A 140,835-nucleotide genomic window follows, 5' to 3' on the forward strand; every position below is an offset into this window, starting at 1 on the left:
TTCTAATATGATTTTCAAATAACAATTCACTTGTATTTATTTCATTATTTTTTGTCTTAGCTAAGAATCTTCGATTTCTCCGAAAATAATTACCAAAATTGTTGTCATTAGCTACAATCTTTGCATAGTGCCAATCATTTCCATTTTTCTTAAATATAACTTGATCACCCACATTCAACATTGGCAGAGATCTCGCGGTTCGATCGTAATAATACTTCTGTTTCTCTTTCTTATTCTTAATTTTTTCTTGAATATCGACCTCATTCAAGTTGTTTCGATGTAACACCTGTCCCGCTACATGCAATCTGGTCTTGATTTGTCGCCCAAAGAATAATTGAGCCAGCGATAGTTTCATGCTAGCGACTTAAGTTGTGTTATATTCAAGAAGACGATATTGGAAACGATCTATTTGCTGTACTTCATAGCATCGCTTTAATAGATTTTTTGCTATGGCAACGCCTTTTTCCGGCTTTGCCCGATTTGCAATAATTCTCAAATGCCGCTTACCTAAACGGGCTATTATCGCATTTGATTACCGAGGGATACCCTACGCGATCAAATATTTTTTCCATTACTTCAATTATATGGTTTGAAGTTTTTCGGCTCAGTTTATCTGACATGACAAAACCTGAATATGAGTCAATGATTGATATTTAATTGTGCCCTGCAATTTCAAATAAATCAATGGCAACTCTTTGAAATGGGTACTCAGGATTAGAGTCTTCAACCAACGGTTCTTTTTGAATATTTCGCTTAAATTTTTCACTAAAGGTGCATTGTAAAACGATTTTCTTAATTCTTTCCGACATACCAGGCCAAAAATATAGAGAGCAAGCGTTTTTTCAATACCCAGATGTGGCTCATGTAACCACTTACAAATTTTTTCCTGTAGTTCAGGGGGAATGACAAGCCTATGGTCTTTAAAAAGAAGTCCATTCTCGAAATGCAAATTATCGCGGTATTTGTATAATGTTTGACTCAGATCATCAAGCTGATGATATCGAGGCCATTGCTTCTGCACATATTCACATATACGCATGTACCTTTCATCATCTTTAATTACACGCAAATAAAGGTTATAATTATCTTCTGATAAACACACCTGTCGAGTGATTGTATGAATTACCCCAAGAAGATCTGGGTTTTCCAATTGATCAGGCAATTGTGCCCTTGAAAGGCAGTCTGCCACAAGCATATCCCTTCCCAGTGCGTGAAGCGTAAGCAATTGGGTGTCCGTTTTGTAACAGAAAGCATCCCAAACCATCTTTTGATGCATCCGTTTGAATGAAAGCTGGTTTCCTTGGATCATAAACTGCCAGTACAGGCTCAGACGACACTATGCTAATCAATTTTTTTAACTCCAACTCCATTCTACATCCTTTCGGGTTAAATCACGCAAGGCTGCTGATTGGCATGACATATTAGGAATGAACTTTGCAAGATATTTAAATAACCCAAGTAATCTCATAACCCCGGATTTATTTGTTGGCTTTGGCATATCGAGAATAGCTCTGGTGTATCGAAAATCGGGTCTGATTTGACCCTCTGAAATTAAATGTTTTATTGCTAAACGACACGATTGAACAAAATAAAACGGTAAATTGGAAGAATCTGGAAATAATTCGAAGGCGCGTCCTAAAAACAACGGTAGTTCCGTAATAATACATGCAAAAAAATATGTATCTATACATGTGGGAGTTGTTCTTCCTTCTTTCACTTTTTCAATTTAGGTTATATACATATATTATATTTTTGTTTAAACTTTTTCTTCTGTCCCAGTTGTGTTTTAATTAATAATGTGCTAATAATGTAACCGTTTGTTCTTTTTGTCTAGCTGGTGGTTTATTTGACTGTCGTATGATTTAGCAACGGTGCCAAGGATTAACAGAAGATAATGGGATGATATGGTATTGGCACATCGTTTTCCGGCATACGGACTAGGTGTATTATAATCAATTAAAAGCGACTATATCGTTTCGATGCTAGGATTCAACTAACTTTATTCAATATTAATATACTTAAGAGTAAAAAATACATGTGTATGCATGTACATTATGTTATGTATAGTAAATATAAAGCTATTACAATACATCCCTCTTTTTAAGTTAATAAAAGCGTCAGTTCGTTAATTAAAAGACCACAATTCACACTTCATTGTAATTATAAACTTTATTTATTATATAGGTTCTTTAATACACGTCTTGATTCTTCAGCGGTTTACACAAAACTGACTGATTTCTTACTACTCAACTCACTGGCAGTCCTCTCTTTTTTTCTCTTCTTTCGAACAAACAGTGTTGCCGCTTACATTAAATAAGAAATTAATACATACATATTATTTGTTTTAAACTAATTAGAAAAATATCAAAATTAACTTGGATTCAAAATATGATTTTAATTTAAATATCTTCTTGGCTTATGAACTTCTCTACCACTTCTGGTTCTATAAGAATTATTGTTTGAAGTTGGCAAAGTAGATGAAGTAGGTACCTCGATGTTCTGTGGTGCTTCATCCGTAGCTTCAACTTGTAATTGCGGCATGTTGTCGTCATCGCCTTTCTCTGGAGCTGTTGTTGTTGAGTTTGATGAGCTAACATGTTCATCTGCTTCATATGGTACATCTGTTTCTTTTGCGTTATTCAAATCAAAATAATTTCTTCTGAGAGTGCCGTTTGCTGTCTGGATAACATATGATCTTGGAGTGGGACCACACCCTATGATCCTTCCCCAAATCTTCATATCGAGCACCCACCCTACATCTCCTGTTTGGAAGTTTGGCCTTGAAATAACACCATGTGGTTTGTTGAAATACATCGGCTGTTTATCTTTGCAACTCTGCTCAGCCAGCTTATGATTTTCGTTGCTTTTTCCTTCAGGTAAAAGTTGATTCTGGGCGATTGGCAAAAGTGTTTTTATTCGCCTTCCCATCAGAAGTTGTGCTGGAGATGATCCGTCTGTTAATGGAGATGATCTGTATTCCATGAGAGCAATATAGGAGTCTTTCTGGTGTTTCACTTGTGCCTTTATCGTCTTCACCATCGATTCTATGAATCCGTTTAACTGATTGATTAGAACCCAATGAAAATAAATCGCTTGCAATAATTTGCCAAGGGTGCTCTGGCATCAGTGGTTCATGCCTTGGGATTTTATCTTTTATACAGATATGACATTTTGAGATATAGCTTTCTATATCATTAGAACATTTTGGCCACCAAACTGACATTCTGGCTCTAGCCCTGCATTTCACAATTCCCAGATGTCCGATGTGTATCCGCTCTAACATGTGGTTGCGCATGCACTGTGGGATAACTATACGTGTTCCATGCATGAGTAAACCGTCGTTAATTGAAAAGCTAATCCGATCATTCCAGAATTCTAGCACTTTGTGACACTCTGACTGTCTTTTTGGCCAACCTTTGAGAAGGTATTGATAAACGATTTGCAATTAATTACACAGCGAATACCTAGCTCTCGAATATTTTTGCGCTAGTTAGTATTTAAGCCATCGAGTTTAAAGAAAATCAAGTTTTGTTTACTATACATAACATAGATCTTTATTTTATGAACTTCCAACTTAGACTGAACTTCACTAACTTAAAATAATACGGAAAAACTCTTATTCCAGTAAGCCACTCCCAATTTCCTATCATCTTCGTTAAGCTGATCTTAGGTTTTGATTGAATCAGCGGTTAGTGCAAACATTTCCACCTGTTGGATTGTACTTTGATGAGCTGATGAGTTGGTACAAAAATAAGATATGCCGTGAAGTACGAACATAATTATGTTAAGACGTAACTAGCTCATTGAACAACGATTCCTTTCAAATCATTTGGCAAATACCTTGTCACAGACTTTTATTTTCAAACGTTAGGGCTGCTTTGTTTTGATTGGCCTGATATTGATCTCAAAATGATTTGCCGTGTTGAGTTTGCATTCAGTACTTATGTGATCTGGCTTCAAATTTGTAATTACTATTTTAATATGATTGCTTGAAAGATAAATTTCTTTGTTCTCAGTATTTGCATTAAGGTATTTACTTTTCTTGGAATATCAAGGGGTAACTTTCTTATATAACAGTTTTAAATATTAAGTTTAATGTTAGAATGGGACTACGTGATCTTTCTCATGCAGACAATGACCTGATGATGATGTATATATTTAGATATGACTTCCTGGAATGAGTGTCTGTATTTCTTTTCGTTAATAGTTTATAATCCTTGCTGGCATTGATGATGATGTATATATATATATTTATATATATTTAGATATGACTTCCAGAAAAAAATTGCTGCATTTCTTATGTTATAATTCCTAAGCTATATGGCGTATCACACTTTATATTGTTTTATTAAGCGCATCTCGCTTCAAACAGTGGCTAGAGAGCCGCAGTTAAAATAATAAGACTTCACCCCGAAGATTTTCAAGTTAGGAATTTAATTTATTTACGAAACTTATAGCTATTTATACGAGTACATTATTTCTTTTACAACTTATTTCTTATATCTTATTTATGATTATTAATATTCTTTAATTCTTCTGTTATACAAAATTATTTTTTTTAAATTTTATTACTCATAACTTTGCATTGTGGAGCAATGTAATAAAATACATTCTATTCTCGATTTTGTTAGTCAAAGGGAACAACAAAATTATGATTCAATACTATAGTATAATGTATCAATGAAAGTTTTGCTAGGCGGCTCTGTTTACATTTGGTATTGAATGATATAAATTAAATTAGATTTTACTAATTTGTTTAAAAAAATTTATTTTGGCAGAGGTTCTGCTTTATTCAAAGTTCGAAATACAATTGATACAATTTACTTAATTTCTAAAGCTTAAATACTATTCAATTGTTGACTGAGCAATTTGATGGCGTGGCTATAAAATGATGAAATTGAAGATCGCTTTGTGGGGGATGTTTGTTGACTTGCAGTTTAAGTCACATAGGCTGCTGTGGTGTTGATCTCTATGAAATGTTTTCTGTTTATATTATCTGGTGTTTATGTTATCTGGTGAAGGGGAACAAATTGCTGAGTCGCATTTTGGACATCTCTTCATGATCGTCTGTTTATGTTTATTCTTGTTGACTTGTTTATGTCAATGGGATTAACTCGTCTGTTTATGTTTATTTATTGGTTATGGATGAATATGACTTGTTTATGTCAATGGGATTTGGATGTGAGGAGAATCAATATGTTTGGTGTTAACTCCTCCGTCATTAAATTTCAACGTCCTCGTTGAACATTAAAAGTATGGAATTTGGCTTGTACTTATAATTTTTGTAGATACAGGTATTTCTACTGTTGACAATTGTAAAGGTAGTTGTGTTGAAGTAGGAGTTTCTTCTATCTTTGATATGTTGGGTAGAGGTATTGAAATGGGGGTTGAAATTGAAGTTCGAGTTGTTGAACATTTTATTTTAACGAAAATTATTATAATTGCGAAAATAATTACAGTTGATAGACTGAATCCAGTGACGTAGCCAAATTTATTTTCCTTCTTTAATAGCTCTATTTCCTGTGTATTATTAATGTGAATTTCTTTCAAAATTTCTAATGTGAGTATTTCTTCGTAAGTACTATGAATTGAGTTTGGTTGCAAAATAGCTGGTAGTGGTTTCAATCCAGAGATTTCTTGTGAGAGATAGTTTTTGCCTTTGACAGTAATAGTTATGTTTGAGAAATGTATGACAAATGTTCCAGTAATGTTTCTAGTGGCGTTATTTATTGTAATAGAACCATTGTATTGATTCAAAAATAGTATTCCAGGTGAAATTTCTTCAACTGATGGGATGTGGAGGTTGGTTGTTTTCACGCATGATGGTTGTTGACTTCTTAATAGTGTAGTTATGCAATCGTCATCTCTTAACTCGACTATATTATTACTATTACATATATTAATATTGTTAATACTGTTACATTCTTTCTTTATTCCATATAATTTGTTATTACAATTCATTATTTTTTCAAAATTTATTTTATTCATAATATTTTTTATTTTAGTTGGTTTTATTAAAAACATATTACATAATGTGTTTTCCGACACAGGGATTCCAATTATATAAATAATGGATGAATTACTTGATGCTATTTTTAAGCTTGAAAATTCAATTACTTCTTCTATATTTATGTATGGAATATTATTTCTTTCAAAAATATTATTAACAATATTTATTTCTTTTTCATCTAACAAAAATGAATTAATAAGTCCGACTTTGGACCAATGCATAGCATATTCAATATTTATAATTTCTTCTTTTATTATTTCTAGTTCAAACTTAATATTTAATGGTATTTCATCAGTAATAATTTTACCTTCTTTCAATATTTTAATAACATGATTTGTAATGTTTGAATTTTTATTTATTCTTTCCAAAGCTAATTTATTAATTACAACTTGTTTATTGTTGTTCTTTAAAATATTATTTATTTTGTCAGTTAGTATAATAAGATCATCATGATCGGGATTTCCCGCGATCCATTTCCATGTTTTTCCAATTAAATCTATGGATCTTTTTACTCTAATTTTTGGCTTTAACCTTCTGATATGATTTCTTAATACATAAATTTCGTGGTTGAGGAAGGGATAAATAGGGTTATCATTATTTACCTTTGTATTTATTTTAGCTTCTAGATTATTTATAACATTTTCATATGATTCTAAATCAATGACATGGATTAACCGAAAGGTTCCTGTTTGAATTTTCGCAGGTCCTAAGTTAAATGCTACCGCTTGGGAGTTTGAGTAATCCAGAATTTGGATACTAGCAAGGCATGGAGCCAAGATTAACCTGGAAGGATAAATATTTAACTCTTAATATTATCTTTATGTATAATTTTGCCTGATTCTGTAATTACTGTACTTGTTTTATTTTCTTTAACTACTTCTTTTTTAAATCTTGGGGATAGTTTCGATCCTAATCTCTTATTTATCTTGACATAAATAATGTCTCCTGGGTTATAGGTTTTTATTCGATCTCGATTTTTATTATGATACTTTAAATCTTGGGCTTGTTTTTCTTTTAGTCTTTCAATGTTTGATTGTTTGGACTTTTCGTATGCTTCGGGGTCTGTTGAAACAGTTCTTCCAAAGAAGACTTCAATTGGTCGTTTCTTTGTTGTAGAGTGGATTGAAAAATTATATTCATATACGGAGCGGTCAAGGAGTTCTTCGAATGTTCGATGGGTTTGGTCGGTTTTAAGGCAACGCATAATTTCAGATAATGTCGAATGGAATCTTTCCACTTGTCCATTTACAGAGCTAGAATACGGAGGGGTTTTATAAATTTCAATGCCTAATTGATCTTGAAGTAAAAAGCATATGGATGCTGAGTTGAATGATTTTTCATTGTCAAAAACAATTAATTTTGGGACGCCAAAAGCGAAAAGGATTTGTCGTAAGGGTTCCCTTATATCTTCTATGGATTTAGATTTTAGTATACGAACTTGTGCGTATTTCGAGAACTTGTCTATAGCGGTAAGGACGAGATTTTTCTCAGTAGAATAAATGTCAATATGTAGAATATGACCGGGATATTGTGGTATAGGTGTTTGCTGAAGTTCTGTTTTATTAGGGTGCCTATCATATTTATGTTGCTTACATATTAAACATTGTTTAACTATTTTATCTATTTCGGATTTCATTTTAGGGAAATATATTCGCTGTATTAATTGATTTTTATTCTCAAGACTATTTCTGTGAGCTCTTTTGTGTTCATTAATTATTTGTTCTTCCTGTTCTGTTTTATTTGTGATATCTTTAACTTGAGTCTGTGTAAATCTAGATTTATAACATCTGAAATGATGCGGATAAATATTTTGTATTTGAGCCATTATTGATTCTGAAGTGAAGAGTCCGTTTATTACACTAGGATTTAAATATTTTTTTAATAATTCAGTTAGATTTGTTGCTGTGAATTCTCTTTTTATAATTATATGTCTATGATATGTAGGGAATGGTATTTCAAAAGTATATCTATCTTCATTTCCTATAGATAACATTAGTTGATTTTTAAAAACATTTATGGGACATTCTACCGTTGGTACAAGTTCATGAGATGAACTTTCGTCACTGTGTTCTGTGGGTGTCATTGAATTAACTTGGGATATTCTTGACAAAGCATCGGCCACAACATTGCTCCTTCCAGGCATATAATGTAGTTCATAATCATATTCTTCAAGTATCGCTTTCCAGCGTTTCATTTTAGCGTTGTGATTTTTTGAGCTTAATGCATATGTCAATGGTTGGTGATCTGTATAAATTTTCACCTTTGCTGTACCGTATAGGTAAATTCGTAGAGCATTTAAAGCCCATATAATTGCAAGTAATTCTCTTTCGTTTGCTGCATAGTTTTCTTCTGATTTAGTTAATGTTCGAGAAATAAATGTTATTGGTCGACTGTCCTGGGATAACACTGCGCCTAATGCTACATTTGATGCATCCGTTGTGAGTTCAAATGGTTTCTTAAAGTTTGGATAGCATAGTATTAAATCTTGCGAAACTAAAGTGTTTTTAAGTGTTTTGAAAGCTTCTAAAGCTTCAGTATTTAAAACAATGATTTTTTTGTTGGATTCAGTTTTAGAAATTCGTCCTTCTTCTCCTCTTAAATAAGAGGTTAGTGGTTTGGCAATTTTGGCATAATTTGCAATAAAACGTCTATAGTAGCCGGAAAGGCCTAAAAAGGATCGAAGTTGCTTAAGAGTCTGAGGAGTTGGGAAGTTTAAAAAATGTCCACTCTTCGTTCTACATTGGAAGTAGGGTAACGAAGAGTCTGTTAACCTAAAAAATTCAAATCTGTATATTCAGGTATTTCATTATTTGATGAAGGATTAGAACATTCTTGAGATTGTAAATAATCTTTTACATTTTCTTCATACTCATTATCTTGTATTGCCAAGTTCTGAAAGTAATTATTTAAATTTTCTTGTTCGGCTTGTAAGTGATAGTTTCTTTGGTATTTATTAGGGATTGGATTTTGAATAGGAGGACCATGTGGTCTTTTCCCTGCATATTTAAATGGAGCTGATGGTCTATTTTGATAGTTTACTTGAGCCGATTGGATAGTTGATGTTTCCATTGGTACTGGCCTAGGTTGAGGCCTTGGTGGTCCCTGAGCAAAAGGATTGTATTGATTATTCTGATTAAATCTTTGAAAGCTTGTTTGGTTTTTTTGTGTTGGCCAAGTTGACCGATATTGTTGATTATTGTAAGGGAAGTGGACTAACTGTGGAAAAAATGGTTCTTTTTGCATTGGAGCTTGGTGCTGAGAATTAAATCGACGTTGTGGAATTTGAGGTTTTATTGAAGAATTCAATTTATTTGTAAATTGTTGGTTATTTGCATACGAGGACCGGAAATTTTGATTTTCCAGTTTAAGACATAAATGTAATGCCTGTGGTAGATCTGCTGGCTCGCGGATTCCTAGGAGTCTTGGTAGATCACCCTTAAGTCCCCGAATAAAAGTATCGAGAGCTTTATCTCGATAAGTTGCTGTTAAAAGGCTTGTTGATTCTGAGGAAATATCCATACAGGATATTTTGTTTAAAATTAATGATAAGTGTGTGTAAACTGCTTGGTAAAATTCTTGAATAGTAGAATTTCCTTGGATTAATGAGGTCATTTGATATTCTAATGTACCAAGATCCCTTTTGTCAGCATAGTGTAAAGTAAGGCAGCGAGATATGATAGATCTGCTGGCTCGCGGATTCCTAGGAGTCTTGGTAGATCACCCTTAAGTCCCCGAATAAAAGTATCGAGAGCTTTATCTCGATAAGTTGCTGTTAAAAGGCTTGTTGATTCTGAGGAAATATCCATACAGGATATTTTGTTTAAAATTAATGATAAGTGTGTGTAAACTGCTTGGTAAAATTCTTGAATAGTAGAATTTCCTTGGATTAATGAGGTCATTTGATATTCTAATGTACCAAGATCCCTTTTGTCAGCATAGTGTAAAGTAAGGCAGCGAGATATGGACTTCCAGTCTAGAGGTGTGTTATAGGATTCAAGAGCGCTGTCTGCTCTTCCTGTAATTTTATTTCTAATGACACTTAAAATTCCATAATATTTTGGGGTTCCTAATAAAGGTGTATAAATGCGTAGAATTCTATCTACGCTTTTCTTCCATGAGGAAAATTCAGTGGGATTACCTGAGAATTCTCGTAAGCTTTTTACGATATCAGGTATTTTATCTAATTCTGTTATACCGTTCGCGTGTTCAGGTCTAATTTCAAGATCTCGAGCGGCTGATATTTCGGCGTTGGGATTTAGTATCGAGTTTATCATTTGTCTTCCCTCATTGTTAAAAATTCGATTAACTACTTCAGTTACTAAAACAATTAATTGAGGAGTAAGGTGTTCTAAATTATTATCGTTGTTCGCCATTTTAGTATGTGTGTGTATTAAGATTATAAACTTTTATTTCAAATTTTTTATCAAGTTAATGGAAATTATATTTTACTTTTTTCTTTTTCCCTATTTTTATTTATTACTTTTCTTTTTTATAATTTTTTTTCTTTATTGTAATTATTGTTTCTTGTTTTCTTCGTTAAAAATTTTTTTAATTAGAATCATTTTTTCAGCTAACGTATATTTTGGAATTTTTGGATCTTGTTTCACTAATTCTATTATTTTTTTCGCCATATTTTTAATATATAATAAAAAATTATATTTATTTTATAATTCTTAATTCTAACTTACATAAAATACATAATAATCATCATCTTGGTAGAGCGGCGTGATACTTCTTATATCGTCCTTTTTTCCTTTGGAGATCTGGATACTAAGGGGCCTCGTTCTCTACACTTGCACTCTTGCAGTTATTGTCTATGTTCTTTTAATTACACACGGCGGTTGCTTAAGGCGACTGGTTGTAATTTTAAGACAACGTTACACTTATTTGGCACCGGTTAGCACGTTTTATATTCTCTTAATTGAACACTGCGGCTACTTTAGGCGACTGGTTATAATTTTTCTTTGAGAACATATGTAGTACTTATTGACGTCTGATTTTTGTTAACACGGCGGCTACTTGAGGCGACTGGTTACAGTTTATAAAAAGACGAACTTAGCACTTTTTTTTTTTTTAATTTAAGTTAACACGGCGGCTTCTTGAGGCGACTGGTAATAACTTTATTAACGCACTAAACCGGTCCCTGCTCGGGCGCCAATTAAATTAGATTTTACTAATTTGTTTAAAAAAATTTATTTTGGCAGAGGTTCTGCTTTATTCAAAGTTCGAAATACAATTGATACAATTTACTTAATTTCTAAAGCTTAAATACTATTCAATTGTTGACTGAGCAATTTGATGGCGTGGCTATAAAATGATGAAATTGAAGATCGCTTTGTGGGGGATGTTTGTTGACTTGCAGTTTAAGTCACATAGGCTGCTGTGGTGTTGATCTCTATGAAATGTTTTCTGTTTATATTATCTGGTGTTTATGTTATCTGGTGAAGGGGAACAAATTGCTGAGTCGCATTTTGGACATCTCTTCATGATCGTCTGTTTATGTTTATTCTTGTTGACTTGTTTATGTCAATGGGATTAACTCGTCTGTTTATGTTTATTTATTGGTTATGGATGAATATGACTTGTTTATGTCAATGGGATTTGGATGTGAGGAGAATCAATATGTTTGGTGTTAACTTATATATCTATTCTCCCTCGTATAATGGGACGTTCGTCCTAATTTCCTTAAAATTTAAATAAGTTCTTTACTCATTTGAACTTCCCTATATTGATGTAATTTACTTACTTTCAAACAAAATTTTAAATTTCCTATATGACTTCAAAATAACCGATTGGCCAAGTCTTTTTCTGGGTGAGTATAGAAATATATTTAAATAAATATGGTAATAGGAGTTCTGCTGCTCGACTTGTTGTCTCTGGGGTGTCTTGGTTAAAAAAGAAACCTCCTACCGACGCTTTTTCTTTATGGACCTCATCTTAACACCCACACACCTACTCCTACTTTTCCAGCCTTTGTTTCTTCCTAGGCCTACAACCATTATCCATAATGCACTTGTGGGTGAAAAGCTCCAGGTTGTAAGAGGTAAGGGAGCGATTCGATGACTTTTGTTGACCAGGTATCTGTTTGACGTCTAATAACACTGTCAAAGTTACAGAGGCTGAGGTGACTCTACCGTACTGATTTTAACAGAGCTATTAGATTGGATACGGGCCTGGGTTCTCCAGAGTTTTGCTGAAAAAATGTCTTCAAAAAAAACAACAACAACTTTTAAATTTCAACGAAATCTTCTGTCATACGAAGGGAGTATTATTCAGAGGCGGAGGTACTCCACCGTGCTGTTTCCTACTCCGAAGCTGTCAGTCGATTACAATTTATTCAATTTTGCGTTTGGTATTTATACATTATTGTTCGAAAGCTTTTTTTTTTAACTTTATCTTGGAAAGCTTGAAGAGCTTTTATTTGACATTTCATTTGTATACGATGGCACTGCCAGATATGAATAAATTAATTTATAAAAAAAAGGTGTTGCCAGAAGGGCTTACTTATTTATTAAAATTAAATTTTAATTGGTATAATAGAAAAAATAGATAAACTTGTTTAAAAAATGATATGCGTTGCTACAGTCTCCCCCTCTGGAACTTTAGTCGTCTCGACGAGGTGACAGATTTAGTAGCGTTTTTTGGGTCGGCCTCTTCTGCGTAATTTTCGTATCGGCTCAGCAGTGGTCTTCTCATCTTGGTTTAATTTGGTTAGGGCAGACACATGATAAGTGCCAACCGGAAGTGTTAGATCATCCTTTCGTAGATTGACTCAATACGTGCGTAGTAATCAGTTTGTGGACGTCTTTTTGTATCTACATAGGCTTTATTTCGATCTTGAGTGTATTCGGTTTGTTCTTTCGCAGTTTTTAGTATTGCGGATAACTCGGTTAGTTTTGTTGTGATTTGAGGAATGTAGTTTTCAGTATCTTCTATTGTTCTTATGTTGTTTGTGACTTCGTCTAGTGTTCGACATTCTCGTCCAAACGTTAGATATGCAGGTGTATATCCAGTGCTTTGACACTTAGCGTTATTCATGGCGAATCGAATAGATGGCAAATGATGTGCCCATGTTGTGTGGTTGTTTCCGACCAGGATCGCAAGTTGACTTTTCATGTCCCGATTTCTCCTTTCTATTGGGTTTGATTGTGGATGGTAAACCGGTGTTAGGGTTTGTTGAATTCCCAGACAATGAAGTAGTTGTTGCATTAGAGCGGAAATGAATTGAACACCATTGTCCGATATAATCCGCCTGGGCATACCAAATCTAAGAAAGATCTCATCTAGTAGTACTAGAGCACAGTTTAGTGAGGTTGCTTCTTTAAGTGGAAAAACTTCTGTCCACCTGCTTGTGATATCTTCAATTATGATAATCCATTGATATCCATCCTGAGTTTTTGGCAAGGGTCCAAACAAATCGACAGCTATAACTTCAAATCTTTGGTTGCTCGGAATTGTTTGTAGTAAACCAATTGGCTTTAAGTTGCTGGGTTTATACCTTTGGCATGCTAAACAGTTTCCAATATGTTTGATAATATCAGTCCTCATCCTCGGCCAATAGTATCTTGATGCAATCTTTGATATTGTTCGTTTAATACCGTAATGTCCAGCAGTGGCATCATCATGGTGAGATCGTAAGATTTCTGCGCGTTCTCTAAGTGGGATTACCAACTGGGCATCTTCAGAATCTGACTCTGGGGCATACCTGTATAGGACGCCGTTACTCATAGTATAGCCTCTAGCTGTCCAACGAGGTAAATTCATTTTCTTCAAATGCATCTATGATTGGTTTTAGTTCGGAATCTTCAAGTTGTGCTTGGCGAATTCCACTAGCCTCTCTAGCTGTAAAGCCCATCTGGCAAGTCTTCCCGTTGGAGATTTAAGTGTCATTAACCATCTTAAAGGTTGATGATTGGTTAAAAGTATGAACTTGGTTCCTTCTATGTATCCACGGAATTTATTTATGGCATAGATGATTGCCAAGGCTTCTCTTTCCGTTGTGGAGTAGTTTTGCTCGGATTTAGTTAAAAGTCTGGATATATATTCAATAGGATGTTCTTCAGCTTTCTCCCCCTGGACCAATACGGCACCAAAAGCATAGCTGCTAGCATCTGTTTTTAAAAAAAAATGGTTTGTCTTCGCAAGCTAGTTGTAAAACTGGTGCTGTTGTTAAGGCTGTTTTTAGTTTATTGAATGCGTTTTGCTCTTCTTTTCCCCATTTCCATATCGTATTTTTCTTAGTAAGGTTGGTGAGTGGCTTCGCAATACTAGCAAAATTTTCGACAAATCGACGATACCAGGAACAAGTTTGTATGAAAGAAAGCACTTCTTTAACGTTCCTTGGTTCTGGTCTGGAGGAAATAGCTATGGTTTTATCGGGATCTACTTCTATTCCTTTGCTGGTGATAAGATGTCCGAGATACTTGACGCTGCTGCAACAAACTCTTGATTTCTGCCTGTTTACTTTTAATTTGTACTGGTGAAGATGTTCGAAAACTTTGTTAAGATGCTTACAATGCTCACTGAAACTACTCGAACAAATGATTTTATCATCAAGATAAATCAATAACCACATTCCTTCTATAACGAGTCCAGAACGAAATTTATCCATAAGTCGCATGAAAGTAGCTGGGGCATTTCTTAGACCGAAAGGCATTCGTTTAAAGCAATACATCCCAAATGGTGTTATGAAAGCAGTTTTTTCGACATCTGGTTCGGAAACTTTGATTTGATAATACCCAGATTGAAGATCAAGTGTTGTTATAAATTTTGTACTTTTTGTTGAATGGATTGTATCATCAATTCTTGGTATTGGGTAATGGTCAGGAATTGTAATTTTGTTTAATCCGCGGTAGTCAATACAGACGTGTACTCCTCCATCTTTCTTGGGTACCATGACTACTGGGGCTGCCCATGGTGATTCACATTCTTCCACAATTCCGTTTGACATCATTTTTTGTAGTTCATCTTTAAGTTGTTGCTTACGTGTGAAAGACAGTCTGTATGGTGTTGTAGCGTATGGTGGTTGATTTCCAGTATTTATCTTATGTTCTATGTATGGAGTTGGTTCTTCTAGTTCTTCGAAAAGTGTTGAGTGTTGAGATAAAATATTGTTTAACTCATCCTTTTCTTGACTACACAAGTTAATACCTTCATCTTCTCTTAATGTTATGGTTATTGCCATAATTTCCAAGAAATATTCTTCTTCATCCATTTTCTCACAGGATCGTGTTGGGTTTTGAGGAAAAAGTTCTTTTTTATTATTCCTTTCAGGCGTTAATTCACCACGCAATGAATCATTAAAAATGTTGTTAATGGAATGAGGCGAGTAATCGTTCGTTTGGAATTATTTAATGATTCCTTTAGAGTTCCAGGGTTCTGGACCATATGCTCCATTGTCGTCTTCAAAAGTTGCCGTGTGCACTGGTGTTTTCGGACTAAAGATTACACTTGAAAATATTGGTGGCGAATGTTGAAAATTGGGAGTTTTATGTAGAGGTGTGATAGGTTGAATTTTTTGAAACCATTGGTCATGATTCTCAGCTTCACGTCTCAGTGTGTTTACTAGTGGTGAAACTACATGATTTGTTGTGTCATAAAAATCAAATGTTTTCTTCGGATTGTCTTGGAAGTGCCAGCATCTTTGTCCTAAATTGAGAACTACGCCATTTTCTTCCAGAAAATCAATACCGATGAGGGTGCGGTTTTCTGTTGCTTTTGGAAGGGCAGCAAACGTGATAGGTCGAAGTCGATTTCCAAAAATAATTGTGGTAGAAGCCATGCAAATATCACTGCGCTGAACACTACCATCGGCTAGTGTAACGTTAGCATCAACTTGACGAAATTTCGTTCCATTCCGGAGAAGGTGTTCAAACAAATGACATCCAGCAACACTGGTTCTTGCCGCTGTGTCAATGTATGCAATTCCATTTTCACCATGTGACATAATTGGAATGGTTGGCAAGTCATTACCAATAGTATTTTTAATGAGATTGAAGGAAACAGTTTGCGGACCCTTCGGCAATTCCTTACACGTTGGACAATTTGATCGTAGGTATCCTGGAGCTTTGCATTTGTAACAAAAAATGCCTGGATTTGCTGGAGACTTTGTTTGGTTTTCTTGTTCTGCTCTTTGCTTTTTCCTGCATTCAACTGTTGTGTGTCCGAGATGATTACAATAATTGCATCTATTCTTTTTCTTTGTAGATTCATCATCCGGTTTCTGGATTGGAATTCTTGTTTTAAACTTTTCAGCCATGCTTTGCTCAACAGTTCTTGCTTTGTCGATCAGTTCTTGAAAGTTTCTTACTGAATCACGAGGTGCACCATCACGGATGGTTAAATGCAACAACCCGTATACCATATCAAGCATCATGGTTTCTGATGGTTGGGGAGCTGGTAATTGTGAAAGTAGTGCCCTCTTTTTGCGGATAAAATCATCCGTACTTTCTTGGAATTTTTGTTTAACTTCGAAAGTTTCTTGATAAATGCGGTATGCTGGTTTTAGGGCAGTGAGAACATCATTCCATGTTTTTATTCCCGATTTAATGCCTTGCCACCAACTTCGAGCATCGCCTTCTAATAATAGGGGAAATCCCTTTATAGCATCAGCTTCACTGATGTTTTCGACGTCTCCATAGCAGCTGATTGTGGCAATGAATTCCTCGACTTTAAGGGGATCTTTTTCACCGGAAAAACGGCTTGTACAGTTGCTAAAACTGCCGGTTCGTACATTTTTTGTCATCACAGTAGCTAACAGTTTGTTGACTTGCTCTTCAGTGAACGTAGCCATCGTTGCTGTGAAAACCGTTGCTATGCGATAGTGTGTGTTTAGTTCCTTCTTTTTTTTTTTTTTTTTTTTTTTTTTTTTGAGTTCGTTCGTTCGTGTTGTTTTTTCAAAACTCTGGCCACTAGATGGGCGCCAATGTAAGAGGTAAGGGAGCGATTCGATGACTTTTGTTGACCAGGTATCTGTTTGACGTCTAATAACACTGTCAAAGTTACAGAGGCTGAGGTGACTCTACCGTACTGATTTTAACAGAGCTATTAGATTGGATACGGGCCTGGGTTCTCCAGAGTTTTGCTGAAAAAATGTCTATAAAAAAAACAACAACAACTTTTAAATTTCAACGAAATCTTCTGTCATACGAATGGAGTATTATTCAGAGGCGGAGGTACTCCACCGTGCTGTTTCCTACTCCGAAGCTGTCAGTCGATTACAATTTATTCAATTTTGTGTTTGGTATTTATACATTATTGTTCGAAAGCTTTTTTTTTAACTTTATCTTGGAAAGCTTGAAGAGCTTTTATTTGACATTTCATTTGTATACGATGGCACTGCCAGATATGAATAAATTAATTTATAAAAAAAGGTGTTGCCAGAAGGGCTTACTTATTTATTAAAATTAAATTTTAATTGGTATAATAGAAAAAATAGATAAACTTGTTTAAAAAATGATATGCGTTGCTACAAGGTTTATTATACTCATACAATGTTGTTCATTAACTTGCATTCAAACCCTGTAATGCAACATGAATATGTTGCCGTATGATGCGGCAACAAAGTTGCGATTTTCCATCACCGATACATCCTATAAATGGAGTGCTGAATGTCACTCAATTATAGTGCTGTCGAGTGACATTTACGTAAAAAAAAGGGAAAACATTACACACTACAGACACATAAGACTAATGATCTCCTTTTAGTAGGAGCAGTACACCTATCATAGCTTTAGAGCGAGAGGGTAGTTAAACTTTGTTTACCACTTGGAATTGCAAACAGTCATACGAAAAAAAACATAAATTGAAGCGTTCGTCGTCGTCGGTCGGTGTCAAGTGGGTATCAAAGGTTTTATTTTCGATTTTGAAAATATTTATTCAATTTGAATAAATTTTGTGTACATTATTTATTAAAACACCGAAGTATACATATAAGACAAAATATACATATCAGGCTTCTTTTTTTAAGTTTAACAATTAAAATAACTTAAATAAATTATTATCATTATAAATAAGTAACTTATACAATTTATTTGTATATAATGTAAAACTACTAGGTAATACTATCTTTTAAAACAAAAATTAGGAACTTTAGTTCCGTTTCATTCTTTCCTACATATTTTTTTTCTCATTCAGTTCATATCTTCCGTCAATAAATTTATATTTTTTAAAATAGTCTATTAAATTTTTTTTGGTGGATCAAAAATATCGTTTTTTGATACATTCGCTTGTTTCAAGAGCTCTCTACACAGCATTATACTCTCTACGGTTTCACAGAGCAGTTTATTTGTTTTAACGTTTTTAAGGTTATTCATCTCGGAAAACTTACGTTCTGCTGCTGCCAAACTGTGGGGTAAAACTGCTATATTGAGCATAATGTCGGAGAGCTCTTGAAACATTGGTTTTCCGATCGAATTTTTAACATTTTTCAATTCGTTCCAAAATTTAACTACACCTGTTTCAGGTGAGAAATTGCTAACTAAGTCATTATTTACAACGGCCACTGTGAATTCAGTTCCTCCACATCCGCATCGCCATGAAAAGGAAATGCTTTTAAAATTGGAAGAATTGTTCGCAGGCTTCCAGTCTCAATAATTGTCTTAGGATTAAGATATTTTAACAAATTCATGTGCTCATTGTCGAACTCAAACCTTTTAGTTATTTGCTTGCATAACACTAAATTAAATTGTAAGCAATTATTTCGTATCTCTTCAAGTTCGGGAATATCATTTTCCGATTGATGTTGATCAAATTTAATTCCAAAGAACATTTCATTTTGCGGTAAATGCGAATTTGTATTTAAGACATCAGTTTTAATTCCGATATGTTAGGGAATTAAGAAATTTGATTGGATTTTCAAAAAAAAAAATTTTCATTGTCGGAAAAATAATGTAAGCAAGCGAGTCTTCACTTTGAAATATTTTATTTATGATAGGTATTTCATCTCTCGAGTATTATGCAAGAACATCATTGATAATCAATGCCGTTTTTGTTCGAGCGCATTTCATAGGTACATTTGCTTTCCCGAAAAGATGAGACATCAAGTTTGGAAGTGAATCCATTGTAGAGAAGGGCAATGAATGCTGTAAGCAATAAATCACACAAACAATTTCGATATGTAATTTTTTTCTTGCTACCTCCGTGTCTTTGGTGTTATTTGTAATTATAGCCTTTGAAATTAAGGGTTGTTTTAAGCAGCCTTATAAATTCTCACGTGGCGTTGTGTTACTCCATGCAGTCTCAGATTCGTGAAATTGTTAGCCAAAGTTTCTTTACATACCTGACAATAGGCGTTACCACTTTCGCTACGCAACCAGTCTAAGTTTTCCTCCCATTCTTTTTTGTATTTTTGGCAAAAATTTGTTTTTGACACAGCTGCTGTTTTAACAACTGGCTGGTGGTGATCAGTTTTATGATGGTCAGGTTGATGGTGATCCGAATGTTGGTGGTCTGGCTAGTGGTCGTCAGATTCATCGACATCCTCATCGGAATGTTGGTCTGGCTGGTGGTCGTCAGATTCATGGGCATCCTCATCCGAATGTTGGTTTGAATGGTGGTCGTCAGATTCATCGGAATGATGGCGATTCAAATGAGGGTGGTCGGGTTCCTGGCTGGTTTTTTTGACGGTACTTTGAAAAAAAAAAACAATTGTTTTCAAAAAACGCTGAAGCGCACATGTAAGAGAAAGTTAAAAGTTATGTTTTTTTACCTTGTAGCAGACAATGACGAATTATTATTATTGTTATCGCCATATCTAAACTATGCGTCAGCATTATTGGAGTTGCGCGAGTTAAGTTTGTCGCGAACCGGGAGCTTAAAAAAACCAACTTTCTTCATTGACAGACAAACTTTAATTGAGAATTCAAATCAATAATTAAATACAATGTTACAAATACGAATTGTTTAGCTAGGCAAAAATACATAAGTCTTTATAATTCTTAGAAACAATAATGCATTGACCTTTGAGGGAAATGCTTACTTATTAAAAATACAAATTCATTATAAGTAAAAATATTTAAAAGCAAGAATTGCTTATTTAGCGAAAAGTAAAATAGTCAGGTCATCGGTTATGGCGTGGGGGCAGCTTGGTTGCACATGTAACTCGCGTGTTGTTCAATGCGCGAGTGAAATGCATCCGGTTCAAATGCAACGAAGCAGATTTGGTCACCTGTGGGAAATTATTCAATGTACAGGTCATTGGCACAGGTTTCGGGTTAAGGTTAGCTGCGTTGTGTTAACTGGAAGTAATATATTATTTCCTAATAAACCATCATAAATTTTATTGAAATTGTAAATTTGGAACACACAATCTACGCAAGATTTTAGTGTGAATTTTTCTTTAGGGATAATTAATTCTTTTTCTATAAATATTGGGTTTCCTACTGTACTTATTTTTAAAGGATAATTTCTTGTTTTTATATATTGAATAGGAGCTTTTCCTTTATTAATTAAAATATTAGTTGCTCCGGTGTCGATTAACAGTCTAAGAGTTTGATCTACTTTCTTTAAGACAATAAAGGGGAGTTTGCTGTCTCGTTGTGTGGACAAGTTTCCGAGGCTATATTCGGAAAAACCGTATTACTTTTATTGTAATTTGCTTGAACCTTTTTAAGTTGCCTAGATGTAGGGTGGTTTATAATTAGGATTATAATTATTTCCTTTATAGTTGGGGTTAACTTGATGGTTAAATGGTGGTCTAATATAGTTGTGAAGCGTGGGTGTTATGCTTGGGGGGTGTGTGGGTGAAAATGCGTAAATGTGAGAATGCAGTGGATGTGCGTGACTGAAACGAAAGAAAACCCTATTTTGTACTGGCGGCGATAACAGAGCCAGGCAACCGTCAGAGACATTTAGCGTGTCTACAGTCTTATCTCTTATGTGACGATGATTATGACGGTGAAGAGCCAGGCGACCAAAGGATTGTTCAGCCTGTCTATTTCTGCAGCAAGATGACTTGCGAAAGCGCAAATTCTCAATTCAATCAAAATAAAACACGATATTTACTCCAACGAAAAGTTGTGTGTTAATCACTAAGCTTTATTAGACAGAATGCCTCTTCTATTGATTTGCTGCGGCCTTTTATACTGTAGAAGGCGGCAGCACATTTCAATGGTTATGTTTTATAAAATGTGTTGTTTTTGTGTTTCTGTTAGCACTTTTAAATTTACATTGTTTGTCAAAATGTGTTTGTTAAAATTAATGAATTATATAAACAAAAAAAAAATAATTAAAGAATTAAAGTAAATAATTTTAAATGTATGCATGTTTAAATGTTTTTTCTAATATTTATGTTGTGTTTGTTTAATGATGACTGTTACAGTTGGGGTTTTTTGGAGCAAATTGATTTGGGTTATTGTAATTTTGGTTTCGATGATTAAACGTAGGTTTTACATAGATAGGATTTCTAAGTTGGGAATTGTTAGGAATAAAATTGTTATTTCGAATTTTTATTGTTTCGAATAACTTTTTGGGTGTTTCTTCGGTTCTTTCATTTACAAAGCCTGCTTGAGTGAGCTCCTGCAGGGCTGCTTGTAAATTTGTAGGTTTTAATGCGAACAAGATAGTACGCATGTGTACTGGAAGCCTTTCTTTAAATACAGTTAGAGCAGTTTCGTTATTACTAACGACCTTCTCGTATTTCGATTCCTGAACCGTTTTTTGATTCAATTCACATAGGTTTTTTTGAATCTCATTATAAAATCCTATAACATTGCCTTTATAACTTGTCTGTCTTAATTTGTCATATAATTGTAGTGGGGATTCAAATCCTCCGAAATTGTCAATTAGTAATTTTTTAATGTCTTTCCATGTATGTAGGTGAGAATGAATCTCAATGCATCTCTTTGCCCTACCTATTAGTTTGGACTTCAAGATGTTTATGCACATCTGTTGGCTTTGGTCATCGTATTTATTTAAAGTGGGAGTAATCCCTTCTACATTTGTCAAAAAGGTATATAAATCTTCTCTTCGTCCATGGAAGGGTTGAAGTTTCTCTATATACTTTAGGGGGTCGAGAGTTAATGTTAGGGCCATTTTTATATTTTCTATACTAGATAAATAATTTTCTATTTCAATACTTTTATTCTTAAGATTATTCTTACTGTTATTTATTATTTTATGTTGGTCTTCTTCAGATGATTCGTCTTCTTTATGATATGGGTCTGGTTTCTTCTTTTGTTTTCGGCTGATGAAACTCATTAGTTGTGTGTTGTCATCGGTTTGTTGAGTCCGGTTCACTGATGTATTTATTAGTTTGCTGGATCTCGGTTCACTGATGTAGTTTTTTTATTTTTTTTTTCTTGATTGTCAAATTAATTTGTCCTCTATGGAGTTCATAACATTCATATGCCGTGGGATGATTTGTTAATTAATTTTTTATTTGTGAAAAGAATCGATTTTCGTTCGACTTGTATTGTCCACTGTGCTGCTTTTACACTTTGTGGTTTTTATCATTGATAAAAATAACTTGATAGATATTTATTAATCTTCACGATAAAAAGTTTTTACACAAGGATTTTAATACTGATGTGCCCTTTCATGGGTTGGTTAAAAACACTTTCGTGAGTTCTTTTTTACAAGGGATGCTCATTTAGAAAATGGCATCCTAGCGACTGCGCCAATTTAATATGTAATTATAATAAAACACTGTTTAAAAAAGAATAAAAGAGCGGAGCTCTAGATTCTTGAGGTTATCTTTATTAATGTTGATTCTTTTGCAATAAAATAAAGCCTAAAGTTGGAACGTCGCAGACGACCAGTATTTATACTTTATTTTAATCAGCTTTATTGATCACGCTACTAATGGAATCTGATCTTGCTGTCCTTGCTGTTTTGGACTTTGATCATAGTCCCTATCTTATTTTATTAACTTAAGTAAACTACAGCAGGAAATGCCTTCAGTATGATATTATTCCTATAATTCATTGTGCCTTTGTTTATTAGAATATTCTGGGGGATATAACTTATATATATATAAATTTTAATTGAGTTTTCGCAAAGATTCAAAAAATCTTTCTTCCTGGGGCAACCGAAACAAAAGACCGTTTTTATATTTAGTTAAAACACTTTTATTATTCAAGCGTCAGGCTATACGTAGAATGATAATCGAGAACTGAAAACTAAAAACTAGAAAGAGATCTGGAGATCCCTTTCATATTATTAATATGCTTACGCAGCAAACCCTTGTTTGAATGGGGATGATGTAATGAATCAATATTGTGAAATATTGATACTCTTGCACAAGGCTGAAAGCCATGAAGTCCTGATATGCAATTTTTGTCTATGATCGTTCCATCATCTTTGAAGAATTATTACAAAGTATTTAATTGAATTTAAAGTCAAGATTTTGCGTGGGTTTATCTTTGTTTGAAATTTGTTGCGGCGCACAAGTGTGCTCGGATATAATATATATATATGCGGACTATAATTGTACAGTCACTTTTTTGTTTTCTTTATCATATATTATTGCTTGGAATTGTAATAGCATTGGATGCCTTGACAGCTCATGTACCTTTTTGAAATTCTATTGAACTATCCTTCAACATGCTCCTAAATTGCTCTATAGAACTCTTCTCTTAATTTTTAACCACAATTTGCCTCACTCACTCCCATAATCTCTTTAGTTTAAAACATTATGATTTAAAACATATCAAAATTATTACTCGGGCAATGCACTTGAAAAGGTTGTGGTGCGATATGAATCGTCACTATTTAAGTTGGTCACTGAGTCATGCTGACACTCGCAATTATTGTTTGTTTTATTATTAATTATTGAGTTCCAGATTCTTGCCATACCACCGAATCATATTGCATCTGTGAATTATAAGAATGAAATCATTCATTCTATAGATATGTATCCTAAATTACATTTTTGGCTGATGAATAAGAACTGACTTAATAGTTAGTATTATGGATATTAAAAGTATGATGCTGTGTTTATCTTCTGTTGTTTAATTTGGAATTCATGGCATTTGTTATTATTGTTTAGTCTGGGATTCTTCATGACTAAACTGCTGACATCTGTATCTGGATGGATACCAACTGTGGAGTGGCCATAAGGTACTGGTAGTGGTACTTTTGTAACTATAATGTTTAGGTGCTTTCATTTTATTTTAATTGTAGTTGCTTTTATTCGAACAGTCTTCCTTCCAACAATAAAACACGTCTTGATCGTTTTGCGCACAAATTACAACTGCCTTTATTCAATCTGTCTTTCTTAATTCTAGGTATATACAAATTATAACAAAGAGGATAGCAAAAAAGACTAAAGAGAACAGTATTTATGTGTTATACAGATATAACGATTGGTAGGGGAAATTACATGAAGACACAATAACTAAGGGTTTATGGTATTATATATAAACAATGTGTGTGTTTAGGAGACTAATAGTAAATGAAAAATAATACAACGATAAGTGGTAACATGCGTTACCTTAACATATAATAACTACTACAAATGTATTATTCAGTTAACTTAAATAATCGGGTAAAATGAAACACGTCTTGACTGCTTTGCATCCAAATTTCAACTCCACTTTATTGAAACTTTATTGATAAGTATAGAGTGAACAATATTTTAAAGAAAGAGAATAATATATAAATAGAACAGAAATAACTATCGGTAGGGGAAATTATATGAAGTAATGTTGCGCAGAATAAAAATACAACCGTCTAATATGAGAAGTTTATTCAAAATGGATAAGTAACGATAAAAAGATTACAAGAAATAAGATTAAAGTTAAAATTTACCGAAGAGGGGAAATATTACACATACATTAGAAAGTTAACGAAAACAGAAATACAAACTGCAGATGCAGGACAATAACAGAGGGAGATAAATAGTAAGACAAAATATTCATGAACTACATATAGTTATCTTTAACACTCCCTCTTTCATTAATATTTTACTAAGAAAAAACTTTAACTTAAAAGAACTTCCTCTTGAATCAATAATAATTAAATGCATTAATTTGAATCTGCTCACAGCGGAAAAACACCAATCATCTTTCGCAGTATTTGAAATCGCTCTTTGGGTAGCGACTTTGTGAAGATGTCAGCTTTCTTCAATTCTGTAGAAACATATTCGATGAAGAAAACCTTCTGAGTATACTTTTCTTATATGAAATGATACTTTACATCCACATGCTTTGTTTTCTGTAGAATTCTGGGGTTTTCACCAGTCTGATAGCACTTTTGTTGTCCATAAAGAGTGTTTTGGTACGAAGAGCGAATATCAAACAAAAGCTTTAGCCGCGATATTTCTTTTGCCGCCTCAGCTGCCGGTTCATTCCGACTCTGTCGTTGACAATGCTACACAAAGCTGTTGTTGAGAACATCAAGAGATCGGACCATCTCCTAGGAAACAGATATACCCACTTGTTGATCGCCTTGTGTTTCGATCACCGGCATAGTCAGCATCGCTATAGGATTCAAAAGTATATAAAGAATTTGAATTGAAAGCAATACCATAATTTCGTGTTCCTTTAACATATCTTATGATACACTTTAATGCCTTGATGTGAACCTCCATTGGATTTTCCATGTATCGGCTCACAACTCCCAAAGCATATGAGATATCCGGGCGCGTCCCTACAGCAAGGTACATTAAACTTCCAACTGTTGCATGATATGGAAAATTACTGCTACTTGAAGTTTTATTATCTTTAACCATTTCGAATGCAAATGTATCTGCAGGGGTAGAGACTGTGTTCGCATTCATCATCCCGAATTTAGACACTGTTTTGTCGGCAAAGCATTGTTGATTGATAAAAATAGTTCCGTCCGTTTTATAAAAAATTTCAAATCCAAGAAAAAATTTAGCTTCGAATACTTTTACTGCAAATTCTTTTCTTAAAAAGTTGATGACTGCCTGAATTTTGTTGTCGTCCTTTGCTGGAATGATGCCATCGTCAATGTATATTGCCATGATGTCATTCTCCACGAAAACGCACGAGTCAGCTTTTGGTGTTACCAAATGAAAAGATCGAAGAAAATTCGTGAATTTTTTATTCCATACCCGTGAAGCCTGTTTAAGACCATAAAGGCTTCTTTGGAGTTTGCAAACACTTTCGGTCCCATTTTCAAAACCTTTGGGCTGTTTCATGAAAATATTCTCTTTCAATGTTCCATTCAGGAATGCAGTTTTTATATCGAAATTTTTAATTGTAACTTTTATGCGCTGCTAGAGAAAAAACTGTTCTAATAGAGAAAAATCTCGCCACCGGACTAAATGTTTCCTCATAGTCCAAGCCTTTGACTTGAGAAAAACCTCTAACCACAAGTCTAGCCTTAAAAAGATCTGGCTCATTTGGGCTTGAACCTTTGATCTTGTATACCCACTTGTTATCAATGACCTTTCGGTCATTTGGCGGTGAAACAAGCTCCCAGGTTTGGTTCTTAAATAAAGCATCAATTTCGTTTGTCATAGCTTGATCCCACTTAGACTCATCCCTAGACCGCAATGCTTCTTCAAACGAATTTGGCTCAATGGATTCAGCTACAAAAGCACAACCAGCTAACATTGCTGATACCGTGCTATTATGCGCTCCTGTAGCACTTCTCAGACGATACCTTAGCGGTATTTCATCATCATCAGCATCTGAGTCTTCCGCTGAATAAAAGGACTCATAACGTTCTAATTGCGCTGGTTCATCGCCATGGTCAAAAACTAGGATGTTATTGGATTCAACTGTTGTAGTTTCAGAATCTTCATTTTTCTTATGAATTTCGTTGACGTGTTCTGGAATTGTTTTTTGAAAAAATACATCTCGACTCACCTCTATTTTATTAGTTCTCGGAACCCAATACGGTAGCCTTTTGCACCTTCGATGTATCCCACAAAATGGTCCTTTTCTGATTTCAAGTCCCACTTGCGTCTTTTTGATGCTGGAACATGCACAAAATGCCTTCCACAGCTCAAAAGGTGTCTTTAGATCATCGTTCAATGCACTTCTGTTAATGACGTAAGCAGCAGTGTTGATAGCTTCAGGCCATAATTCAAGAGGCAAGTTTTTGGTATGAATCATCGTCCTTCCGGCTTCCACAAGAGTCCTCATTTTACGCTCCGCTCTACCATTTTGCTGGGGGCAGTATGGTAATGAAGTTTGGTGTAATATTCCAAACTGTTTTAAAACATCTTCAAAATTCTCATTTAGAAATTCGGTACCATTATCGGTTCGTATGGTTTTAAGTTTCAAACCGGTTTCTGATTTCAGTTTGTAAATGAAATTTCTAAAACAGGAGGGAACCTCACTTTTATGTTTAAGAAAATAAACAAAGCGGTATTTTGAGAAATCGTCCCTAAATAAAAGGAAGTATCTTGAATCTGATAGGAAAGGATGTTGCATGGGACCGCAAAGATCCGAGTGTACCAGCTCACCTGCTGTCACTTCCAAAAACACACGCCTCGCAAAACAAACCATCATCGGCCACTAGAATATTTTTATTTTTCAAAAACAGTTTGACTGTTTTGATATTTTGACGGGCAAGGCGTTCGTGCCAAGTCTTTAAATCATGAATTTTTGTCGCAATATTAGAACATGGAATTTTAATTTCAAACATCATATGAAAAAGCGACTTTTCTCGAAATCCTACAGCGACTACTTTTTCTCTGTCAAGTAACCTGCGTTCATCTTTATTGAACACTAGACGTAAGCCATTGTCCAATGCTGAATTTGACAAATATAAGTTTACTTTGACCTTCGGTACGTGAAGAACTTTCTTTAGACATTTTTTAAGCCAAGTAAAATTATTTTACGAAAGAATATCAACATCCCACAACCATAAGCATTTATTGACTTACCGTTGCCAACACGAACTTTTTGAGGCTTATAAATTTGTTCAAATGAAGAAAATAATTCCCTGTCATAAGTCATATGATCCGTTACTACGGAATCCATAAACTATCCTTGGCTGTAACTATTCGTGTCACAACGCTGGAGTGTCGATATAAATGCATATTTATTACTGTTTTTATTTTCAATTTTACTATTACTGTTTTTCGGACATTCTCTTTCCAGTGTCCTGTTTTTTTTTGCATATGAAACATCTCCCTCTACTTCCTCCACCACTGAAACTCATCACCATCTTTAGCACTTTTAAATGGCCCCGAATCACCACAGACAACATCATACAAAGCACAAGAATTTAAAATATATTAGATTTGGAATTTCCAAGTTATCCACTGCTCCGCTGTTTGCAGCTTTTCAATGCGGCAAACGTCCGACGATGACGATTCCATCCTCATGCTTCTAAATTAATGTTACCAAAAAAACTCAGGCACCTTTTTTTTGTTCCGAAATTATACCTTTATTTCCGCAAAATTAAGGCGACCGAAATAATACTATCACTTTATAAATTTCAAAAAAAAAAACAACTAAAAGTTTCCGATAGTACCAGGTCTCATAACCTGTTACGCAGAACAAAAATACAACCGTCTAATATGAGAAGTTTATTCAGAATGGATAAGTAACGATAAAAATATTACAAGAAATAAGATATAAGTTAAGATTACCGAAGAGGGGAAATATTACACATACATTAACGAAAACAGAAATGCAAACTGCAGATGCAGGATAATAACAGAGGGAGATATATATATAGTAAGGCAAAATATTCATGAACTACATATACATAGTTATCTTTAACAAGAATAACGTTCGGATTACGGTATTTTATATAGTGACAATGTGTGTGTTTTCAAGATTGATAGTAAATGAATAAAAATATAACAATATAACAATAGACACTGATAGCATGCGATATCTAAACAAATATGTATGTATAATTACTACAATTTAACTTCCATTAAGTTTACCATAACCTTTGTTTTTATGTTTATTCGGAACATTTTCGCTTAAATGAATGCATTCAATTGCAATTTCCTTCAAGCAGCATTCAGAGATAAAGAGCAAGTTTACATTATACGTTTACCTATGATCTTAAGAGGATAAAGGTGTTTTTACACTAAGTTCGATTGGTGTTAAGTTGACCTTTTCAGAACCGTATGCAGGTAAACAAATTAAATGATAAAAAATTGGGTATGAAAATATTGTTGTTTGCTTAAATAAAAATTGCAATTTATATCAAATTTGAATTATCGTTGATATTTGGAACATGTAATTATTCATAAAACATTTAGTTGCAAAACCATACATTTTGAAATCATAAAACGATTATGAAAAGTATTTAAAAAATAAGACAAAATGATCATATTTTCTGAATCAAAACAAAACGTATTCAAATTAATAGAAAGATATGTTATTGGTAAACAATTTAAGTTGGTTATTTTTAATTTTATAAATGATATAATCTTTATACATAATAAATAAAATTACAATTATTTTTAATGTTACAAGATAAATAAAAAAGACAGATGTATGTAAATTATTAAAATAAATATATTAAAAACTTTTTTTCAAAACTGTTAACAGAATAAAGCATAAAATTGGTTAATGTAATGGGTTGTTTTTTTTTTTCAAAGAAATTTAAAAATGATAGAAACTTTTTGAGGTAAGTACATTTTATTAAACACATGTATATTGCCTTTGGCATTTAATTCTTTCTGGAAATTAGTGGAGACGGGGCTTTTAAAAAAATGTAGTAAGATTCTTATTGTGATACTTTATTAAGAATAAGTTCATAATAGAAGCATTTGATTTATAAAATAGCTATTAACAAAAATATTTCAAAACTTATCTAAGCTTTACATGAAAACACGGGACAAAAATTGTCAAAAATAAGAAAATTGAAATAAAAATCAAAAAGAAGGGAAATGTGTGTTAATATGAAATACGAGTATGTAAGAAGGTGTTAATAAGGTACATTCTAAAAATAAAAACTTTCTTAAAACAATCAAAAAGTTGTAAGATTAAATTTTCCAAGAAGGCTTCTTAAAATTCATAGCAGTTTCAGATCTGCAAAGAAAATAATTAGTTTCATATTAAAAGCTAAGAAGTTAAATAATATTACGCTTATACAAATATTTTAAAATATATTTTTTGCCATTTTCAGGCAAATCTGTCAATATAATAAAAACGAATTCCAACTTTGCCTCAAATTAACTGTCTTTCCAGTTTTATGAACACAAGTATTGAAACAGGAAATTTCAAGACTTCCGATTTAGTTTATAATTTCTACATTTCGAATCAGATTTTTTTTACAAAAAAAACTTGTCTATTTAAGATAAGGTAAGCACTTTAAAATTCGTAGTCCTCATTTTCATACTTTTTGAACACTGTCATGAATGTTGTACATTGGCAAAATTGATATTAGCTGTGAATGCTTGTGTTATAATTGATATCAGCTGTAGATGTGTGCGTGCAAATCGATATTTTAGCTTGTAGGCAAACTGGAATGACAGATAGGATTCCGGTTTTTTAAGCAGTATTCACCTGAGCGCTACCAACGAACGACGAATGAACGAATTTTCGTCGATTTTGACAAAAAAAAAAATTGGTTTTAAATTTCTGAACATTGCAATGACAGGGAAAGATAGAGCGTGGCAAGGCGTTCCACATTTGCGTAGTACGGCTAAAAAAAGAATCTCTGTACTGGTAAACTGATGGGCATTCCTAGAAACGCGGGTATTACGGTTAAATTGTTTCGGGGGAGGAATGCAACTGGCTATTTGACTAGAGCATAGTCCGTTAAAATAACGGTAAAAAAGGGTGAGGCAAGAAACCTTGCGTCGATGTTCGAGTGATGTAAACGAGTTGATGATGTTAATGTCACCAATCATTTTAAAAGCTCTTTTTTGAATACTGTCCAAGAGGCTTAAATAAGTTACTGGAGCACCAGCCCAGAGATGAGATTTATATTTAAGTTTCGGACGTATATAGGTTTTGTAGATTGTAGCCAGATCAGACGGAGAAAAAAATTTCTTACAACGTCTCAAAAAACCTAGACATCTTGCGGCATTTTTGGCAACATCGCGTATGTGATCGCTCCACAATAGGTTGTTGCTGATGCACATTCCGAGGATGTCAAGATTTTCTGTTTCGTTGATGCAAGTGCCACTCATAGATAGTGGCAAAGACGGTTTATCTCACTTTAACGATGCAAGACAGCATTGCGTTTTCGAAGCATTAAATTCCACACGATTTTTTATTCCCCATTGTACAATGCTGTGTAGGTCGGAATTTAATGAGCTAATCATATTTTGCCGTTGCAGTTCCACATCCGAAGAGGAGGGTTGTGAGTCTGGAAACGAATAAGAAAGGCTAAGAGTGCTATCGTCAGTGAAACAATGTATTGGATTAGAAGTAGCAGACAGGAGATCATTTATAAAAATGAGGAAGAGGGTCGGAGACAAAACGGAGACTTGAATCCGTTCAAAACAACTTGTATTGAACGGTTCGAAAGAAAATTTCTAATCCAACGAAGAAGAGATTCGTCGATACCGAAAGCACGCATTTTCGATAAGAGAGCAAGATGCCAAACTTTATCAAATGCCTTTGAAATATCAAGTACAATAATCTTACTTTCTCCAAAACGATGTAAAGATCTGTTCCACTGTTCGGTGAGATGAACCATGAGATCACCAGTGGACCTATTGCTACGAAAGCCGTATTGCCGGTCATTAAGAAGCTTCCGTTCCTCAAGATATTTCTTAAGCTGATAATTAATCAGCGTTTCCATGACCTTAGAAAGAAGGGACGTTAGTGCTATCGGTCGGTAATTTGTGGGAGAAGAAGATTCGCCTTTTTTTGGAATTGGCTGAACAAATGCAGTTTTCCAACTACTCGGAACGAGCCCAGAAGAATAGGATAGATGGAAAAGCTTACGCAGTGGTTTTGCAAGCGTGGAAAAACACCTCTTCAGAATAGTAGCGGGGGGTCCCATCTGGGCCAGCGGATTTATGAATGTTGAGATCTTTAAGAACTCTCGCCACAGTTCGAGTACGAAAAAAGATTGGTCCCATAGAATCATTTACGCGTTCAAGAACTGGGGGAGTCATGACACTATCTGGTAAGGTGGAATTGGCTTTATCAATAGAGCTAACTAAAGGAGTGTCATTGACAACAAATTTGGTCCTTCGAATATAAGCTTTGCAGGCCTTCCTGGCTTGCTTAAACTTTTTCCGGTTTTCCTCAGTTGGGTTGGCTTTAAAACACCGGAAACTCACCTCTTTCTCCTTGATAACCTCTTTGCAGCTCGAATCGAACCATGATTTAACCTTGGGTTTAATACTTTTAACCCTATTGGGGATAAACGTTTCCATTCCCAAATGAATCATACTAGAAATCATATCTGCACTGGAGTCTACGTCGCTACCGAGGAAGCATAGCGACCAGTTAAAGATCCTGAAAAAATTATTGAGACCGTCCCAGTTGGCTTTCTCGTACTGCCAAACGGTTTTCTTTGGAGCTCTTTCTTTAACTGGATTTGTTTGACACGAGAATTTAGCAGATATAACACTATGGTCCGATTTGCCTAGAGGCGTCAATACACTGATTGTGTACTTATCAGGATCAGAAGTGAGAAACAAGTCAAGTGTATTTTCTGCTCGGCCGTTAACGTCTGATATTCGAGTAGGCTCATTGACAAGCTGAGTAAGATGGTTAAACTCAGCACACATTCCTTCGGGCGTTGTCTAGCCCGAATGGCGAAGCCACGAAGAATTGTGAACATTGAAATCGCCCGTAATAACGATTTCAGTGCGATTATACAGGGAGACAATTCTTTGTATAGAGTCAGACAGAGCATCAAATTCCTGAGAAGTTGAAACTCTGTCCAGGTTTGGGCTCCGATAAAGAAAACAATAGTGAATGACGTGCTTATTCACGGAAAGTTTTAACCACATGAAATTAAAAAGGGAGTTGGTACAGTGACCGTATTGTGGTAAAAGTTGATATGCAACATCATTCCTAATATATATGGCGAGACCATGGTGTGAGCAGAATAATGGCACTAAGCAATACCCATGAATAAAAAATTCAACAGGATCGGAATCTTCACCTACTTGGGTTTCACTCAATGCCAAAACAGCTGGTCTGTTAGAATTAATGTGGATGTATACAGACAGAAAATTCGATCTTAGCCCACCAACATTACTATAATCTACTCTAAAATAACCAGTCATTGCAATATAAAAAAAAAATCTTAAAATCAAAACAAACGAACTTCTAAGTATATTACTGTATAAGATTATTTAAAGATCTTTACAATACAACCTTACTACTAGTGTTATGCCTTTAGTAGTGACGTTGAATTGGTCCGGACCCTGACAATCAAAACAGTAATCTACAATCCATTTGTGATTGAATGAACCAACACATACACATCATTGAGCGAGCTTTCAAAAAGCTTAGCCCAATGAATGCACCTGCTGAGCCACTCAACTGTAGAGAAACTATCATTCACATGATAGTTTTGAATTCGTCGCGAATGAAGTTTAACTTTGACAACCGAAACCTAAACAAGAATGATTTTTTTAGGTAAAGTACTCGCGATTATTTTATTCGTTGCGAGTCTGGATAATGTGGAACGCGAATAAAGTTTAACGTTCGTATCAACTACAATTTTTTTCGCGACGAATAAATTTGTTTTCTCAAACTTATATGATTGGTTGTATATTTACCAACCCTGAACTCAGCAATCTATAATAACATCTACGCACCCTGGAGAGATATTTGCTATAAAAATGATAGACTTCCTTCTGTCAAAAATACCTTGTCGTTTCTCTCTCGTTTTGCGATAACCTCCAAACCTTCAGGTCATAATTTTCCTATACTTAAGCAGGGTACATGAATTAATAAATGAATTTTTATATAGAAAGGATCGTCTTCTTATTTAAGTAGGCAAGAACTTAACAGTGGCTACGAGGCGGAAAAGAAAAACAAAAACCAGCGAATTTAATTATGGATGCCAATCAATTGCAATCTCTTTTGGATGCTATTACATTGGCGTTTTTGGGCAGCACTAACAATGCCAGTCAACCGCAGCCTGAAGTAATCCAACTGGAAAGCTTGAACGAGGAGAATGAAAGCTGGGAGATTTTCATTAAAAGGCTTGAGAATTTCTTCTGTTTGGGAAACCTGACAGGGAACACTGATGTTGTCAAAGAGTGCAAAAGAAATTGGTTAATTCAAGCAATGGGAGCGAAAACTCTTCAATTACTATGCAACTTAACCAGCCCAGAAGACCCAAAGACTAAAAGTTATGATAAACTAATTAAATTGGTCAAAGATCATGTAAACCCTGCGCCTAGCGTTATAGCAGAACGAAATAGGTTCACGAAGCGAACGCAACATGAAGAAGAGACAATATCTAACTTTGCTGCAGACCTTAAAAATATGCAAAAACTGCGATTTTAAGTGCACATCTTGCCAAGCGTCGACTGCCGACGCCTACCTGAAGCAGCAATTCATAAGCGGCCTCCGAAATGCACACTGGTTAGAAAAATTAATTCAATTAAAAGAACCAAACAATGCGTTTAAAGATTGCGTAACGGCTACACTTGCAATGGAATCTGCACAAAAAGACTCCAAAGAAATTAAAAATTTGCAAGCTACTTTGCTGAGCAATTACCAAAATCAGATAGCAATTACAAGCAAACCAAAGACCAAACATTATTCACCAAACTCCAACTTCTGCTACCGATGTGGTGATAAAGATAATTTTGCAACTGCATGCAATGTCAGTCTTGCAGAACATACATTGCGTCTTGAAGAAGTGTTTCGCCGTTTAAATAACTCAGAAAAAAATTATGTCAAATTGACAAAGAGGCGTCTTCAATATTTTGGGCGTTAAAAAAGATTTTCTCGTTATTGATATGGCCGGAAGTTCATACTTATCACCGATCATAAACCATTAGTTGCTATTTTTAGCCCTAGCAAAAGTTTGCCAAGTATGGTGTCCACTCGTATGATGCATTATGCACAGTTTCTGCAAGGCTTCACTTATGAAATTGTGTATCGAGCGACGGGTGATCACGGCAATGCAGATGCGCTTTCTCGTTTGCCCCTACAGTTGGATGAACCTAAAGATGATGACAACGTAACCTACTACCAAATGAAGCAAATAGACGTTGTTCCTGTTACCCAAAAACGAGTTGCTGAGGAGACATGTAGAGATCCAGCTCTAAAGGAGGTGTATAACAACTTAGTGCTGTGAAAAAAATTAGACACAGGTGGATTCGAAGGTAAAGATTATTAATTCTCACTAACAAATATTACAATTCTCAGGAACAATCGGGTGGTGATTCCTCAGACACTGAGGGAACTAATACTGGCAGAATTACATACTGCTCACGTCGGAATTGTTAATGTGAAAGCATTGGCACGAAGCTATGTGTCGAGGACTTAGCCCAGAAATGCATGGCTTGCAGAAGCGTTCAAAAATCATCGAAAATGATTCAACATCCTTGGGAATATCCATCAACCCCACGGCAAAGGGTATACGTTGATTTTGAGGGACCGTTTTTTGAAAAATAGTTTTTGATTGTGGTCGATGCACATTCTAAGTGGCCAGAAAATTTTCAAATGAAAAGCATGAAAGAAGCAAGGACAATCGGTGTTAACCTTTAGATTCCATTTACAGCAGTATTTGTGCAATTTGTTGGCCATGAGTTGCATCATATTTGCCGTTTTTTGCCAGTAGGACGATGTCATCTGCAAACATTAGACATTTGATGTTCATTCCATTGAAATCAATTCCTCCTGGGAGAAAGGTAGTGATGTCATCAAGAAATATATAAAAAAGCAAAGGACTCAGTAAACACCCTTGTTTGACATCCGTTTTTGTATCAAACCAGGAAGACAATTGTTTCCCATCCCAAAGTGCCGCTTGGTTTTGCTTGAACATACTTTGCAACACTTTAAGGATCTTCGTTGAAATTCCTACATTGCTTAGTTTAAGGAATAAAGAGTTTCTGTCTATGGAATCAAAAGCAGTCTTAAAATCAACGAAAAAAGCATATAGCTTCTTTCTGTTATCAAGGTATGTCTTAGCTATGCTTGTTAACGTGAAGATGTTATCCACAGTGGACTTTTCCTTGCGAAAGCCTGCTTCGTTAGCGATTGAGAAGTACAGCAGAGAAGATTTTCTTTGCAGTGTTCAAGAAAGATATTCCTCGGTAGTTACTCGCCTCTTCTGCACTTCCCTTTTTAAAAATTGGGAAGATAATGCTTTTCCTGAAGTTTTATGATTAAAACATCCATTAAAGTATTTTTGGAATTTATTCGTGGAGTACTTATAAAATTCGTAGGTTATACGATATATTCCTGGAGCCTTATTCAGCTTGCAAGCATATTTTACCTTTAAAAGTGTGATAGGCGCATCTAGTTCCTCATTTTCTATGTAAAGAAGGGCAAATAAATGATGATTAAGGTTACCAGGAGAGTTTAACAAGTTTTTAAAGTATTCTGCTAGCACCTCAGCTTTTACTTGTAAACGACAGCGATTATTTACTTCCTTGCTATTTAATCATCTGAATTTTCATCGTCTTTCTTTTTCTTCTTTACATATTCGAGATCGATTTTATTCTGTTTCTCTGTGTCTCTGTGCTCCCTTCAAAACATTCCTCTTCTTCGGCTTCTAATCTAGGATATCCTCATCATGCTTCAAGCTTCCTAAACGTTATCGTGAACTACTACTTGATTGATGACTTCATAGATGAGCCGATTCAACAGATCCAGATTACGAGTTTTGGTGGTTCTAGGATTGATGATACTGATTTTTTATTACCACTGGATGAATCCGACGTTTATCGACCTCGAAGATAAATGTGACTCCATCTTCAAAACTTTGGAATTTCCTGGTTAGAAGCTTAATGATGATAAAGGATTTTATAAATTCAAAATCTGCATTTGAAAGAAAAATATCCAATACATTTTGTTTGTTTGGTTTTCATTTTCGCTTTCAAAAAACTTACTCGTTGTTAATCTGTCAGAACATGGAACCAACTCAAATTGGACCACGTTCGCATTGCAGTTCTATGGTTCGCCTATACTTTCATTATGATTTGTTCTGTTTTTATCAATAACGTTAATAAAAATCATAGAATTTGTAAGCCAAAAGCAGACAAATATTAGTTTTATTACAGTTCACACTGAAAAGGAACCATAAAATTAATTTTTCTTAAATTGTTGCCTTCATTTTTCAATTTTTGAATGCAGCGGATCACTTTGTTGCGGTAAATTTTACCACAACAAGTTTCACCTCCCTTGTGGCTAACCACCCTTAACGAATTCTTACTGCGGCCCCAAAATTCTAGAAGAGTTTAGTAGAATCCTGGATCATCAGCCAGTGACCTGCTCTCCTAGCATTTTGGGAAAGCAAATTTAACAGGTCTTACCAAACTGTGTGAAAGGATTCCACACCAACGAACTGTGCGACGGTTGGCCCACGTATTGGTGGAATAAGATCATCAAGGCATGAAGACGATACCCATGCCCAACAATGTCAATGCAGGAAAGTCACACCATCTGTAACTTAGTATGGCCGAGAGCCTATCATAAAATATTAACAATGGAAAATCACTCCAAGAATATTTTAATAACTTTCACTTTAATTATAGGCTTAGCTACCGACCTTCTTGAACACGACATAAGTAGTTTTTCCTCAACCTAAATTAAGCGCGTGTAGATACTCGGTAATGCGAGGAATTCCACACGATTTTCCAGAAAGTCTTGGCTGGAATGGGTTCGAAAGTGAAGAGCTGAACTCACTTACAGAGCTACGGGGTGATCGCATCACCTCTTTAAAAAGATCGCGTGCGATGAAAGATACCTGGCTTCTCGGTCGCACACCCCAATCTTATGGATGGAGGAAGTTTGCGGGACCAAGACAGATCGATCACCACGCAAAACATCCGAGAGGATTGCCTGAGGGCAAGCAGCCGAAAGAGTTAAGCTCGCCATGATGATGGCCACTTTTTTGGATTACGCCCTAAAGCGAAGATTAAGGAAAATCGTGTGAACCAATTTTTTTTTGAAAAAAAAGGAAATTTTTGTACGATAGTTTTTTTAAGTTTTAGTAAATTGAAGACTTTGTTCTGCTGTGAGGAGATTTGTTGAGGAAGGACTGCGATGTTGGAGAAAGTCAAACAAAGAAGCTAAGTATAGTGTTTTCCTTTGTGTCTTAGAATTTGCTTTTCTTCTGGTGTCCTTCTGACCTTAGCGTCAAATATCTGTTTTCCCGGTACTACGGTAAGTGGTTAACCGTTTGATTTTTGTCGAAAATTTTCTTGGAGTGATTTTTCTTGGTTGTGTTTCTTTTTTTTGAATTTGTTTAACAATTAATAATTTTCATTCTTCATACCTTTTTTACCGAGATCTGACCTTCTATCAATCAAAAAAATCTCTATTTGTAATTTCGTTGTTATAAAAGATCCTGGTTTTTAATCCCGGCTTCGGCCAAGAATTTCCAGGCAATAAAAGATAATTTTAATTTCCCATCTGGAAAATAAACTACTCTTTTATTTCATAACTCTGTTTGAAGACTAATTTTTCAGCTCCTGGTTTTGGTAAACTTCCAGTAGAAAGTTTCCTGGCGCCCACTCTAATCAATACGACTTGGAGAAATTCACCTCGTCGTATTTCGATATCATTTTGATAGCAATTTAATTTCAATTTCATTGATCACCTTAATTAATAAAATATTCAACTAATCGAAACCCCCCCTTAAGCTGAGCTACTGTGCTGGCAATACTTTTATTGCTACCTGTGGTGAATTCTTTCACCTTCTCGACATACCGACTGACATTTCTTATAAATTGTCATAATAACTCTCGCGCACATCGGCGGTGTACAACTCCGATTTGTTTAGTTTTAAATAATTTAAAATAAAAAAAAACAAGGAATTTAATTCGCGTATATTGTTTAAAAATAATCGGAATTATATTCCGTCCGTCGTCGGGTCGGTACTCCGGTGAAAAAAATTCGCTACAACTTTTTTTACGGCTGAGTTCACCTCATAGTTTCTTGGTCCCATAAGAAATGCACGGGACAACTAACACATTCTTATCCTTATGGACAAAATCCTCTCAATTTAGCTTGTAGGCCGAAAGAGAGCAAACCCATTAAGTCGGGACTCTAGATCATAGACAAACCATATAAAGACCGGAAACAAATCTGTCATTCTGGTTTGCCTACAAGCTGAAACGTTTACTTACACGCACCCTTAGGTCTAACATCAATTCACCACTGCTAACATCAATTCACCACCCTCTAAAGTCAATTCACCACGAAAATAAGGAATAGTGCTGAGAAATTCCTTAGGGGTGGCACCTAGTGGCTACGACGACATTAGCTATTGCATTTTTTGGGAAGAGTACGATAACTCAAGCGACAAAGTTTGATGACGGATTTGTATAGAACAGTTAAAAACAAGCATTTTTTACTATAGGAGGGGGTCTATTTTATTTAAAAAAAATATGTACTCTAAATGGAAAAAAATAATTGCAATTGTTGAGATATTATATTTTTAAAAAATATTTATTTATCAGATCATCTCAGATGCCAACTAACTAACATTGAAACACATTTTTGCTGTAAACTGTCATCAAATATGGTTAAACGAAGAACTTATAGTTTCTTAGATATTAATCACTTATAAGGAAAACAATATGTTCCTATCTGATTTTATTGAAATGCGACATAATATTTATCAGAGTATATTATTTTGGTTCACATTTTCTAATTACTAATGACGTGTGTTGATTGCATAGTTTTTGAAAAAAAATTGCTACAAACTAAAAATTTTGGTAAAAAAGAGTACAAAAAGGTTTAAAGTGTGATTTTTAAAACTTTAAGATTATTTACTTTTGTTTTTAGAAAAGTACATGATTTTATGTCTTCTAGTTCTTGAGAAAATTGCCAAAAAAATATTTTAATTAAATTATTTTTTCCTTGCTTGAGTATTTACGTAGTCTTATTTTGATTGTAATAATCGAATATGGATTAAGATATACCGGGCATATATTATTTTTCCTTAAATCTAGCTTATTTGAATACAAAAGAAACTTTTTCTAGAAGATTCTGTGATTGAAAGTGGCCAGAAATTGTTTTTTAACTTTACTATATTCAAAAGTGTGTAGTATGTATAATAAACTTTTTAATTCAATAAAACGCTATAATTGTCTGAACAACGATGACTATTTCCTAAAACTATTTTGATAACTACAAAACAGTGACTTAGTTCTAACAATTTTACTATAAGTTAAGTTTTTCAATTAAAAAAATGATAAAAGTGTGACAGCACCTCAACATCACACATAAAATTACTATTTATTTGGGCGAGGTGAGTTTGAAAACGTCAACAAAAATTCTGATTTTTTAAATATTTCGATTAGCAAGATTCGTTTTTGTATTTATTTATTTAAAAAATTATATAATTAAGCTAAAATTGTTTTTTTGAAAACATAATTTACAGAATATACTAACAGTTTAATTCCCTTTCTTTATTGATTATTGCCCAAAGCACTATTAATATTATATTCTAATTAAAATCGGCTTAAAGAGTGTTCGCGTCTTTTGTGTAGTGATTTATTTTCCAGATATTTAAAGTAATATAATATAATTTATTAATATGGATAAGAAAAGCTCTGCCCGATGTGTAATGGGCTGTTCTTCATTCAGCCACACGTTCCGCGCTCCAATTGAAAAGTAAGCAGACACAATATGGTATCCTGATTAAGAAAATTAGAAAACAATATAAATTTGCATTTGCATTTTAGTAAACAAAACAATTCGTCGTAGACGTCAAATTCTCACCACAGCTATTTTAATAAAAAAAAAACATCTGTCAAAACAAGTAAATACACCGCATCGAATTCTTGTTGCATTTCAAATTTCAAAATGGACGTCATGTCAAATTACAAATACAACAATGTAAACAAATGGGTGTTGGAGGGTAAAACGTACGAAAAATTCCGGTCTTTATATGGTGTGTCTATGCTCTAGATAATATATTTCCTCTATGGCCTTACATGCGTAATGCTCTTTCTTTATTAAATCGAATTGCTTACTACCTCAACACATACAAAAATTGAATAAGGCCTTAGGCATGATGTGTGTTTTTGCAACGTCAAACTAAATTTACTAACACACTCTCCCATGCATCATGGGAATTTGACGTTTGCATAGGCCGCTTAATGCAATCCTTCAATCTGCTTGGAAATCTGTATACGGATTCATTTCAATCCTCAGTAAAAACCTATATGGTTTATATGGAAGTTCACAAGGGATCGAAATCAGCTTGTACATTGTTTTAATTTGTATATTATTGCTGAAGTGCTGACTGCTGAATACAAATGTTTTAATGGACCATACTCCTCACATAAGCGTGCGTACCATTTTGCTGTGAATAAATAACAAATAAGAATAAGATCCAATCAAATTTATAATGCTTTAACGTTAACGGCTTGGCCGTGATTATCCATCCTAGTATAATAAAAAGAAAACTAAGTAGAAGTGCAAAATCACAAATAACACAAAGTGCATTGAATTCTCAAAGTTGATATTAAAAATCAAACTTCAAAATACCTTTTGCCTTCAGCAAGAAGTGTAATTTTAATTGAGTTCCTTTTCGTATTTATCTGAAAATATACAGCTGCACAAGACCTCAGATTTATACATATATATAATCCGTAACAACTCATTTGTTGTTCCTCATCTCCATTTAATAAAGTATAGTAAAAGTTCAACCTCAAAGAACTGTTTACTATAGAATAGTTAATTTATTTTGCGAAGCTACCTGCACAGAAAATTATTTGGTAAGTAAAAATGCATAACAGTTGTTAGTAGTTTATAATTTATTTTATACACATGTATGAAACTTACAAGGCAACTATTTTTCTTTTTAACTTCTTTTGAAATGAAACTTCGATTGAAGACCCTTTTATCATTCTCATTTATTTGTATGAGTTCCACGTGCAATTACAATTGACATATTCAATTTGGAATATAAGAAGGTATATTACGTTTTAAATATTTTGAAGGTATTCGGTAGGAAAGATGAGTCGAAATTCGAGCTACGGTATTGCAAAGTTTTTCATGACAAGAGTTACTCTTGGAGAAATTGTCAATTCGTCGCAAGAGGCAGTACCCGTGAAAAGACTTTAGATGGCATAGGCAGGGATCGAATCCAAGACCTCTGGTATGTCAGTCCAACGCACTAACTTCCTTAGGATTTCCTTGTATTTAATCTGGTCCATAATACCCTCTACACGATGAAGTTGCCCCACGCAATGACAAGAAAAACATCCCCAAACAAAAATGCTACCCCCACCATGCTTAACACTCTTTATGGTATATATACATAGGTCACATTCCTGGTTGATCTCCCGAAGATATTGAATTTGGACTCATCGTTCCATATGATATTTTTGCACCAATTTGGATCTTTTGAAATATGCTCCTTTGCAAAATGCAGTCGACGAGAGAGATTTCGCTTAGAGACGTTTGGTTTTTTTCTCGCAATTCGTCTAAACATTTTTTTTTCACTTTGATACCAAGATCTTGTTCAATTGCATTTTTTTATGTTTGGAGCATTCATGAATATATCAGCTTTGCTCAAGCGGACGATGGCAATTTAAGTTCGATTGGTGGTTTGTCTTGTCTGATTCTTACGAATTTTATTCTAAACACTCCCTTCTTCTCGGCAATGATGAAGAGCATTAATTACCTTCTTTCTTAAACATTCTAATTTGCGCGCTACCTCCGTCCGAGTTTCCTTCTTTCATACGGTCCTTAAAGTAACTAACGTAAAAGGTCTTCGAGTCATATTTTACCCATCAATGTTCTTTCAAGATTTGTTGGTCCGGTCGTGCTTGTCCTTATAGTATTTGATTAAATAGTACAGGTATGGTTAGTAATTTAATTTGTTTTTTTAAATATTTTTTAATGTCCAGTTCGAAACGTCAACGTTAATAGACGTGTTGCGATCAGTGCTGTCTTTTCTCTTAATATAAACAAAAACAATTGTTAAAATTCCACCCGATTTGAGGAGAGCGAGGAGCTCATCCGCGGATGAGAACTCGGTCTCTGCTAAATTAAGGCTTCCTAAAATAAAAGCCACTTTATCGTCATCGAATCGTTTCGATGAATTATCAGATCTCTCCGATATGGAAGACGATTCTCATGAAAAAGACAAAAATAAGTCCAATCAAATTGAATTTCCTCCATTTCACCCAATACATAAAAGACCTTAAAATCACCAACTTCCAATGTAAGAATACATCATTAGGATGTCGTGTGAATTTCTATATCAACGAAGATATCCAAAAAGTATCCAAAGCTTTTGATGAACCAAAACTTCCCTTCTTTACCCATAATTCAAAAGAAAACAAACCGATTAAAGTTGTTCTCTACGGATTACATAAAATAAAAGAAGATGATCTCTTTAATGAACTTGTAAAAAATCTTGAAGTACTCAAAGTTAACACCATGAATGTTAAAATCCCTAAATTTAAAGACCAGTGCAACTACCTAATATACCTTAAAAATAAAAGTATAAAACTAAATGACCTCAGAAAAAATTTCAAAAAAGTTCTTAATATAACTGTTTATTGGGATTACTATAAAAAAGTCCACACTTTGTTCCCCAGTGCCACAAAGGTTTGATGTTCGGACATAGATCTAGTTTTTGCCATGTGAAAATAGCTTGTTCTCTCTGCTCAGAACAACATAATGCCACTTGTTGTCCTAATAAAGAAAAATCTCTCAAATGTGTTAATTGTGGAGAGAACCACTCTGCAACCGATCTTAACTGTAAAAAAAGACTTGAATATATTGAAATACAAAACCGTCTGCGAGAATGAAACAGAACCAGAAATCTCTCCAATAACAATAACCACGTCTCAAGATCATATCAACGGAAAAACTTTGTTTACCGAACTGCCGATTTTCCCCTTATAAATCAACGTCCCCCAGCTGCTGCTCCACCTCAGTTTAGTTTTCTTTCTCATTCTTATCCCACTCCCACAGTTAAAAGAATGTCATCCACACACCAATCTAGTCAAAATTCAATTTCAAATGTTAAACAGTCGCAAAACAATGATTTATTTACCTTTGAAGAATTAATTTCATTAAAAAACGAAATGTTATCTAAACTTTCAGAATGTAAAAGTAAGCAAGACCAATTTAATGTAATCGTTGAGTTAAGCATCAAATATCTGTATAACAATAAAAATGGCAAGTAAACTAAAGATCTGTATGCGGAATGCCAAGAGTTTGAAGAATAAACAAACTGAGTTTTTCTATTTTCTTTTAAAACACAAAATTGGAATAGCGTTCAGTACTGAAACGTGGCTTAAAGAAAAAATAAATATCAATTTTAAGGATTTTCATTGCTATAGATACATATAGATTACTTAGAATAGAAAAAAACTCTTTGATCGAAACAATTTCAATGGAAGTCGAGTTGCAAAACGTAGGGTTTGTTAAGTTTATTGTAGAATATTTTCCCAGAGTAAGAGTCAAAAAGGAAACAATTTCAAAGTTTAAATCAGATAATATTGAAATTAATAAGATGTAATTCAAATTTTGTCATTTGTGTTGATTTAAATAGTAGACATTCATCTTGGGGTTGTTGTAGAGAAAATAAATAGGGCAAGACTCTATTTGATCTCAAAAAATTTAAAAATTTTAACATTTCATATACAAATGATCCAACATATATCCCCTCGAATGGTAGAGGATTTGCTTCTACCTTGGACATTATCTTAACAAACTGTCAAGACTTATTATCTTGTCCTATAGTTGAAAATGATCTCACATCCGATCACCTTCCGGTAATTTTTGAAATGACGCATCAAGCAAAATATTCTTTTTCAGAAAGAAAATACAATTTGCATAAAGCAGTCTGGAAAAAATTTAAATCAATTTTTAACAGTAAGTATAATACTTTTTCTCAAACTTCTATGTATACACATAGATGTTATTGATGGTAATATTAAAAAATTAGAGCTCGATATAGAAGAATCAGTTAAAATGTCAGTTCTTTTTATCTCAAAATCTCACAACTTCCACGATCCTCTGTTAACTGAGGATCTCAAAAAAAAAACAATTACTTTTAGAAACACAGTTCGACGTACGTAGGTACCAAAGGCTGAGAACAAATTATCTCAAATTTCAACTGAAACTTCTAAACGAATTAGTAATCAAAAAACTTCAAGTTATTAGAAACAAGCATTGGAACAAGACTTTATCCCAGATAAAAAAACATGATAAAATTACTTTGAAACTTTCAAAAAATTTCAAAAGACAAAATTCAAAAATTCCACATTTAAATGTGGATGGCAATAAAATAAATACTAAACTCGAAAAGGCTACGGAGCTAGCAAAATTTTTCGAAAACAGTCACACTATTACTCAAAGCTTTAATAATAGAATTACCAATGAAAAAGTTGAAAACAGTGTAATTGAAATTGAACAACTTTCTGTTGATCCCCACAATGTTCCAAAAATTTCACCCAGATATGTTAAAAATATTATTAAAAAAAGAACTTAAACCTAAAAAAAACTCCTGGTGATGACAAGATCTCTAACAAGATAATTAAAAATCTTCCAAGAAAATGCCATGTCTTTTTTAATATTCTTTTCTATAACTGCTTCCTTTTAGGCTATTTTCCCAAAAGATGGAAAATTGCAAAGGTCGTTTCCATTCCAAAACCTAACAAACTACTTACAGAAATCTCTTCTTACCGCCCCATAAGTTTACTTAGCTGCTTAGACAAGCCGTTCGAAAAAATAATCTGTCTTAAAATGACAGAAGTCGTTGAAACTAAAAATATCTTTCCACCAGAACAGTTTGGTTTTAGGAAAGAACATTTTTTGACTCATTAGGTATTAAGTCAAAGATTTAAAAAAAGCACTAAGACATAAAAAATCCATTGGAATGGGTTTCTTTGATATTGAGAAAGCTTTTGACAGCGTCGGGCATGACGGTCTTGTCCATAACCTTCTAATAAACGGTTTCTCAATATATATTATAAAGATTATTAAAAGTTTCTTAAAGGAAAGAAAGTTCTTCGTTGAAATTTCACAACATAAATCTCCGTTGTATGCTATTAAAGCGGGTGCCCCCAGGGCTCAACCCTCTCCCCCCTTCTTTACAATATTTATGTGTCAGACTTCCCTGCCTTAAATCACTGCAAGAGATCGTTTTTTGCTGATGATACATGTATTTACAGTATATCCGATAGTTGCCACTAAATTTTACTCAACCTTCAAAATGCTCTTGATGTGGTTCAAATCTATTTTTATAGCTGGAAAATCAAAATACACTGTCGGACAAATTAAAGTGCAAAATTAGTTTTCTCTTTTTCTTATCACTGTTATTTAAGAGTAAAGATCATTTATCGCTTTTTTTCATGATCTGACGTTACATAATGTCATTTATTGACGATCTGTAAAAACTATCCCGTTAATTGCTTTGTCTATTTGTTATGAATTGCTTGAATATTGAAACACATGAAGTTGAAACGCGACAAAATAAAGTGCAGTTTCTGTTTTTTCTCTTATTTATTGATAAGAAAATAATAATTTTTAAGAAAAAAACTACAAATCGAAGAGATATTCAAAGGTAGAAGCATTAATATAAATTTATAATTATTTGAGTGAATAGTTTCAATTAATATGTGAAAGACTTTAGGATGAAACCGCTGACGCTGGAAGTGAAGGAATTGCTAGTTTTGGACCGTCAACATGGGTTGACATTCCATAAACTGGCAGAAAAATACGGAATATCAATTTCTGGAGCAAGAAAAATCTGCCTTAACTTCGTTAAACGAGGAACTGTTGCCAGTTTTAAGAGTTCTTGCGGAAGAAAGAGGAAGACCACAGCAGTTGATGACCGCAGGATCAAGCTTGAGGCTAGAAGAAACCCCTTATCATCAGCCAGAAATATTAATGAAGACCTCCAGTTAAACATTTCTCAAAGGACGGTTCAAAGGCGACTCCATGAAAGCGGTTTTAAAAACTATTTTGCAAAGAAAAAGCCACTGCTTCGAGCAGTCAATATTCGAAAAAGAATTGCTTTTGCTAGAAAGTTTTTGTCAAAGCCGCAATCATTCTAGGAAAGTGTTATTTGGTCAGATGAGTCCAAATTTGAACTCAAAAACTCAAAACTCAAAAAGCAAGCCAAACGAAAGACTCAGCCAAAGGTGTATTCAAAAAACCGTCAAACATGGAGGTGGGTCGGTTATGGTCTGGGGTTGTTTCTCCTTCAGTGGCGTCGGAAATATCGTCAAAATCGACACCAAAATGACGGGCGCTAGTTACGTCAATATTGTTAGGGAAAACTTACCTACTTCTGCTCGTAAAATGTCTTTGGAAAATTATATTTTACAACAAGACAACGACCCCAAACATACGAGCAGAGTAGCCAAGGAGTTTTTTTCCGAAAACAATATTGACGTACTAGAATGGCCACCACAATCCCCAGACCTTAACCCCATTCAACACCTTTGGGCCATTTTAGACGACAGAATTCCATTTAATGAGCGTCGAAATTTGACATCGTTTTGGGAAAGCCTACAATATGAATGGGAGAATATTCCAGCTGATATCTTAAAAAATTTGGTGTATAGCATGCCCAAACGTCTTGCAGCAGTTATACAGAATAAAGGAGGAGCCACTAGCTATTAAGTTTTTTACATTAGTAATGTTTTTTTTTGAATTGTTGATATTTTTTTGTTTATTTTTTTGAATTTACACTTTATTTTGTCTTCTTTATGTGTTCATGATGTTGTGATATCTTTTCATTTCTTAATTAAATTTTGTATAAAACCTTTCATTACTACTTATAAAATCGTAAAATAGGCTTAAGATTAAAAATTAATTGTTTGTTCGACTGAAAATGAATTAAAACATTCCAAAAATAAACAAATAAGAATAAGAATTTGACTTTGCACTTTATTTTGTCCGACAGTGTAAATCCTTTTAAGACACAAGCTTGCTTTTTTACAAAGAAACGTAAGCAAAGCAACATTCCACAAATAAATCTTTCAGTGTGTAATGCTCCAGTCCAATGGGAACAAAGTATTAAATACTTGTGTGTTATTCTTGACAAAAGCTTAACTTACTCACATCAAACTTCCGAAAGTGTTAAGAAAGGTCATTTTTAATCAGTCTTATTTCCACTTTTAAACAGAAACTCCCACATAAGCCTTGAAAATAAATTATTAATTTACAAAGTTATTTTCCTACCCGCTATGTTATATGCATCTCCATGTTGGTACTATTGTGCTGAGTGCCACTAGAAAAAAATTCAGATTTGTCAAAATAAGATTTTGAAAACAATTTTAAACCTTCCTTGGCATTTCTCAACTATTGGGTTGCATGAAATCGCAAAAATTCCTAATAACTGATATCGGCTTCTTTTTGTTGTTTTCTATCTTGTATTGTTTTCCGTCTGAGTTGATAAAGAAGGTTGTGGATCGTTTTGAGATGCACCTCGTATTTTATTTGCGATTTCAAGGGAAAAAGGGGCTCGAGGTAGTTTTACGTTTTTGTATGTAAAGAGTAATAAGATACATACCCAGATTTTCCAAAAAGCAACGTCGCTTAGCAAGACAATTTTCTTTCCAGGCATGGTTAGCCGATTTGAATAAAACAAAAGCATTGTAAGCTGATATATCCACCATGTTACTGAACACCACTTGGGTCTATCGCTTGGTTTTTCTTTTGCAAGTGTAGCAACTTACGGCTTTGGCCAATGTGTGTGGTGTAGACACTTTAAACTTGTTGTAATCTAATATTATTACTATTTTTTTATCTACGCGATCACTTATTGTCGAGTCATGATGAAATGTGCTCAAAAGATTCACAGCTTTATTTTTTTTTGGAATAAAGGTGCCTCGGTAAAAGCAAAATTTGACGCAAAAATGTATCTTCCTTTTACGTTTACAGTTTCTGGTGGCAATTCAACTAGTGTAATCTGTTTATTTGTCCCAGTTGATAAAACGTAAACAAGTTACCGGTCGTTAAATTATGACCCTTTAGGCCTACAACCAAATCAGGAACTACACGCATACCTCGATCTCATTTCGGTGTACTTCCAGGTTATTTGCCTGTACAATGTTCAATGCTTCAAGCATAACATGTTGCAGAATCACAAAGTGCCCAAAACTTTATTGCGTACTTCGCAGGCTTTGATGGAATATACTATCGAAAAGGACATCTCCCTGTAAATGCTACCAGTTGTTCATCTATTGTAACATTTTCGGATGGGTTATAAAGTTTAGGCAAAATCTCAACCCAATGATTTCACAATTGGGGAGCAAATTTGTCTAACAAATGTCGTTCACTTCGAGTTTCTCTGTTATGGAACCTGATAACTCTTGATAATTTTTTTAATGTCTTCAGTGACATAGTTGCTGCAAATATTGGCTTCCTTTTTAAAAACCCCATAAACTTTCAGACCTTTCATTATGCGATCGAAAAACACCAGCCAGTAAATGAAGTCCAATGGATACAAATAAATCCGTCCTATCAATGTCAGTCCACTCTTCATCAAATGTGCGTTTACCTTCCATGTTTGTAAAAGCCAATATCAAACGTACCACAAGAGGTGGAAAGAGTAACTCAAAGCTTGAAATTTCTTCTGCTGTGATTCTTGTGGACGAATAACGTGTCAATCCTAGCAACAAGTTTATAAGGTTTTCCCCCGAGACTCTTCCAGCAATGTTTTCAAGGGGCTTTTTGGTTTAAGTTATTAGGCCATTTTTTGACTTTATCAATCGGCCCCTAGGTCCACGAACGTAAAAAAGTCTGTATGTCCTAAAATAACAAATATTTTTATAAATTTATAAGCTAAATATATTAATTTTAAAACTTTAGAAAAAGCCATGAAACATCAAGTCCCTAAGAAATTAAGTTCAAGAGAAATCTTTATTTTACTCCTAAAATGGGTCAAAAATGACCTGAGGAACCTATAACGGTTAAGATCAAGCCTGAAGGTCTCTATTAAGTGTTTGCAACGTGGACTTAAAGGCTGCTTTTGATAAAATCTCCAGACAACTATTAATGCACAAGTTACGTGAAATGGAAGTCTCAGCTAAATTTTTATACCTGCTAGAGTGCACATACTCTGATACTCAATCAGCAGTGTGGACAGGAAGGGAGTTATCGGAGTACTTCGAAACACTATATGGGTTGAAACAAGGATTCCTTTTATCACCTTTACTTTTTGCTTTATATATAAATGATCTACATGCGATTATTGAAGGAGGTCTTAATATCGACAGTTTGAATGTAAGGTTGTTGCTGTATGCTGACGATATGGTGATCTTAGCAGAGGATGTGGAGGTTTTTCAGCGCATGGTAGAACGTTTTGAAGAGTACTGCGCCAATTGGAATCTCGAAGTGAATCTCTCAAAATCGCAAATTATGGTCTTTCGAAATGGTGGCAGGCCATCAAAAAGGGAAAAGTGGATTTTCAACGGAGAAGAAATTCGGATAGTACCTCAGTACACATATCTTGGTGTTCTCCTCACTCCAAAAATGAACTTTTTTAATCATGTAGAGAAAAGAAATTCATCAGCAAAGAACAGTATTAACGCGACTTGGCATTGTTTTTTGAGTAAGCAGAATATCAACCTCAGTTCAAAATGGAAACTCTTTGGCAGGAGGTATGCTGAGCTATTCAAAATTATAGTGCACAAGTGTGGGGCCTTGCAACTTTTGATGAAGTGGATAAGTTACAACGATACTTTCTGAAAGAGTTTTAAAGTTACCATCATGCACTCCAAACTATGCATTACCGATTGAAACCGCAGCTGAAGACGGGCATTACTACATACTGGACTTACACCTTAGATATATACAAAAGACTATATTTGAATATAGTGACAAGAGACTACCTAAGCAACTTACCAAAATCCTCTTAGCAAAACAACTTTTTTGGGTTAAGGAGACTAATATGATCGGAAACAGGTTCGGCTTGCACTGGAATGAGAACATGACAAATGAAAGAGATTGGATGTCAATAACTCACAAATTCCTGATCAACTGAAATCGCATGCAAATCATGAAGCAGAGAGCGAGAGGAAGCAGCACACGAATTTTTAAGATGTTGGATTATTGAATAGGACCGCAATACATAACAGATGACTTGGAGCCTAACAAAATATTATGGACGCAACGCATCAACATTATGTAGCCTGTGCAACATGAGAGAAGAACAATATACATTTCCTAGGCAGGTGTCCCGTACTAAGAGAATTCAGGATAAGACATTTTGGAAAGGCAACTCTAAATGAAGCTGAAATTATTGCTGTCTTTAACGGAAATCGCAGAGCTGATTGGAACAGACTCTCGAGTTATATTTACGTGGCTATAAGCTATAGAAAACAGATCTTAACAGAGTTTATTTGATTTGAAAATATTTTGAACTGTGAACGTGAACACATCACTTTAAAAATTTAAAATTTAGAATTTATGGCACCTTTTTTTGCCACTAGAAGATGTTAAGGAAGGGATTTTAAATATTAATTCAAGTCTAACTCCTCCAGGTCCGGATGAAATTCCATCCTATTTAATTAAAAAATGTTTTTCTTTAGTTGAACCTCTTCCAATTATTTACAATTTGTCTCTTTCAAAGGGAGTTTTTTTAGATGACTAGAAGTTTTCGTTTATAATTCCCATTTTTAAATAAGGTCAAAAACATAAAATTGAGAATTGTCGTGCAATCACTAAACTTTCGGCTATACCGAAGCTTTTTGAGTTCATTGTAAAAAACAAAATTTATTTTCATGTTAAAGAATTTATTTTATTATTTTATAAAAATCAATTTAAAATTTCACCAAGGCAACAATGAATTTTGACAATTTGAATCTGAAATTGTTCAATCGAATTGAACTGAGTTGAATCATCTTACACAGATCGAATGAAAATGATAGTCAATTTGACTATCAAAAAATTGATAGTCAACAATCACCTTAGCTGATTCCACCCCTGGTTTTCATACTGATTTCCGGAAAGCGTATGATAGTATTTGTATGCCACTTCTTGTTCAAAAACTCAATAGATTCGGTTTTCATTCATCTTTTCTCAAGTGGATTTCAAGCTATTTGGTTTAATAGAAAACAAGTTGTCAAAATTTTGATCTCAGTGTCAACATAAACAATATATGTACCATCTGGTGTTCCACAAGGGAGCCATCTTAGTCCATTGTTGTTTTTGATTTTCATAAATGAATTACCATCGGCGAATTGTCAATTGTGTAACGTTTGTTCAGGATATATTGTCTGCCTGACGGCGGAATTCGGTTCGTCGTCGCCGTTATACAGTCTCCAAAAGTGGTCCTTCCATATCCTCAGCATTGACTGCGGTTCCACTATGATGCTTCCACTTTCGTCTTTGCAGCCTTCGGATCTAGGTTTTATGTACCTGTGAATTTCGTTTCACCTGTTCATAAAACTTTCGAATTTTATTCCTGCTTCATGCTCTCTCTTTTTCATTCTGTCGGTGTTCCTACCGCCTCTTCTGCTCATAGAGCTCATGAGCAGCTCTCGTACTTTTATGCAGCACCGCTTTGAATAGAATAGAATAGAATAGAATAGAATAGAATAGAATAGAATAGAATAGAATAGAATAGAATAGAATAGAATAGAATAGAATAGAATAGAATAGAATAGAATAGAATAGAATAGAATAGAATAGAATAGAATAGAATAGAATAGAATAGAATAGAATAGAATAGAATAGAATAGAATAGAATAGAATAGAATAGAATAGAATAGAATAGAATAGAATAGAATAGAATAGAATAGAATAGAATAGAATAGAATAGAATAGAATAGAATAGAATAGAATAGAATAGAATAGAATAGAATAGAATAGAATAGAATAGAATAGAATAGAATAGAATAGAATAGAATAGAATAGAATAGAATAGAATAGAATAGAATAGAATAGAATAGAATAGAATAGAATAGAATAGAATAGAATAGAATAGAATAGAATAGAATAGAATAGAATAGAATAGAATAGAATAGAATAGAATAGAATAGAATAGAATAGAATAGAATAGAATAGAATAGAATAGAATAGAATAGAATAGAATAGAATAGAATAGAATAGAATAGAATAGAATAGAATAGAATAGAATAGAATAGAATAGAATAACAAAACAATAAAGATAAAAAGTGAGATTAAATGTATTAATAAAATTAAATTACTGGAAATTACTTTTCAAACAAGTTAATATAAAACAAATTTTTAAATTTAAAAAGAAATTAAAATGCACTGGAAGAATTTAAAGCTTTCTATAGGAATTCTATTTCTGTAAGCCATTGCGCATTAGAGGAATTTGTAAAGTCTATCCCAGCCCTTTGCTCCATTAAGCGTTTGGATTACCTTCAAATTTGTTCTTCCCAAAAATGTTGCGACGAATTTCTTGGATAATTGGACAAAATCCTAAAAAGTGTCCGATATTCTCTCTCTCATGGGTGTTGCAGAGTTGGCACTCGATAGGCAGGTCTAGTCGGTGAGGTATGTAGTTCAAAGAAAGTATCTCACCTCTGGCTCGTAGAATTGAAGAAATCATATCCGTTAAGTTCTTGTCGTCGAAGTATTTTAATTCTATAAGATTAAATTCCAATTTTACTATAGAAGTCTCTATAGTGCGATGCTTTGGCCTGGATGATGAAATTTTGCCTATATTTCTCATCCAATTTCGCAACAAGTGAGTAAAGACTTCCTTTAATACCCGCTAGATTATCCATATAAAATTCGATCGATTCACCCGTCAAATTTGCAAGATCGATCCAAGTTTGTAAGATCTATGATGATAAATTTTAATAATCTATTATAATTAGGTGTTGTTGATGAGAGAGCAAAGACTTGGTTCAAAAAGAAACGTAATCATTTTTCCACATCCTCATCTTCCTTGTAGCCCCACACTTGAGAGGATTAAAGCATAATAGATTTTTCCACCGCTTGAAACAGTTTATATTTTGCTGAGTAGTGGATGGTATACAATAAGCCCGGAACATTTTCTCCCGCAAAGTTGACCCCTCCCCCCGTGTGCTCCACTAAATCCTCAATAAATAGAGTGAAAAACTGAAATCGTCGGAAAGGCATTCTCAACCCCAAACGGTAATTGAATCTTTAGCATAAAGCGTTCTTAAATGACAATTTTGGAAGATATGCCGATATTCAAAAGTTTACTAAAAGTGCCTCTCGATCAATGCTGTCTTAGGCCGCGGGCACGCAGTAAGCTGCTGAGCGGCTGAGCGAAAAAAAAAATATAAAACATGAAATCACATAGAAGCGGCCACGCAATGAGCGAGCGGCGAAACAAAATTCTGAGCGGCTAAGCGGCGCCGCTCAGCAAACAAACCTGTTTTAATGCTAAGCGGCGCCGCTCAGCAACCAAACCTGTTTTAATTTTCAGTAATGTTCTGAGCGGCAAGAAGTTAAGATGGCGAAAGTAAACATGGAGTTGTTAATTTCATGTGTGCAATCTCGAACAGATTTATGGCAAGATAGAAATGCCAATTATAAAAATAAAAATATTACTGATAAATTATGGAAGGAAGTTGGTGAAATTTGTGGTTTAAGTGGTAAGTTTTCATTTAAAGTTTATGTGATACATAGTTTAGTGCAAAGCAAGTTAACACCTGTGGTTTAGTGTGCAAAATCAAAAAAAATACTCCGGTATTTTACTTCGAACATCCAGAGCTATATGGGTACTTCTATTAAAACGGTAACCTGCTGCTGCTGCGTTGCCAGTTCGTACTGCGTCGTTTGGCATTGCTAATGTTACTTGTATATAGTCCAAATCACTGTCTCCATCGCACTCTCTCACAAAATTGTGCAGTATGCAAGCACATTTTATCAAATTTATCGCCGGCCTCGGTTGCGTTTCAATGTTTTTTTGCAAAAAGCGCCATTTTGACCCCATTATTCCAAATGCACATTCTCTACATTTTCTTGCCGTTGAAAGTCGATCTATAAAATGTTCATTTCGTGCATTTAAATCCCTCCGTGGGTAGGGTCTTAACAAATAAGGTTTCAAAGGATAAGCTTCATCACCTATCAAAAAATTCGGAGGAGGCACATTGAACTTCTCAGTTTCAAGCAACGTAAATAATTTGGAACCTGCAAAAGTCCCGCCATCACTTTGTTTTCCTCTTCCACCAACTTCTATTGTGAGAAACTTTTTGTCAGCATCAGCTACAGCTTGCAGTACAATGGAGAAATAATGCATATAATTGAAATAATGTGATCCAGAGCTTGCTGGACATTTAATTTGACAATGTTTACCATCAATACTGCCAAAACAGTTAGGGAACTTTCAACGCGTATAGTAATCGTTGATCACTGTTTTAAGAGCAGGCTGTTGTTGGAGCAGGCATATATTCACTAACAAGTTCTTTCCATATAATAACAGAAGTCACCGAAACGATTGCACTGACTGTGCTTCTGCCCATACGAAAAGCAAATGCCAAATCCCTAAAAGAATGGCCAGTAGCAAGAAACCTGAAAATATTGTATAATATATAAATATGAAAATAATATTAAAAATATCGTTTTTTTTTAGGAGTGGACGCAAAAAACAAGTGGAAGAACGTTAAAGACACGTATCGCAAAAACCTCCAAAAAATACCAAGACCATTATCTGGATCTGAAGCAACTTCCATTAAAATAAAATGGCCATTCTTCGAATCCATGGCATTCATTAAAGATACCATTGTGCCGGATCCAACTGAGGTAAATTTGTCGGGACCTGTGGATGCTGCTGATGACCTTAACCTCACTGCTGTATTGGGTGATTTACTGGGCGAGGAAGAAGAAGTACTAAAAACACAACACGATAGCCCACGCCCATCCGCCACATTAGCCAAAAAAAAAGGAAGAGCTCAGCCATGGATGTGGATTCCGAATTTTTAAATTTGGAAAGGGAAAAGCTTAAGTTGTTGAAAACAGAAATGGAAAAGGAGAAAGACTGCGACGATTTACAATTTTTTAAAAGTTTATTGCCATTTATGAAAAAAATTCCATTATTGGACAAACTGGAAGTAAGGGGAGATATCCAAAAGATTATTTTGGAAAAACTTAAAACTAATGAACAAATTTGAAATAATAAATAAACATACCTTAAAGTTAAAACTAATCTCTGCTCTGGAGCAATAGCAATTCTTTGTTTTATTAATCTAGAACGCACTTTTTCAAGCAGCAAATCAAAAAATTCGATAGACATACGTAGATATTGCCAGAATCTATCTGGAAATTTTCGTAGATTCAAAAATAAATGATTAAATTCTCCAAACTCCGATCTTAATTGGTTAATCGGATGAACACCAAATCGTCTTCTTTTTTGTATACGTTTAAGTAATTTGTACACAAACAAACGATTTTCCGACAGTAAAATACGGCGAACTGTTCTTGACAACGGCATTTTAACTACTAATCGCTCAAAAGCAGTCGCTCAGTGCCTGGCCATACGTCGCAAGAGTTGCCGCTTAGTGCATGGCCATACGTCGCTTAGATTTGCCGCTTACTGCGTGGCCGAGGCCTTAAAATCTATAAAAAGGGCATATAGTTTTTGTCTACGATTTAATTACACATTCGCAACATTAAGTAGCATAAACAACTGATCAGTAGTTGAATATCCAGAGCGAAATCCAGCTTGCAGCTCACTGAGCTTGGAGTTCACGTTCACCCACAAAGTAAGTCTACTAAATATCATACTCGGCAAATATCTTCACAGACGCGTTTAAAAACGATATCCCTCGATAATTCCCTGCAAAAGATGCATCTCCTTTTTTAAATAATGGGAAAACCACCGAAGACAGAAAACTAGGAGGAATGACTCCAAACTCGATTTCATTATAACAGCAAAGAAGTTGGGCTATTAAATCGCGGGATGCAAACTTGAAAAATTCAACTGGAATTCAGTCTGTTCCAGCTGCCTTGTGTAGTTTCGCTCTGTCTATCGCTGCAATTAATTCTTCTTCCGAAAAGGTTGGAGCATAATGGAACTTTGAGGCTTTGCATACCATATTGAGCAACGAAGAAAAATGATTCTTTAAATAAGATGCCTTAAGATCGCACCCTATAGTAAGCTTAGCCCCACTTACTAATTTCATTCCTTTCCAAAATTCAGCAGACGATCTTGCCATTGACAGTGTGGTGACTACGCTTGTATTATAGTTTTTTTTTTTTTTTACTTTACGTACCATAGTTTAAAGTTCTCATTATTAGATGAGCGAAACAAGGTTAGGAACGAAAACGATAGATTTCGAGCCGTTTCACAATCCTTATCAAACCAGATTAGCTTGTTTTTTTCGAGTTTTAAGCAGGTTAGATTGATGTGGATATGCTCTTTTTATAACAGATAGTTATTCTTTCATGGATGGACTTGGAGATACTTCCTTCAGCAAATATAGTTCCCTATTCAAGCATTACTGGTAACTCTGCAAAAAGCGATCATTCCATTTTATTTTTGGGTGCAGCTTTAAACTCTTCGTTATAAGTAAGGCAGCTACAATAGTTTCAACTAAAATGACTAAAGGCATATGCTCGGAGAAAGTTTTAGCACCTACTTTAAAATCCGTTGTAATTCTCAACCAATTTCGTCCGGCTACTCAGCTTTGCGTGCCTGTTGTTTGGCTGCATTTGCCTGCCGACATTCCTCATCAAACCAGGGGTTCCTTGTTAGTGGTTTTCATAAGAAACGGGGACTCAGCTGATATGACGATATCTTCTGCATACATAATCGCTTTGATGTTAACTCCAGTAAAACTATTTTCTCCGCAATCAAAGCCGATGAAGAATCATCCAAAAAAGAAAGAGAAAATAGAAGTAGGCTAAACAAACAGTATTGATATGAAACCATGCGAACCTCTCGCTTCCATACAAAACTGCCGTTGCAATATTTTCATAGAGAGCTTGTACTATTGTTAAAATTTTTGTGGATATTAACAAAAAAAATGAACTCTTAGCTTTTGAGTTGATGGGCTATATATCGCATCTTGCTCTCTTATCGAAAATGCGTGCTTTCGGTATCGACGAATCTCTTCTTCGTTGGATTAGAAATTTTCTTTCGAACCGTTCAATAAAAGTTGTTTTGGACGGATTGAAGTCTGAAACTCATAAAATAAATACCGGTGTGCCCCAGGGCTCCGTTTTGCCTCCGACCCTCTTCCTCATTTTTATAAGTGATCTCCTGTCTGCGACATCTAATCCAATACATTTTTTCGTTTACAATAGCACTTTCAGCTTATGATATTCGTTCGCAAAATGTGATTAGCTCATTAAATTCCGACCTACACAGCATTGTACAATGGGGAATACAAAATCGTGTAGAATTTAATGCTTTGAAAACGCAATGCTGTCTTGCATCGGTTAAGCGAGATAAACCCTCTTTGCCACTATCTATTAGTGGCACTTGCATCAACGAAACGGAAAATCTCGACATCCTCGGAATGTGTATCAGCACAACCTTTTGTGGAGCGATCACATACGCGATGTTACCAAAAATGCCGCATGATGTCTAGTTTTTTTTTGAGACGTTCCAAGAAATGTTTCTCCGTCTGATTTGGCTACAACCTATAAACGTCCGAAACTGGAATATAACTCTCATCTCGGGACTGGTGCTATAGTAACAAATTTAAGTCTCTTGGACAGGATTCAAAAAAGGGCTTTTAAAATGATTGGTGACATTTACATCATCAAATCGTTTACGTCACTCGAACATCGACGCAGGGTTCCTTGCCTCACCATTTTTTACCGATATTTTAACGGACAATGCACTAGTGAAATAACCAGTTGCATTCAAACAATTTAACCGTAATACTCGCGCTTCTAGGAATGCCCATCAGTTTACCCTTGTGCCCAACTTCGGCCGTACTTGAAGTACAGAGATTCATTTTTTAGCCGTACTACGCGAATGTGGAACGCTTTGCCACGCTCTATATTTCCCTGTTATTGCAATGTTCAGAAATTTCAAATCAATGTACACCGACACCTCCTATCCAACCCTTCCCTCTTTTCCTAATGCTCACACTGTGTCTTTGGCATATTAAAGTTAAACAAAACCCTTTTAGTGTTCGCTAATTATAAAAAGAAAATCTAGTTTCCTATCAAAAAATAATCTTTCAATTTTTCAATACTTATAAGAATTATATTTGTTGAAAAATGCGAAATTGGTTTGTAAAACTTTTTGTGATTAATTTGTATTAATCTCATTTTTGGTGTATTTAAATTGTGTTTAAATTCTCTTTCCATTTTCTTGCACATAAATACAAGAAAAGACACTGTTTAATTATAAAATAAACATAAATATTATTTTATAATTAAACAGTGTCATGTCTCATGTTCTAAATGGTTTTCCAACAAGATGTTTTATTTTGATATTTAAAAGGCAAAAAGACGAGTCTAGATTTTTTTAAGCAAAATCAATTAACATTTTATTGTATAGAAAAAGAAAATGGAAAACCACCACGCCACGGCCATGGTTGTAGAATTGTATCCTTTTCATAAAATTATTATTATTAAACTTCATAATAATAATAATTCCATCTTTTAGGCCTTGCGTCAATTGTTGATCATTGGCAAAAACGATATCTTTCACGAGCCACGAAAGTGACCCAATTTCGATCACTTCTTTAAAAAATAACATGGTTCTAAAAACTTCATCCACTTTTCGATTGTTTTTTTGTGGCAAGTAGTCTTGATAAAAAGAATTCATTAATCATATATCGGTAGTGCTATTCATTTACCGTAAACCGTCTTTTTAAATTAAATAAGGTTCAAACACACCACCAGTAGGCCCTTAAACTCCACCAAAAAGTGGGTCCCGATTTCCAAGTGTGACAATTCTTCATAAGTGAAGGACCCAATCTTATTCTCGTATTAACTAAACCTTAGAAGGCTTTAGACCTAAGTCTTTATGCACAATACCGAATTATTGGCAAACCCGAATTTTTGTCAACACTACGGGCTACAACAACACATTTGCAAATGATTTAGTCTTACTGTGACTAAGACTTCAAAATGTTAAATAATTCTTAAGTAAATTTAAAAAAATACAATTCTTGTTATCAAACGACAACACTGAAAAAGTGACATCTCTACAAAGTCTTCAAAATAAAACCCCTTGTTGGAAAACCTTAATTAATGTTCTTAGTTTCTATGCATGTATAAATTCATGTTCAGATCAAATGACAAGTGACAAGTCCTAAGCTTCGATAAAACGATTATTTTCTATTATTTTTGTCGCTAGGACGGAACATAAAAAAGAGAAGCCTATGTACAACTTACATAGCCGGAAGAGCACTCATTTCATAAGCATAAGTCTTTTGATCTGTAATCTGTAAATCGAGAAAAAATCCATCAACTTGATTGAAAGAAAAATAAAATTACAAAAATGGACGACGGAACAAAAGAGGTAACTAAAAAAAGAAACATTTCTTTGAATTCTTAGTTAAAAACATTTCCTAAACTTGTAGGTCTTATTACAGCTACTAGACTCATCCTCATCGAGTGATGAATCTGATGATGATTCGATTTTTGAGGAATTCTTCATAAGTGGATTAACTTCCGATGAATCTGGAGCAGAAAATCAAGATCAAGACGATGATATCGATGACATTACTAGCATCATGGATACCATCGATGAATACAGTGACGAAGATTTTAAATCACACTTAGGATTGAATCGCTCCACAGTGGAATTATTGATAAGTAAGTTTCTTTTTTCTTTTGTTAAGCATCATTTTTCATATGTTCGTTTTTTTTATGGTCTTCCGTTTTGCAGGAAATTACTCAGAAACTGATATCAAGAAAACCTTGCAGCATAGAGAGAAGACAAAGCTTGAACCTAGAACAGAATTTATAATTTACTTATGGTACATGAGCAACACGATGACGTTAAAGCAATTGGCAAATCAGTTTGTAATCGCAAAGACTACAGTTTGGACTGCAGTTGAACTTGTTAGTAATTGGTTAGTTTCCCAAGGCAATTTATATATAAAGTGGCCTCAAGGAGATGCGGTTACAGAAACCCGTAAGAAATTCGAATGCATAAATAATCTACCAGGAGTAATTGGTGCGATAGATGCCACCCACATAACTATACCACCTCCGAAACGACACAAAGAGTCTTATTACAACAGAAAACAGAAATTTTCCCTCGTCCTACAAGGCGTTGTTGATGCTGATCAGAAATTCATTGACATATGTTGCGGTGAACCAGGATCATTGGACGATAGCAGCGTATTAAAGAGATCTGCCTTATACAAACGCGCCCAGACCAATTACTTTCGGCTATTTCCGTCGAATACATATCTCTTAGGTGATTCTGCTTACGCCCCCAGCAAATGGTTAGTGCCGCCTTTTAGAAATTATGACCAACTCACTGATCAACAAAAGTCGTTCAATTATTTACACTCGTCTACAAGGATAGTTGTGGAAAATACCTTGGGATTGCTTAAAGAGAGATTCAAGAGACTAAGCGTATTTACAGAACAGCAGGATTTGAGTTCGTTGAGGAAAATTATTGTTAGCGCATGTGTTTTGCATAATTTTTGTATTATCCATGATGACCGTTATACGCTTATGAATGAAAAAGAAAACCCCGATCTTCCTTCTGTGGCTGTTGAAGAAAATCACCCAAATATCCAAACATCTAATTTTAATCGTCGACAAATATTGTTTAATTATCTTTGTCAAAAAAATGTAATTTAATTTAATTGAAGGAAAAAAGAAAATGGAATAAAAAGCTTTATAAAAGTTTAAAAACTTGTCTTTTAATTCAGCCCTTTTAATCATTTTATATGGGACTTTTGAGATTTAAGACGCATAAGAGAATTGTTTTATTTGAATTAATAAAAGATGAGCAAATTTATGATTTCCCAAAGGTGTTAGTTGAAATTGATTATAGATGATTCTAGTGATATATTATGTTGATATGCATACATTGGGCAGGTTCAGACGATATAAGGGACTTGAAAGTAAGGCAAGTTTCCAGCATCTGATTGGCCAGCTGCCAAAAAATTGCCTTTATTGGAAAATTAGCAAGAAAAAACTTCCAACTTATGTCAAAATGACAATTGATCCTGTTTTTTCATTCAACTTGCTGCTGAACTTAATTACTCAATTAATTATTTATTTTTGTACAACTTCATTCAATGCGTTCTGTAAAAAGGTTCCTTGTAAATTTGAAAAAGAAATAAGTTATAATTCTTTACAATACAAAATGTGATGGACCTGTAGCTTGTCTGAGGAGTGTTTTGTAGACAATAATGGGTTTGGTAGTTTTTGTACTATGAACTTGAAGTAGAGCTTTCTGAAATTAAGTTTTGAATTTGAAATTCATGACACTTGGAAAACTAACTAGTTGCCTTGGTTGAAATTAACGTTCAAAGAATGAAGTTTACTGCAAATGAAGTGCCTTATGTTGTCTGAACCTGCTCATTTCTATGATTTAACATTTATGTCATATTTTTCTATTGACATTGGCCGTCAGAATAACAAAAGTTAAATTTCGCCAGAGTAACTATTTCATAGTTGTTTAAAAAATGAATTGGGTTGCGCAACAGTCCGTTTGAGAACTAGGGCCTAGTGACTTACAACTCTCAACCATTCCTGTGTGCGAGTAATGTTGTCAGGAATGGAGGGGACCTACAGTTGTATATACCGAACCCGAACGGCTAATTTGAGAAAGCACTTTTTCATGACAAGAGTCACTCTTGGAGAATTTGTCAATTCCTCGCAAGAGGCAGTACCCGTGAAAAGATGACATTGGCAGGAATCGAAACCAATACCTTTGGCATGACAGTCCAGCGCACTAACCATCATGCCACGGGTACTACTAGTTGTTTACCTTAGTGAATAACCATCCTACAATATGACTGCAACTTCTCATACCGCGAAAGTGGTGAAGAACTTATTAAAATCATTGAATTCGGTCATTTTATCGCAGCCGCCATACTCTCCAGACATTGCCCCTTCGAATAGCTTTTTGCATCGATTCACTCGATCACTCGCAGAGCTGAGCGCCTATATATTTTGCTGCATTTTTGGCAAGATCGCGTATGTGATCGCTCCACAAAAGGTTATGCTGATACACATTCCGAGAATGTTGAGATTTTTCGTTTCGTTGATGCACATTCCGAGGATGTTGAGATTTTCCGTTTCGTTGATGCAAGTGCAACATATAGATAGTGGCAAAGAGGGTTTATCTAGCTTTAACGATGCAAGACAGCATTGCGTTTTAGAAGCATTAAATTCCACACGATTTCTTATTCCCCATGGTACAATACTGTGTAGGTAAGAATTTATTGAACTAATCATATTTTGACGTTGCAGTTCCACATCCGGAGATGAGAGTTGTGAGTCTGGAAACGAATATGAAAAGCTGAGAGTGCTATCGTCAGCGAAACAATGTATTGGATTAGAAGTAGCAGACAAGAGATCATTTATAAAAATGAGGAAGAAGGTCGGAGACAAAACGGAGCCCTGGGGCACACCAGCATTTATTTTATGAGTTTCAGACTTGAATCCGTCCAAAACAACTTTTATTGAACGGTTCGAAAGAAAATTTCTAATCCAACGAAGAAGAGATTCGTCGATACCGAAAGCACGCATTTTCGATAAGAGAGCAAGATGCCAGACTTTATCAAATGCCTTTGAAATATCAAGTGCAATAATTTTACTTTCTCCAAAACGATGTAAAGATTTGTTCCACTGATCGGTGAGATGAACCATGAGATCACCAGTGGACCTATTGCTACGAAAGCCTTATTGCCGATCATTAAGAATCGTCGAGATATTTCTTAAGCTGATAATTAATCAGCGTTTCCATGACTTAAGAAAGAAGAGACGTTAGTGCCATCAGTTTTCTAACTACTCGGAACGAGCTCCTAAGAATAGGATAGATGGAAAAGCTTATGCAGTGGTTTTGCTAGCGTGGAAGAACACCTCTTCAGAATAATAGCGGGGATACCATCTGGCAGAGATCTTTGAGAACTCTAGCCACAGTTCGCACAGTTCGAGTACGAAAAAAGATTGGTCCCATAGAATCATTTACGCGTGCAAGAACTGAGGGAGTCATGACACTATCTCGTAAGGTGGAATTTTCGGCGAACTGCCCTGCAACTAAGTTGGATTTATCAATAGAGCTAACTAAAGGAGTGTCATTGACAACAAGCGTAGGATGAGGAAGAATTCCTCATGTTTTTTACAAATGACAAAAAAACTTACAGCCTTTGGGACATTGCAGTATTTTTCGCTGTAATTTTTGGTCATGTAAAAATTTGGTCCTTCGAATATAGGCGTTGCAGGCCTTCCTGGCTTGCTTAAACTTTTTCCGGTTTTCCTCAGTTAGGTTGGCTTTAAAACACCCGAAGCTCACCGCTTTCTCCTTGATAACCTCTTTGCAGCTCGAATCGAACCATGATTTAACCTTGGGTTAAATACTTACCCTATTCGGGATAAAGGTTTCCATTCCCAGAGATCATATCTGCACTGGAGTCTACGTCGCTACCGAAGAAGCATAGCGACCAGTTAAAGATCCTGAATAAACTATTGAGACCGTCAAAGTTGGCTTTCTCGTACTGCCAAACGGTTTTATTTGGAGCTCTTTCTTTAACTGGATTTGTTTGACACGAGAAATTAGCAGATATGACACTGGGGTCCGATGTGCCTAGAGGCGTCAATACACTGATTGTGTACTTATCAGGATCAGAAGTGAGAAACAAGTCAAGTGTATTTTCTGCTCGGCCGTGAACGTTTGATATACGAGTAGAGTAGGCTCATTGACAAGCTGAGGAAGATGGTTAAACTCAGCAAAAATCTCAGCACACATTCCTTCGGGCCTTGTCTGGCCCGAATGGCGAAGCCACGAAGAATTGTGAATATTGAAATCGCCCTTAGAAAGCGAAATAGTATCAGGCAGTTTCCTCTAAAGACACATAAAATGGAGTTTGTATGGAAGTCTAGCTAAGGGTATATCGATGTTGGATTTGTTGTCTAATAAAGTAAAAATTATTTAATTTTTTTTTAGTTGGTTAGCTCTGCAGTTTCCTGGAATGGCTATGAGCCGCAAACCAAATAAGTTGGATGTTGAACAATTCTGCCATCTCTACAAGAGATGATCGATAGTTTGTGGCTGTTATTGAGTTTGTTAGGACAGAGTATAATAAATTTGTATGGCAGCTTGACGAATTGGGGAGATGTGTATATCAGCACATATTACTTTTCTTTGAGCAAAGAGCAGGCTTCTTTGATGGACATAAGCTGTGTTCAACACTACGAGTTTTGTTGAATTGTAGATGGGGGGTTATATAGATCCATTGCGAGGAGGCTCTAAGCCGTATACTTGCTTAAAGTGGTGCTACAGCTCGGGGCTGACCTGGGCCTCAACCAACATGCGTCTCCAGCTAACTTGGTCCCTAGCTAGCTGTCTCCAGTTTCGCACGCCAAGTTTGTTGAGGTCCTCACCCACCTGAGTCGCGGTCTTCATCTACTGCGCCGTCCCTCGGGATTGCATTCGAAGAGCTTCCGGGCTGGAGCGTTGATGTCAATTCGCTTTACATGACGCTAACTAGGTTAGTGTCGCTGTACAGCCCGTACAGTTCGTCGTTATATCTTTTCCTCCATTCTCTATCTATGCGTACGAGATCAAAAATCACCCGAAGAATTTTTCTCTCGAATCATCCTCATCTTTCTTTGACAGGGTCCAGGCCTCAGCGCCATAAATGAGAACCGGGATGATGAGAGTCTGATAGATGGTGATTTTAGATGCTTTCCCTTTGTTGTTGAATTTTCTTCAACACAAATGAAACGTCACACTTTTTGGATGGACAGAAGGAAATCTTTGCTTTTTGACTACTGAATTGAAATTTTAACTTTCATTGTTCACCATTGTACCTGAAGAGTAAGCGAACATGAAACGCTATGTGGTCTTAATCTGTTGCCTATTTAGTTTTTTGTCAACTCAACATCTAGGTCGTTTTCATAATTCGTACTTCAATCACCTCGTTTTTTGTTTGTAAACTCATATGTAGCTCTATTCAGTTTTTAAAAGCTTCTTCTTTGTCAACTATTCTCTTACATTTAAATTCTTTTCTTATTTTGTCAACTATTCTCTTACATTTAAAAGTTTTTATGTTTAAATTTCAGCACTCCGATCTGACAGTTGTCAGATTTGAAGATAAGAATACACAGAGTTTGATGTTGGCCTCTTTTTACTCTACCCAGAATGCAAAATAATAACCGAAGCTTAAATCGAAAAGGCAAACCTTCTGATCGGAGGCGACGCAAATGCTCGGCATACCCTTTGGTGAAGTTCTGAGATCAACGAACGAGGTGAGTCACTTTTTGATTTTATTATTGAACATAATATGACCATTTGTAACAGAGGCAATACTTCCAATTTCGTCTTTCCGAGCTCGGAAAATTATAATGGATGGGAGGATGTGCTTGATGTAACTTTAGTTAACAACCGTAATTTATTAGTGGAGAATTGGAGAGTTTTCCCTTTGAATTCGTTTTCGGATCACAAGTGGATTCTTTTTGAAATGAATTTCGAGTCGAGAAACCCTCCGCCTTATAGAAATCCCAAAAGAACTGACTGGAAGAAATTCAGTCAAATTGCTAATTCCAAACTAAGCAACTTACCGAATCTCACAGAATCGATAGTAGACCTTGAAACAAAGGTGAAAACCTTTGAGTCTCTTGCCCAGTTAAATATAGCCGTAAAACCCTTTCCTTCTTAGTGGAATGAAGAACTGTCCAGTCTTAGGAAAATGACCAGGACAATTTTCAATATCTGCCACAAATATAAGTTTTACCAACCGTATAAAGACTCTTAAAATTTACAAGCAAGCCCTGTCATCAGCCAAAAGACAAGGCTGGAGAGAATACTGTCAATCAATCGAAGACACAAAGGACTCCGCAAGGCTCAGCAAAGTTTTATCGAAGGAACATTATAATCCTTTATTTCTAAAAAAGCCTGATGGAACCTGGACAGCCTCTCCACCCGATTCTCTTGAGCTACAGATGAAGACGCACTTTCCGGGTTGCGAGAGTGATAACCCCGAACCGCTTGAAACCACAGAGCTAAACGTAACTCATGTGGAGCAAGTTAATTCCGTTATAACCAGAGAAAATAGTTTGTGGGCCATCAATACTTTTTCTCCATACAAATCCCCAGGCATGGATGGCATACTGCCAGTTATGCTTCAAAGGTTGCATGATGTGGCAGCTCCATGGCTGGAACAAATTTTCAAAGGATGTCTCCTTTTCAAACTTGTACCCATGTCGTGGAGACAGGTCAAAGTAGTTTTTATCCCGAAAGTGGTTAGGCGAGGTCACGAATCCAAATTGGTCCAGCAATGTCGCGATGAGCTTGCGAGCCTAAATATTAACCTCGGTGTTACCCTTATCTGGGTTCCGGGCCATAGTGGTATCGTACGAAATGAACGGGCTGACGAGCTAGCCAGGCAGGGATCGGCCCTTAATAGCTCACTTGCGGAAATCGTTAACTTTCCTCTTGGTGCTATGAAGAGTAGAATCTTTTCTATCTACCAAACCGAATCAAACCAAAGGTGGAGCAATTTACACAACTGCATTATATCGAGGAAGATATGGCCCACCTTTATGTATATTTTTAATGTTTTCTTGACTAGGGTGTTGTGTAGCATGGATTCAGCAATAGTTTGAAGTGTTCTGCCAGTTTTCCTGCCGTTAAGTGTATCCCACAAACGAAGTCTAAACCTTTTAGTTTAGTTTACTTTATTTTGGCCCAAAAACCTTTGGTATCTCTTGTACAGGAGAGTTCTATAGCTATTGCATTGTTCTTTATAATTTTTATTTGCGGTGATATATTTTCCTCTTAGGGTATTTTTATGACCGATGGTGTTCCTTAATTTTCTAAGCAGATCAAATGATAGCTTTGTTGCGGTGAAGCATTCTTGGTCGAACCATTTTTGACGTTAGTTATTAGATTTTGATGGGGGGGAATTTCTATTGAACTATCTTTCCAGACGAGTTTTGGGGGTAGCTCTATTTCGTAGTGATATGAGGGGTTGTTGAGGCTGAGTTCTACTAAAAGAGACTCTTTGCGTAAAGGAGCAAGTTCGTGCGATCTAGTCGAGTATTTTGTTTAGATATTTCCTGAATTTAAGTCTACACCAATGTTTCGAACACAAAATCCAGTTTTAAGCCTCAGCCGGGTTGTAATCTGAAATATTCCTCTATCTTTAATGTAGTTTTAATGATGGATAACAACAGTCTTTCTTTTCTTTCATTGCAGATATCATCTGCGTTGTTTTTAGTTACAATACTTAACAAACAAATAAACGAAAACAACACAAAAATATCAATATGACGAGTTATTTCACCTATGGTAAGGTTAACAAATTAATAATTCATATTATCATTCAATTTATATAAATATGTTTATTTTTAACAGCTTTAAGGTAATCAAACAAAGAAACAAACTCGTAAAGATGTCGAATTCACATTGCATACGAAGAATACGAAGGAAGAAACGACATACAAGAATTTCATCATATAGTATCACGATTTAACACATCAACCTTTTTTCATTGTTCGTGAGTAATAGATCTAAGTTATCACAGTGACGTCGATTAATTTTATTGAAACTTCCTTTAAAAAGGCAAACTCTGAAGAAGATACATAGATAATTAGAATAATTTTAGAGACATAGTTTTAAGTTTATTTATATTTTATATTTCACTAAATTTATAAAAAGATTAATGTAAGAAAAGGAAATGATTTCAAATTGGTTAACTAATTGATAAATGAAAACACCTGAGTAGTTAAAAAAACAAATAATTACACTTTCCTGAACTTATAATTCACATAATTTTAATTTGTTTGCTATTAGAAGTTTGTCTAATTTATTCATTATTTATTTTGATATCTTAATCGAGAAGAAACAAGCCTCAGAACTTAAAAAAATCTCATATGACTTGAGTGCTATTTGTATGAGACTCGTAGCATATAAATAGAACCACATGAATTTTTAATTTAGGGAAAAATATATCGGCCATATGCCGATCGAGACTGAGTAACTAATATACAATATTATTTTCCTGCTCTAAGCTGATAGCAATGATTCTTCACTTTGGCATGAATGGCCAGTGTTGCCATTCGTTGCTGTCCTGGCTGAAAACATAGTTTGTACTCCTTGTTCTCCGTATTGATAGGCAAAGTTCAAATCTTTTGAACTGGCCGCTTAATTTTGTTTGTTTTGGTTTAAACGATCATTTTTCTGACTTTTCTATCCTTACTTGGTATGTAACCGACTAATTTGTCATCGGTTCAGGTTGCCGGAAAAATGCCTCTTTGTCTAGCTCTGCCATTAGTTCTTGAATCTAAATTGGGAGAAAGTCGCCTCAACCCACCCTGCCATGGTTGTCTCCCTCGCTAGGACAGACCCTTAACTACGCTTCTTCATACCATCATTGTTTCGCCCTCCCCTTGTCATCCTTTTCATCATCTTCTTATTAAAAAAATTATTTCACCATAATGACTTTAAAATTTATTTCGAAAATTATATAAATATACATAAATTAATTATACAAATCTTTATTTGTATATAATTAAAAAGTGATTTCATGCCAATATTCAAATATATGTAAATATGTACGCAAATTAAATTTGTATTATTTTGGGTAAGAACAACAATATGACATTTAATGATCGAGACGATCGTGCCCTTTCGCTAGAATGGGTGCGTACCAACTCCCCCCTTTGTTTAAGAAGAGCGTCCCGCTTCTTCTGTTAATTATTTGACTCTCCTTAGCAGGTTGCTGAATCTGATTTCGTCTTTTTTTTTTAAGCGTAATTGATTTGATGACCCTATTTTTAAATAAAACATTATACATATTGCCGAAAATATAATTACAGTCACGAGTACAAATGATGTCATTATTGGATTTTTGACTGCTTCTTCTTGAAGAGATTCTATCAAGTTAATGTTATCGAATTTTAAATCATCATTATAAGAATCAATATAATCTTTCATAACAAAGTTGTCTACATTATAAGTTTTTAAATAATTTTGTATAATTGAAGTGCGATTCTCATATAATATCCCATCAGTGAAAGTGTTAATTAAATATGTTCCATTTACAATTAGATCATTTATGGTATGTTTTCCCGTTACAAGTATAGATCCGTCTTTTATAATTTCAAGTTCTAAGTTTCTTTCTTTTATTTTGATACACAGAACAGATTTCTTCTTATTTAATATATTAGATAGACATGTTTCGTCTTTTGATATGTAGTTGACAAAAATGAGATCTTAATTCTATTTTATTATTTTTTACAAAATTACCGATGTTTGCACTCCTCGACTTATTCTTAAAAGTTCAGGGGTGGGATCGGCTAATGTGATTTGTGATAGTTGATAGTCATAAAATAAAAATTCCGTCTGCGTAAGGTGATAATCACATGTGATAGTCACATATTTGTGACTTTTTCTTGTGACAGCTATTTTGTTGTCACATCTAGGTATAATTGACACGATATAAATCGATTTCTTATTGTTTCTTCTATTTTCGTAAAAAATGAACGTGTTTGTCCCTGTGCAATTATTTTTAAGAAATGAAAATGATGAAAGTGAGAATAATTACCGCAGAAAAGTTCGTTTGATAAATCTTAACCTTCGAAGCAAATTGAATATATTTGAGCTGTATGTTCAGTAAACGGTCCTCCCCCAGTTTTTGTTATTGATTTTTTGTTTTTAATTAATTTATGTTTGGCGTTGTATTTCCGGACTGTCCAAAACTAATATTATTTGTATAGGGAAGAAATATTAAAAATAAAACTAAAAGCATATAAACAAATCATACTCTTTTCCACTCCGCACAACTTTTTGACGGTGGTCCATTTGCGTTTAGTTGCTGCTTTAGTTTTTCCCACAAAATTCTATGGGCATTCCGGGAGTTGCTTCCTTTTTGGGAAAAGGATTTAGCCAGATCCGGGTGCGCTTCCATAAAGCTTGTTAGCAAATCTATTTGCGATTTGTTCGCTAGCACTTGTGACCTATAGAAAAATACAAATATATTGTGTTTCATTTTATAACATTTTCAATACATAATTTAAGCAATTACTTACATTTTTAACACTTTATTTTCAACCAACTCAATAAATTAGTTTGAAAAATCACTGGAAAATAAACTTCGCGGTAAAAATTGGTAAGAAGGAGAAAGTCAAATGACAAACGTCAAGCTATTCTTCTAAAGTGATGCCAAATTTCAAATAATTTTTGATGATCACATTACCCAGAAAGAAAATTTAATGTGATCACATTTGTTGATCACAAATGTGATAATCACACATCACATTAGCCGATTCCACGCCAGTTTTATAATGAAATTTAAATTTAGGATAAACAAAACTAAAATGGCGACATTTGCAATGTGAAGAGTGCAAACTATGGTATCAAAAGCTATATTGCTGCATTAGACATGTTTATGTTTATGGATGAAGTTAAGGGCGTTCTTTGATAGAAATATAAAATTGGAATATAGAATGCGGAGCACAAGAAATAAAACACGACTTGGTTCGTTGAAAGTTGAAAAGCAAGAGAGCGGAAGTTTTATTGAAATGACAATTGTAACAAATAATGTAGGATATAGATGGGTTACAACAACTGAAAGGAGTTGCCAGTAATTTAATTGTTGCACTGAAAACATCTCGTACGCTTCTGTTTTTTCGTAAAGAAGGCCGTAGAGCCGTCCGTAGAAATGGGTTTCACATCCTGCAACAATTTTTGTTTGATCGCATCAGCAGTCAGTAGCAACCCCGAGCTTTCAATGCCCATAATCATACAGACAAGATGGAGGATGATGACGACGCCATGTGTGTCTTTACTACGTCCACAACAAGAAAAATTAAAGCAAAAAATTAATCCTGAAATATCTGGTGCATCCCTTGCGATTTTACTTTCTTGTGCTTATCTAATTTACAATTCTTGTTTATTATTAGATATTTTATAAAAGCAACTATAACGTCTTTGTTTCCAAATTTTTTATTTATTCGTATACCATCAATGGGGAATAATTTCGTATAAAGGAATTTACTACTGAAAGTTTCTTAAAGTTTTGTTTTAATTTCGTACAGGTTGTTACCTGGTCCTGTAATCCTCGATGGTAATCTTTGGATCCGTCCAACGTGAAAGAGGCCACAACGTTTTTAATTTTAGATATAAGTTTTATTTAATATGAAATAATTTAGTTTAAATATCCTAGGAACTTAGGTTTTAAGTTTTACAATTTAGTTTAAGTTTTTAGGAATGGAGTTGCTAGCTCCAGCACAGACAGGGTTAATTTTTGGTTGAAATATTTGCAATGAACGCGAAGATGGTTTTGGTTGTAATTTGACATTTTGCTTTGAATTCGGAAGTGTTCCGAAACATTTAAAATGTAGGGACGCGTGTTGTGAATCGCGTTGATCACTGTTCTCGACTAGAGACTTTAGCAAAGTTTTATAAACTATGCTGGTTGAAAATATTCCAAAGAAAAGACGTTGTCTTGTTCAAACTTGTAATTAGAATCATCTTTAATTTTATCATATGACCTAGTGTACAATACAAAATATATACAATCCATTAATTTCGTTATATAATCTTGACATTCAAATGACATTTTTATCTTATTTAACGATTTGTGGATCGTATTTATTATTATTAAAAATGAACTAAATGAATTTAAAAACGAAATGAATGTTCAAATATTTTAAAGTTGTGCTTGCATTTGCGCGAATTATTTACATTCGCACATTCTCCCCCCACGATAGAATGATGATGTGAATTCTGCTCAATCAAATATCCAGTGTAAACGATTAAATTACAGCAACTTGGCATCATTGTTTGATAGCGAACTGCATTATCGGACTGCATTATCGGCATGGCTCACTTTCGATATTGTCATTCACCACTTTCCTTGTTATCTCATTCGTACATGAAAAGAGACAGACTATTAGTAAATATATTTTGACATTTAAACAAACACAAAAGACAAAGTCAACTACAGAGAATGCAAAAACAAATAGGAGAAATTTGTAGGTAGTTTTTTTTATTCCTTTTATTCATGAGAATTGTTGTTGTTGATTTCATTCATGCTGCATCGGGTTGTTTTGGATTTGTAATTTGTAGTATAAGTATAGTAAAGTAAATGTGCATCCATCTTGGGTGATTTGTGTGCGCGTCGGTGATTATTGTTTGTTGTATTGTTTTAATTAAAAATTAAATTAATTCGTTTTAGTTTTAATTAAATTAATAGTTTGTGCAATCTTACTTACTTAAGGTGGCGCTACAGTCCTGTGTGAACTAGGGCCTCACCCAACAAACTTTTCCATCTAGCTCGGTCCCTAGCTAGATGTCTCCAGTTTCGCGCTCCAAGTTGGGTGAGGTCACCTTCCACTTGTGCGCGCCACCTGATCCGCGGTCTTCCTCTACTGCGCTGTCCTGTGGGTGCTGATTCGAAGACTTTCCGGGCCGGAGCATTGGTTTCTATGCGCTCTACGTGACCCAGCCATCTTAGTCGTTGGACTTTTACTCTTCTGGCTAAGTCTACGTCGCTGTACAGCCCGTACAGTTCGTCGTTCCATCTTCTCCTCCACTCCCCTTCGATGCATACGGGACCGTAGATCACACGAAGAACTTTTCTCTCGAAGCGACCCAAGGTGCTTTCATCCGCTTTTGTCATGGTCCATGCTTCTGCACCGTATAGCAGGACGGGGATGATAAGGGTCTTATATAGCAACACTTTGGTCCCTCGAGAGAGGACTTTACCACTCAATTGCTTTCTTAGTCCAAAGAAACAGCGGTTAGCAAGAGTTATTCTGCGTTTGATCTCAGCGCTGGTGTTGTTTTCTGCGTTTACAGCGGAGCCTAGGTAGACAAAGTCCTTGACTACCTCAAAGTTACGCCTGTCGATTGTGACGTTTTGACCAAAACGTCGGTGTTGTATGTCCTTTCTAGACGACAGCATGTACTTTGTTTTGCCCTCATTAACCGTTAAATCCATTTTTGCCGCTTCTGCCTCAATACTCACAAACGCCCCATTGACATCACGCTGAGTTCTTCCGATTATGTCAATGTCATCAGCATATGCCAGTAATTGGACAGACTTTTGAAAGATAGTGCCTCTAGTGTTGACGTGTGAGCTCTGCACTATTCTTTCAAGCACGATGTTAAAAAAATCGCATGACAGCGCATCACCTTGTCTAAAGCCTTTTTTGACATCAAAAGGTTCTGTTAAGTTGTTTCCAACCTTTATGGAGCAGCGTGAATTCTCCATGGTCATCCTGCACAAACGGATGAGTTTGGCAGGGATGCCAAAACTAGACATGGCTCTATACAGCTCGTCCCTGTAGATGCTGTCATATGCGGCCTTTAAATCGATGAAAAGATGGTGGGTGTCGATTTGGTGTTCTTGAGTTTCTTCCGGGATCTGCCGTAATGTGAATATTTGATCAACTGTGGACTTTCCTGGTCTAAAACCACACTGATAAGGACCTATCAGTTTGTTGACGATGGGCTTTCGACGTTCACATATTACGGCAGAGAAGATTGTATAGGCGATGTTAAGTAGACTTATTCCTCTATAGTTGGTGCAGTTTAGAGGGTCTCCTTTTTTCAGGATCGGGCAAACAATACTGAGGTTCCATTCATCGGGCATTTTTTCTTCCGACCATATCTTAATCTTGTGCAATCAATCATCTATTAATTCATGTATGTGTAAATGGAATTCGCAAAATCCATTGCCGATATCGCGCGTTTATTCGTACGGCGCGACGGCGGCGTAAGTTGGTCGCTATGGCTGGTATATGTGATATGTGGTGTATTTTGATTTGTTTTCAAGTATTAATTATTGATTTATTTTGAAATTATGTTCATAATATATGATCAAATAATTGGCTTACGATGCCGTTAATTTTAGAATTAAATATAGTATAAACTTTAATTTAATGGAAACACGACTTGTTCTTTTTCTCTACTAATCGGAAGTGAGTGTTCGCCATATTTTATTTGTCTTTTTGGCATACAAGTTTCTAGTTCTGACCAGCAGAAGGCGGTCGGTCTACTTAATAGTTCTTAAAATCTATTTACATTGTGACCAGCAGATGGCGGTCGCTCTATTAAATAGTTCTTAAGGTCCATTTACATTATTTACACCTTACAACCTCGGCCGACCTACAAAACAAATCGACCTCGATATGTTCCTTATTCATACTAAACTAAATCTACATGGTGTTGCTCGTACAGCCATTCTCAATAACATTATCACTCTTTTTCTCAATCCATCTTCGCAAACGAGCGGCCTCTATAACATTATTATACGGACGCTGCGTTGTTTGACAGTTCTCCACATCACGAATTACGTACCGAACATTTCCTAATACTTTATGAATTATGTATGGACCGCGATACTTCGGAATTAGTTTTTTATTTACTCCTGGCGTGACATCGATGTTTCGAACTACTACAAAATCACCCACTGCATAAACCTTTGCGGGCGAATTCCGCTTAGCCAAATAATTTTCATTATATGCCTGGGACAATCGCCTCTTGAGCACTGACACGTGTAGCCACTAAATCTCGTCCCTCTGTTAAATTTAACTTTGCATCCAAATATTCGAAAAGTTCGTCAACAATTTTACCCCTCTGCATCATACCAAACAACAATTCACTTGGAGAATATTTCGTAGAACTATGTTTTGAATTGTTTAAACCGAACTCTACCTGAGGAAGCATCTGAACCCAATCAGCATGATCAATTGGCTCGCAAAGCTTCCCCAACATCGCCGTAAGTGTCCTATTTACGCGTTCTACCTGGCCGTTTGCCTGTGGGGATCCAACAGCTACTTTCACATGTTCAACGTTATGATTTTTTAAGAAACTAGCAAAAACTAAACTCGTGAAACAGGTTCCCTGATCAGTTATGATGCGTCTTGGACGACTGTAGTACGAAAAATATTTCTCGAGACAAACAAGCACCTCCTTAGAACTGGTGGAATTTACAGCATATAACTCATTAAATTTTGTGAAAGCATCCGTCACTAACAATATGTGTTTTCTCTTTGAATAAACGGATGGTAGTGGTCCGAAATGGTCTAAATGTAGAGTATCAAACGGCTCAGGTTTCTTCTTTATACTGTACAGCGTTCGCTCGGATGCCCTAACAGGAGCTGCATACATGATGCAACGAATACAATTTCGAATAAAGTTACAGACCCTCTCTCTCATTCCAGGGAACCAGTAATACTTACGAAGACCCTCTAAAGTCTTGTCTACCGCCAAATGTCCTAACTTCTCATGGATCAATCTTATCACGTTTTCTTCCATTTCTCTGGCCACGAATAGTAAATTTCTACCATTTTCATCGACCCTAAATACAAGACCATCTTTCATCTCGAAACCTGGAACCGGCCCTTCCTCTAACTTGTCACGAATCTTGACAATGCGTTCGTCTCGACTCTGTGTAAGTTGAATTCGGAAGCACTCATCGTTATCATCGGTTACGTGTATAGTGCGACATAAAACACTCTGAACCGCATCAGCATTAAAAGATTGGGATTCAACAACGGCTCCAAGATTCTGTACATTTGTATGCTCGGGTTTTGAACTTGGACATTCCTCCAATTTGGAGTGTAATCGGCTTAAGGCATCTACATGTCCCATTGAAACACCGTGGCGATGCTGCAAGGTGTAGTCATATGACTGCAATTCAAGGGCCCATCTAGCAATCCTAGTATTAATCCGTTCACGTTCCAAAGTCAACTTGAGTGAATTACAGTCTGTCACAATTTTAAACTTTATTCCTTCTAAATAAACCCTATAGCGCCTAAGAGCATACACTATGGCTAAAGATTCCAACTCAAAACTGTGATAGCGTTGTTCGGCTGGAGACGCCATCTTCGAAAAATATGATACCGGGTGAAAGCTTCCATCACTCTGTCGCTGCATTAGGGCAGCCCCGAAACCCAAAGAACTGGCCTCACAGTGTAACTCCGTCTCTTTTAATGCATCATATATTGCCAAAACCGGACGATTTATCAATCTATTTTTCAATACGTTGAAAGCATCTTCATGAACAGTGGTCATCAAAAAACTATACGGAGACTGACTTGGCCTAATAACTTTTTGTTTCAACAAATTATCTAATATTTTCTGTACCTCTTCTTTCTCAAAATACTAAAGGCGTCTAGGCGTTGTATGGAAAGGCACCTGATTTGAGAGTCGAATATGCATTTCTGAATTATGCGGTTTTACCTCTAAATCAACGGGACACAAGTATTGTTCATAAATAATGTGCTTAATTATTTGTATACTATCTTCTCTTAATGACTTATTTATGTCTAAATGCACCTCTCCCTCATCTTGCTCGCGTAATTGAATCGTGCACACGTCATTAGAAACCAAATCAATAAAATTTTCATCGCAAAATTGAGCTCTGTCAAACAACTCGCTCTTCCGTCTATTTGATACACACGAATCTTCAATTTTCTTAATATTATTTGTATGATTGAGAATAGCTGACGAAATCTTGTCTTCTTTGGCAATACAAAAATACGAGTCACTATTTATAAATTCGAATTCGTCCATATCAATAGTTTTATTTTTAACTTTTCTATTTCTTAAACATAAGACAATATTACATTTATTTAAAAAGTCTCTTCCTAAAATAAGTGGCATATTCATTTCCTCATTAGGGAGGATTATTAACTTATGTTGAAGACATATATTCTTGAATTTTATATGGCAATTGGTACGGCCGAATGATGAAAGTTTCTTGTTTCCCAAACCTTGGTACGGTGTTTTATGTTTCCCATTAAGAACACTTCTATCGATTATTGACTGTCGAACAAAACTAACCGGACTACCGGTATCAAACAAAGAGAAAAAACTCGTAAATTTGCAACGCGCCGGGAAGAATCAAAATTAAAAGCAACACTTACATAATTTACAGCACCAAGGAAATCCATATCACTAGCAGCAGTAATCTCTTCCTTAGCAGCATCGTCATCATCAACAGCAGCAACCAGACTGCGGTATAACAATTTCTTCGGAGGGTTCGGGCAGTGCCGGTGGTCGTGACCCATCTTCCAACATTTGAAGCATGAGCCTGGAGCCCGTGTTTCATACGGACATTTGGATTGGTAATGGCCCAGTTTACTGCAATTAAAACAGCGAGGCTGCTCGACATCTGAAGTCTTCTTTGGTGGACTGGCCTTAACAACATTGCTTGAAGGCCCCGCCTGGGATCGGGAACGTCTTACAGCATTTTCTTTAATATGACCCATTATGCGGTCTCGATGCATCCCAACTGCAATCTTTAATTGGTCGATGGTAGCGGTTCCACTCAAAAGCAAAGTGGCATCTTCGGGCTGCAGGCACATACCATCTACAATTATACCGACGACTTCATGTTCTCTTAGTTGTCTATGTCTGGCCAGACCATTCATAATGAGAATATAATGACATTGTTGGGGAATTAATCTTCCGAACGGTAAGGGGAGAGATCAAACACAAATTTTTCTTAGTTCTATATTTTGTTTATTGATTTATTTATAAGTCCACATTTACTTGAAAAAAGGGTTTCTTGTTTTTTAATTTTACGGAACCACCAAGTGTTATTTATTCGCGCAGCCGACGACTGATCGCGTTGAAGACTCGAAGAGAACTCTCCAGAGACCGATCAAGTCAGTCACCAAGCCACCACCAGTCTGTTGTCCAAGAATGAAGCGTCACCAAAACGCCCACAGGTTAAGCGAGTCCAGAATCTGGTACCAGGCCCATGCCTTGGATACCCAACGATACACAACCAATATCCATAGCCATAGCACGTTGTAGGTATCCGCCATGCTAATGCATACCCATGGTCTGCGCTATGTGTCCGCTATACTATTGCATACCCATGGTATGCGCTGTGTATCTGCTATACGGTGGGTGATGACACCACCTAAAGCTCTATGTATACTTAGGTATGTGCCTGCGCTGTGGGTAGGTATCTGCTTTGGCTGGCACAGAAATGAAGCACAAATCAATGGCACATTTAATTCGACACATTTTGATATCACTGATCATATAGCGAGGCAGTATGGAATGTGTGATATGATGCTGCCCGGCTGAGGGTGGTGGTGGGTGTAGTGAGGTACCAAGTACTTTCTGCTGCATCAGCGCGGACGGTGACCACCAAATCTCGAGGTCAATGGGGATTGACCGAACATCCTGCCCGGTCGAACCTTGCGTTCGAAATTTTATGGGAAGTGGTCCAGCTGGCCGTGTTGAGGTAGGTTATGCTCATACAAAAGGACACACATGTACCTTAATTAGTATTGGAAGAAATAGTTATGATAATTAGGGAGTTTGTTAGTCGATTAATCGACAAAGTTTCTGGACGGGGCGGCGACACTCGCCGGTGGCAGCCGAAGGGTTGCGTTGCGGGCCAATCCATCATTGCCCAAGTGAACCGCTGTAACTCGCCCGAGTCGCCAATGGGTAGGGGGTAGATTCTCGTTTCGCACAAGAACTATGTCGTCCACTCGAAGATTTGGCTCTCGTTTCTCCCATTTGTTGCGGGTTTGCAAGGTGCACAAATACTCCTCGCTCCATCTGTCCCAAAAGTCTTGTTGGACTTTGCGCAGTCACTGGTACTGTTTCAGTCGGTTGATTGGTATATCATCGATGCGGGGCTCTGGTACTGCTATCAGTGGTGCTCCGATCAGGAAGTCTCCAGGAGTGAGGGCCAGTTTGTCCTCAGGATCGTCATGTAGGGGAACCAACGGACGAGAGTTAAGACATGCTTCGATACGCACTGCCAAGGTGTGCAGCTGATGATGCCAAAGCGACTGAGATCCCACCAGGCCGATCAAGTGGTGTTTGGCGGATTTGACGGCGGCTTCCCATAAGCCACCTTGATGTGAAGCACCTGGCGTGATAAAGTGCCATCTCGTACCTGCATTCGCCAAGGCTTGCGGATTGTAATGAGACTCAAAAAGAGCCAGGTCTTCCTTCATGAGCCGGTAATATCCAGAACTCCTGTTCAATGGAGTCACTGGAATCGAACCACGGACTTAGTCTCAACGTGGTTTTCTGTCTTAATTCGAACGGCTGTCCTTCTATCCCCAGTAACCTTGACATCATTGGTTGTTTCAATGACCCTAATCGTTTCTGTAATTGACAGCTTACCATATTCGGTTGTGCCCCAGTATCTAGAAGAGCCCGAACCGGCCCATAACGCTTACCATCTATCTCTATTCGGACCTGTGCCGTAGGCATCAAGGCCCATCTTTCTCTTCTACCTTTTCCAAAAAAGTTAAAACATTTTAAATACTTTTTTCGACTTTCGTCTATATTTTCTTTATTTTTAAAATTTGTATTTCTTTTAAAGTCTGTCCATGATCTCTCGCTCTCTATCTCATCTATCGACTCTCTATCCATCTTTCCGTCTTTCAAACGTCTGCTCTTTGTTGGTGGTTGGCTTAGTCAATCCTCCTTCTTTCCGTTTTGCTTCGCTGGCTTGCGTTGCTCTTTCTCTGCTACAAACAGTACGGCCTTGTCACCTTTTCTCAGCTCTCTCATTGGGCACATCACACTGTTGTGCATCTGTTTTCCAGGGCACCTGATGCACGGACCCTGGAAGCACTCTTTTGGCTGGTGCCCTACTTTAAGGCAATTGCTGCAAAGGCCTCTATCTCTTACCATCTCTTGTTTCGCCTTCAAGGTCCAAGTCTGGAATTGTGGGCATCCCCATATTGGATGGCTAGTAGACTTGCATGCTGGGCATGCCCTTGCTGGTGTGGCTCTGTCCCTGTTTTGCGCCCGCGGATTGGCCGCTGGCACAGCTCTTTCACCTCGTCCGACCATCTGCAACGCTTGCGCTGATGTGGACGGCGCATCTCTCCTCAGGTTATCCTAGCACTTTCCAGTGCCGTGGCACGTTTCTCCAGGAAGTCGCAAATCTCTCTCGTTGTGGGCATTTCGGAGGTTCTTGCTTCCTCCCATTTGCATGCTGTCTCTCCATCTGGTTTCTCGTGGAGCGTGTGCACCACAATCATGTCCCATTGATCCGTCGGAATACCTTGGCTTGCCAGCTGACGCATGGTCTCATACGTGATATTCGACATCCTTACCAGGTCGCTGGCCTTCGGAGCTCCTCTTAAAACTGGAAGCCTGAAAAACGAGCGAAGGAGTTCTCGGCACGTAGCGTATTGTAGACCTGATTCAGCCGAGCCCATGCCCTGCCGTAATTCTGGTCCGTCTGCTGCCACTCACCCAGTGTACGAGCGGCTCTACCGGACAACGACGACTTCAAGTAGGCGAACTTATACGCCGGCGCTATCTTCTCGTTGGCATGTACAGCCGCCGTGAATCTATCTTTGAAGCTCTGCCACTTCGTGAACGAGCCATCGAAAGTACCCCAGGTGTTTTTGACGTCGTGCTCAGCAAACGGCAAATTCACCTGTACGGCGATGGCAGGTGTCTCTCTCGTATCTGGCCGCGGGGCCAGTTCTTTCTCACGTTTCTCCAGGGCAGCATATGCCGGGAAGTAGCTCTGTTCCGCTGCCACCATGTTTCTTTCCACCTCGGCGTTTGTGAGCAAATCGCCTGTGGCAGCCAGCTTTGCTTCACAATCCTTTACCTGCGCCCATGCCTGCATCAAGGTTTGCAGCCGGACTTCCACTTCCTCGGCCTCTATTGCTTTAAAGTCCTCGGATGCGGTGAAGGACCGCATCCTTTTGATCGTGTGGATGGCGGCCTCATAAAGATATGAGGTGTTCGGGGCGGCCATGTTCTCTCTCTTGATCTTTCCAAGGTGATCTCTCTCTCTATTATCTATCTCAATCTTTCGCAAAAAGATTCTTTCCAAAATCTGAAATAAATGTAAGGAAAAACCATATAGTAAATTATTAAATATAGGTTGTCATTATTAAAGAAGATATATTGCCAATGAATATCAAAGGCAAATGAAATATGTAAATGAAATATATTAAAACGAATAAAAATGAAATATAAATAAAAATAAAGCTGTAAGGTGTGTTCTGACGCTATTGTTGTTGTTGTTATTTTGTCAATAATTGTCATCTTCTGTTTTGATTAACAGAAGCTCTTTTCGTGGGCAGATAAACAAAACCTTTGTTGTTGTTTATTTTAGTTAACTCTTTCCTAGCTTGCAAGCATCTATCACATGTAGTCTCTCTCATATAGCCACTCGTACATTTCATGCTTAGAGCGCTTTAGAAAATTCTTTCTCTAAAAATAACATCTGTCGCAATCTGTCACGAGGAAAAAATAAATAATTATTTCTCTATCATCTTCCCATATTCATGCAAATTATGCTTCTTTCCGAGATCGAACAGGCAAATAAAGGCTTCTAGAACTTGCTTCTATTCTTTTCTCGTTTTGTTATTTTCCCACCTTTTTATTTTTAAAGAAATTCACTATCCGTTCTGTCGCTATATTTGCCCGTTCTCTCGCTGCACATTACACAAGTTCTCAATTTCATCGATTGAAATTTGAAAGCCCGTCCCTATTTAACACACACAATAAAAAAAAACCATACCAAAAATAAAGAAATAAATATTGAAAATAACCCTGGCTGCGGCGCCACAACCAGGTCAAACAAAAAACTACCCTCTTTCACCTACAACAACAACACAACACTCTATCACTCGCTGCACATATGTATCTCTTTTCTCATTCCTCCTTTTTTTTTTAAATAAAATAAAAATTCTGTCCATCTTTCCGCAGTGGACTGTATAAAATTCTTACCGATCAAATTAATTTGTAATTCGCACTTTCACTGCTGTGTTTTACACCTTTCGCTTTTGATTCAGCTTCAACAAACAATTTTCTTTTCACAATAATTTTTATTTCTCAATTTAAATTTTTTAACCAGGACTGCCTAGCTAGAGTGCTCGCTTTAAAATGAAAAACATACAAGACACAGTACATATGTGAATTGTATTCTTGCTGCTCATTCTTTCCCCTATCCATATGCATGTTAATATTCATGCACCTCTACTCTCTTATTCTCTATTTTCTATCCTATGTATATACCTAAAACTTTGTCAGCGACCAGAAACAAAGTAGCGGTGCGTCTTTCGAGTTTGGTTATTTACATCAACATTCTTTCTCAGTCTGATCTCTTTCACTCATTTTTGGTTGTAAGCCAAAAATTCGTGATTTCCCGGTTGTTAGGTGGGAATTCTTTCAATGATATATCTCTTGTGTGTCCTTGTGGTAGTGCCTAAAAATAAAGCAACAATTGTATCTGCCTGGGGCATGCTGTTATGTTACTCATGTTTCTCTTTTCTCATCTTCAATGCGCATGTGTATGCAACTTGATCGTCGAGTTTTCGCTTGTATGTAAATCGGAAACTTGTTTTATATTTTTTGTGGGGAAAAATTTTCTCTTTCTTTCTGTCTCGTTTGCTCTCGGTTGTAAGCCGAAAACAAGAAATTCTGTCAGTCTGTCTCTTGTGTCTGTTCTTTTTCATCCATTCTCGGTTGTAAGTCGAGAACTTGTTCCTTCTTGTTTATAAACAAGGAATTCCATCTGTTGCTAATGCTCTTATGTACATCCCGTAAAGGGGTTGCTTGGTACCTAATTATTTTATGTATTCGTTTCTCGTTAGGCGATAAACGGAATTCTTTCTATTTGTCTTGTCTATATAAAAGGGTTCTATGTTTCGTGTCGCGACAAGTCTGGTATATAAAAATTCGCTGAAATGAAAAGGTTATTAATATATATATGTAGTTAAACACAAGCCGTCGGGGTATCTATCACTCTATCCCTGCATGGATTTCTCGGGCAGCTTCTATCACTTTTGTCACATGACCCAACGGCTTTATGTACTTACGGCTGGTGCCTACGTGACTTTGCACGTAGCGTCTTTCTCGATAAAATAAATTTTTTGTGGACATATGCTTATGTGTAGCACATTCCGCTTTAGGTAATAAAGGCATTTTCACTGCTTCTTTCACAATTCTTTTTGTGCACATACATATATTCGTATGTAGTACATTACGCTTCACTTAATAAATGCATTTTTTAATGCCACTTTCACATTTCCCGTTCTTTCACACGCGGCGTTTTATTCCAATGAAAGGACAATATTCTTTAAAAGAAAAAACCGCACTTTCTTTCTCATTAATCTATCGCGTCACTGATCAAATAAGGCTCAAATGACCAAATGTTCCGACAACTCAGTGGCGAGCTCTGTCCACGATTCCAAACTTCTATCTAGAAACAAAAACACAACGATTTTTAAAGTGGAAAATTAAACAAAAACCACTATCTCTCTGTTTTATTTAGGGTCGACCGACTCGGTCGAAATCTGTCCAGTCTCTAATCTTCTTTTACATTTATTATTGGTTCTACATTCTCTTATACTCTATCTTATTATATAAAAACATCGAATGCAGAGTTACCAGACTCATGCAGTTCGATACAAAGTTCAAAATGTCACTTGATTTCACAAAATCTACCTCACAGGGGGCACCAAAATGTTGGGGAATTAATCTTCCAAACGGTAAGGGGAGAGATCAAACACAAATTTTTCTTAGTTCTATATTTTGTTTATTTATAAGTCTAATTTTACTGAACCACCAAGTGGTATTTATTCGCGCAGCCGACCACTGAACTCGTTGAAGACTCGAAGAGAACTCTCTAAAGACCGACCAAGTCAGTCACCAAGCCACCACCAGTCTGTAGTCCAAGAATGCAGCGTCACCAAAACGCCCACAGGTTAAATGAGTCCAGAATCTGGTACCAGGCCCATGCCTTGGATACCCAACGACACACAACCGAGAATGTGCCAACGCCAGCAACAATAGCAAAGATCCGTGGGAGCGTAAGCCATCGTCGTGGCGTTGTTTATTTGTTCTTCCTAGAACTGTCTTGCAACACTCAGCACTCTGCTGAATTTATACAAGATAACTATAGTGCAGCGCTGATTGACTGGCGACAATAAGAGTCGAATGTCACAGTCCAGTCGTTGAGTGAGCGACACTACCTACGAGCCGCTTCAACATATCCATAGCCATAGCACGTTGTAGGTATCCGCCATGCTAATGCATACCCATGGTCTGCGCTATGTGTCCACTCTTCTATTGCATACCCATGGTATGCGCTGTGTATCTGCTATACGGTGGGTGATGACACCACCTATAGCTCTATGTATACAGAGGTATGTGCCTGTGCGGTGGGTAGGTATCTGCTTTGGCTGGCACAGAAATGAAGCACAAATCAATGGCACATTTATTTCGACACATTTTGATATCACTGACCATATAGCGAGGCAGTATGGAATGTGTGATATGATGCTGCCCGGCTGAGGGTGGTGGTGGGTGTAGTAAGGTACCAAGTACTTTCTGCTGCATCAGCGCGGACGGTGACCACCAAATCTCGAGGTCAATGGGGATTGACCGAACACAGACTATTCTTTGACATCCACTTTTGCCGCTTCTAATGAAAGTGCCTTCGAAACAATTTCGTCGGATTTAGAACTATTTAATTGTAGAAGCTGCTCTCTAATGGTGGTGTCACGAACTCCACTTATGAACTGTGCTCTGAAAAAAATCTCTGCAGCAGACTTTGCATTCACAGCTGAATTCACATTCGTCTAAGTCCAGTGCAGGCAGGCAACAAATTCTGCTATTGACTGGGTTTCTGTTTGAAATTTGCTGAGGAATCGGTGTTGCGCCACCAAAAAATTTATTTTTTTGGGAGCTAGGTGACATTTCAAAGTAATTCGTCATCGTTTACTTCTGTTAGTGATTTTAGTGTGGACAGTGCAGTCACTGTATTGAAGTGTGTCGGCCCAATTAAATTTAAGATGAGCTTTTTGCAGTAATCCGGATTTGAGGTTATGTCCTTCATTTCAATGTTGTTCTTGAATCTTAAAACTTTCCTTGGATGCATCGAATTGTTCAAAGTTTGGAATTAAAGATGTGGTGTTGTATTCTGGAGTCTCGTGTTGGTGGTGCTGGCCAGTTGAATTAATAGCTAAATCATCTTTCGTTGAGCAGACATAATGTCTGCAAATTCTTTTGCATCCTCGGCTAGTACATCCGTACTGGCCGAGGACGCATAGTTGTGGGAATAAACCACCAAGGTCAACAGTCTTATATTCCCTAGTTGAAATCTGAGATTCGCTGTTCTAGAGGTCTCTAACATTTCATCATGTTGGGGAATGGTTTGACTGAATTAGTTCTTATACCTGACCCCCGACCCTAGATGAGCTCGCACCTTCTGTTCCTGAGGGAGCCGGGATACCTTGACATCTAGATGTCCATGAAGATCCTTCATTCTTATTAATTGACCCAGGGTTAGACAACGTCTTTGCAGATTCTGTATCAATGAATATATTCGATATCAAGTAGTCGTCTGAAGACATGGGTATTGATAAGACCTATAATGGTGTCGTCCATATATAATGCTCCAAAAGATGGCGTAGGTCGAGTATTATATCGAATGGTGTCTACATATTTGGTTCTGAAATAATTATCTGTCCAGTCAACAGGTGCTGTCGAAATGGTTGAAGCTTTTAATTCATTAGTGATCTCCACATGCTCAAAGACATTCTTAATAGTAATGGTCGGTCTAACAGCCATAACTGAGATGGTTTGAGGTTTATTGAGTTGATATGTAATTAGTATCTTCTATGGCCAAATGTGATTCATGATTATCCATGATGAGCAAAAAGGCGTTACTGATGCTACTGTTAGTATTTTTTATGAAGTGTTTCATGACATCTACAAACAATTCCGAGTTCATCCAGCCGCAAGAAGTTGCTAGTCCCAAGGATCCTGGTGGTGCTCCATGAAGTATATGACTATTGTAATTCTTTCGTGGAAATAGAATCAATGGAGGTAAAACCTGGCCACTGGCACTTACAATACATGAAGTCGTCAGTAGCACACCTCTCTCTCCACTTGTAACTTTTAATAAATTTTTTGAGTTCTTAGGTGCCAGAACTTTTTGTGGTTTCTGGACGGTGGTCGTCGCAGTTTTATCTAAATTATGGATTCTGGTTCAGTCCGAGAATTTTGTTTGTCTTTGTATAACAATAAATAAATTGTCGAAAAACATATCCATAGATATTTTATTAAAAAAAGTAGCCCTTGCTAGGCTACAATCTTCGGATTTTCTTAAAGATAGATCTGGGTGCCTCGTGCGGAAGCCCCGAACGCAGTCTATTCTGCTGACTTAACTATATATATATATCTTTTTTTATTTGTACACAAGTCGCGACTGGGGCAAACGATATGTTGTTTGTGAATAGACAAAGAAAACACACACACAAGTGAAACACAGCAGCAAAGCGTAGCAACACAACTCAGACGACAAGCGGTATTCTTCTTTTCTTTTTTTTTATCTTTGTTCACTATGCGTTAAGGGTGACAAGACGCTTAGCAACAACAATGAATCGAAGCACCTCAAATGTAAGATCGTCCACCGCGCTCGATTCAAGAGAGGCACACAAGGGATCTAGGTACAACAACTAAACGGGGCTTCGGCAGCGCTATACAACGGCACACAGCACTAATTTTCCTCTTCTTTCCTTGTTTTTTCCTTTCTTCTTTTCTCTTATTGGATTCTTAATTTAAACTTGTTACAATTTTCACTTCCAATCACTGTTTATCGCACTTCTGATGATATTTAACAATAGTAGATATTTAAAGTTTAACGATTCTGTGGCGTTGCTGTCACGGCGGCTGTCTAGAAGTTTCTGCTTCTTTCAGCACTCACAGATTCGCTCATTACCAATTCGCCCAAAACGGTAACGTCAACGAAAAAATAAAAGGAGAGCATATCCATTCTCTTTTGTATTTAGTTAATATGGAGTAATATATTTTTGGTTCACTCTAACATACATATTAATATTAAAAGGTAGTCAAAAAATATATTTATTTTATTTGTGGGAATGTTACAGTTTCATTTAACCACGAACAATTAGTACTTTCGAAGCGATCTCGATGGCGACCACTTTTGGCCACCCCTTCGTCAAACCTCAAGCCTAAGCTCATAAAAAAAGAAAATACTTCATCAAAGCGCTTCATCATAAATTTGTTTCTTCGCAATTTTGGTACCCATCTTAAAAAAATTGAAAATTTAGTATGGGTGTCGCACCTGTGCGCAAAAAGTCAAAATACTTTTTGGTAACCAACATACTCGTACATGGCTTTACAACAAATATGGTCTTCAACTTGAATAACACTGAACAACTGTACTTTCGCTCTAATGAATGCATAAAACGCACAAAAATTACCAATAATTTTTGTTTCCTCTCTTCTTAATTTAATAAAAAGATCCCAATATCCAAAATAAACTTACTTTTTTATTTAGTAGAAGTATATTAATTAATTAAAAATAAAACTTTCAATTAAAATCACGCGTACCACTTTCAACCAAATATGAAACACTTGCTCTCACACCATACCTAGTAATGAATAGTTGAACACAAATTGAACTTTGAGATCAATTTTTTTTCTGTTGCACATTATTCTACAAACAAATTTGGTCACAGTCATTAAGTGGGAGGTGTTAGCTGCAAAAAAACGGTTTTTGTTTATATTTGTGCAAGTCGTTTTTTTTTTAATTAAATCCGGCTAAGTAGCGAAAATGTCACACCGTGACACACACTCCCTCCTATACCACCGTTACAACCCCATGCCTACAGATGCATTAGGCTGATCCGAGCAGCAGGAAGGAGAGGGTGTTCAGGCTACGGCAGCTTGGCATGCTTGCTTTTAGCACGATCTAGCTCGTCGATGGGTGAACCGTTGTTACGCAACTTCATGCCGGAAAAATCGTTGAGCCCGAATTCTTCAATGTGGGAAGCAGGGGTAAAAATGGTCGTATGAAAAAATATTGGGACCAAGTCTTCCCTTTTTATTCCACTTTAATTCTAACGCGGACAATGCAATGATATTTCCACCCAAGCTGCAAAGAATGCAGAAAGTGGTGATTTACAATTACTGTGATTTAAGAAATCAATCACTTTGTCTCCCTTTCCTCTTTTTTTACACCCGGAATCTTGTTTATGTTGTTGGTAGCAGATACTAACTGTTGAGTTTTCAACGACTGGTGTTTTTGTGATATGTTGTTCGATAAATGTTGAAAATTATAACTATTTAAGATTTAAATGTCTTTTTTATGTCCAAGGTGCGTTTTTTTCTAATAAATTTTGTTTGAAATTATTTATCGTTTGATTTTGTAAGAATATTTCTTAATTGAAAAATATAACTCGTATGTACTTTGGTTTGGTTAAAAATAATACACGTCCGTCTTGCTTACTGGTTCACAATCGAATGTTTATTTCACATATATATCAATACAATATCCTTACCTAACCGGCAGTCTCTCTCTGTATACAGTTTTTTTCTTTACATTTCTCTCTTTCGTTTTCTTCTTTTGGAAGTGTTGCCACAATATTATTATTTATTTTAAAAAAGGGTGCAACAAGACTGGTTCCAAATTTCTCTCAATCTTTCTTATATTATGTTTAATAACCCGTGCTTTAAAACCTTTAATATTTATTTCAAGATGGAAAACTACCTAATTTTATGTAGGGAACAGTTACATTTACTGAATTTTAGAAGGACACTATTTTGGCCGGTCTAAATCGTAGGTTTTTCCCTACAGTTGTCTACTCACTCAAGTTATCTGGAAAAGGAAACACACACAAATAGTATCAAATAGTGAAATGCATATGTAGACTTTTGTGTAATTATCTATATTTTGTAGTGATATTGTGTATTTTCATTTTGATATCCTCTTGAGTGTATTGCACCAGCCGCCCCCCAAATGCATCGGATTATTCTTTAAATGCATGACAATTTGTTCTGTTTGTGTGTATATATTTGTATTGAACTTATTCTTTTAAGGTGCTGAAAAGAGGTGACTGCCTTATTTTACTTGACTATACATATCAAAAAGCCTTTGATCATTCCGAACTTTTAATAAAACTGTAAAGAATAATATTTTATGTTAATTTCCTTCTCACTTTTTTATCGTCCGTTTCTAAAATGTAGAGTAAGTTCGGATAATGTGGCGTACACTTAATATTTTCGGTCATATCTTAGAAATCAAAAAGTTTTCTGTTCAGATTTCGAGTTTACCCACTTGTGTACTTGATTTTTAATTGTTTTATAAAATATTTACAAAAGTTTGGAAAAGTTGTAAAATTGGCCCTTCTGAAAAGTGTCGGGTAATGTGGACCCATGGGTTAGGGTATTGTATAGTAGTGCTCCACTTTACCCGAAATGAAAAAAAAAACGGAAACTCAACAATTTCATCTTCAGAATCCTCAAACGGTATATGATGATGGCTATCATCATCCGATGATGAAGAACGGCGGAGTTTTGATGTAGATGGTTTGTCTGATTGGGCCAATTTAAGCTTCTTTGTAGCTTTTTTCACTATTTTTGTTTTGGTGGATTTTTCAGCTTTCTCAATTTGTTCCTGCAGTTGGTTCTTATAAGGGGAAGATGTCAAAACCTGTGATTCACATTTTCTTCCTCTATTAGTTTTAGGCATCCTCTTTAATTTTGGGGGAGGAGAAATTTCCCATGGAGTAACGTGTACTTAATAGTTTATCTGATTGTCAAGGCTTTGAGCTTTTACGAGTTCTTCATTATTTATCTGATTGTCAAGGCCTTGAGGTTCCACCACATGTGACTGCGCAGATTCAGTGTCGCCTGCTAAGAAATCAGCCTCCGAGAAAATATGTCTGTTAAATGGAAATATTCCACAACATTTGAAGCCACTAACTGCGACTTGGCGAGTTTGAACTTTCAGGTAAGCTTTTTTATATAACGGGGCAACATCACCCAACCCGACTTTTCGTGATTTTTCTCTCATAAAGTGCTTGATTTCTTCGTTGTAGCACTTTTTTAAAGGTCTATCTAAAGGCTGCATCTTATGGGTGCAATGTGGAGGTAGAGACACAGTCACTACAAAATTCTTACGAGCAAGTTCGATAGCCTCGACTTTTCTTGTGTGGCCATCTAAAATTAAAAGTACGGGATGTTCTTCTAATGGCTTTTCAAATTCCAGAAAGTGATGAAACCATTCTTAAAATATGGAAGCTTGAATCTAGCCAAAGCTGTGAAAACTGGCCTTGGAATCTACAGGAGCATTGTTCATAAACAGTGGATTATTTCTTTTTCTCGGAAATATAAAGTAGGGTGGTATAAAATTCTCCCAGCGCTCATGCAAGTGTAAACTGTGACCAGAGCGCCACGTTCTGCTGAAGTTAAAGCTCCTATTTGGCGTTTTCCTTTTTTTGCCAAAACATACGGCTGTTTTGACTGAACAATACTTAATCCGGTCGCATCAAAGTTCCATATTCTGAATCCGGGAAAGTTATATTTTTCATATAATCCCTCCAAAATATTGAAAAATGTATTCACATTTTCTGGTGCAAAGCCTTTGGCTCTGTCAATTGAAGTTCCTGTGGGATGTCTCAAGCTAATTTCATGTTTATGGCGTTTGAGAAAGCCGTATAGCCAATCTTTTCCTGCAGTCTTATGTAGTAATGAAAATTTATTGGGGATGTTGTTTTTTTCAGCAATTTGGAATGCTAGGCTCCGTAAATCATATCTAGTAAGACCCCAAAATCGATTTTCCATTTCATGCAAATATTGCACCAGTTCTTGTTCCATTTCCTTAGTAAAAACAGTTTTCCGTCCCAAAGGTGTAGATAAAAGTTCACTTATTGTCTTACCACTCCGTGCCATCCGTTGTAAGGTTGATTTTGGAACATCAAATATTTTAGAGGCCAACAACACACCCATTTCTCCTTTTTGGATTGCCTCCAATGCTTTTTTCATATTATTTGGATCATTATTTTCTCACTGGAACTCCTTTTTTTGGCATTTTTAAAAAAATCTGTAAATGTTTGAGCAAAATTTAATTTCATACAAAAAATCTGGTAATGTGGAGTACTACTCCAAAAAAAAAATTATTAAATGCAAGATGAAACACTAACTAACTTAATATTTCGATAGATCACCATTTCATAAAACAGACAAAAAAAGAGTTCTAAAAAAGAAAATTGTTCTTACCTCTCACAAACTTTTTTCTCGGAATCAAAACTAACATCGACTGCACTCCAAAACAAATAAAGTCGAACTGCGCAAAACCTTTTACCTCTGCGCACGTGGCAGTAACTGATAAATGTCTTTGTGTTAGTAAGCTAATGGATGACAAACAAACACCAACCCGTTCTTGCTCAGGAGAGCAAATACAGTGGTGCTCGACATTATCCGAACACTCCACATTACCCGAACGTACTCTATGTGTTAATGGCTACTGCAGATCGTACATTTTAATTAAGCTAATATACATTATGATTGTACATTTTCCTTGAAAAAATAACCATTGAGGGGTTGGCCCAACAGACTCGACTTACTATTCGAATAAAAGACTTATTTTTCAATCGTTATAATTCTTTATTTAATCCGCACTAAAATAGCAGTCAAATTGAGCTGCCGCACTTAAAACTAATTCGTTAACATTACACCTAACGGCGCGCATCGTTCATTTGCTTTGTCAGCGACCTTTATGGTATTATTTTACTCCTCGGGTTACCTTTTAAAAAAAGTTTATTTAAAATCTCAACTCTAAAGATTATACAATTCTATTTATTTGGTATAAGTATAACTGAAGTTAATGACCGTCGAATTCAGAGTGATCATCAAAGTGTATCTCATCGATACTCAAAGTCACATTCGAGATGACGATTAAATGCTTATTGTGTATTACATATTACATCCGATAGATGCTTATGTTTATCGAAAATGAAAAGTAATTCGATAAATTCTTTTTGGTTTTGTTTCCAAAGCTTATGACTTCGATTGATGACTGTTGCAAGAAATGTGGAACTTAACTCACCATTGTTCGTAATACGATACCCACCAATCGCGGGAACTTATAATTTCATGCCGTTATGCTGATTTCGCAAATTATGGTCGCGCGAGTTATGTTTGTCGTGAAACGGGAGCGTAAAAAAAACAACTTTCTTTTTTTGACAGACAAACTTTCATTAAAAATTCAAATCAATAATTAAATACAATATTACAAATACAAATTGTTTAGTTAGGCAAAAATACATAAGTCTTTAGAATTCTTAGAAACAATAATGCATTAACCTTTGAGGTAAATGCTTACTTTATTAAAATACATATTTATTGGAAGTACAAATATTTGAAAGCAAGAATTGCTTATTTAGCGAAAAAGTAAAATATTGTTGATTAATCAAAATCAGGTTATCGGTTATGGTGTGGGGGCGGTTTGGTTGCACATGTTACTCGCATGTTGTTATGTTTGGTTTGGGTTTGGAGTCTCACGAGCACTCTAAATCTACGGCCGCTTCAGTCCGGGGTGGGTTTTGACTCTGTCTCACCAAACTATACAAAAAAATATGTGCTCGCTAAAAAAAAAGGAAAGAAATATACCAACAAAATTTAATGAATTCATTTGAATGAGTCTGAGACCAAGGTGTTGTGAAGGCCTCACATTCCCCTCCCAACCATGCACATCCAAAAAAAAATTATTGAATGGCCCAAATAAATAATCTCAAAACTTTTAAAGTGTATACCCTACATTCAAAATTTTATTCGAAATTCATTTTTTTTCTATTTAAAGTTTATATTAAACTCATTTGATTTTAAATTTATATTTAAAATATTTAAACAAATTGATTCATATGTTGATATTTTATTTCTACAAAAAAAAAGAAACGAGAAGAAAGACCGAAAAGTAGTACAATGCATAAGAATGCTTTAATTAGAAAAACTGAGTATACGGTAATGCAACAGCTATATGCCCTCACAAGCATTAATTTTGAAAAAACAAAAAAAAACTCACAAAGCGAAATAAAATTGTATATGAGCAAAAAAAAAAAATACAAATTCCCTTTAGCTAATAGGCCTATTACCCAAGAAAATCGTCTGCCTACAATATTCAAAAAAATAACGAAGAAAAAAAAATGCCTGGAGGAATATACCTATGTACGTATGTCTACCTATGTATACCTGTTCCGTAACAATGTTTTTTTTTGTTTTTTTTTATTTACGATGGCAAAAAAAAAATTCTTTCTTTCCGTTGTACACTACTATAAGAAGAATGAATTGAAATTGAAATGATAATAAAATTGAATCTGAATTTTAAACAAATTGGAAATCTGAAGATAATTAATTGAGAATACAAAAAAAAAAGGTTTAAATTTAAATTTTGAAAATATAGGTATAGGTTTAAATAAGTTTGAACTTTGAGAATTTGAAGAAAAATTATCTTGAAGTTGTCTGTTATCCTCTTCTGCATTTATCTTGGGGTAAATCCAGTAAAGATGGAATGGTTCTGACGGTGGTGGTGAAGTGGGATGAATCTGTGTCCCGTCCCTAGAAGCGGAGCTATGGTGTCTCCTATTTAAAATATATAAGGCACTTGGAAAACAAAACTTGAGATGCACAAATTATATTTACATACCGCTTTTTTTTTAAATTCTTTTTAATTCGTGTTTTAGTTTTTTTTTTTGTGTCACAGAGGAAAAATTGGTAGTTGGTTGTTGGTTGATGGTTTTGTTTTTGTTTTTGTTTCCCCCCTTTTTTTATACGGGAGCTTTTTTTTTTTTATTATCAACACAGAATGTTTCTTTTTTTTCAAATTTAAAACTAATCAAAACGATTCACTTAAAAGAAATACTCAGAGAATGCTCATGACGATGTTTCCCTTTTTAACGTTCTTCACCAACTGTCCAGTGCATGACATTGAACTACATTCAATTTTTCCAAAAATGATTGCATCTCCCTCTTAACGAATAAGAATCGCGCGATTTAACCGTTGCTCTTATTTTGCTTTGTGCATCTGTTTCTTAATTCTTATGTACTAGTATGTACATTAGAAAAGAATGCATTGGGTTAGGGGAAATGTTAGCTTGCGGTATTTTTTTTCAAGAGCTCAAAAAAAGAAATGGGTTTGAGAAGCAAAAATATAATACTAGTGATGTGCTTGGAAGTTAGTGGTGGTTAACAACAAAAATGAATGACTGAAATGTTATCGGAATAGCACATTACAATGTTGGCGCGAAGTGTTAACAATACTATATCAACAGAATTCTTGCATCGTTTTTTTATTTTCAAGTCTTTGAACGCTTCAACTTTTTCATCTAAACTTGTTTTGAATTGAACAATTCCGAATTCTTTGGTGAATCGCAACCATTTTATATTTATCCTGACGAATTTACTTTTATCATCAGCAATTTTACGCCAGACAAATTTTTCTTTTGAAATCATTTCATGAACAATGAATGATTTTTTCCCAACAGGTGAACAGATAATAATTAAAACAACGTTGGTGTTAGCAGGTCTGTAGTCAACTGACTGTGTTTTATTATATACAATACGATATACTTTAAGCATTATGTACATATAAGAGTTGAGTAAGAGAGAATATAGCTGAGCGTATATTATACTGTACACTGGTACCAATCCCTTGGATGATGAATCTTAACGGTTGATGCTTTCTTTTTCCTTTCAATTGCTGCATGATCAACATCACACTCCATGTGAGTATGGCCAGGCATACGTAACATCAATGTGCGAATTATTGGAAAAAAATCTCAAACATGGGGCAACATATCTGTTTTTATTCTGACCCGCACAACAATGTACATATCTGGTATTCAACCGTAAAATCACATACTATATCTAGCATATTATATGCATCTTGTATGTATGTCAATATAACAACGCAAAAAAAATAGATTTAAACTGATTGATGAGCTGAGATCCTTAAACTTGGGATTTGAAGTTGAGCATACCATTGAAAATCCAGGCTTTTTAATTTTAGAGTAGTCCGAAGAGCCATTGCTGGGCTGGATTGATTTGATCATCATCATTTGATTGCTGGGCAGCTATGATTTTAAGATATATTCGGCAAAAGATGTTTTTTTTTTCTTTGGGTTTTTATTGTTGTTTGAAATCCAGTTCATTTCATTTGTTAAAAAATCACATTTTATGTTGATATTGCATTAGGTTTTTTTTTTTCTTTTTAGCTTAAATTTTTTTTACATTTAACTTTTTTTTGCTTTGTTTCTTTTTTTTTCGTAGTTTAAGAATATATAATATTCTATATGCTTCATTTTTTCGTATTGATTGTGTAGTTGTGGTTCTCGCCGATTTACATTCTGTGATCCCCTTACCCACAGCAATTATGAACGGCTGTATTGCTCCCGATCTTTGTTGCAAGTGTAGAAAATGATCTTGTGCTTCGTGTTGTGATTTTGCGATAAACAGGAATGCTTCTTGAGAGTCTTTAATAGTGTAGTTTTTTACCCGTTTTTTTCCTTACTACAGCTTTTTGTGCAGGCAATGTAAAATTATTACGTTTCTGGTATCTGAAAATAAAAGAAAAAAAGTTATTGTTAGTTAAAGAGAGATTTTTATTACAAAAATTGTTGTTTAAGGTAAATAGTTTAAAAATTTGTTATTTTATGTAATTTTCTCACCTTTTCCTCCAAAAAAAAAAAGTTTATTGAAAAATTAACTTACTTATCCATTGTTGACAACCAAAAAGTTAAATCCCAAAACAGAAGCGAGACAGATGTAAATCACAACACAACAAAATTATTAATTATTTGTATTTACAAAACACTGACAAGTGACAAGACGAGACAGAAATGGCATTTTTATCTATATAAGCACAAATCTTCATCTGTCATTTCGTTTTGTATAAAAACGTCAGAAAACAACTGATTTATGAGTTTTGCGATAGTATGTGTGATAAGTGCACACAGTTTGTTGGTTCAAGTTTATTTCAACACTGAATACTAGCAAAGAATCTGTCTGTCATATGAAATACAACCCGCAGATAAGAAAAGTGCTGCCAATTCAACTTTAAAATAAAGTATAAATCGAATAAAATAATATCGAAAAAAGTGTAACCAATATGAAAAAAGTAACATTGTAACAAAAAACAATGTATTTTAATTTTAAACGAATAATCTTTATTTGAGTATTGTTAAAAGCTTCAGATCCCTTACCACTGGTGAGGGGTAATCTTCAGCTATACGTCGTAAGAACTAACGGAATTGAGCTCAAGTAATCCCTTTTATATTACTTAATTGCTAACGCAACATTTTGTCTGCGGATGAAAACTGATTCATAATATGATGAAATATATTTTGTATCCATTGGATACTTATGCACAAGTTGCTTAAGGCAAAAACAAAAAAATCTTTACATTCTGTGATCCCCTCACCCACAACAATTACGAACGGCTGTATTGCTCGCGATCTCTGTTGCAAGAAGTGAAAAGGATCTTGTACTTCATGTGGTGATTTTGCGATAAACAGGAATGCTTCTTGGGAGTCTTTAATAGTGTACTTACGGGTACTTTTTTACCCGTTTTTTCCTTACTACAGCTTTTTGTACAAACATTATTTATTTTATCAAAAGCTCTTAGTGAGCTGTATAGCTCAATTGCTATACAATAAAGGAAATTCACACACTTCTCATATCATTAAATATCACATTTGCTTGAGTGAAAGTACTCACTCAAGCAAAAGGTAAACAAATTCCCGCACTTCAATTGGAAATTGAATTATTCCAACACTATGACACTTTGTATTTTAATATATGTATTCAGGTATATTCCATATATATATAACTTTTATTAAAGGATCTTCGTTTAATGAAAAAAATATCAACTTTTTCTCTCGTTAGAGAGATTAAATAAAACGACCGTTTTGATTTTAAATTCAGTGTAATCTTTATTCAAAGCATCTGACCCCTTACCACTGGTGGGGGGAAGTCTTCCCCTATACGTTGTATCTTTCTTCAGTTCCAAGCTAAGAATCAATAGATTATCGATACATCATTCGATTTTATACTATTTTATTGTTTATGCAGCATTTCATATGCGCATAGTGTTTATAATATTGATACACTTTTTACAGAGAGTAAAAAGTGTTTATTCATAATTTATTTATCTTTGTTTATTTTTGGTTGAATTTAAAGTCAAGATTTTGTGTGGGTATTTTATTACCGATCACACAAGTGGGCTCGAATATAACATATGTATATATACATATCAGGCACGAAGCGTGACTTTTTTGGAAGCGGAAACCCTTAACATTGAACTTGAAATTAAAAGTCATTTATTCAAGATCATATTTTTTTTATTACAGAAATGTAAAAGAAAATTGTATAAAATTCATTTATTTAAATAAAATATAAAATTTATTAATATAAATAGTTTAAAGGGAAAATTATAATTGATCATATTATATTTCTTTGACTCGTATCGTGATTTACAAATTAAAACAAGTTGAATCCACAAGTTCAAATCACAATTTATTATTTTTACTTTTTTATCGTCTCTTCAGTTCGGATGCCACCAGTTGAATGGCGTCTTTTATTTTTACATGTCGTCAATAGCATATAATATATATATAAGAAATGAAATGAGTTACGCGAAAAAGGTTTTTAAAAAATCAAAAGTTCTTTATTCGACCAAGTCTCGCTATAGACTCACTGCTTCTTTATTATTTAATACAATCAAAGTTCCTTATTCTAATTAAACTGCATTCTCAGCAGATTTAATTTAAGGCATAAAAAATGCGCGTGCATTGGGAGCTAGCTTTCCGTGGGAAAAATAGTGATATTTGATATTAACAAATTTTAATGGAATTTAGCTCTATGGGAAGTGGATTAAGTTTAAAGGAGAAAATATAGAATGGGTATGGGATGAACGAATAGGATATGTAACCTATATACATACACATCTAAGTTTGAGACATACTGGGTTTGAGATATACTGGATTTCTTCTCTCTATTCTTTGGCGACTCAAGCGCCATTAGTTATATTGGGAAGTTCAAATTGTGGATTGCTCACACTTGGTTTGGTCACTACACTCGAGATCATTTCGCTTCAAATGGAGTTGTCTGAGTCGGGTTAGCTTTCTTATAGATTAAATAAAAAGTCGAGGTTTTCTTATAAAAGATTTAACAAATATTTAAGTTTTATTCAATGAAAATTATAGCTAACTTAACATTTAATGAAATAAACGTAGAGAAAAAAAACCAACGTTGCATAGGTGTGAGTGATCTGAAGGCGGTTGAAGGGTAGCCGACCGTCGAACAGAACACTCAAACCCGAGCAAAGGTTTGAAATGAAAATGTTATACACTATTTTTGTGATTTGTTAAATACTCGTTATTGGATTAAATAAAAAGATCAAGTTTGTATAGTTAAAAAAAAGGAAAGAAGTTATTTTATTGTTTGGCCAAAATACCTACAGAGGAAAGGACCCGACCGTCGCTAAGCGTGAATGAAAATATTCTGAACTGATCTCTCCTTTTATACGATTCTGAGTGAGCTTTTTCACTTGTGAAATCCATTTGTGGAATGTATAAAAGAAAGCTTTTTTTATATAATAGAGCTTTTGTCTTGGCGTTGCCACCTGAATATAATAAAAGTAATTCAGCCCTATCGGCAATCTCACGTGAGAAATTTCCCCGGGAGTAGGTTTTCTCTCCCGGGAATTTTTCTCCCTATCGGCAATCTCCATCGGAATTTCGTTTTCGGGAAAGAAGTACAACCAACTTAACAAAAAAAAAAAACTTTCGAACACATTTCTTCGAAAGTTTTGACAGCTCTAATTTTGAGTGCAAAAAGTAATAAAATCAAGAATTAAAATGTTTAACGGTGCAATATTTGTATTATTTGATGAGGAAAATCGTGCCGAAAGACAAAATAATGATTTAAGGACTATGCGAAGGGTTTTAAGGGACAATTGCAATCCTCTTGAATTGCCAGAAGCAACGTAAGTTGGGAGTTTATATTTTTAACGTTGACCTCAAGAATTGTTTTATTTTTTTAGATTCAAAAAATACTATCGAATAAATAAACCTATGTTTGTTTATTTACTGGACATTCTGAAAACTTCATTTGCAGAACAAAAAAAATCTTTTGGTATTCCTCCTATTGTTAAGCTTAGCGCATGCTTGCGCTTCTTTGCAGAAGGAGGATACCAAAAAGGAGTTGGCAACGACCATGTCGTGGGTCTAGCTCAGTCTTCATTTTCTGAAGTATTAAAGGATGTTTTAAATATACTTGAAGACAAGCTATGTTCAAGTTGGATTAATATGGACATGACACCAGAGGAAAAACGAAACACAGCCATCCAATTTTACGAAAAACATCGTATACCAGGTGTTATCGGTTGTATAGACGGCACACACATCCGCATAATCGCGCAAACAAACACTTATTTTATAATCGGAAAGGCTTTTTTAGTTTAAATGTTTTACTGGTAAAAAATAACCTATATATTCAGCCCTATACTGAGTTCAACGTGAACAAGATTCCAACCGGAAACATTTAATTTCACTTTTACCCTGTTGTGAGTTCCGACGAAAAGTTGTTCTCATTCGGACATCTCCCTGTATTTTCAAATTTTTTTTCAAGTAATTTGCAAGGATATCGACAGCTCTTCTCTCACTTAAATTTTGGTACCGAACAAGAAACTAGTTTAGTTGAAAGTGTAAATTCTCTTCGGGCGAAACCATGATAGCTTTTGAAATTCCGGGCGAACAAAAATATTCCGAGCGGAAAACATTCCAAGTGAAACTCACAATAGGGCTGATTATATTTAACACTTTTATTTATAAACCTACATATCCATAGGTTTGTGATGCTGATATGCGGATTCGGTTTGTTGATGCTAGCCACCCGGGAGCAACTCATGATGCGTTCATTTGGAGGGTAAGCGAACTAAGGTCATGGTTGGAACAAAAGTATTTAAATGGAGAAAGAAACTCGTGGTTATTGGGTAAGATCATTTCACGATGTACTTTTTTTAATCTAATAAAAAAAAAACTTAATGTACATACGTAGGAGACGCTGGATACCCACTAGAACCGTGGCTTTTAACTCCCCATAGAAATCCAGAAGATGGTACATCTCAGAGCCGATTCAACTTGAAGCATAAGCAGTGCCGCAACATCATTGAGAGAGTAAATGGTGTTCTCAAAAACAGGTGGAGATGTCTACTCGGTGCAAGGGAGCTTCACTACCAACCTGACAAAGCCGTGCAAATAACAAATGTTTGCTGTGCATTACATAACATTTGCATTCATTTCAATGCTGATTTTAATCCTATGGACCTTCCTAGGACGAGTATTCATGAGAGTAATGCTGACACCGAAGAATTGGAAAACGAAATGCCACCTGATAATTCAGAGTATATGACTGTATCTCAAAATATAAGAACGCAAATTGGAGAGTCAATTTAAAATAACTTTATTCAAAGAAAATAAATAAAATACAAAATTCACTACACAAAAATGGCTTATGTTTACTTAACCCAATCGTTCAAGCTTAGCTTCCTCAATTGCAAGCAGTTTTTGCTTGAAATCAAATTTCGCTTCAATCTCACGTCTTCGAAGTTTTTCCATTTCAAAGTTGCTACGCTTTTGTTCCTCAAGAGCTAGTTTTTGGTGGTCACAAAGACGATCAATTGAATGGTATATTTTTTTTAGGCTGATTTTTATTTCATTTCGTTGGTGTTGATTGTTTTCTTTTTCTTCATCAAATTTTTCTATTACTCGCCCAACCTTATCACAAAGCTCTCGGTGGAGCTCAAGTTCTCTTTCCAAAAATTCACAAGTCCTTTTTGTTTCTGTTGCTTCTTTAGATGAACGTGGGATTGGCTTTGTTTTATGACTGGAAGAGTCACCCATATTTGAATTAATTTGCCTGGAGTCGTCGGCCACAGACATTAGAAGTTCCAACTCATCATCTATGGGTATAGTTTCTGAAGCTTTGTTTTTTTTAGGTGGAGACACTGACAAGTTTTCTTTGTCGGCATCTTGGTTTTCATTATGCCTTTTTGAGCACGACGGCAACCCAAATCGCCGAGAACCCGAGGAACCTTCAACTGATTGAGTCATTCCGCATAATTTAATTATTGCTTCGTCCAAAGCAGAAAATTTATACTCTCGGAAAGGGCCACCCCCAGTTCCGTGCTTCATTTTAAGGTTTTCCGACATTTTATTTTTGATATACTTCTTTTTATCACTCCACACCTAAAAAAAAAATTTGTTAGCTAATTTTAGTTAGATTTAACAGAAACATTAACCTTTTTCCATTCAAATATAGACTTAACAGGTGGTCCAGTACTGTTAAGCTCACGATCAACAATTTTCCAGAATCTGGTTACTTCCTCCTTACTCTTTTTGGAATATCCGGAGGCAATGTCTGGATTTTTTTCCATCAAATCAACCAAAGTTTCCATTTGTTTTTTGTTGGTCGCCCTTACAAAATAAATAATTTAATCTTTTTTTTATTGAACATTTTGAAAGAAAAAATTTATAACTTACATTTTTTTGCTTCATATTTTGTTTAACAGATCTGTTCCCTATCAAAACAAAGACAGAAATACTTCGGGGGAGAAACTTCATTGCCGATAGGGATTTTTATTGGGGAAATTTTTCCTTGGAAATTTTTCCCTTAAAAAAGTATTGCCGATGCCGATTTTTCGAACTAGAGAACTTTTTCCAGGGAAAAAGTATTGCCGATAGGGCTGATTATAACAAAAGTAATGATAATAAAGTACAAAGTTAAGTGATCAAAATAATTGATGTGTTACATTCTCCCCCTCTAGCGCAGAGATCGTCTCATTCCTAGCATTTAAAATTGCTGAAAATGTATGCTTCATCTTCGAGTGTAGTTCCTTAGGAGTTTGGAAAATACTTATATCCGGCTTAGGGGTTGCAGATATTGGTGATATCACTTCGATTGCTTCAAACCAATCCACGAAAGCATTTGTATTTTTAAAAAGGTTATTTGGTGAACTTTCACTTAACGTTTTAACCATTGTGAGGTCAGAGTCGAGTCAGAATTTCCAAGATGTTGAAACATGTTGAGTGAAATTGTGTTTTTGATCACTTTTGTGTCTTTTGTATCGTAGAAGTCAAATTTCTTCTCTGGTTGGTCAGCAAAATACCACAATCGTTGTCCAAGATCAAGGACTATTCCATTTTCGATGCCAATAAGTGTGTGATTGTCGGTGGCTTTAGGCAGAGCTACAAATGTTATTGGACGTAGTCGATTTCCAATGATGACGTTGGTTTCTCCAACATAGACATCGCTTGAATTGATGTTACCATCTGCCAGAGTTACGTTGGCTGTAATTTGCGAAAATTTAGTGTCGTTTTTAACTAAATGGATCCAGAGCTCTCTTTCTCAAACACTCGTGCGTGCAGCAGTATCTAGGTAAGCAATTCCTGTCTCACCGTGAGTTGCAATTGGGATTGTTGGAAGATCCGTTCCAAGTGATGTTCTTATGCAATTAAAAGGCACTGTCGAGGGGCCTTTAGGGAGGTTTTTGCAAGTAGGACAGTTGGACCGCACTACTCCAGGTAGCTTGCATTTGTAACAATGGATTTTCGGTTCTACTACTGGTATAGGATTTTTCTTTTTTGCTTCAATTTGTTCCTTCTTTCTGCATTCTTCTATGGTGTTACCCACATGTCTACAAAAATTGAATCTATTTTTGTAATTAACAGGTTCAAATTTCTGTTCTTTAAAGCGATTTTTCTCAGCTAATGACAGTTCAACTGTTTGAGCAAAGTTTGTAAAAGTTCTTGAAAACTTACACAATGCGCCCATTATATTCCCAACGAGTTAGGCCAGCTCTAGGAATTTTTCTTTTGATAATTGCATTAAATGCTGCAACTCTTTTAGACGAATGGGAACAAAAATTTACAAAACAATTTTTTTCTTGTATTTTATTTTATTTATTATTTTATGATTAATAGTAAACAAATTATCGTTCCACCCAGATTAATTTCTCGGCGGTTTCAAAGATCAACATGTTATATATACCCACCTTAAGCATCTTATCAGCTTCACGAGCGCCAAGGTACGTTGTACATTTGATTACGGTAGCGTCGAAGGACCTCTTCGCATCATTAAGATCCATCTGCTGACCGTAAAACTTTAAACTTTTTGGGATGATGTCTTTTATTTTAGCTTGTAAACCGTTTGAACTTCCTGACATAACAGCCGTACCATCATAGCTTTGACATCCCAATTTTTCAAATACATTTTCTTTTTTTTTTAATGGAACAATAAAATCAAACAAATTCTGTGCTGATCTTCCAAGCGAAACATCGACGAAGCACATAAACCTTTCAACGACAGATACGCAACATAACTGACAGCTGTGATTTGTTGGACACGTCCGTACTTTCGTCGAGAAGTAAGCTCACGTTGTCTGAGTTTTTTATTTCCATTCGTATTTCGTTGAGTATGATTTTAGCATTTGAGGCAATTAGTTCATTCTGAATGTCACTTGATAGTCCGGAAAAAACCGTGGAATTATCCAAATGCGTTTTAATATCGGATTGTATGAAGCAAGCAAGTTAACTGTTTCAATGAAATTTCCCTTACTTAATGAATTTTTGGATTCATCATCGCCTCTGAATGGTAACTCCAAGCGAGCTAGATGACAAGTCACATCGATTAAACTTTTAATTATACCACGATTTTTGTTCACTTCCTCATTATATTTTGAAATTGACAGCGAACGCTATGAATCTATAAAATTTTCAATTCGATCCGAACCAAACATTTTTAAGGAAATCATCGCACTTAAATGAGATGCGCACTCTTTTCCATGCCTTTTCTCGGCCTAAGACATGTTGTTCTTATCACTAAATCAAGTGCTGTTCCAAAAGCTTTTTTCATTTTCAAATAAAAGACACGGCCAACAGTATAAATTATTTGTTTTAAGACAGCGCGATAACCACGAAAAAGTTTCATAGAATTGCATTGAAAAATGCCTTGTACATCGCTTTGTAACGGTGTTAGGTTAGGTTAGGTTGGAGTGGCTGTCCAGATGTCATTGACACACGTAGACCTCAAGGGTCCATTGTGATACCACTAAAATAAAATAGCATTTGTTGTTTCTAGAGCATATTGCTTGAGAACATATTTGCATGTTCATAAGGCAGGTTACAAAAGTGGGTTCATTACCAATATTACTTATGAGTAGGTTAGTGCTTAGTAAATAATAAAATAAGTACTCACCTCTCTCATTTATATCAGAGCTACCCCATACCGTGTTACCGCGTCTGAACCAATTAGGAGACCAACTTTTTTCGATTGCGCGTACGCAATTGCCTTCCTCAAAGTGTTTCCTGGAATTGGGCTGTCGTGGCCAAGGTAGGAGGATATGAGCCAGTTGGTGGCTTTATCCGTTGTTAGGACAGCGGTGGTGGTGTCCTTGTCGCTGTAATTGGGGAGTAAAAATATGTTTAAGTCATTTTTTACTAACATGCATGACCTTGGTTCACCTTTCTCCGATGCATTGCTACTATTAGTCAGATCAACCTCCACCTAAGGACCTAAGCAGGTCTTCCTCACTCCGGGTTACCCCTAAGGTGGCGTCTTCAGTCTCCATGTCAGAGTTACTGTCGACTGTAGTTTTAGCCTCCACGTCGGATGGCTCATTTGGGGCTGTGGATGTCGATGGTTCCACTTTTGGTGTTGCATCGACTTCCATTTTCGTTGCCAATGAAGCGCTTCCCTCTGCTGAAGAGGCTTCTGTGTTTAGCGTATATTCATCTTTTTTGTATATACGGATCATGATTTCATCAAAACCATACCTAATCACGCCTTTGGTAGCGGCCAATGGAGCCAGTGATTCCTTATTGATCAGCACGAGAGCCGATCTATAGTGACCCACTGTCTCCTTCTCAACCTTTGGTACTTTCCAGTCGTGAGTAGGCAGGTCCGGATTACTTGTTCTGATCAGTTTCATGATCATGTCTGGACAGTTGTGAAGAGCCGGGACCATTATACGTGCTCTTGGCCGGCAAGGAATATTCTCCCTTGCAACAACCTCGAGCTTGGCACCCTGCCAGACTTCTGGCAAGCCATTGACAGCAGCCCTGTATAGATCGAAAGATCTCTGATCACCACAGGCGATGAGTTTGATATGATTTTGGTACCATCCTGCATCGGCTGTGTCTGGGAGAGGCCCAGGATTTTCCTCGATGACAGATAAAAATCTGAAACCGAGGTGAGCCTTGACTTCTGCCCAATGATCATGAGAGATGTTACCATCCACATGACTCCTCTCAATGACCGCGGCAATGATCTTACCTTTGAGCGCGTCGCTGAAGGAAAGATCTTTGTTGACGGCTGTTGTGCTGTTGGAAAGCACCTTCTGCCTTTTTGGTTCGGGCTTGTCACCCTCAAAAGACCTATCTCGCTTTGACCTTGAGTCGCCGCAGGTCGGTTTAGCTTTTTTGCTAAGAAAGCCACTAGCCCACACGAGTTTACGCGTTTGCTGTGAGGTTCTTTCCGCCGCCAGTATGACACCGACTGCGGCTAGAATCCTTTCGGCATTGCGTTGGTCTCGATTGGCCTGTGACTTCTTGGACTTCTTTTTGGCCGGCCCAGAGCTATGTCCGTGTGTCACAGATGTGGATCCACCTCCAGATTTATTCGCTACCGATATCAATCCGGGTGTGCCCTCACTCTTCGAGTCAATTCCACATTTCGCAGATTTTGTCTCTCCAGATGGGGTGTCCCTTCTTGGGGTCGCTTGCGACGTCCTAGCAGGAGCGGGGAAGAGGTGGGGTGTGAAAGTGCCGCCCTTGGGACTGCCGAGCGTCACAGCTGTTCCACTGACGGGTAATTCCTTCAAGTAAAGGTTGCGGCTAGTGGAGGGAGAAGGACTCTCGCCACTAGTAGCAACCACTGGGTTGACAACAAGTTCACACACCTGATTTGGCTCGACAGCCTTTTCAGGTGATGTGACCGCATTGGCAGCCTTGGTACGATTTTTTTGTTTGATTATTGTTTTGTATGTTTGTTTGTTTGTTCTTAAAATTTTTCATTTTGTTCCCACGAGTAAAGCGGAAAGACGGTCAGCCCCGGCAGAGTCGCTTGCCGGGGTAAGGCAGAAATATGACGGACCTTGCCACAGCATCGGAAAGAGCTCGTTAACGGCTGGTTTATCCCCCAGCCTTTCATTCTTCGGCACGGTTTTCGTACTAGTACGCTCACACCACCACTGAAATTAGGATCCTCTAAACTATGATTAAATTGAGTTTCCGTTGCATTATTGAGGAGTTACAACAATTCAGCGATCCAACTCAACCTTAGCCAATCACCATCCTGCCAAAAACGCACAGGACTACTGTGGTGATCATTGCCCGCCTGGCACCCACTTGGAGGGTTCGAATGAGGATTTTTCCGGGCACGGTGTTGATATTAACAAATGGCTTCGGACTGGTAGACCGTCTATTATATTTTTTTTCTCATCAAATGTTCTCGACAGGAATGGTTTATTAATTACCCCTTCAATGAATTAGAAGAAGCAAATAACTCAAAACTCATATCTCTGATTTTCTGCTCTACTTTTGTTTTCACAAATTTTCATAATGAGGTCACTCAATACCAAAATAATTTACTGTGTTACATTTTAATTCGATAAGTTCCGGTAAAAACTTCCGGCGGATAAGGCTGATGTTACTACCCGTGTCAATTAAGCATTCTAATAAAAATACATTGTTAAAATTAATCATTTCAAATCGTAAATATAAATTTCTTACGAATTGGTTATCATCGTCATCGTCCACATGATGAACAACATGATTCTTCTTTTTGTAGGCAGAGCATGCGGCCGCAAAATGTCCAAACTGTCCGCAAGCGTGACATGCTCCGATTTCTCTCTTCGGCTTTTTGCAATCTGAAGCAAGATGTCCCAGAGAATTGCAGTTGAAACAACGAATCTGTAATTTCTGCTCGCCTTCGTTTGACGGACGCAGGCCTGCGTTAAAAGGCTTTGTTAAAGATATTCCAAAGAATGCTTCCAAAAGTTGATTTCTGTTGACAAATCGGTGCATTTTCGCCTGTACACGTAAATGATGATCTGGGATACCTTCAATAATGCTGTCTAAGACTTCTTCTTCTGCTAACTCCATCTTATTGGCCAGAATTAGTTTGTCATGGAAATAATTCTGGAATATTTCGTTAGACAGCCACTTTCGCGACTCAAACTTCCGACGAATTTCTAATTTGCTGGTCCGATTATCGAAAAGAGTTCTCATCTCCTCAAGCATCGAGTCAATGGAAATTGTTGCAATGTCTGGCTTAGAATGCAACCATTGAAGAGCCTTTCCTTTTAATTTAGCTGCAATTAAAGCACGCATGTTATTATTGTCCAAATTGTATGATGATTGAATGTTTTTTATTTGAGACTGCCAAAGTGAAAAGTTGTCTCCTTCTCCAGCATAGTCAGACAATAATTCTTTAACCATGTTTATATTACTTATGTAGCACTCATTTGATGGTTCTTTCTTTTTTGCGCTTACCAAATCATTTTGCATTTCATTCTCTTTTTCTATATTCTTTTTGTCACACTCTTTTCAATATTTCGTTCTGTTCACGTTGCACTTGTAGTTCTTTTCTTAAATGCAAACACTCTTTCTCTCTCGTTTGTAGCTCATTTGAAAGTTTATTTTCTACTCCTTTTCTTTCATTTATTAAACACTCATTTTCAGTTCTCAGCAATTCGATTTCTTTTCGTTGTATGTAGATTTCTCTCTTTATCAGTTCTATATCTCCTTCTTCATAAAATTGTTTTGTTTGTTGTCGTTGTGTTTCTGGTCTGTGGTTGGCATTTTGTTGTCTGCATCTTCAAGATCATCATCGTCTTCTTGGTGTTGGTTTCCATCGTTTTCTTTGTCTTTCCCCTTCGTTTTAACGGATGCCTCTGGATCGTTGTCGCTTGCATTGTCTCCGTGTGCAGCTGCAGCTGCTTCTATGTCTTTTGATGTTTCCGTTGTTTCGGGTGGATTGGATCCACGCTCGTTAACGGGAACGGATTCCAAACGTAAAATGAGGGTTGATTTGTTACCGTTTGTATTTTGTCCAAGCGATTTTAACCACGATTTTAATTGCGTTGTGGATAACTCAGACAAATTATTATCGCTCATAATGCCGAATAGGTTCGAATTCCACTTCTGAAATTTTAGCAATATTCTATAGGATAAATGAATAAAACTCCGATTACTTTTAATTTATAATATTTATTTATTACAATTAGTTCCTGACACGACTGCTCTACCAGAATGCTCAATCGAAACTGAACTCTTTCCGATCTTCTTTGCTTTCGTTCAGTCTTACAGTGTTGCCACAAAAATAAGTTTAATAGTTTTTAGCTTTTAAGTTTTAGGTTTTAACAATGGCAATGGCAACCGGTCACGTTCACGTCGAGTCAGAGAATGAGAAAAAAAAGGAAATAAAATGGAAACTTCTCGTTCAAGATATTCGAGATGATCCTTAAAAATCTGCATTTATTCATGTTTAGTGAAAAACCGTTGCTAGTTAAAGCCTGAAGGACGCTTTCCAAGTTCTTTATTCCTTCTTCGACCGTTTTAGATGGTATGAGAACGTCGTCTTAATAGACCATTGCAATAGAGTCTTTAGTGCTTTATGTATGGCCCGCTGGAACACCACTGGAGCATTGGCAAGACCAAACGGCATCCTTAGATACTCATACTGTCCATCCGGAGTAACGAACGCCGTTTTTGCTATCGAGTTTTCAGCTATTGGAATCTGATGAAAACCTGAAGCCATGTCCAGTGAATTGAAAAATCGGTTTCCCGAGAGCTGATCCAGCCGGTCCTCTATCCTGGGCAGAGTATACAAGTCCTTGATAGTTATGCAGTTTAGGGCACGGTAATCAACGCATAGCCTACTTTGACCGTTCTTCTTTGTGACTAGCACAATTGGGCTCGCGAACGGTGACCTACTTTCACGGATAATATTATTGTCCCTTAAGTCTTTTACTATGTTTTTGACAATATCTCTTTCCGACATTGCTAGACGGTACGGTCGGTAGTGTATTATAGCTTCTTTTTTAAGTCGAATTTCTAATGAACCTGTTTTAACCACCTCAGAAGGGTAACCATCTACCATAAACTTTGAGTAGTCTTGTAGAACCTGGTCAAAAGTTTTCTTTAATTAAACAGGATAGTTATGTTTCAAAGGACTTAATATAGTGGCCATGCAGCATTTTTCTGTTTTTTTTTTTTCGAAAGTGTTGACCCCTGACTGTCCATTCTTATCTCTAGTGATGGGTCACTAAGCACATCTCGTCTGACAAGCATTTCACTCTGCAGATATTCACCATCTACCAGATAGAAGCTAATTTGAACTTTGACTTTCTTGATGTAGACAGGCAAGACAAGTCTCTCCCTCAGCAGGATTGGGGCTTTACCGATGCCTTGTACGGATATGACATGTTTTTCTTTGCGACCCGGAACTTAATTTGCTGTATCGGTCCTTATCAAGGAGCAGTCTGATCCCGTGTCTTAAAGACACCAATACTCTTTCCCATACACTGAAACTTTAGTGCTGTTTTCGGGGTATGTCTTTCCACAGTAATAAGCGATAACTTAATTTCTTTCTCTCTTCCTTTTGTTTGGTCCAACAAGAATCTTCCATATGACCTGTCTTTTTACAAAACGAACACCTGTATTTATCCTTCCTCAAGGGAATCTCATTCGGAATAAGTAGTTTTGTTTACGGAGCGATTTTCTTTGGGCAGCTTGCTCTAACGTGACCTTCAAGCCCACACCCATAACAAGTTTTTTCGTTATTCGAACGAGGAAGTTTGATCACCGTTGGTGAACTGTCGCTTCGTTTTCTTGAGTCAAAATAACTGAGTCTTTCGTGGATCGAGATTAGGTGCTCTGTCAGATCTTGAACAGATTTGGGCATAACAAATGTAAGGGAATTTCTCAAACTAATATCTGATATACAACCGACGATTATTTTTACAACTTTGTCCTCTGGAATATCAAAAGGAAGTCGATTGACCTTGCCAACCTTCGCCATAACAAAGTCGGAGAAGGATTTAAATACTTCACTTTCCATGTTAGCAACACTACGAAGTTGTTATACGATGTTGCACCCACTAGATTTGATAGCCGTGATCTTCGTACCATAATTTACCCCAACGAGTTCCTCTTTGGTTAATCGTTTAATGTTAATTGTAACCGAAACAAAAAATAAAAACAACAAGAAAGTCAATTATATTTTACAATTAAAGGCAAACAAGAAAAGAAAAGAAACAAATTATTAAACGCACTTAGCGATTTCCAATCGTACCAAGGGAAAAAACAATAGAATTCCAAAATCGCACCAAGAAAAAAAGTAGAATGGGAAATAAAAACGAATTAGAAATAATTTTAAATTGAAAGAAGATAGATAAAGTGGTCACACTCATAATAACAAATAAGTTTAGTTGGTTCACAAGTTTCTTTTCTTTTTTAATTTATAATTTATTTTTTTTTTACAAAGACAAATCTTAAAATGGCGTCAGTGACCGTTGGCATTTTTCGAAACGCTGGTGGCACTTTGCAACATCGTTATTTTCCGATCTTATATGAAAGAAATGTTCCTTAGCATCGCACAAATATAAGTTATGCATTTTAACTGCAGTAAGAACAATTTTGCCGGTTGAATCTTTAATTACCGCGCTCTGGTCTTTAAACACAACACCGTTACCATTTTCAGCTGCCTTACTAATCGATATAAAATTTGTGCTAAGTAACGGAACAGAAGGAACATTATGTAATTTAACTTGCACTTCTTTAGTTTCAATACTGTAAGCTAAATTTTGTCACACAAATAATTAAAACACGTCCGTTTCATTTGCTGGTTCACCAACCAATGTTTTATTTCACATCTCAATATCCCTACCTAACCGGCAGTCTCTCTTTGTATATACATAGTTTTTTTTTTCTTTTCTTTACATCTCTCTTTTATTTCTTCTTTTGGAAGTGTTGCCACAATTCGGCCTTCCTGACAATTAATCGTCCCGATTAAACCAGCTCCTGAGTTCGACCAAGGCTTGATATTCGCCACTTCCCATATTCCCTCATAAGGAATCTGACTGAGCTGGAAACCTTCAACATCCTTCAATAAATACCTATCATTTTCTAACACTTTAACTATCCTATACGGTCCTTTGAATTTAGGAGCTATCTTTTTGCATGCTCCTGACGTACTTATGTAATTTTTAACCATCACATAATCTCCTTCCTTATACTTTCTTTCTACCCTCATTCTATCTTTCTTTTTCTTATTATATTCTTGACTATCTTTTGCTATGCTTCCTCTCTTTTGTGTTTCAAATCGCCTTCGAACTGTAATCTTGTCCTCTCGTCTGCCGAACAACTCCATCATTTGTCGCTTCAATTCGTCCATGTTCTCGTTCATGAAGTTGGGTTTCGTGTGTAACCATTTTTGTGCTTTTCCTTTTATTTTGGACAGCATTAAAGTGCGAAGTGCATTTTCGTCCAAATTATACACTAGACCCAAATTTGTTGCTTGACTGAACCAGATATCCAGCATCGGACCACCGTCGTATTCTGGGAGTAATTCTTTAATAGTACTAAAAGGTATTTTAGTATCATCAACTCCGGACCCTGTCATTTGCCTTTCTATCATTTGTCTTCCTGTCATTTGTCTTGCACTCATTTGGTTTTCACTCGTCATTTGCCTTTCTATCATTTGTCTTGCACTCATTTGATTTTCACTCATTTGTCTGTCATCAGTTTGAATATTTATTTCGCTCATTTGTCTAAGCATTTTGTTCTCTCGTTCTATGAGTTCTTTTTCTTTCCTTAGCACTTCCATCTCTCGTTTCAATAATTCCAGCTCTCCTCTGTTCGTTGCACCCGCCTCGCCGTCGTCATCACTAATATTTGTTGCGTCTACCTCTGCTTGTATGGGCGGGTTGTTTTCTTCGATGCCGTGATCATTGCCAACGTTGTTTTGTTCTTCCTCTTCGTTGTTTTCCATTGAGGGGAAACTGCCTCGTTCGACTTCTGGAACCGCCAACAGCCGCAACAGCAATTCTCTTTTGTTGCCGTTCGATCTTTTTCCCAGTTTTTGCAGCCAAGCCTTCAGTTGTGTGGCTAATAAGTTTTCGTATTCCATGGTGGTGGTTTTCACAAGAATTTATATAGAGGGGAAAGATACACAAAACGTAAAATACGATGGAATGTTTATGTGTATATAATGTTATATACTGTTTTGTTGGAAAGGACGCTCGTTTGAATATATATATAGCTATTTATATATTTTCCGTTGGAGGGACGCTCGTTTGAATTTGGTTTTAACGGAAAAATATATTTTTCGCGAGGGCAATCTTTCGTTGATGATTGTTGTGTATATGTAAGTATATATTTATGTATATACTTTTGATTAAAAAGACGCTCGTTCGTTTGAATTTAATTTCAATGGCAAGATATTTTTCGCGAGGGTATATATTTTTTTCACACGTTTCACTCTTTTTTTTCGTTTGGATGGTCGCGTGTATAATATTTTAATGTTTAAATTTACGCGAGGGGAGGTTTACTTATCCCATTTCTGAGATTGTAAGCTAAATTTTGTCACACAAATAATTAAAACACGTCCGTTTCATTTGCTGGTTCACCAACCAATGTTTTATTTCACATCTCAATATCCCTACCTAACCTAACCGGCAGTCTCTCTTTGTATATACATAGTTTTTTTTTTTTTCTTTTCTTTACATCTCTCTTTTATTTCTTCTTTTGGAAGTGTTGCCACAATTCGGCCTTCCTGGCAATTAATCGTCCCGTCGTCCCGATTAAACCAGCTCCTGAGTACGACCAAGGCTTGATATTCGCCACTTCCCATATTCCCTCATAAGGAATCTGACTGAGCTGGAAACCTTCAACATCCTTCAATAAATACCTATCATTTTCTAACACTTTAGCTATCCTATACGGTCCTTTGAATTTAGGAGCTATCTTTTTGCATGCTCCTGGCGTACTTATGTAATTTTTAACCATCACATAATCTCCTTCCTTATACTTTCTTTCTACCCTCATTCTATCTTTCTTTTTCTTATTATATTCTTGACTCTTGACTATCTTTTGCTCTGCTTCCTCTCTTTTGTGTTTCAAATCGCCTTCGAACTGTAATCTTGTCCTCTCGTCTGCCGAACAACTCCATCATTTGTCGCTTCAATTCGTCCATGTTCTCGTTCATGAAGTTGGGTTTCGTGTGTAACCAGTTTTGTGCTTTTCCTTTTATTTTGGACAGCATTAAAGTGCGAAGTGCATTTTCGTCCAAATTATACACTAGACCCAAATTTGTTGCTTGACTGAACCAGATATCCAGCATCGGACCACCGTCGTATTCTGGGAGTAATTCTTTAATAATACTAAAAGGTATTTTAGTATCATCAACTCCGGACCCTGTCATTTGCCTTTCTATCATTTGTCTTCCTGTCATTTGTCTTGCACTCATTTGGTTTTCACTCGTCATTTGCCTTTCTATCATTTGTCTTGCACTCATTTGATTTTCACTCATTTGTCTGTCATCAGTTTGAATATTTATTTCGCTCATTTGTCTAAGCATTTTGTTCTCTCGTTCTATGAGTTCTTTTTCTTTCCTTAGCACTTCCATCTCTCGTTTCAATAATTCCAGCTCTCCTCTGTTCGTTGCACCCGCCTCGCCGTCGTCATCACTAATATTTGTTGCGTCTACCTCTGCTTGTATGGGCGGGTTGTTTTCTTCGATGCCGTGATCATTGCCAACGTTGTTTTGTTATTCCTCTTCGTTGTTTTCCATTGAGGGGAAACTGCCTTGTTCGACTTCTGGAACCGCCAACAGCCGCAACAGCAATTTTCTTTTGTTGCCATTCGATCTTTTTCCCAGTTTTTGCAGCCAAGCCTTCAGTTGTGTGGCTGATAAGTTTTCGTATTCCATGGTGGTGGTTTTCACAAGAATTTATATAGAGGGGAAAGATACACAAAACGTAAAATACGATGGAATGTTTATGTGTATATAATGTTATATACTGTTTCGTTGGAAAGGACGCTCGTTTGAATATATATATAGCTATTTATATATTTTCCGTTGGAGGGACGCTCGTTTGAATTTGGTTTTAACGGAAAAATATATTTTTCGCAAGGGACACTCTTTCGTTGATGATTGTTGTGTATATGTAAGTATATATTTATGTATATACTTTTGATTAAAAAGACGCTCGTTCGTTTGAATTTAATTTCAATGGAAAGATATTTTTCGCGAGGGTATATATTTTTTTCACACGTTTCACTCTTTTTTTTCGTTTGGATGGTCGCGTGTATAATATTTTAATATTTAAATTTACGCGAGGGGAGGTTTACTTATCCCACTTCTGAGATTGTAAGCTAAATTTTGTCACACAAATAATTAAAACACGTCCGTTTCATTTGCTGGTTCACCAACCAATGTTTTATTTCACATCTCAATATCCCTACCTAACCGGCAGTCTCTCTTTGTATATACATAGTTTTTTTTTTTCTTTTCTTTACATCTCCCTTTTATTTCTTCTTTTGGAAGTGTTGCCACAATACATAAGTCACCGATCCCCTCTGATGATATATAGTTGTTTCCAGCTAGCTGAGTTTTTTCCTTGTGTGCTTGGAGAGAGACGAACATACTCCGATCACAACACATATGACTGGTAGCACCACTATCCAAAACCCAAGTCGATTTTGTGAGCTCTGTGTCTGTGTAGTTAACTGCATTTAGCATTGCAAAATGTGCAGTTGGCTTCGTAGTGGTCGTTGACGTTTGACACGATGATGCATGGTTTCCCCTCTTTCTGTTGCTGCGCTTCCATATGCGAGTTAGGTGTTTGTACTGTTTGCGCATGAGATGGTGTATGCTGTTTTTGTACATTTTTATACCGGTGTTGCTTGGAGAAAAATGCTGCTTCTGTAGTTTCATGCTCGTCTTTTTCCCTCTTCTATTAATTTCGTCCTTAACAAATGATGTTTAGGTAATTCATCGCGAGACTCGGTTGCGATGACGAAGTTTTCATAGCTTTTAGACTCGACAAAAGAATAATTGAAATTAATTCGTCCTGCATTTTTATATCTACTTCTTTGATTTTCTCGAACAGATCAAAAATATTATTCAAATGACTGACAACGGATGTGATTTAAAAGATATTTGAATAACGTTACCTTTCTAGCTGGTCCCTGTAGGGAATGGACTTCTTCCAACTTCTGACATGCTGATTGGGATGTGCGGCAACTTTTTATGTCAATGACTTGTGATGATTTAACTGATAATAACATCGTTGCCAGTGCCTTCCTATCCTTAGTCTTCCACGCAAGAACGTCAGCGGCTACCGTGGGTTCTGCAATCTCTCTAGATACGTAATCCCACAGTTCACTATGTACCAATATGGATTGCATTTGCACCTTCCAGCAATCGTAATTTTCGTCCTCCAATTTTTCAATTTGATACAGCCCGGTACTCATTATTGCGACTCTAGGACTGGGCCCATAACATTTGTTGCACAAATTTAAAAGGAAATACGCAAGCACAAGAGTTTTAACTAAACGTTATAATATTTATTGAACGACTAATAGAGATAGAAAAATGGAATTCAGTTATTATACAAACTGTTATATACAAAATGATATTATATGTATTGTATGTATTGTGTGTAATTTAAGGTACTAGTATAAGTGTTGCTGAGTAAGTTTATTATATATTTCAATATATATAAATTAGAACAACTGCTTTTAAAATTTTATCACAATACATTTTTTTTATATGCGAAATAATCTAGAAAAGCAACAAAAAAATAACTCACTCTAATATTCCGTCTGACACAATTTCTATAAAAAAAAAAGTGAATATCCTTGCTGGCCGTTACCTCCTATGGAGCACCCATCGAATTATCACCGAATTAACAAGTCTTATATTCTGTCTCCTGGGGAGCACCCACTCGAATTATCAAGCTGACAAACTTTCCGATGGAGCACCCTGAATGCCTCCATTCTTATCCAAGACACGAACATACACAACAGCTCCATATGCTTTAATTGAAGCGTCACAAAAGCCATGCAACTCGATTGCTTGGTTTAAAAGGCTCATTCGGTTCCATCGTGATATCCTTACCTTTTCAATCATTGTAAGCTCTAGTTGAAAAGTTTTCCAATCCTTTTTAAGGTCGTCTGGTATCGGATCGTCCCAATCACATCCGAGATCCCAAAGCTTCTGCATATTAATCTTCGCAGTAATTATGCACAGAGAGATCCACCCAAGTGGTTCGAAAAGCTAAGCAATGGTAGATAAAATCGTTCGCTTTGTTATTATATTGTCATTTTTATGTACATTTTTGTAGGAAAAGAAGTCGCAACTAGGAACCTATTTGATGCCCAGAGTTCTGACGTGGTTGGAAGTATCAAAGGGAAGCTCGAAAGCAATTTTTCGATTTTGAAGCGGAATATTTTCCATTAAAACTTTATGATTTGCTGTCCACTTTTTTAAATTGAAACCTCCTGACGCTAAAAGTGCTCTTGCATCATCTCGTTTTTCTTTTGCTTCTTCTAGAGAATCGACACCACTTATCAAACTGTCCAGGAAATTTCGCTTGTGCTAGACTTGTTGATGGCTAAATATGGGGCACTTGCTGTGCCAAACGTTACCGTATTTAGCTTGTAGAGTTTTAAAGGCTCTGTTCGTTCACTTCTCCACAAAATGATTTTGTAAAAAGAGTCCGGCTGAGTCACCCAAATTTGACGATACATCTTCTCTATATCGGCATTGAAGGTATATCGGTGAGTTCGCCATCGCAAAACGAGATCAATTATGGAAGTTTGCAATTTTGGACCAACCATCAGATAGTCATTCATCGATTTCCTATTCGAATCTTTGGCTGCTGCATCGAAAACAACTCTTGTTCTAGTGGTTGTGCTTGATTCCTTTATCACAGCATGATGTGGTAAAATGAAATGGTTTGATGCGTTAAGGACTTCATTGTCACTGCTGATTTGTTCCATGTGCTGGAGTGTCTCATACTCTATGATACATTTCGTGTATTCAGTTTTAAGATTTGGGTTTGCATCAAGTTTTTTTTCGAGAAACCGTCTGATGACTTAGGTCACCCTGCAGAGCGAGGCAAAGCTTATTATGCACGTTATTTGCTGGTTCATAAGCGAAGAGTAATTCGTGGGCTCATTGAGTCCCAAATGAACTGCTGACACACATTCATCCCAATCCTTGCCGTCCTTATTCTGGGACATGCACGATAATGCAGAGTTAAATATACGAATATACCTCTCTATCTGCCAATTCGCTCTTGGAGTTCTTACTGCGGTCTTTATATAAACACTGTAGTGTTGTCAGTGACGTACTTCGCAAAAAGATTTGACGTGAACGCGGACTTTATTACTCTCCATCGTGCTGATCTAGGCACTACGAACTTCGGTCCCTCATCAGTTTTTTTGAAGATCCTTCAGTGTTTTAGTTCAAACTCCTGTTTCAAGCTTCGAAGATAATTCCTGGTGCCGGTTCCCTCATGTAAGGTGTCGATTATCTTAATGAGTTCTGGATCTTGCTTCTGCAACGTCACTACCCAATCGCTGTCTTGCATCTCAATTGACATTACTTGTCGGTGACCTACAATACTTGCTTCTACTGAGTCCTCAACCGGTGATCGAACTCGAGATCAAAGTCATACTCTTGGATGCGGAGATGCTCCAGATCTCTCGTATCCTGAGTGAGCTTCAAAGAATTGCAGTCAGTGAATACCGTGAATCTTTTATTCAAAAGGTAATATTTGAACCACTCGAGGCTTTCGACAACCGCCAGAGGTTCTAATTCATAGCTATGGGCCAATGCTTCTGTTTTATTTGTTGCCCGGCTAAAATATGCAACCGCTTGTTTGACTCCCTTTTCACCCATCTGAATAAGAATTCCTGCAAGCCCATACTTCGAGGCGTCCGTATGGAGCTCATGCACTGCCTTCGGGTTATGTAATGTTAGGACAGGGTCTGAACACAACTTTTGCTATAACTAGACGACAAATCTAAATTTATTTTGTTCTGTTCGAAATGATTAGCTAATATATTTATAAGCATTGTTCGTTGTTCTTCTTGAAATTCCCCGTTTTTGTATACTAATCACATATAAGCTGACCTTTACTTGAATGTCGATGTTCATAATCGACTTAGGCTGCTCGATAAGCTTCCCGATCTTCAGGGCTAGCTTCTTCAGGTAGGGGAGCAGGACTGGTTGCATCTAAAAAGATTAATTTCCTTTGTTGGTAGAGGAGGAAACTCAGGGATAAAATGTTGTCCAGTTTGAGTTTCAATATTTCCGAGCATGCGGAGTTGGTGCTATCGGGTCAGGTACAGAGAAACTTGTGGTTTGAAGTATGGTTAGCAGGTCTTGCTCTTCTGTCGTTAAAGGCTGAGAATTCTTTGCCTTTAAGAATACGACTCTAAACCAGAACATGACTACTGAGTAATATTCAATGTATTCCGGTAAGACTAGTTTCTGGAGATTGGAGTCGTCTGTGACAATCTCAGTATAGACGCCACGTGATCCTTCTATCAACGCAGGAGCACTAGGAGTAAATGTAGCCCTATTACCGACTTCATTTACTGTGAATCCTTGAGCGAAAACTGATTCGTCAAAAGGACTCTTGGTTGTGACTTGCACATGGGTCGCATCGTGCAGTTTGGTAGGCTTATTAAGCCCGGTGTGAACGTGCCTTGTTTAAGGCGGGTTCTTACGTACAACGGGTGGAGCTAGTACAGCGTTCTTGTACTTCTGATTTTGAGGTTTGCCTCTGTAAACGCGTCTAGTTTCTGATTCGTTCTCTATGGTACGGTTGGTTTGTTTTGTCTGATTTTTAATGTTTCTAAAACGCAGTTAAGTTTGGTTGTTGCGATTCTTCGCTCCAGTTATTATAAAATGCACGTAGTACCCGTGGCATGATGGTTAATCCGATGTACTGTCATGCGATAACGGTTCTAATGAGCTAACGGATGAATTGCAAGATATTAAGGTCTTTAAAAAGTACTTGAGTACCAAGAAGAAAATTTTGTATAGCTTTCTCCACATCTTCTGTTTTTATTATTTTCAAGGAGTAAACGAACATTTTTTGTTCTATTAGAAGACAGTAATATAAACGAGATCATGAGCTTTAGTGAGAAATTAATTGAGCTAAGCATTGCAAACATAAAAATTGTTGTTTTCCACTTTCTGATGATATATTTTCTTTAACATCTACTTCATAGTTGATTTCACACTTCACTTCGAATAAGAGAAATATTTTCAACATTGGCCGTATGTGTCTCCAATTTATTAATTTTACAAAATCTGCAGAAGCTTGTACACACAAAGGATCTATTGAAACTAGGAAATTAATTTAATCCCAAATTATCTCCTAAGACAAGTCCAAGTACAAAATACACTCTGCTTACACCATTTTCTATTAAAATGTGAACTCCGTTAACTTCAAGGTCTTTTAGTTCATCAACTAAAGTTCTCCAACACTTATCGTTGCCAAATGATTTTAGATCTTAAGACGACTGCTCCTTAGTAAACGTATTCCAACTTTGCATCTTTTTCTGATAAACAAGAAAATGAGTAATATTGCTCACTGAATGCTGACCACTATGTGAACCTCGAATTCATCATTATATAAAAAGTACGGTATAAGTGTTTTCCTGGGAACATTTCTTTTTCCTTAGCTCTCCTTGAACAAAATATGTTACACTTTTTATATTTAGCGTTTGAATTTTTATGTTTTCAAGTACATTTGCTAGCATACTTCTTAATTCAAATACCCTTTTAAATTGGAACCGTAATGGCGTAATAACACCTTTCACTTTTTGCTGATCTTAGTTTAAGCGACTGCCAAATGGTCGCCTAGCTATTTTAGCAGCAAGGCTGTGGGCACGGAGTTCCACGAACTCTAGTAATGACGCCAATGATACTTTTTTCTTCGGTGGGCAATGCATGCTCCAGAGATGTTGTGTCTTCGGGAGAAGCTTCGTGAGGACGATATGCAGGGTCAACGTGTCCCAGCTGTCGACTGGTTCTCCCATGACCCTGAGTGAGCGTAGGGACTCACCTACTGTGTCCCTGATACGCATCAGCTCGCGGGGTGACTCCTCTGTGGCGGCAGTTACCCCCAAAAACCGGGATATGTGAGCCTCTGCTAGCAATCTGGGGTTGTCGAAGCGCTCCTTGAGTGCTGCCCACAGTTCCTCGTAACCTCCGGAGTAAACACTCCCGACGAGACCCACGTCTGTCACCTTTTCTGAGTCCCGAAGCTTCTGCAGCTTGTAGGGCACGGGCAGGTCGGCGTTATGCACCATCGTTTTGAAGGCGTCTTTGAACTCCAGGCACTTCTGCAGTTCCCCAGTGAAGGTAGGGATCCGGATCGACTCCAGCTTCATCTCTAGCTTCGCCGTCGATGTGGAAGGGATTGTCGGCATAACAACCTCTTTGGGCACGTCCAGGACCGCTCTCCGCCGTTTCAAAGCTGACGAGGCTTCGATGTACTGCTGCGTCACCGTCTGCTGTAGCAATTAGTGCTCCTCTATGTCCTCGTCTGCTACATCCTCCAGTATTGCATCATGGGCAGTCTGGAATCGCTGGTATTGCAACTCCAGAGCCTTCTCTTCCAGGTAGATACGGCTAAGGTCCCATCCGTTGAGATCAACCGTCAGTATTGTGGTGTGGTGGTGCTTGAGTGCCTTGGACGCCGTTGTTCGTCGCAGCAGTTGGATCCGACTCTTCTGAGGATCGGTTGAGGGGCCCAGCCGAATCTCCTTTATTTGAGGTTACAGCTTCGCGAGGTGTCGCCTCAAACTCACCGATGCCTCTTTATACTGCGCCTCCACGATGTGCAACAGTGCATCGTGCGCGAGGAGATCTGATTCGTCAGTGTCGCCGACATCCAGCAGAGCTACTTCATGCGCGATCTGGAAGCGCTCGTATTGCTGATCTAGAGAGCGTTGTTCGCTCTCGATCCGGGCCACATCCCAGCCGGTCATGTCCGCGGACACGATGCTGGTATACAACCGCTTAAAGGCGGTGCATGCTGCTGACCTCTTTGTTAGATTCACACTTCACAATTAAACGGGAAAAGGACAAAGAGGGTCGGAAACTTGTATACACGAGAACTGAAAGTCTATCCCAACGATAGGGTTATGACCGCAGCAACTACACAGAACAAGAAGACGACGATAGCGAATTCAATGTAACTTGGATCCCAAGGTCCACAAAAGCACATTCACAAAGTTTACAAGGGACACGACAAAATGTTCAAAATGTCACTTGATTTCACAAAATCATTCCTCACAGGAGGCACCAAAATGTTGGGGAATTAAACTTCCGAACAGTAAGGGGAGAGATCCTTACTTCAATATTTTCTTTAAAGGGCACTTTGCCGAACACAAATTTTGCTTATGGTATTTTTCTTTATTGATTTACAAGTCTAATTTACAAGTAACGCCCACAGGTTAAACGAGTCCAGAATTTGGTACCAGGCCCATGCCTTGGATACCCAACGACACACAACCAAGAATGTGTCAACTCCAGCAACAATAGCGAAGATCCGTGGGAGCGTCATCTGAAGGTAAGCCATCGTCGTGGTGTTGTTTATTTGTTCTTCCTAGAACTGTCTTGCAACACTCAGCACTCTGCTGAATTTTTACAAGATAACTATAAGGCAGCGATGATTGACTGGCGACAATAAGAGTCGAATGTCACAGTCCAGTCATTGAGTGAGCAACACTACGAGCCGCTTCAACATATCCATAACCATAGCATGTTGTAGGTATCCGCCATGCTAATGCATACCATGGTATGCACTGTGTATCTGCTATACGGTGGGTGATGACACCACCTATAGCTCTATGTATACTTAGGTATGTGGCTGTGCTGTGGGTAGATATCTGCTTTGGCTGGCACAGAAATGAAGCACAAATCAATGGCACATTTAATTCGACACATTTTGATGTCAATCGACTGATCATATAGCGAGGCAGTATGGAATGTGTGATATGATGTTGTCCGGCTGAGGGTGGTGGTGAGTGTAGTGAGGTACCAAGTACTTTCTGCTGCATCAGCGCGGACGTTGACCACCAAATCTCGATTTACGGTGATTGACCGAACAGAGCCATTATGAAATACTTTAAGCCTGCAGCTTAATTTATTGAAAAATGCCTTGTCCTTTCAACACACTTGCAATAATATAATCCTTTTTGTCAATCTACAAATGAACCTAAGTCAAAGAAAAATTAATGAGATGAATTTACAAATAAAAAAAAAGAACTTACCTAATTATTTTTTAGAATATTAATTGTATTCGTTTATATAATTTAAGTGCCGTTTAATTTATTGAAAAATGCCTTGTCCTTTCAACACACTTGCAATAATATAATCCTTATTGTCAATCTACAGATGAACCTAAGTCAGATGAACCTAAGTCAAAGAAAAATGATTGAGTTATATAAATGTTATAAACACATTCAAGTCTTACATATAGATATGCACCCTGCTTCCGAAAAGGTTAAAGAATGCAGTGAAGTGACAATGAAAAACAAAAACATATGTAATTACTGCCAGAATATAGAGGGCATTAGTAACTTTAGAGAGAGCTCAATTTCCATAAATAATATCTAAGGTCGTCGTCACACGTACCTATTCATGATTTTATTCTCACATTATAATAGATGAATTTACAAAAAAAAGAACTTACCTAATTATTTTTTAGAATATTAATTATAATCTTTTATATGATTTAAGTGCCGCTTCATTTATTGAAAAATGCCTTGTCCTTTCAACACACTTGCAATAATATAATCCTTATTGTCAATCTACAGATGACCCTAAGTAAAAGAAAAATGATTGAGTTATATAAATGTTATAAACACATTCAAGTCTTACATATAGATATGCACCCTGCTTCCAAAGAGGTTAAAGAATGCAACAAATCGAAATAGATTAATTATGATTTTGAGTCCTATGGGTTCTCTTTTTTATTTTACTGAAATTATTTTGTTAAAATATATTTCCCCACACATGATGATGTGCGCTAACAATGCTACCAATTATTAGGCTGATCTTTTACCGTTACGCTTAAGTGGTGATTCTATATAGGATCTGACAACGGAGAGGGCCGGGGTAGTCGTGGGCAAATACGCTAAAACTAGTCAGTATTTTTTTTTGGCTGCTTCCACTTCCGGTAATATCTCTATCACTGAAATTATTTAGTTAAAGTATATTTCCCCACACATTATGATGAGCGTTAACAATGCTACCAATTATTAGGCTGATCTTTTACCGTTCCGCTTCAGTGATGATTCTATCTATGGTCTGTCGGGGATGGTGGAGTGACAACGCCTCTCCTTTTAATCGCGATATTAGATATTACCTTTTTTCGATACCAGTTACATATTTTTTAGAAATCACTAACGTTGTAAATAAAAGATATATAAAATCAAAATAATTTGTTTTTAAAAGTTATTTTATTTCAATATAAATAACAAAACTTAAACACAACATATAAATTATAAATAATTTTATTTTCGCGACGCGTTTCGGAATTATTATTCCATCCTCGTGCGTTAATTGTGTTGACTGTTTGATGCTGATGACTGTGCATTCGTCTCATTTTATGCTGTTGTCTTCTATTTTATTGTTGTTGTTAATTTATTTTTATCTTGTTTTATCTTGCGTGTTTTAATGCTGTGTAGTTGTTCTTATAAATAAATCCCGAAAACGAATCCACTCATCGAATTTTAATGAAAATTCGTTTAAAATCACTTTTGGTAGGCCAGATGATTGCTTCGAATGAGTTATGCTTATTCTCCTTCGCGACGTTTGTGCTATATTTTTAAATTTTTTTAACATGATTAGCAATTTCGTTCATGATATCAGATTATTTAGCATGGGTGGAATAAAAAGCGATTCGAAATCTGAACGATATTGGGTCTCATCTGCTAGTAAAGTAGCGAGTTAAGCTGTAGTAATTGCGAAAGAGGAAAAAAATATATTTTTTCTTTTAATTTTTTTATAAAAAATCTTTATTGTAAGCAGTCTATAATAAAACTTCCGAAATTAAAGCAAAGAAAACACTTTTAATATCAAATTAATGCAAATCTTTATTATGGCGTGCTTTACACTACGACGGTCTTTCTGCAACTGACTCGTTCGTTAGCTTGTTTTATACATAATAATCTTGGTTTCTTTCGTTAAGCGTTAAGTGATATAATATACATATGGATAACTTACAACGTAGTAAATAGGCACCTCACACCGACAGTCTATACGTAGGGGAAACAATATGTGTATATATACAAATTTTTTATTTTTATATTAACTAGGTACTGAAAGGCTACATTATTAATATTTTTTCTTTTGACAATTAAAACAGGGTTTATCTTAGTGTAAACGACGTAAGTCTGGTTCTGAGGTTATTATTCTCGATCTTACTTCTTTAAGTATTTTTACTGTACTAAGGACCATGTTGTTTTGTCCTGAGCCTATATTTATATGATCCCTCATGATAATTGTTCGATAGTTGAATTGTTTACATCTGGTCAACGTATGGTATCTTGTGAGATAGCGATGATGTTTGGGTTGCTGTTTTATGGTGTGAATTGGGAAAAGGATGTTATTTGCTGATATATGGTGGTTCGGCTTTAGTTGATGTTTTATGGTTTTGTGGAGGTTCGGTTTGGGTTGTTGTTTATGGTGCTATGGTTGAAATAGGGAAGAAATAATAATATATTTTATGTTTTGTACAAACTGTACTTCTAGGGTATTAACTAGCGTCTTCATTCGATTCATTGATTTCTCTTTGCACTCGAATTGTGTTTTAGTTTTGTCTGTCGCAACTTACACTCAGATAAGGGCGCACCCGCTGTTTCTGCAAATGTAACGATCCGCGTTAATTGCCATTTTTCTCTTGAGCAACTCCATAATGCATAATGAATTGTATTGAGCGTGTATTCGTGTATGCGAATTTTCTTTGACGTTAATAAGCTCTCTAACGAGATTAATCGACCTCGACGTACTGGGATGCGACAACCCAAAAATATAGCCAACAAAATGGAATGTCGAAAGAAACTTAAATTGAATTAAATAGTATAATTAAATTACAAATGTTGTTTTTATTTTACCTGTATTGTTTTGCTATATTTAGTTTTCTGAGAAGCAGGATTCTCAGTTGGGGTTTCCGTTTATTCGTGTTATATTTTTTTGTTCCAAATGTTAAATAAAAGAATGTTGTTTTCGGAAAAGAGAAGTGTACCTTTTAGTTTTTTTATTTTCTGTTTTTTTTTTTTAATATATACTTGGGTCTAAGATTTACTTTTAATATTGACAATTTAATTAATTAATTTAACAACAAGAATTAGCACAATTTATAATTAATTAATTTAACAACAAGAATTAGCATAATTTATAATTATCAAAAAGAAGAAAAGATATCGTAGACGACCGAGTAGTGTGGGACTCTTACCGCACTAAAACCGGTGAATCAGGACCATTCTATGAAAGATCGACAAATGATTTTTATTTCTTAATTTTTAAATCGCATTGGGGGAAGTTTAAGGTTATAACACTTTCCCGTAGCTTTTAGCCCATCAGCTCATGAGGCTTGGTTCTTCTTAATCTCCGAACATTGTCTCGTACATTTAATACGGTCTCCATTTCAGAGTTAGTATGACTTTGCAGTCGCTGATTGTGTGATACAGCGTGTTTCTTAACCACTTCTGTAACCATTTCAATTTGAAGGTCACGATGTAGATCGCTATTTCTTATATACCAAGGGGCATTTATTATTCCACGAAGGACCTTGCTTTGGAATTTTTGGATGGGTTCAGCATTTGTTTTCTTTGTACAGCCCCATAGTTGGATGCCATATGTCCAAACGGGTTTCAATACTTGCTTGTATAACATTAGTTTGTTCTGGATAGATAGGTCAGAGTTCTTTCCTATTAACCAGTACATTTTTCTGTACTTCAAGTTTAGTCCTTCTCTTTTCTTTTTGATGTGTTCTTTCCATTTAAGCTTTGCATCCAAATTCATTCCAAGGTATTTGGCGGTATTAGAGTAAGGTACTTCTGTACTGTTTATAAAAATTGGAACATTGTTTATGTTTTTTTTTGTAAAGTTTATATGCGTCGATTTTGTTTCGTTTAATTTGATACGCCATTTGTGCGTCCAATCACTAACTATATCGACTGCATTTTGCAATTTTTGTGTAGCCTTCGTAACGGATTTATCTGGCACCAATATTGCAGTATCATCAGCAAAGGTGGCCATGATAGCGTTGATGATTTTATTGAAAAAAATTAAATAAGATGAAAATGAATATTATTGTGAAAAAAAAACGAAATACATAATTACATAAAAACAAACATAATAAAAATTAAATGTGAGAAGCATGCATTTTTAATCCATCTTCTCCTTTCTTCTCGGCAGCAGCTTTTTTAAAATGCAAGTTTTTCATCCTCTTAAACCCTTGTTGAATAGCTTTTCTATAGATAAGTTTTGCAGTAGGGCCATCTTTTTTCACCGCATCTGAAAAAAAAACAAGTGGATAATATTAATATAGTTAAAAAAAAATGATTGATAAGAACAAGTGGATAATATTAATAAAAATAAATATTAATTAAACTTACTATATAAACATAAATTAATGTTTGTCAGCGTTTTAAAAGGATGTTTTCCATTCGTTCCTTCATAATTGTATTCTATGGCGATCTCTGACGAAATAATATTCTTCAGAGCCTTTTCCAAGCTCCCGCCTGACAAATCGATAATTTTCTTGAAAATATCGGTCTAAGAAAATAAATAGAAATATGTATTAATTTTAGAAAATATATAATCTTTCCAAGTGTAACCGATTATAATTCAGCAAACAAATCTCTGTTTTTTGTCAAACGTTTAAAAAGAAAACACCAATTATTTTCGTATTATGCGGAGCACAGTTTATTTAATATGTCTTACTTCGACTGAGGCTAACCATTGACTCTCTCGGTCAACTCAACGATAAACAGCAACGGCTTTATTTGAATTTACTAATACATAGTAATACATAGAATAGAATAAATAATACTAATACATTGAATTAAATACATTGAATAGAATACATTTCTCCTACCGGCAGCTCTTGGATAAATACATTTTTTCTTTTTGCTACACAAGTAGGATTATAAGTAGATATTATGTATGTATTTATGTATATTTCTTATGATAAATGCATACTTACGTATTTTTGTGGATCTTCTTCTGCTCGTTTTTCAATTTCGTCCAAATCAGTGATTGTTTCAATAGGGAAATTTGTAGATACTTCTTTTGAATTGATAACATCAGCCTTTATTAAGTGTTTGATGTGGGCTGCCAATGTGCAGATCCCATTTTTTAGCTGATCCGTGGTGACACGAGTTAAGGTTAGATCCGCGGCAGCGCTTAAAGAAAACACAATTTTTTCGTACAGGTACAGCTAGTGCTGTCATTATTTACTAACTCCACTCATATTTTTAAAGTACAATTCTTTTATAGTGCAATTTAGTTTATTAAGCAAAATATAGTGTGGGAAATAAATTGAAATCAGAGCCAAAGTAAATGTGGGAAACAAAATGAAATATAATTATTAATATAAAGTTGAAATTTGATTATTAAAGAAATATATGATGACTGCGATGATGGGGTGGATGAACGTGGCATGTGTTGGATATGTAACTCACGCGTCTAACCACTCACTCCATTCCTGTACCATATCTATGTCACTGTTTATCAAAAGTGTTTTTGGTGGTTTTAGCGACATTATTTTAAAATTTCAAGATAACAGAGAAAAATGAAATATATTCTAATTGACCGGTTCGATTAATTTGTAGCTACGTTAGCTATCCAGAAACCAACCAAAACTACACAGGAGACACGCACAATTTACGTTTTATGTGGCCGCAGAAAGAAAAAAAAACTTTTTTTTTTTTTTTTTTATTGGGCCACAGGCCTCTTACGCTTTATTAATTTATACTAAATGCAGCAAACTAATAAGAAACCAGAATGATCCGCCGTTCAAGCGTCGCTGCGATCATTGGGGTTACATACGTATTATTGGGCCCCTCTGATTGGTTATGCCTTTGCTTTAATAGTCTTTTAATGCTGACATTGCATTTAGTGGGTTATTGAGCTGTTGACCCTTTATTGCTGATGCCGCACTTATTGGTTGGAAGTGCTGTTGACCGTTGTGAGCCGATGCTGCACTTTTTGGTTGATCGTGCTGTTGACCCTTCATTGCCGACGCTGCACTTATCGGTTGAATTGTAGTTGCTGCTATATCATATGTAACTCACACGAGTACACGACGACGATTTTTATGTATACACTCTCTTGAATTGTATTTAGCTTCTCTTTTTTTATATACTGCTCAGAAAAACACACGCTGCACATGCACATACACGGCACAAACAGTTTTTTCGTTATTTGTCTGTTCTCGAATGCACTTTCTTCTTTTTCTTTTAGAGACAAATTTGCAACGCGGTTCGCGATTTTTTGTAATATTTTTAATTATTTGAATCTTTTAAGTTTGTAATGTTGCGTTCGCGCTCTTATTACCATCAATGTATTATATTTGTTTCGGCACCATGTAATGATAATTAATACGCGCACTGAAATGAAACACGTCTGATATCGTGGAGAGTGAACCGAAGACTGGTTCGTTTATTAAGGTTGATAAGTATTGTTTGTGTAAATGTATAGTTAGTATTATGACAGTTAAGTCTTAGATTCTGAATATATTTTGTTTGTTCATTGAATGTAGGCACATGTGGTGTCTTTTATTGACACCAACTTCACAGAAGCTAAAGTTACCACAAAAACAAGTGAGGTGAAGAAATGAAACACTTATGTTTTATTTAACACTTATTAAAAGAATAAGAATAATAATTTATTGATTAAGTAAGCCTAATATATGTATATTAATTTTAAAAATACAGAAACTGTGCGGTTGGATATTAGAAAAAACCAGACCGAATTCAGAAGGAATGAAAGTAAGAATGGAAAAATATTCAAATTTCAAATTTAATCTGCTCACTTGGGCAGTTTGATTTTTTGTACACTTTGGATCAAAATTATTCTGTTCTAGAATTTTCTGTTTTAATTTTGTCATGAGCAGGCAGATGTGCCACCATCGCTACAGTGTCGCCACACACAAACAGATTATAGCTCCCTCTTACATTTGGTTGGAGTAACTACTTTCATTTAGGGTGTGTACTGTACACATTCCTCTCAACAAGCCGACGACGTTAGGGAGGCAAAGCTAGTACTTTCTTGCAATATTATTTGATCTGGCATTATAGATGATGTGTTTTCATTATATGACGATGCTGAAGTTTTGGAGTCTGTCCCCGACCTTTCTTGCAGCAATTTTGGAACCTCAACTGTGTGGAATGACAAGGAAAAGAAGTTTTTAAAATTTTAATTTCTATTTATACATTTAGGCGCTGTAAAATAGATTTCAAACAAGACTATTTAAAGTAACAAACTGAACTGTTTTGTAGTTTTTTCTTTGCTTGAAGCTAAACCACAATGCATCTTGATTGGTCATTTTCAGGCGGCTTCTATCGACTCTCGAAAATGCAGTTTTAGGTTGCTTCTGTCGATTCTCGACCAGCGTAGCGTTCGTAGAATTATCCGCCACATACATAAATTTGTGATAGAATTTACGTTATATTTCTTACAATTATTCTCAGGCGAATTCAAAATACAATAAATTATGGCAAATTGTATAAATAAGGAGCAAAATCTAAATTTGAAATTAATTGCGCGCTGATCGCAAATCTTTGGAAGTGGTGGAGAATCTAGACGATTGTCCCTTCCACTAAAGTCCATACCTAAAGTTTTCGATAAACACTCGTTGCATGTGTTCTTTTATAATTATTTTTTTTACAATCTAAACGATTTTTCAGATAATTTAAAAACACTACTATCGTGGTCACTATTGCTATGGGTTCTGAGTTTGAACCTTCAAAATTAATTTGATTATAAATAAATAATGAAAACTTGAAATGGAGTAAAAATAAATCAGGTGTGGTTATATCAAAGTACTGGGTTTTGCCAGTTTTACATTTTTAACTATTTAACCAATTTGAAATCAACTTAATCTAATTATAAATGTATTTTTATTTATTTTGTTTCTAATAATTGTATAATAATAGAATTTTTAGTTTTATCAGATTTAAAGAAAATAATTTTTACATAATATGAAATATTAAAATTTAACTTAAATTAAATTGGTTTATTAATCAAAATAATATTTCATTTAATATATATTATATTATATACTTGAATTTTATTTTAATTTAATTTTTTTATAAAATTAATTTACTTTAATAATAATAATAATAAAATAAATTGTACAAATCTATAAGAAAATAATAAAAACATATTTTTTTGTAATAAAAATAAAACCAAAAACCTCAGTTTTACTTGAAGTTCAAAGATTCAAAGGTAAGTCGCATTGATACAATGCCAATGGTTACCTTTTATACATTCATACGATTTTGTTATAATGTCAATCATACAATTAAGGAGATGACAATGGGTTTGAATTCCTAAATATTCTGCATGTTGCAATGAATGGAAATGGCATCGTGGTAAAGTACAACCAAGGTTGGGCTTGAAGGTATGTATACTTTTTAAGATTGAAAAAGGCTCGTTGAAACAGCTCTCTCCTATGGTAAAATTTTCGATGACGATGGTTGAAGTTATATGCCGTTAGTATGACAAATTAGCTCTTGAATTTTTGCTGGCTTATCGACGTACACCTTTTCATTCAAAAAACCATAAAAAAGGAAGTCCAAAGGTGTCAAATCACATGACATTGCAGCAAGTTAACATTGCCACCATGTGAGATAATACGGACATTGAATTTGTTGCACAAAGGATCCATTGTTTCTGATATGAACAATTCTCTGAAGTACAAATCCACTAACATCTGAACACGGCTTATCGAACAACTCTGAACGGGCCTACATGTTTGGCAGCTGAAATATTTCCTTTTTTACTTCTTCTTCCTTGAGCCGCCAACTTGCCGACATCTGCGAGTTAAATAACTCATATTAAATAGCAATTAGTTTCTTACAAATAATTGTTATAAAGTTGAATTACATTTAAGTATGGAAGTATTATAATTTTTAACTTTGAATTTCATTTGATTAAACTCGGATATTTAATTTGGCGACGAGAAAAAAAAGCAAGAAAAACAAATTTACCAAACTTAACCTAATCGCTTAGTCAGCATATCAATTTCTATAAATAAGGAGTTTTTGAAATCGCAAAAGGAATACCTTAACGTATTGCAACGAGTTTCCTCAACAAGTGGTTCTACCAAGGTAGCTGTGCTGCAGTTCCAGCAATTTTCTCCCAAGAAAAACACGTGGGACGTTTATATGCAGCAGCTAGAACAACATTTCCTGGCATATAAGGTGGTAAGTGACGATGAAAAAAAGCTTATTTTTTATCATGGCTTGGGCCAGATATATATAATTTACTTCAAAACCTATTGGGAGGTGGAAAAGTGACTAACAAATGCTATGCAGATCTGACACCAAAGCTCTCAGACCATTTTAAAGGAAAAATTCACATTTCAATGGCTCGTTACGTGTTTTGGAAGTGTCGAATGCGTACTGGCCAAACTTATGCCGAGTGGGTTGCACAGTTAAGAGAGTTAGCTCGAACATGTGGATTCAGTTGTCAAAAACCCAACTGCAACCGCGAATTTGTCGATGAAATGTTTGGAGATGTAATCATCTTACATACTCCACATGATGTAGTACTTTCAGCTTCACTCCAAAAAACCAACCCTACGTTATCAGAAGTTTTTTCCATTGCGTAAGCGTATGAAGCGACCCAGAAATCGCTTAAGGTTATCAACTCTGATAGTGTTGAGCCGTCAGAAGTGAATCAGGTTAAGGCAGAGAGTTGGAAGAGTTCTATAGGTAGAATCAGAAATAGGTGGCAGGATAAGGAAAAATATCGAGGTGGTAGTAAGCATAAAACAAAATCATGTCCAGGGTGTTGGACTAGGACTTACAGTGGTAAAGTCATTAACATGAAGGGTAAAAAAGGGGGTACTAAGCATGTTCAAGAAATAGACAGTGTACTTACAGTTGGTGAAATACGTCAAGCAGGTTCAAAGTGGGAAATTTTTGTGAATTTGAACAATCACTAAGTTAAGTTTTTGCTCGACACGGGAGCTAGTTATTCCCTGATTGGCCTGTCGGGCAATGGAGAGATAAACAAACCTCCGCTTAACAAAACCAGTCGCTCACTTCGCTCATATGGTAATACAACCGTTCCAGTTTTAGGCAAACTACATGAAAATGTCGAATTTGGGGGTCACCATTAACAATTAACTTTATTAGTTGCCGATATACCATCCGGGCACGATATTTTCGGATTGGATTGGTTCAGTGCATTTGATCTGGAGATAAGATCTCCAAGTGAGAAAATTGTTTTGAATTTTAACTCAGACGTGGACCACGAAATACTGAACCTTTTTTCAAAGCATGTTGAGGTAGCATCTAAGACCTTAGGGTTGTGTAATTCTATGAAAGCACATTTGTATCTAAAACCTAACACTAAACCCAAGTTTTACAAAGCGAGACCTGTTCCATTCGCTTTAATGGATGAATTCAAGGGAGAAGCTAAGGGTTTAGAAGTAGCTGGAGTTTGGAAACTGGACAGATTTAGTGAATGGCCGCGCCTATTATCAATGTTTCTAGACGTAAGGTTAGCAAGGTTACCATCAATTACTTAGGAGCAGATCAGTATCCAATTCCAAGACCAGAGGATCTTTTTAATAAACTTGCTGGTGGACAGCGATTTTCGAAAATATATCTTGCAGACACTTATCTGCAAATAGAGCTAGATGAGGATTCAAAATCTCTGACTGTCGGGAATACACCACTTGGGATCTACATGTACCAGAGACTTCCCTCTGGAGTGTCGAGTGTCCAGCTATTTACCAAAAGATGCGCCATATATCTGGATGACATATTAGTATCTGGGAATGATATTTCAAAACCCATTTCAAGAAATTTTCAATGAGAACCCCAACAAAGACCCCAATACCTTTCAACTTACGTCATTCAAATACTACATCGTCACAAACTCTACCAAACCAGTTCAAAATCAAAGAAGCTGTATATGCCAGCAAATTTTCAAAAGGTCATCGTTGGATAGAAGCCACTATTATTAAGCCTATAGGAACCAAGATGTACTTAGTTAAAACGAATCGTGGCTTGTGGAAGCGTCACTAAAATCAGCTCAAATTAAGAAGTGAACCGGCTGATTTCTCGTATCATTTTCTTGTAGCAAAAACATCCGTCGATAATTTAAATCAACCGAATTATTAGGCAAGTAACTCTCCAAATAATACTAATTCTCTTAGTAATTTCAGTTCAAGACAACAATCAAAATCCATTATTAAAATGAAGTCTCCAGAAGTGAGCAGCCCTCGGTGGTCTAACCTAGTCCGACGTCCAATTGTCCGTTTCCAGCCATAACGATGCACTGACGTTTAATTGGTGTGGAAGAATGATATGAACAATTCTCTGAAGTACAAATTCACTAACATCTGAACACGGCTTATCGAACAACTCTGTACGATCCTACAAGTTTGGGTGTATTGGTTTTTTGACAGCCACTCTTAGATTACCGTTCGCTCAAATGCGACAATTTTGCTTATTGACCACACTGTGGTGAACATGTGCGGCATCACTGAAAAGAATTTTCCTCGAAAATTGAGCATTCTCTTTTGCCTTTTTTTGCCACCATTCTGACCATTGACGACGCATGCTTGAAATAGTCAAGAGGTTGTAGTTCTTGAGTCAATTGCAACTTGTAAGCGTGTATATGGTAGTTCTAAGGCATAATGTTCATCAGCGACTGGCGTGAGAGGTGCAATCGTTAGGCACAACGCGATGACGTGTTAAGGTTGACGGCTCTTCATTTGGACAATTAAATTGACCGACAAACTTACGAAGTTAGAAAGCCAGTTTTCGTAACAACACTAAACTTTAACGTGTTTCTCGATTGTGTAGCTTGGTTCCATGGTTCAAGCTGAGTTAGTCTCAATTTTGAGTGAATGTCAAATAAAATATATAAAAGAACTTGACGCCTAGGCGTGGTTCACATTCAACATCTGTCCTCAAATTTTAAATACCATTTTCATAAGATAATAGCCCGTCTATGAATGCCTCAATAAACCCAAAAATCCTGCGGCATTTTTGTCGTCATCGCATATGTGATCATTTCACGAGAAGTGGTACCATGAATTTTGTGATTTTTAGTTTTCTTGATTCAAGTGACACTCATTAATAGTGACAACACTTAGACAGTGTTGCCTTTTTGACACATAAGATTTTACCCAACTTTTTATTTGACAATATAAGAATGCTTTTTCCGAAAATCGAAAACCTACCATCGACCAAATTTTAACTCTTCGCCAAATCCTGGAAAATACCCAAGAACATAACATCGAAACACACCATCTTTTTATCGATTTTAAAGCAGCTTATGTCAGTGTAGACAGGAACGAACTATACCGTGCCATGTTGAGTTTTGGTATCCCTACAAAACTGATACGACTTATCAGGATGACGCTAGAAAATGCTCGTTGTTGCGTCAAAATTGGAAGAGACTTGACTGAAACCTTTGAAACCACCAGAGGACTTTGACAAGGCGATGCGATGTCATGTAGCTGTTCCAATATTGTTCTTGAAAGAGTGGTGCGCAACACCAACGGCAATACATGTGTTACCATCTTTCAAAAATCCACACAATATCTTGGATATGCAGATGACATCGACATTATGGGAAGAACCAAACGAGCAGTGACGGATGCCTTCTCTAATATGGAGTCTGAGGCGAAGAAAATGGGTCTTGACATTAACGAGGACAAAACGAAGTATTTATTAACGTCAAATAGAGTCGATTCACACCGTAGACTTGGTCAAAATGTGACATTTGACAGGTACAACTTCGAGGTGGTAAACGAATTAATTCTGCGAATGACATCAGCGTAGAGATCAAACGTAGAATTACCCTTGCTAATCGCTATTTCTTTGGCTTAAGCAAGAAGTTGAGGAATAAGGCCCTATCGCGAAGTACCAAAGCGACACTGTTAAAATCTTTAATCATACGAGTATGGTGCAGAAGCATGGACCCTCTCCCAGGCGGATAAAAGATCTCTAGGTATCTTCGAGAGAAAGGTTCTACGTACGATCTACGGTCCGGTTTGTGTCGATAGGCAAAGTAACATCTGGCGAGGAAGATTTATTCAGGAGTTAAACGAGCTGTACAGCGACTTGCCACTGGTGAAAAAACTGCGTGTCCAACTCTTAAGATGGCTAGGGCATGTTGAGCGAATGAGCATCGAAGCTCCAGCCCGAAAGGTGTCCAAGCCTGGGAACAAAAAGCAGTGAGTTGAGGCCGACGCAAGTCAACTTAGTATTCGAAACTGGAGGCAGCAAGCTAGAGATCGAGTAACCTGGCGAAAGCTATTACATAAGGCACAGGAGCACAATGCACTGTAGCGCCAACTTAAGTAAAGTAAAGTAAAGTAACATAACAATGCCGTCAAGTTCGGAATTTAGTCTATCTTTCTATCATACATTGCTATTGGAGATCCACAACCGAAGAGAAGGGTCGACAATCTAGAAACAAAAAGTCAAAGCTGATTTCAGTAAAGTAGGTAAGTGGAAATAAAGGAGTTCATATATTAATGAGGATGTGTGTCGGAGACATTTCAGAGCCCGAAGGCACACCCCTTTTGTTTCTTGTTTTCAGACTTAAACCCAAACAATTCTACTTGTATTTGAACTCTCCGAAAGGCAATTTCTGACTCGACGAACGAAGGATTCATCTTAACCGAGTTTAATAATACAGTCTGACGCCAAACACTACAAATTTCTCCTTGACACACGTGGTCTGTATTTACACGATGGAATTGGATGATTGCGGCACTTAGAACACCAAAGTCCCATCTTATGTTATTTATCTTCATTGGCTTTCAGTTACGATTAGGGTAGGTTAACATTAAATTAAATTCACAACAAAAAATGGCGGCATTTACAACAAAATGAAAATAAGAGAACTGTCAAATTAGATTTATGAATCTGGCAAAAAGACTATGTCCATGACGCATGTTTAGCTTTCCATGAATTAAATGCAAAACTGAAAAAAGAAAGGAAAAATGAAGCAGATATAAATAATAACCATCTCCCGACATTCACGGTTAGGATATGCCTAGTAGGGTGGAGCGAAATTTTTTTTTTCAATTTTTTTTGTTTCCTGTACTCAAAATGTTTGACCCATGGTCTTAAATGTATAAATTCTAAATTTCAGCTTTCTACGTCAACATCTTCAGGTGGCGCGCTAGAATAGAACTTTGAAGTATAAGCAAAAAAAGGCATTTCAAAACGGTGGAAATAAAATGCACTAAAATATTTTTTTTATTAATTATATGTACTTTAAAAATAGATAAAAGAACAATAATTGAAATCTGAAATAAATTTAATTGCTTCCAGCAGAAGTTGTTGGGCCTCCGGTACGGTTGAAATATTGCGATTTTGTTTCAAAAAACGGTAGTTCTTGCCTGGATTTGATCTTTGCTCTAATGTAGCCATCTCGTGCCTCCTGTCCACAAACAGATAATGAGGCTTCTGTAACAAGCTTAACGCAACGTTCTACTGCTTGAGTGTGACAAGGCAACTTCTGCAAAAACATTAAATTGTCCTTTGAAGAAATCATGTTCGATATTTCTGTATCGCTGTATTTCATTGTCATTGGTGGTTCGGTTACTTTTTCCTTCGACCAGTCTATTAATTCGTAGTAATTAGATGCATCTATTTGTAGCTTAGGAAGTTGAAACTCACGAACTTCATTGCCGTTTCTAAGTTGTCTTGCCTTTATTAATCTTCGGAGAGCTAGTTCTCTTATGTGTGATTGGTCATCTTGTAACATAGCTAGCAACAAATTTTCTGGGTGTACGAAGAATGAATTTCTTTGTATAGTTCTTATAACTATGTTCTTAAGGTCATCCCGCAAGTACAATGATCTTTTTAGCATGTTGAAAATGTGAAGCGGACCATTTTTACATGATGGCTTTGTTTTTATGTCAAACCACGTTGGAGCGTAGACTTTCACAATAAATATGACAAGTTCTTTGAGGTTGTCTGAAGGATTTTCTGTGCCAACATATAATCGAAGAATCCTGTTTGCACAAGTTAGCCATCGGGAATGTGCCAGCTTTCCTGGATCCTTGCTAGCTAAAGCGGGCAAAATTGAACCTCTAGAAATAGCTAAGCACATTTGATGCAAATATTTTTGATCTGTGCTTAAGGAGTCAGCATCCACATCCGGAAGTGCTGCATTTACTGCTTCAAAATTCACTACTTTGAAGCTAAGACACTTTTCAAGCATTTTCCCAATGCTTCCAGAAAAACTATTAGGGCCGGTGGTGGTTCCATCGAGACTTGCAAACAGATGACGAAGCGGTAGCTCATTTGCATGTAATAAGCACACAAACCATTGTAAAGGACGACCGAAATGTTTTTCTAACAATGCAATGACTCCGTTCTTATGTCCTGTATTTACGGCAGTGCCATCACACCCAATTGCTACCAAAGACGTACGAAGTTCAAAATTTGTTTCTAGAAAGTCAACTATACTTCTTTCAATAGTAACTGCTTTTCCCGAATCAATTGAAAGGTGTCCTATGTATTCTGAATCTGGCTCCGATATAAGTGATATATGTTCTTCAGTAACAGTCTTTCGATGTAAAATGTTGTCAGTCTTAGCGATGAATAATGTTTTGTCCTTACGGCCGTCAAAATAAAGTGAGGATATAGGTTTTCTTAAACCTGCAGCTTCACATTGTAAACCTACACGGACTTTTTGACGCTCTCGTCGTAATTTACTCCGATCTATCACTTTCGATGAATTTTCACTACTTATGACGTTTAAATCCAACATAGCAGCGTTTACTATGATAGCAGCCGATCTATCTGAAACCCCAGTTCTATCGCAAGCTGTAGCCAAATTCTTTAGTTTTTTTCTCATTTGAAGCGTTTCTTTCTTTTGTTTGCAGGGTTTTAAGGGGCAAAATTCCTTGACTTCAGTTTCAGTAGAAGTACTGTCAGACAAATATTCCACAACTGCATCAGTAGTAGAAGTGCTACTGGTTGGAGTATCGGCCGTAGTTTTTAAAAATTCTTGATATTTTCGTTTCCTAAGATCCTTACGATGCAAAGACTTGGTTGCCACCTGATCAACAGATCCAATATACATTTTACGAGCATTTCGTTGATCTTTTAAGAAGGGTTCTTCTCCAATGGGTATTTTTGTCTCACATTTACACAATCCTCTTGAAATACATTTACATGTTGCAATATCAAACAACTTTTGCAGAGAATCTTGATAAAACTCTTGCTTTTTTGTTTCACTGCGTAGTTTCTTCGTACTTTTATACTTATTATAATACGAAATCAACCTTGCAACAACTTGTTGATGACTGATGGTAGGAAGTGATGCTTTATTCCATATACTTTCGACGTCATTGGAAACTATTTCACTTACCTCCTTGATTGAAGGGTCTTTTCCATTATGCAATGCAATTAAATCGTTTCTAATCCACAAATAATGTTTAATTATATCACAATAAGTTGGCAACAAATTATTATTCAGTTTTTGTGAATCACCAAAAAGAGGACAACGCGTATTTTTACGAGTCTTAGGCATTTTAATAAGTCAGTAGCAAACGAATTTATTACTAAAATAATGGATGTCAAAGTAATGTTTATAAAAGTGGTGAAACGAATTAACTTAGTTAGTTAAAGGTTTAAATATAAAAATAGTTTAATACGCACAATTACACTTCATAGAAAGCGATTCTGACACATTACTTTAAAAAGAACATTAAAAACTACTCTGAATCGAATGAAGAATAAGATTGTAGATCTTAAATTTATTTTGAATTCAATTAATTTGCGGCAACTGAAAGAAAAATCATAGGTTCCTGATTTAAAATAACTCTGAATAGAGCGAAGAACTTTTTAAAATTAGGTATTAATTTTTTTTAAATTAAAGTCATCTGCGCCACCTGAAGATAAAGTCATAGCTTCCTGATTTTTTGCATAACTGATGTCCTAATAAAGGGTCACCAGTTAACAATACAGGAACAAAAAAATTTTGATTTTTTTTTTTTTTGCCATTTTCGCTCCACCCTAATGCCTAGTATGTTTATCTTCTTCGTTAAAGCATGCTTTCACTATCGCAAATGGAGACCGCCATCGCATTCTGTTCATCGAGCTAAAGAGTCGATTTGAAAAAATTCATGGAATTAACATCCGAGGAAAAAACAAATTTAAGGAACGCTTACGTTTCTGGAAGGAGAAAAGTGGACATTTCTACAAAACGTGGAACGTTGGAACGTATTTTATTGTGGAGTTTTATTTCTAATGTCATACATTCTTGACTATACTAAAAAAGTATGAGTTGAAGTTGAAATGCTCACCCTAGAAAATTTGAAAGTTCTTCTTAGTCTGCTATTACACTCAGACGTTTTTAGTAAGACGCAAATAAGTGCGAAAGGGAAAGTAGGTGAAATAGAAATACTTTAAAAAGTCTCAACCCGCAAAGTTTAGGTTCAGGATTGTCTTGGATGGTTTTTGACGTTTCTTTTTCTTGCTTTCTATTTTCCTGGCGTTGTTTTGTTATAGTTTCTAGTGTTTACAAGTAAACAAGACACCTGATAATTTAAAGTGGAGGAAATACCTTATAATTATAACCAAATAAATTTAAATGAAGGAATGGTTGAGAGAGTCTAGTTTGGTAGTTTAAGCTTTGCCTTCCAAACTAACCGTTCACCCATTGAAACAAAGTGGAAGCCAATTTTTTTTTTATGTCGTTTTCAATGAACGACAAAAGCA

At 35.9% G+C, this 140,835-nt stretch overlaps 6 protein-coding genes and 3 long non-coding RNA genes across 10 annotated transcripts; 2 read left to right on the top strand and 7 right to left on the bottom strand.

Moving 5' to 3' along the window:
- Positions 1-25,343: 25,343 nt before the first annotated feature.
- LOC129951016 (uncharacterized) lies at positions 25,344-25,934 on the bottom strand. The gene has a single exon (XM_056063044.1). The coding sequence runs from the start codon at positions 25,932-25,934 to the stop codon at positions 25,344-25,346; it is 591 nt and encodes a 196-aa protein (XP_055919019.1).
- A 15,367-nt stretch (positions 25,935-41,301) lies between these two features.
- On the top strand, positions 41,302-61,701 carry LOC129940923 (putative nuclease HARBI1). Of its 2 annotated transcripts, none has more exons than XM_056049450.1 (4): positions 41,302-41,723; positions 60,185-60,349; positions 60,411-60,645; positions 60,719-61,701. In XM_056049450.1, exons 2-4 carry the CDS (start codon positions 60,329-60,331, stop codon positions 61,645-61,647), a joined length of 1,185 nt encoding a protein of 394 aa, XP_055905425.1. In that variant the 5' UTR covers positions 41,302-41,723; positions 60,185-60,328; the 3' UTR covers positions 61,648-61,701. The 2 variants fall into 2 exon arrangements, with proteins under 2 accessions (XP_055905425.1, XP_055905426.1); XM_056049451.1 differs by having other exon boundaries at positions 60,423-60,645.
- LOC129940924 (uncharacterized) lies at positions 43,274-44,266 on the bottom strand. The gene is made up of 3 exons (XR_008780788.1): positions 44,018-44,266; positions 43,778-43,962; positions 43,274-43,717 (listed from the first exon to the last, which is right to left on the bottom strand). It is a non-coding gene; the product is annotated as an uncharacterized LOC129940924 (long non-coding RNA).
- Positions 61,702-70,096: 8,395 nt separating the features above from the next.
- On the bottom strand, positions 70,097-71,593 carry LOC129941729 (uncharacterized). The gene is made up of 3 exons (XR_008780924.1): positions 71,053-71,593; positions 70,788-70,980; positions 70,097-70,722 (listed from the first exon to the last, which is right to left on the bottom strand). It is a non-coding gene; the product is annotated as an uncharacterized LOC129941729 (long non-coding RNA).
- Positions 71,594-79,323: 7,730 nt separating this feature from the next.
- LOC129951106 (uncharacterized) lies at positions 79,324-80,699 on the bottom strand. The gene is made up of 3 exons (XM_056063152.1): positions 80,648-80,699; positions 79,601-80,000; positions 79,324-79,558 (listed from the first exon to the last, which is right to left on the bottom strand). Exons 1-3 carry the CDS (start codon positions 80,697-80,699, stop codon positions 79,324-79,326), a joined length of 687 nt encoding a protein of 228 aa, XP_055919127.1.
- Positions 80,700-81,104: 405 nt separating this feature from the next.
- Positions 81,105-81,737, bottom strand: LOC129951192 (uncharacterized). Its single transcript, XM_056063263.1, has one exon. The coding sequence runs from the start codon at positions 81,735-81,737 to the stop codon at positions 81,105-81,107; it is 633 nt and encodes a 210-aa protein (XP_055919238.1).
- An 18,486-nt stretch (positions 81,738-100,223) lies between these two features.
- LOC129942643 (putative nuclease HARBI1) lies at positions 100,224-101,253 on the top strand. The gene is made up of 3 exons (XM_056051667.1): positions 100,224-100,271; positions 100,646-100,790; positions 100,856-101,253. Exons 2-3 carry the CDS (start codon positions 100,661-100,663, stop codon positions 101,251-101,253), a joined length of 528 nt encoding a protein of 175 aa, XP_055907642.1. The 5' UTR covers positions 100,224-100,271; positions 100,646-100,660.
- Positions 101,254-101,319: 66 nt separating this feature from the next.
- LOC129942642 (uncharacterized) lies at positions 101,320-102,545 on the bottom strand. Its single transcript, XM_056051666.1, has 3 exons — positions 102,340-102,545; positions 102,099-102,273; positions 101,320-102,045 (listed from the first exon to the last, which is right to left on the bottom strand). Coding segments are annotated over exons 1-3 (903 nt in total). The 5' UTR covers positions 102,342-102,545.
- A 24,755-nt stretch (positions 102,546-127,300) lies between these two features.
- On the bottom strand, positions 127,301-127,854 carry LOC129939346 (uncharacterized). Its single transcript, XR_008780537.1, has 3 exons — positions 127,738-127,854; positions 127,516-127,675; positions 127,301-127,414 (listed from the first exon to the last, which is right to left on the bottom strand). It is a non-coding gene; the product is annotated as an uncharacterized LOC129939346 (long non-coding RNA).
- Between the last annotated feature and the right edge of the window lie 12,981 nt (positions 127,855-140,835).

Source organism: Eupeodes corollae, chromosome 1, assembly GCF_945859685.1.
Source record: "Eupeodes corollae chromosome 1, idEupCoro1.1, whole genome shotgun sequence".
NCBI lineage: Eukaryota > Metazoa > Arthropoda > Insecta > Diptera > Syrphidae > Eupeodes > Eupeodes corollae.

Coding starts and splice junctions, on each gene's coding strand:
- LOC129951016 (XM_056063044.1), bottom strand. CDS start 25,934: ATGGCAATATACATTGACGATGGCATCATTCCAGCAAAGGACGACAAC.
- LOC129940923 (XM_056049450.1), top strand. CDS start 60,329: ATGGACGACGGAACAAAAGAG. Junction 60,350..60,410: donor TGGACGACGGAACAAAAGAG/GTAACTAAAAAA, acceptor CTAAACTTGTAG/GTCTTATTACAGCTACTAGA. Junction 60,646..60,718: donor CACAGTGGAATTATTGATAA/GTAAGTTTCTTT, acceptor TCCGTTTTGCAG/GAAATTACTCAGAAACTGAT.
- LOC129951106 (XM_056063152.1), bottom strand. CDS start 80,699: ATGGGGATGCCCACAATTCCAGACTTGGACCTTGAAGGCGAAACAAGA. Junction 80,001..80,647: donor TGAAGGCGAAACAAGAGATG/GTAAGAGATAGA, acceptor GTTCGATTCCAG/TGACTCCATTGAACAGGAGT. Junction 79,559..79,600: donor CCAATCAACCGACTGAAACA/GTACCAGTGACT, acceptor CTTTTGGGACAG/ATGGAGCGAGGAGTATTTGT.
- LOC129951192 (XM_056063263.1), bottom strand. CDS start 81,737: ATGGCCGCCCCGAACACCTCATATCTTTATGAGGCCGCCATCCACACG.
- LOC129942643 (XM_056051667.1), top strand. CDS start 100,661: ATGCGGATTCGGTTTGTTGATGCTAGCCACCCGGGAGCAACTCATGAT. Junction 100,791..100,855: donor AAGAAACTCGTGGTTATTGG/GTAAGATCATTT, acceptor GTACATACGTAG/GAGACGCTGGATACCCACTA.
- LOC129942642 (XM_056051666.1), bottom strand. Junction 102,046..102,098: donor CTATATTTGAATGGAAAAAG/GTTAATGTTTCT, acceptor TTTTTTTTTTAG/GTGTGGAGTGATAAAAAGAA.